Raw genomic sequence first — 121896 nt, 5'->3', positions numbered from 1 at the left:
GTTAGAAATGTTAGTTTTTCATTGGCTCAAAATTTTCGTGTTGTCTTCACTTCAGGAATTGCTTCTGTTAAAAATTGTATTTTTTACCTGGTGTTTTATTGCTGATTTCAAATCAAATGTTGAGAGATGCACAGTGCATTTGACTAAATTTGACAACAATTAGATTTGGAGTGGTCTACATCCTTTGATTCCACGGGGAATTCCACGGGGATTTCACATCGAATCAGTAATAGCTTTTTCAACTTATACATTTATTATATTCAGACCACCTTTTCTTGACACACTATTAATTGTTATAATTTTAATTCAATATTAATTATATTAATTATCATGCTCCTTTTTTATAGTGAAAACAAAAATTATCTAAAAAGTAATTTTTTAAACAAATTCATATCTGTTATCTGACCATGAGAGAAAAACTCAAGAACATGATGTTGTTTTCAGAGAAAGAACGACTTTTGAATACCAGCAAATGGGTCATGAAAGTCAAACCACAGATCATGTAAGTTATAATACTACGATGCTATTTCTTATCAATTTTAGAGAAGTACTTTCAGCGCTTGAGTTAAAATAGCTAATTGCGTGAGAATGGGTGTTGAAGTGAAAATGGGTTTCAATAGAGAGAGGGAAAAAGTTTAAAAATTTTAATCTTAAAGTACAGTATTTCTTCTGTTAGTCAGGAAATCTGACGTATACTACACGTATTTTTTATAAGAACATCCAAAATTTTTGAAGCCTTCAGATGTTTTTAACTTTTCGGGTTTCAAGCCTAAAAATGTTCTTAACATGTTCTTATTTTCAGCATTTTTTGAGTATTTTAGTCCATTTTTCTGAGAAAACAGGTGTTTTAGAGCCCACGAAGCCTTAAAATGTTCTTAACTTGTTCTTAAGATTTTGACCACCCTTATGTTCTTATATAGTTTGCTCTTATAAAAAACAACGTGTATCTTCGCTTTCTGATTTAAATCATGGCGCTGTGATAGGACTACTTTTTCCCCCATCAGAATTATTAAAGGCAAAAAAAACAGTTGAGCTCCAGCTCCTGGACTATTCTACTGTGTGCGCAAATCTGTCATACACGCTTTTTTATAAGGCTCTTCATGATGAAATGGATGATACGATGGTGATGTTCTTAGCACATTCTTAATTTTTTGACCAATTTCATCATGAATATTCTTATAGAGTACATTCTTATGAAAAAAATGTCACTTTTTTTTTCATAAGGACCAGTAGATTTTTATGAGACTCGATTGTTCTTTTTTTTTTTAGCACGTTGAGCCTCAAATTGATGTTTTGTTGAGATGACTCTAGAGTCAGTTGGCCAGTGCACGAACGGCCCCAGTGCACGAACGAACGTCTTTGAGCTTGAAAAAAACAATTAAAAACAAACTTCTATAGAACTTCCTTTGTGTAGCAGAATCCTCAAACTATTCCTTGCAATCTCTCCAAAAATTAAAATAAACGGAGCACTAGAACAACACCAAACCGATTTTGAACGAGGCCAAGTAAAAAAGTCACGAAATTCGGGATTTTTGTAAATATGGCTGATCACGAGAGAAAATGTTATTTATAAGAAAATTTGCGCAAGAAGAGTTCTTTCAAAAGATCGTTCGCGAACTGGTTCCTCGTTCGCGGACTGGGTTCGAATAGCGCTCGCTTTAACGACTTATTATTCCAAGAAGAAGCTTTCAAATAAAGTGAAAACAAACTGAAAGAAGGACTTCAAGCTTGTTTACGAGATGGTCAAAAAGGATTTATGTAAAACCTAAAAGTAATTGAGAAAAGTAAAAAATAAGTTTGCCGTTCGTGCACTAGGCACCCCCTCTACGTTGAAAAGTTTTGCAAAAGTACACATTTTTTTATAAGAACAAACTATATAAGAACATAAGGCTTCGATAACCATAATGTTAAGAACAAGTAAAGAACATTTTAAGGGTTTGGGGACTCTAAAACACCCGATTTCTCGGAAAAACACACAAAAATAACCACAAAATGGCGAAAATAAGAACATGTTAAGAACATTTTTAGGCTTAAATCTGAAAAAGTTAAGAATATCCAAAGGCTTCAAGAATTTTGGATGTTCTTATAAAAAAACGTGTACTTCCTAATGTTTTAGGCGCAAGACAGCCTTGAACTTGAAGTGTTGATCTGAGTCAATTTCACTTTCGATGAACAAAGATATATAAAAGTTAGATCGAAATTGATTAAGCTTTGAAGCTGTAATGCTATTTTCGATTCCTTAAATCTTTTAAGGTGATCTGTGGTGGCCTTGTGGGTTGTGGGTATTGATAAAAAATGATTAGAGATTCTCCAATTTCTCGTTAGCTGGCGAATGAGTTCCTTCGCAAACACCAGAAACACTTTTTAATCATATATTTCCATATTCCCATTTTTTAAGCGCTAACAACTTGTCAAAGGATCTTTTTTTTTGAAAGATACATTTTGCATCGAAATCTTGTCAGAAAATTCATCTCAAAACGAGAGCTGCTTGATAGACTTTCTTGAACAGCTTTTAGTGATAGAGCTTCGAATTAACATGTTTAGCTTAATTTATATCTTGTTAAATGTCAGGTTGTGTGAAAATTGATACGCACACCTGACCCTATCAAAGAAAGTACGTTATTTTTTTTATAACAACAAACTACACATTTAACATAAGGCTTCGATGGCCAAAATATTAAGAACATTTTAAGAACATTTTAAGACTTTGTGGACTCTAAAACACTCAATTTCTTAGGGAAATCGCACAAAAAAATCACAAAATGGGGAAAATAAAAAACATTTTAAGAACATTTGAAAACTGAAACAAAAAGTTAAGAACATCTGCAGGCCTCTGAAATTCTTAATGCTCTAATAAAAGCATGTTCTTTCAAAAAAACGTGTAACATGCAAAATATAGATTGAATTTCGATCCTAACCTTAGAATTCCGTAAGAATGTTTTAGGTTGATTTTCCCAAAAAAGTTAAATTACACGCTTTCTTTATTAGAATACATTTTATAAGAATGTCCATGATGAAAATGGCCAAAAAATTAAGAATAATGATAAGAATATCATCATCATGGAATTTTGCTACTCAAGAAGCTAAGAATGCCATTTCTAGAGCTTTTTCAATTAAAAATTGTTTATTAGCCCCAAGTAAGGCTCGCTCTTGTCACAAAAATGCCGTTTTATGCTTGAGACGTATGTACTAAATGTTAAATAGTCTGAATTAGGATCCTAACCTAAGAATGCTGTATAGAATACAGTATCCATGATGAACTAGAAAAACAGTATTCTTATAAAAAAGCGTGTATGAGCCTCGAAGCCTCATGTTCCTTTGTTCTTATAAAAAAAATTATTTTACTGTTATTGTTAATTTTTTATATCCGACGTCCCAACAACGTCCATACGGCGTCTTTTACTTCTTTTTCGGTTTGAAAATGCCATTATGCCGATATTTGTAAGTGTGGATTCAAACTAAAAAGAAACTCTGGGTCTGAATGAAGAACTTCTGTACAAAGAATTTCACGACATGGTGTTAAGTAATACATAACGGTCGATCAAAATATTTTGCACAACTATCTTGTTTCTTTTTCTCTTGCAAGCTGCAAAACTTTATTCTTCCATCATTTGGCAATAAGAAACATAGCAGTTAGTTTTAGAATATGATAAAGAAGTTGTTCAAAAGCGGTACTCTTTGACGGCCACGGGCCGGGCCTCATAAAGTGACTTTTAATATCATGATTTCTTGCCGATTCTGTGTTCAAGTTCAGTCTACAGTTTGCATAAAAAAAGAGGCTTTTTCCCATTCAAGGAGAAGAAAATTAAATTTTTGGAAAAGGAGGAAGTTTTGTACTCACTCCATTCAGATCTGGTAACATTGCCAAAGAAACTTCTACTCGTTAGGCTCTAGGCTTGTTCTTATAAAAAAACGTAACAAATTTAGCGGTATATTTTCTCACATCCGATTGTTTTGACGTAGCAACAAAACATTTTTCGCACCTTTTTGTTATGCTTCAATCTCTCTCACACAGGAAAACGATATTTCTCTCGTACCAAGTGAATCCATTTGATAGTTTGCCATGTGAGTGTAAGAGAAGAGACAATTTCACGAGTCTTTCATAATTTTTACTGAGAGAAGTCCAAGAAAGGTTGATTCGCTACCTCGACCTATCCAGAAGTTTAAAAGTGAGTATCTATCCAAAAGCATTCTTATACAATTGGTTTGGTATTGCGTACATACAGTATGTTTAGTATTAGACTTGAGGATCCTTTAAAAACAACTAAAAAAAACCACTATTACAAGAGATAACTGCCTTTGATGAAGCTCGCCTTTTCTTATGTTTTTGGTATTATGAACTTAAAATTGTTCTTATCCTGTTCTTATTTCTAAGGCAGAACTTTAGGTATTTTAGGTTTAGTGAACCATAGTTTGCTTAAGATTCAGCTACAGTGCTTAACATATTGTTCTTATTTAAAGAAAAGGAATGTAGCCTGCGTGTTATGATTTCACCCATAGCAGCCTTTACGCACTCTCGGCAGATTACATGATATTAAAACAGCGAGAGATCTTGGTCCTGTAGTGAAATCAATTGTTTTTCTTCGTGATAGTTTACCTGTGTAATCTTATTAACTTTCAATTAAAACTGTGACAACCTCAGTAATTACGTTATCCCTTTGCCTATTTTCCCAATATCTGTATGATACATAATCTTACCATTATTTCTCTAGGTCATGCATTTCTTGTTTCTTGGTCTTGAATTTAATTTTTATTTCATTCAATGAACTAACTATTATTAACTTAGCTGCTAAGTTTGAGCTGATTTGATGCTGTGCTGAACAATTACCTACATACAGAAAAAGACGATTATTAAAGTCTGTCTCAAAACTATGTCGATACTTTAGTTTTTTGAATTTTCTCAGCACCCATTCATACTATGTTAGAAAGTTATACACCGTTGGAAAGATTTCCAAGGAGAATAATCTAAAGGATAAACAATTTTTGAAAAGCTGAAAAATGAAAATGAAAAAAATGAAGATTTTTTCTACTTTTTTTAAAAATCATGACATCAGACTATTTAGATTATTTAAACCTTACTGATTTAATATACGTGTTCCGATTCATTTTTCTTCTCCGTTTTTCAATTTTCAAAAATCTTTTTTCCAAAAGTGTCCACATACTTTTGAGACAGACTTTAAATATTGCGGTTACATCAATATTTTGATGATATATAACCTTTTGTTTCAGGTTTTTGTGACTGTGACGTGTGCAAGTTCAAGTTTAACTCTTTAGCCTGAGTAGTTCCTTAACAATTCCTTATTTTTCGGGCCATTTTCAACCTCGAATCCCTTATAAACGTATTCCTTATAAAAAACGTGTAGTTTGTTCTTAAAAGAACGTGAATCGTGAATAAAGGGACAAACTGACTGCCCTTGAATTTTTTTTGCTTGTCAACAACAACACTAAAGGATATAATCACAGATATCTAAGCCCGAAGGGCTAGATAGGCAACTTTAAGCTTTCTCCAGCAAAAAAAAGTGAAGCAAAAATTTGACTTTTTAAATTTCGTGCCGATGGATAGGATCTAGCATTTTAATTGTTTTCGGAGCGCGAGATCAAAAAACGTAGGTGGCAAACGCTATTTCACATCTCTCAAACCGGTGAAATTGCATATTTTAGTCACGTGACTCTGGTAGGAAATCCTTCCAAAGATGAGCTTCACTTTTTGATAAAAGCCGCAAATCTAGCCCTTCGGGCTTTACAGATATCTGTGGATATAATACGATTTAGTCGGCACTAAGGTTGTTTGAGGTCATTTCAAACACTTAGAAAATCACATCAAAAAACTTTTTCTTGTCATTATGACATGTAATCTAATTACACATCTTTTGTCTTTTCCCCTCTTGTTTGTAGGTGGTACTTAAGACACAGGAACGTTATATTGATAAAACTTATTAAAACTTTATGATTGACTAAGTTTTTTTGTTGCTGATTACTTGACTTAAACGTTAGCCTACCTTTGCACTCTACTCAGTGGACGAAATGTAGAGATATGTAGGCTCTTTTCTTGGGACTTTTCATAACTTTAAGAGCATCAAAAGTTCAAGGCAGTGTTAACCTTTTTGAAGGCTATGAACAGTGTTTTGACGTTGAAGCTGTCTTTTGTGTAGAGTTTTTAAAAAGTTGATGTGTGTGTATGTGGAAAGTTTTGATAGCACTTTGATTGATTGAAATCAGAGATAACAAGTGGTACGATTTCTTAATAATAAGAAGGTTACATGAATGAAAGATAACATGAAATAAGAATAGTGGTTGGTCTTGTCTCTAGTATCTGTATATAAACTGCACTGTAGCAATTATCTTATTTCTTTATTTCTCTAGACTGTTAAGCATGGTCAGAAAGTTTCAAAATTTATACACTCTACACGTTTTTTATAAGAACAAACTATATAAGAACATAAGGCTTCGAATGCAAAAAATTTAAGAACAATTTAGGAACATACTGTAAGGTTTTCTGGACTCAAAAACACAATTTCTTAGGAAAATGGACCAAAATACTCACAAAATGGTGAAATTAAGAACATGTTAAGAATATTTTTAGGCTTAAAACTCAAAAAGTTAAGAACATCCGAAGGCTTCAAAAATTTTGGACGTTCTTAAAAAAAACGAGTAATTGTCCTAATTGTAATTGTTCTTATAAAAATCAAAACAGTGTACATAGTATCAGAGGTTCATATCTCTCGTGTGTGTTTTATGTACATGATAAACGTTTTTTTGTAAGAACAAACTAAAGTTCAGAACATTTTAAGGCTTTGTGGACTCTAAATAGTTAGGAAAATTGACAGAAATACTCTCAAAATGGTGAAATTAAGAACATGTTAACGAAATTTTTAGGCTTAAAACTCAAAAAGTTTAGAATATCCGAAAGCTTAAACATTTTTGAGTGTTCTTATAAAAAACAACGTGTGGTTTCATAATTTCAGATACCTACTTCATGTTTTTTACATGTTAGGTAAGTTCTGGTGTGTTTTTTAAAAGAACCAGTTAGTTTTAGATGAGGCTTGGCTGTTCTTGTTTTTCTTAAATTTTAGACTTTTAATATTGTTCTGAATATACTTACTTTATTCACTAATTAGATTCTTAAGAAGCATCTAATTAGCCATTTCTAGCCTGGAATTTCGCTCTTAATTTGAGGTTTCGGCAACAATTGAGCTTCGTTTTCTTATAAAATTGTTCTTAAAGAAAAGTGTTTTCAGATTTGGGTTAGATTGTGGTCAGAGAATAGATTTTAATGAGAGATTAATTGAAAAAAATCTAAAGGAGAGTACTCTCCGTAACAAGTTTTGAAACTCAATCATGTCCATCCGCATTTGGACTGAAAAAAAACCTAGCCTTTTGTAGATATTTAAGCATATTAAAGCATCAACACGCTATCTTCAAAGATGCCTCCCTTGGCACCCCAGAGGGGAAACTCTACTTAATAATATGTGCTGTACAATACAAGAACGATTGGTGTTTTAGTTCATGTTTAGTTATTTCTTATATATTTTTGAGAGTTGATATTTTTTGAGTGTTATATCCAAAATGAGTTTCCAAGGGGTAGTTCTTGACCGCCGAAGAAAGTCGAGTCAAACTTCCACCATTTCTTCGTAAGTCTCCCTATTTTTCACTATTTCTTATTTCGCTTCATTTACGAAGGTCAGTGACAAAAAATAAGAACCACTTAAGAACACTAAAGAATAAACTCTAAAGCAAACTGAGAGAATGAATAATATTTTAGCAGGGTCCGGCGAAGTCTCTTCAGGCAATGGCGTTTAGGTAAGGCTGGCTTGCTTAAATTCAAGGCCATTACGTTCATTGTTGAGAAGAGGTGTTATTTCTATATCTCATTTCTCTATACTTTGTATGCTGTCTTCACAGTTCCATTTCGGCAAAAGGCCTTCCACATTTCCGCGCCACTTAGAATGTTGACAAATTTTACAGTTTGCATTTCCTATTAGTAATATTGACTTTTTACAACTTCGATGGTGACGTCATGAAAATCTAAACTCTCACTTACTCAAAAAACACCCGGTTAAACATTGAACGAAATGAAGAAAAATTTGTCTAAGTGTAATCCCAGCTTTGAATGTTTAGCTCTCATAAACGAAGTGTATAATCAGTTTTAATCGCTTTAACGGATTTCAATGATCCATAGATTTATGACAGTTTGTGTGGCAAATATATACGAAGCACCTTGGATTGTACATGCAATTTTTATAAGAACAAACTATATAGGAACATAAGGCTTTGATGGCCAAAATATTAAAAGTAAGTTAAGAACATTTTAAGACTTTACGGATTCTAAAACACCCGATTTTGTAGAAAAATGGGCGAAAAATACCAATGAAATGGTGAAATTAAGAACATTTCTAGGCTTAAAGTTCAAACGTCCATAATATTCGAATCCTTCAGATGTTCTTTACTTTTTGAGTTTTAAGCCCTAAAAAACTTTAAAGTTTCATCAGAATCTAAAATAACAGTGTTTAAAAAAAACATTTTAAGGACGAGCGCAATCTAGGTGGGACCACGATCTTCATTTGCAATAATTTCATATACACTCGACCTATGTCAGCGTAATCCAATGTCATTTTGTTTTTGTCACGCAAATTTGAACCTTATCGGGGCGGTCCTTCTTTAAGTGCTTTGAACCAGTAATATCCTAGGTCGTTAAGAGGTCGTGAAATAAGGTAACAAACCTAACACGCAATGAACTTTGGTCTTTTTACATTTCGGCAAACTAATCAAATACACATAATTACTGTACTGGTCGTTTCGTTGTTTCCTTAATTGCTGTCAAATTAATTACGTTCATCAGCGTTTTTAAGAAAGACAGCTGTCATACAACGTTGTTTCAACGTTTATTTAACGTTCACAGCGTCCATATAACGTTAGATGAACGTTGAAACAACGTTGTGTGCCAGCTGGGAAGACAGTTTTAGATAACCAAGTTAGTGAAGACTTGCATCCACATTTTCTTTCGTAGAATATATTGTTGAATGGAGCTTGAGATCTCTACTGTCTGAGCATCGATGTAGAGTCTGAAGGCTAGATCAGCAGTAAAAGAAAGTCAAGCTTTGTAGTCTTTTCTGATTTTTGTACCAAAATTATTTTCTCCGTAAGCTGGATTGAAACGTGATTTGATCTTCGAGAAAGGATGACAAGAGCTAATGTATATTGTTTTGGTGTGTTTAGAGAGGTTCCTTGATACAGGCTTTTTATAAGATCAAACCATATACCCGGGGGCGGGGGGGGGGGTATATGGTTACTTAGGTAAAAATTGGTGCTGGGTATGTGCGGACGGTAAGAGTCGTTTTTTCACCCTTCAAAGTCTCTCTAAGGAAGGGTCAGAAAAATCAGAAAGCTTTAAATTAGTCTCTCTAAGCGTTGATTTTCGGAGGTCCCGTCCGCACATACCCCTCATCTGCCAACCCTAGAATATAAGAATGTAAGGCTTCGATGGTCAAACTATCAAGAACAAGTTAAGAACATTTAAAGGATTTGCGTACTCTTAAACACCCGGTTTTTCAGGAAAATGGGCAAAAATACTCACAAAACTGGCGAAAGAAAGAACATGTTAAGAACATTTTTAGGCTTGAAATTAAAAAAATTAAGAACATCCGAAGGCTTCAAAAATGTTGATGTTCTTATAAAAAAACGTGTATTATTATTACATTTACTGTATTATTCTTAGAAAACTTGTTCCTATAAAAATGAATTTTATGAATTTTTATAAATTTAATTTTTTATGAATATAAAAAGTTTAATTTTACACTTAACATCATTAAATTCCAATTACATTCTCTTATGTATTAAATTATTTTAATAGTCAAGTCGTTCACATTTTTTATGACATGTTTTTGTTATCATAGTAGGGCTGTTTACTATCTATTGTCTGTTAACGAGTTGTACTTAATACCGCCGAGCGTCTTTTTTCTTTATGTCATTGAAAAAATGTCTTATAACGTTTATTAGCTAATTATAGAAAATAGACCGGAATTTTCTTATATCATGACAAAAAAGACATCTTGACTTAACTGTAAAACGCTTAACTGATTTTTTTTTTCAAATCATTTAGTTTTTTATCTCTTGAGCGATAAGATCAGACCAACAACTTGATTTATATTAAATCATTTGAAGTAAGGTTATCTTTTTTGCTTTTGGAATTTCAGCTTGTTATGTTTGTATGAGTTTATGTTTTTGGTGAGAAATCTGAACAAAGTTTGACAAGAATTTGTTTATTACATTCAGGGCAGGGACCCACATATACCGTAACTTGGTCTAATATCGACATCCCTCGTCTAATTCCGACACCCTTCTTTAGAGGCAGGAATAATATGAAAGTTTGAATCACTGATTGAAAAAGGATATTTCCTCCCTGACCACTAAGCAAAGAAAATAGCTTTGACCTTTCTATCAATTTCAGCTGATAAAAAGGTTGTCGGAATTAGAGGAGGAATGTCGACATTAGACCAAGTTACGGTAGTTGTCAGTTCGTTATGTTTTGTCTGGGGGAGAGGTGCACTTAGGCAAAGTCGGTAGTGGGTAGCCTGAGATCAGATTGTGATCGTTTTCTGCCCACCATACCCACCGCCATATCAGGAAAACTTAGTTTTTGACTTTCCGGCGCACAACAAGATTCTTGTTGTAGAATTTTCCGCGGGAGGACTATTTTCCTCAGATGGTTAATTTATATTCAAGTGCCTTCAGAGCTGTTCAGAGGTCTACCGTACGCGTAAGAAAATTCACTCCCTAAAAGCGACAAAATAAATTTTAAAATTTGATCATTTTAGCTTTAGCTGAAACTTTGGAAACTTAGTATTCCCCTATTTAATTTTGTACTGCAGGGCACCGACTGCAAATCTTTTGAAAACGTAAGATAATAGTGTAGAAATCTTCTTGTCGATACAATTAAGTTACTGCCGTTTTCTTTGTTTGCTCATCATCTAACGAAAAAGTTTCTTATGAAATGTCTACTTTTACTTTCGATTTTTATTCACCTTTTTTGAATCGCCTGACACTAATATTTCAATTGAGACTTATGTGATTTCAGTTTAATTTTTATATGTACACGTTATTATTTATAAGAACATCCAAAATCTTCGCATATTCTTAACCTTTTGAGTTTTAAGCCTAGAAATGTTCTTCTTTTCACCATTTTGTGAGTATTTCTGTCCGTTTTCCTAAGAAATCGGGTGTTTCAGAGACAATATGTGGGTATGGGATGTGTCATTTGCCATGTTCAGTGTAGAGAGATCAGATTTCAGTGTATTTTTTCGATGGGTTGAATTTTAGGGTATTTACATCATTGGCGATGGTTTCTTCGCTGATTTTTAACACATCGAGTGAAACCGTTATCTTTGGTGGCAGTAGATTTTGGTTCTTGCAGTGCGCTCAGAGCTTTTCTCCCTGAGCGACGCGTTGAGAATCACAGTGTGTATAATTTGTTCATAACTCTACCCCGAAAATTCCAGTTTTTTCTTCGTCATTTTTTTAATCACATCAGCGAGACCTAGATAAACATTGGCAGAAAATCCAAGAAAATACGAAGCCAAAAAACATAGTTTGAATTAGAATGACGTCATAAGTAGTTTTCCTTAAGTTTGTCGGTGGCTTTTAAAAGCCGGCAAATCTGTCGTAGTTTGCGGTTAAAACGCTTGTTTTCAATGGTAAAGTTATTTCATGGTTTTCTTATTGCTCTCGTTGATAATTGGTTTTCGTTTGTTCAAGTTTGCTGTGTTATACTGTAGTTAATTGTTGTTCTTCGTTCTTAAGCGTAGAACCATTGTATCTTTGAAATTTTCAATCGTTTAAGTTTCTTTACTGTACTGTTTCCTTGGGGTCCCGTCCGGTCAGTGATACGAAGATGCTGCCTTAGTGTCTGGTATACTGCTAACCCCATTTCAGATCAACCATTCTGAGCATACCACGTTCTGCTTTAAAGGGCTTTGGCGAATATGATAAATGGCTCTCTTATGGAGCCGTGACCTTTAGAGAGAGTGAATACGTGCCATGTGCGGAGTATCAGAATCTGCTCGGAGATTAGTATTTTGCTAAACAAGCTTTTTGGTGACAAGCTGGTGTGCTCTGATATGGATCTTTTCAGCGATAAGGATGGATACTGACTCAAAGACATAGTCTTTTTAAATTGGTTTTCAATGTTGGCTGTTCTGAGAATTATTACTTATGTATACTCGAAAAAATTCTGAGTATATGTATATGTTGCCATCGTATCATATAAGAACTTTACACTTCATAGTTGACTAAAGTCGGTTTAAAGTTTTGAAATTTATAATTGTGAATCAAGAATTTGTTCTTTAAAAATTTAGACTTCTTTGGATTCTAGATTACATAGTACTAACAGTTAGGTTATGCCTGCTAATGAGTATCAGTAACTTAAAAGAATGAAACGATATAGCCCCCTTTACATAGATATTGTTCTTATGAATAATGGTCATACGACTCCATATCATGGATTTGAAATAGAAGAAGACGACGAAAAATTCTTCTTGATGAAAATAGTAAATATAAAGTTTTAAAAAAGGAAATAGAAAGAAGTAGGAAAACAAAGGGATAAGAAATGAACACAAAAAGCTAGGTTGGCTTCATCAAAAATTTATATTCGCTTTATATATATTTCGTCCAACTTTTTTTTTCTATCTCTTCTTCACCAAGTTTAGTGTCACGTAGGGGTACTTCATGAAATTCTTAACCTCAATAAGAATATATTGTAAGGGTGAGAAGGGGAATACAAAAAAGGGAAAAAAAGTTTTATTATAGATCTAATGGGATCGCTCTTTGTGTGTGTGTTTTTTGTTTTGGAATTGATGAAAGCATGGTCTCCTTGGCTAGACTCATTAGAACCCAATATTGTTATATTGCAGAATACAGTTCAAAAGATAATTGCATAATGTTCATGCATTTTTTCTATCATCAAATATACAGTTCCAACGTGCGATTCAACTTTTTATTCGATGGAGAGTTTAGATACTACAATCTAATCTAGGGAATTGAGTAAATTATCAGTAGCCTGGAGTGCAACTGGGTTGTCTAGGGGTTATACTTTCTGTCTGCAGATTTTTTCTATTATAAGGAGACGCCGAAGCTTTAGAAAAGTCAGTATCACGTGGTCTATTGTAGAACAAAGGGATTTATCTAAAAAATCTTCATCATGATTTAGTAGTTTAGGACTAAGGTTCACTGAAGCTAGACCGGAGTCGTTCATAATGCGTGTAATACAGTAGTATAGGCGTTATATGATATTATGATTATTGTTACGTGGGATTTAGTTTGACTAAAATTTGTTACCTTCCATTACTTTTTGCTTTATTTCTACTACGTCTGAATTAGCCGTCTAGCTTGCTGGACTGACAGCAGGCGATCGAGTTATGCCTTTATTCAAAGTGATCTTTTCTTGCGATGTTACACGTTTTTTTTTTTATTAGAACCTAGTTTATAAGAACATATAGGCTGAAATTTGTCGAAAAATTAAGAACATCTTAAGAACATGCCCAGCCTCAGTTTGGAAAAAAGTGACAAGAAACTACAATTTTTTCCTCTTTTTAAGCAGTTTTAACCGAATTTAGGGGTGGATCTTCAAAAGTCGAGAGTCAAATATTGTCCAAATTTTGCCAAATTTAAAGTGCTCTTTATTTTGTATCATATTGTCGATTTAAAGTAGTCTGAAAAATTAAGAACGCATTTAAGAACATTTTAGGCTGAAAATTGCTAAAAAAATAAGCACATCCAGGCTCAGCCAAATTTTAGGTGTTCTAATAAAAAAAAAAACGTGTATTGATTTTCCCAGGTGCCCGGAAAATTGTGGCTAAACAGAAGCTCTTTTAATACGGGGGAGGGGCTGATAGAGAGAAAGAAGGGTGTTAAAGGTAGTAACGGCTATCATGATGATAGATAAGGATATTCACGATATGCACCATTGCAATGTCTTCACAAGTCCGTGGTCTTCTGACATTACATCACGGACCCAACAGCTGATTGGTTGTAAGTGACATAAAATCAGTCAATACGTCACTCGCAACAACATTTTCAATCTCTTTTAAACTTTCATCTTCATTTTTTTTTTCATTTTTACAGACGTAGTGAAGAAGAAGACACAATGGTAGCACCATATGGACGTCAAGTGGACGTCTCAAAGCTCACAGATGAAGAATGTAGCCAAATACTTAACGTTATCAGTAAAGACATCTTACTACGGAAATCTGAAAAAGAACGAATAACGTAAGATTTTGTTGTTTATTAATTTGCTAGTTAAAAGTGTTTTCCATGCTAAATCGACCGCTCGATGATATTGCTTTGGAGATACTTTTTATATATCTTGAATTTGCCCATAGCTTAACTTTCGGGTCCCCTTAGTTGAGGCTTTATTTCATTTCGGTGATTGGAGCTCAATATACAGCGAACGATTACTGACCTCTTTGCATTCTAGGAATGGAGAACTTTCCATATATTCCGAAAATTAGAAAATCTCATTAGTAGTCATTGACTACTCGACTCGGGAGGGTTAAATTCGTTGCTTGCTGTAGTTATATTATTTAAATTAAAAGTCAGTCCATCTGTTTTTCGTCGTAAGGCATGTAAATCACTTTCCAATTTGCATTTTTGTTTACCACTTGATGAGATAATCCTGTCTTTAAGGATCTTTTCCTGATTTTATGTAATAGCTCATTTTAGTTTTAATTTCAATGAACTTTTAAATGATTGTTAACTGTGAATCACTTGGGTGCCATCCGTCTTTTACTTGTCAAAAAGTAAAATAAAACTTGCTTTCATAACAACTATAGAATTCGATTTTTCTCCTTTTAAACTTGACACTAAAACATCACTCTTTTTAGTAGCTAGTATGCTATATCCGTTTTTTAAATTACGGGCGTACCAAAGTGTCCAGTAGCCTCGGTAGTAGGTAGCTGGATGATTTCTCCCTCATCAACTTATTCGTTCCTTGCCAAAAAAATGTCAAAAGAGATTAAAACTGTAAAAAGAATTGTCACAAAATGTCAATTCTTATTTTCCTAAACATCAAATATGTATCTTTCGATGTTATGTTAAGTCTTTCCGGGTTTTCTCATAGAATAGAAAACGCCCGGTGTAATAGCAGTCGAGGAATGTCAATAACATTTTGATAATATTTTCAATGTTGATTGTTGGCATATCAAAACTAGCAAAAATGCCGAAATCCATACAATGTATACATACTCTAAACTATTGCATCGATGACAATTGATATCTCAAACGAATTCGTGAATCTGATTATAGCCGCGGTAAATATTACTTTCAATCCCAGCCTTTGGTATGAAAACCACGCGGGCCGCGCTTTGGATATATCTAATTGGTCTTGTATAAGTTATTCCGCAACTGTCGAAGAATGTAGCTAATTTCTCAACCTCATTCCTCATTTTTAGGTATGTCAACAAGAAGTTTGAAGATTTTCGGCGTTCAATACGACTCGCAAATCAAGCGCAAAAGAAGCGTATTCCTTTCGACGATTATTGTTTAATATGTGGAAAACATCTATTCACCTTCATCTGTCTTCTCAATCTGGGTGAAGAATGTATATCATGTGAACACCAGTGTTGTAGCACATGTCGAAAAGTGTTGATCTTAGAAGGTGATAATTGGGCTGATAGATGTTATATTTGTAAATTATGTTTGGAAAAAAGGTAACTATCTATCTTTACGAAGGGATAATCAGATGATGCCCGTAGATTTCTTCCAAAGTCTTGAGTACAAACTCGAAATCTGTTTGTCTATCTTTGCCAAAGATGAGATGTGACAATTTGAAATCTTTAGAAATCTTTAAAATTCTGTAAAATACTGGCAACAGATCACAAACCGTCTGACTATCCCTCATATAATTCACCCAGAAATTGTCTGAACAAAACCTCTCATCTCATATGCATTACTGATTTTAATTGTCTTAGTACTAAAGAACGTGAGCAAACACCCACCGCCCTTTATCCACACCCGCTGACAAAATAGTTTAGCTGGCCCTCCTCACATGAGAGATGTGAAAATTTGTGCGATCGTTTAAGTCAGTGCGATTAAGTTAAAATTTAAGGAAAATAATTTGATCATAATCTTAGAAGCAAACTTTGACTTGAAAATTATCGATTGCAATTGCAAAAATATGCAAAAAATGAAAGGTGGTTTGTTTGGTTTTCGATGTTCTAGGTTTAGATTTTATCTTTTCTAATATACTCCATAAGGACGCAAGGTTTTTGTTAAAAACTTGAAGCCTTCGTACTAGATGTTGTGTTTTTCTTTCGTGGTTATTCCACATATATCAAATCTGTTCTTGTGGTTAACCTTCGTTAAAAATCCCATGTAATGCTTTGTTATTAAAAAGCTTTTTTTGAAGCTTTAAAATTTCAAAGATAAAAATCTTACTCGAGAGTTTATTGCTTGAGGCTAATTCGTTCTCTAAGTTTTGTAAGACCTGATTTCCAAATTTTGTAAACTCCCGATTAAACAGATTTACTATTTTGTTATCACTGTTCATTTTTGTGACTGGGCAATCCCCCTCCGAGGACTGTTGCCCTTGGATATTTACATTCGTTTTTCAAAATGAAGATGAAAAAAAATGCGATTTATACGTTTTTTTTTTCATCCAAAATTTTTGAAGCCTTCGGATCTTCGGCTCTTAACTATTTGAGTTTTAAAGTCTAAAAATGTTCTTAAAATGTTCTTAATTTCACCATTTTGTGAGTATTTTTGTGCAATTTTCTAAGAAATTGGGTGTTTTAGAGCCTTAAAAATGTTCTTAACTTGTTCTTAACATTTTGGCCATCGGAGCCTTATGCTCTTATACAGTTTGTTCTTATAAAAAAATGTGTAGGCCAATATAATCAGAGGGTTGTAACCCCAACGGTTGTCTGTACACAAACCCAGTATCTACGGATTATTTCAAAAATCATTGCCGTAGAGGGTCTGTTGTCATTGCCTTTTCTCATTGCCGTACTATGATTAGCGATAAACTGTGGTACAGAGTACCCACCGTGTGTATGACACGTGTTTTCATCTACTGAGCTCTGCAATTCCAGTTACTAGGCTAGGTTAAAAATTGATGAAGTTTAATGTGAAATCATTATATGTGTGCAGTGCCGTAGCAACTGGGGGGGGGGCAAGGGGGGGGGGCTATGCCCCCCCCCCAATAATTTTTTCAAAAATGGTTTTTTTGCAAAATGCAAAGTTTTTCTTTTTAAATTGTCATAATTGTCTTTATGTGCATGTTTTGAGTGTATTTTTAAGCAATCTAGAGCTCAAATTTTCGAAATTCCCCCCCTCGGGCCAAACCATGGTTGGCCCTCGCGGTGTCACTAAACTTCAGTCCCCCTATGAAAATGCTTCCTACGGCACTGGTGTGTCGTGCAGAGGTGTGTAATTTCAGGTGAATTCTAGTCCGGACCATAGTTTTATAAAGCCCAAAGGGCTAGATGTCGGGCTTTAAGCCATCGCAGGCAAAAAAAAGTGAATATCGGTAAAAATATGTTGGTATTGTTTTAGAAAACCCGCGAAGCTTCTGATTGGTCAATCGCTGAAATTCTATTGTAATGTTACGTGACTTAGGTAGGATTTCCTACCTAACCACGGCACACTTTTCAGCAAAAACTTTACATCTAGCCCTTCGGGCTTTATAAATCTATGGTCCGGACATACCTAAGGAAGGTGTGGTCCAATTATGCTTCTTGAACTACAATCGTTGTCAATATATTATTGCACATTTCTGGTGGTCTAATTTAGATACATTACAATAACCTTCTCTCCCCTCCGAACAATGTTAGTGGGAAAGAAATATTGCTTGGCCGGTCCTTAGCTCGCTCCGACAACATTAATTATTTGGGGGGAAGAGGGGGGTTGTTCATTTGTGCGCTTTGTACCATAGGTTTTGTCAATGATAGAGATCTCATAGGGTTGAATTATGTTACTAGTATTTTTAATCACCCTTTGAATCGCTGCAAATATTGCACACGTTATAACTTAATTTCCACAAAGTATCCCGAGATAAAAAACAATGAGAAATGTGTAATTGTGCTGACAAAAGCACCATTTAGCACAGCAATTCCGTAAAAATTACTTACTAATTAAAATGAGCTCAATTTGCGGTTTTCTCGCAAAAATTACAGACATCAATATTAAAATTGCTCTACTTTAACGATGTCCTGAAGGCTTTTCATTAGTGCAATTTATGTCCGTTAATTTAATTGTAATATGAAAACAAAGCTCCACAGTAACGAATATTAATGGTTTCGAAATATCTTTAGTGAATAGGTATTACTAGACTGTGAACCAAAGGTCCCTATTTCGATAGCTATTTACCCACACAGTAAGGGGAGGGCTTTCTCCCTGTGTTGCTCCACCTTAATACTTCTTTTTAATTTCTTAGCACTAAGCAGATAAGTATTTGGTGTGACCCGATCAGGGATTGAACTACTCTGTATCTCCGTAGTACACTCTGTGCACATTGTCTGTTTGATGAAAAAATTCCCGTACGGAGACCTCTGCGATGAAATATGTTTTATAAATAGCAACACTTCTCCCCTCTCTCAACAACACTTCATCGTAGCGGTCGGTTTGAAAAATCTCAAATGAGAAAAGACAATGACAACAGACCCTCTACAGCAATAAATTTTGAAATTAGCCTTATCTATAATTAGCCTTGGTCTTTGTACAGACAAGGATTGAACCCATGAGCTTGCGCATCGTAGCCGGGTGTGTTACCTTTGCATTACAGTCAAAAATGGTTCTGATACTTTATATCTATAGGAAACTTCATTGATAGAGTCCCTACTAAGTATGCCATAAAAAAGTAAAATTCCAATTGGATTTTGAGCTGTTAGCAATCTAGAAAGAAGCCAGTCTCTTTAACAATGCCTTTTTGTTACTTCTTTTTATTCTCGCAATACTGTGGCTACAAAAGCTTCACAAAGTTACTGAGATTGGGGTATCTGTGAGCGTTTGTTCCCTATTCTTGATATGCGTAAGTCATTTTTCTAACGGAAACACCCTAAAAAAACGGGATTTGACCCCTCTCTGTTACTAAAAGTAGAAACACGGAGGTCAAAAACCGGCTTTTTTGGGTGCTTCTGTTAAAAAATATGACGTCATCTTGACTTACGCATATCAAGAATAGGAGAGACTATGCATGCAGGTGACGCTTATTATATTGTTCACTTTATTTATAGGAAATGCAAACGTAAAACGTTCGAATGGTTTCACGAATTGGTGGATAAACGATTCAAACGGTTTGGAAGTGCAAAGATATTACGCGCTGTTTATAAACAAAGGACGACCAGTAAGTCTTGTGTTATTTTGTGCTATCCGTGTTAGACGCATGATAAAAAATATTGTTTACGGTAGACTGTTCGATCGACCAAAATTGAGGCAAAATCGGCAAGCAATTTTCTAAAGTTGGTATATTGGCCCTCACCTTAGGAAAATATCTTAATTCTTAATACTAGTTACGCCAGCGAAGCGATCGCAGAAATCTTTGGACTCGTTTTGACCGACTGTTTTTAGGGTTACCAAAATTAGCAATCAAAGGGACCTTTGGACGCTTCTTGTCTTTCGGCTCCATCAAAATAATCCGCCACTAGGGGTTAGGGTGTTGCCTACCTCCTCAAGTTTGCCTCCAATTTTAGTGGACCCAAGACTGTTGTACGTACACTTTCGGAATATGTCTATAATGTAGTTTTCTTGTCAGAAACTCGGTTATATTTTTCATTTTTATTTTCCATAGTCGAACCACGGGTAATTACGTTACTTGCTCATTGCCGTGAACTGCAACCGACACGTCGTATGTCCTTGACTTCCATGCAGAAACGGTACTCAATCAGTTATTCAAAAGACGACGAAAAAGTTACATACACGGACACTTATGAAAATAAAACTGAAAATGCTGATAGTGGCACTGAACTACGATCCTATCCGCCGATTCGGCGCCAAAAATATCATTCTGAATCTGAACTTACTGAAATGTTATCTATGACACAGAAACCAAAATCTGAGAGTGTAGGTCATAGACGAAAGTCTTCTCTTAACGAAGACGATTTTATTCGTCGTACGTCTATACTTGACGAAGATGCTAGGCTAGATAGTGGTTACAATGATTCTGAGAAACAAGCTCTGTTAGCACAACCTCAAAAATCTGTTCCGAAAAGAAAGCTGAGTGCGCACGTGCAACCGGAATCAGTTAAACCAATTATTATGGAGGATAAAGAACAAGAGGATCTTGATATTGTGGAGAATAAAGAATTCAGTAAAGGTATTTATTTTTGTATGTTTAATTCTTTACCACACAAGGTCATGTGACCTGCTCTTCAACCAATGAGATTTGATAGTTTCGACACCAAACAGTATGGTTTAACTAAGTAAAAAGTTATTTACCAAGAACTTTCATGACCAAGAATCTAATTTTTCTTTCTAAAGAGTTACATCTTATTTTCTGTACTCTAAATTAAACTAATCTAAAATTTTATATTTGTGCTCAAGTTTGAGCATATTCAAGTATTTTAGTGATCACATATCCAAACCATGACTCTTCCTAATCTTAATCTTAATCTCGAATAAATTTCATACTTCTTTAAAAAAATTTTTTAAAGAAATGTTTATGGGTTTAATAATGGTGCTTAGCAGAAAAAAATATCTAAATATCTCTTCATAATTACATTCTAAATCCAGGCTGTTTGTCGGCTTCTATTTCAGATATACTTTAAAAATCTTGGAAAATTCTAAAATCTAAACTATTTATTAAAGTCTCGTATATTTTACTACTCTCTTAGCCGATTATTTTGGTTTGTTATCGATAACGTTAACAATGTGCTTTGTTGTCGTTTTGTTCACGTGCATTGGCTTCGTTTTCGACGCGTCGGAAGATGGGGCCGAACAGAGGTAAAATAAAATCCCACGTGGAGAAAATACCCTAAAAACACGATAAAACGAGACTTTAAAAAAACTTTTTTTGACGAACTTACTTTGGGTTCTATACATTGAAAAAGCACGATAAAACTAGACATTTAAAAACAACAAAAACATTCAAAAACAAACAGTTGAAAATCTTCTTCTACATTTAAAACACAGACAAAAACCTGAACTTACATAGATACAGTAGATACTGAAAATAAAACTTGTGTTTCTTAAAATTTAATCTTTAATTGAGAATAATTGACAATTCTTGCTAACCATTCGTATCTTTTAACTGTTTGATATGTAATGACCAAACGTAACAACAAAGACAATGCACTTAAATAATTTTCAACATTTTCAACGTTCGTTCGTTCGTTCGTTCGTTCGTTCGTTCGTTCGTTCGTTCGTTCGTTCGTTCGTTCGTTCGTTCGTTCGTTCGTTCGTTCGTTCGTTCGTTCGTTCGTTCGTTCGTTCGTTCGTTCGTTCGTTCGTTCGTTCGTTCGTTCGTTCGTTCGTTCGTTCGTTCGTTCGTTCGTTCGTTCGTTCGTTCGTTCGTTCGTTCGTTCGTTCGTTCGTTCGTTCGTTCGTTCGTTCGTTCGTTCGTTCGTTCGTTCGTTCGTTCGTTCGTTCGTTCGTTCGTTCGTTCGTTCGTTCGTTCGTTCGTTCGTTCGTTCGTTCGTTCGTTCGTTCGTTCGTTCGTTCGTTCGTTCGTTCGTTCGTTCGTTCGTTCGTTCGTTCGTTCGTAATCATTTTCTCTTCTCTCTTCAGTGACTCTGTGAAAGATGAGGAGGTGGAATAATTCAAAGACCAGAATGGACAACGCGTGACAATAAGAAAACTTCCCAAAAGTCAACACAGAAGAAATTGTGATTCACTAAGAAATGGTCGTCAATTTATCACAATGAAATCGGCTATCACATCCTCGACACTTGTATTTGAATGCATCAGCAAGGTTTTACGAATCGAAAAACATGAACCATTTCTCAACACCTTCAAGTGATGGAAAATTCACAATAAACTGTATTGCATACGTTGAATTTTAAACTATAGTCTGGCTCAAAAAGAATCTGCAGCAGAAACACAACAGGCTATAACCTTTGATAGAATTAGAACTATAGGGTGGATTTGTACTTTTGGAAAATATTTCCATGGTTGGAATATGATCCAAAAGAAGGTATTAGCTAAGAAATTTGGAAAATGAAGATGAAAATAAATTTCTTAATGACTTTGAAATCGTCAATAAACAACAAAAGAACATTCAACACGAACTAGATTTCCTTCTTCTTCACTTTTTCATCTAAATTTTCTTTTTCATTATATTCAACTGCTGATTATCGTTTCAACGAGTGCCAAACCGCTATATATAGAAGTTCGAATTCTATCAAAAGTTATAGCATTTTTTGTCACTATTACAGAATAATTAGTGACAGACTTTAGTAATATGTTGAAAGCTCTCTCATATAATTACGAAGCTTTTAACTTTCCAATTTTAAACTTGAATTTGAAACTTTTAAAATATACATCATTTTATCATTTAGTTTGTCCTTTTATTATTAGGATTATGACCTAATAGTTATGGGCTAATCATTTGCTACCCTTTGTCCTGAGTCCATAGAGCCTTAAAATGTTCTCATTATTTTGGCTATCAAAGCCTTATGTTTTTATATAGTTTGTTCTCGTTAAAAAGACATTTACTTTAAGGTTCCGAGTAAACGTCTCCACTTGCTTATCAATTTTCGAAAATCTTTCAGACCCCTGCGTTCTTATTAGGAGCCCCCCGCCCTCGTCTATTTATTTTTGAAAATATTTTCAACTATCACAAGCTTAATTGCTCTAAATAGCCTGGTTTTAGTTTATATTTGCCTTATTTAGGGGGGGGGGGGTTTAAGAGGTACAATTTCGGACCATCCTTTATTTGGACCCCTCCCCCGTTTATTAGATCTTGAAAAAAATTTGAACCCTCCCTTTTATTCGACCCCACCCCTACTGTTTGGAACCTGAGTGTTTATTAGCTTTTCACTCTACTGAGTACTGATGGTGTGTAATATTTTCTCTTGCGTCCATTGTTAACAAAAATTTAGTATGATGGACGATATTCATTAAAGTTTCAGACTTTTTAATTTTTATTACGTCGAGTTAAGCTTTTATGTGTTGTGTATATTTTAGTTTTTACATTTGGTTTTTTAAAGAAATTTTTGGTTTTGCCATTTTTTTGTAGAGGATTGTTGAAAGTCCCATTATTTCTACGACATTATAAAACATATCATTTTCAAGAAATTCTAAATTTAACATTTTTTTCGCTTCGCTTCGCTTCGCTTGCTTGGTCTGAGATTTTAAAATTCACCAACTTTTTATACTTTTTTGACATTGTTCAACTATTACTTACCGGGTGACCCACGAAAAAGTTCAGACGTTTCTCGACGTCTTGAGGCCGAACAAATGTCCCAAAGTGCTTGGAGTTTAGATATTTAGAAAGAGGATATTCTAACTTAAAATTTGAGCTATCACTTTTTAAATTTGACCAATTTGTTCTCTACTAATGAGCTTTTAAAGTCAAAATTCATATTTCGGAAAGCGTAAAAAACACGTAAAAAGGGGTATCATCAAATTTGGTATTTTTAGACGTTTTTGATATACAGTTTTTGAAAAAAAATCTGAAAAATCTACAAAAGCGCAAATTTTCATAAAAACTAGTCTTGTTTTAAACAAAAATTACTTCTAAAGGTGTTTTTATTAATTATTAATGTCATAAAACACGTTAAATAAGTCAATTTGAAAGTGATTTTCTAATTGATTGCATAAATTTAATACCTCTTTTTTACGTGTTTTTTACACTTTCCGAAAAGTGAATTTTGACTTTAAAAGCTCATTAGTAGAGAACAAATTGGTCAAATTTAAAAAGTGAAAGCTCAAATTTTAAGTTAGGATATCTACTTTCTAAATATTAAAACTCCAAGCACTTTGGGACATTTGTTCGGCCTCAAGATGTCGGGAAACGTCTGAACTTCTTCGTGGGTCACCCGGTATGTCTTCTATATCAGATACAAAACCCCAGGAACGAAGGCGAATAATCTATATCAATGTTGAGTCTTAGGGTCACACAAATTAGAAATTTCTAAATCAGAGAGTAAGCTAAGAAAGATTTCGTTCGGTAAATAAAATGAAGAGCTGTTCCAAACGCCTTTTTCAAACGAGTTATCTTTCTCCTGTATTTTATAAGAATTTGTCATTTTATTAATTTCGCCTTAGCGAAAGTATTACGATAGGCATTCAGCGGCGGTGTCATCGGACGAAAAATTAGAAAACCAAAGTACTTGATACGGTGGACGAACTCACTAAATTTAATTTACAAATTACACGTATGTATAACCATGACGATTTTTGCGCGTTTCTTTGGATTACGTCATATATCTTTGTGTCTTTAGCTTCACAGTTTTAATTTTTTCTTTTTTTTCTTATAAGCATATACTTTATAAGATTCAAATCAATAACTCTTGATAGGTGGTGATATACCTTTCGGTAATTAGATCTTTCAAAGTAAACAAGGGATGTCGCACAATATGAGCACATTTATTTTTCTTATAACATATACTTTATAAGAATCAAATCAATAACTCTTGATAGACGGTGATATACCTTTCGGTAATTAGTTCTTACAAAGTAAACAAGGGATGGCGCACAATATGAGCATATTTATTTTTCTTATAAGCATATACTTTATAAGAATCAAATCAATAACTCTTGATAGACGGTGATATACCTTTCGGTAATTAGTTCTTACAATGTAAACAAGACGACTTGAAGTCGAAAATTTCGCCTAGAATTTGAACTACATGGGAAAACAAGAAGTAGATGAAGCTAATCTGAAATCTACTTTACATCGAGCCTTGATGAAACAATTCTAAACAAGAACAACGAGGCTTAAAATCGCTAAAAAAATAAGACCAATTTAAGAACAATTGTCGTTTAATTTTTAAAAACTCTCATAAAGTTAATGCTTATAAAAAATAGATATGCTCTTATTACACGCCATCTCTTGTTTACTTTGTAAGAACCATGGAGGTATAAAGAATCAGGAGAAGTATGCTATTGTAACCAAGCTCGCCCTACGATTAAAAAAGTTACGATGTATGCATGCTCATAATCTCATATATCGTGCATTTTTAATGAGCTCTTTTATCCATAGGTGAAATCCTATTGGCTCATTTAAGCTTTAGAAATTAGATGAGACGAGATTCATTGTTTCTGACATCAGTGTAAGAAAATATTTGGACTAAAAAAAGGCCTGTAAACTTGGCAATCCTTCATCAAATGATAAGATTTTTCGATCAATGTTTTCCTTAAGGTGAACTCTATTGCTTGATACTTTCCTCCAAAATTCTCCAGCGACTTTATGTCTACAGATTGAGTCTGAAATCGTGTGTGCTTATAAAGAACTTTTCATTTTCTGGCTTGAGAAAATATCTTTTCAAAACAAAATTGAACGGATAGCGAAATGGAACATAAACTTGCTTCGTGGACGAATTTTTATCTAATTTTCGTATATTAAAAGGCGAGAATCTTCAATACTGATTATTAGAATGTTCATAGCAAACTTGAGTTCTACTAAAAAGTCTTATTTCATCGGGCGAGCTTAGAATTTCTTTTGATACATTTTATAAAAGAAATCAAAAGACTTTAACGACCAATTACCGACACATTCAACTCCTGTTTTTCTTTATACCTCTATGTAAGAACTAATTACCGAAAGGTTTATCACCATCTATCAAGAGTTATTGATTTGATTCTTATAAAGTAAATGCTTATAAGAAAAATAAATATGCTCATTTTGTGCCCCATCCCTTGTTTACTTTGTAAGAACTAATTACCGAAAGGTATATCACCGTCTATCAAGAGTTATTGATTTGATTCTTATAAAGTATATGCTTATAAGAAAAATAAATTTGCTCATATTGTACACCAACCCTTTTTTACTTTGTAAGAACTAATTACCGAAAGGTATATCACCGTCTATCAAGAGTTATTGATTTGATTCTTATAAAGTATATGCTTATAAGAAAAATAAATATGCTCTTATTTTGCGTCATCCCTTGTTTACTTTGTAAGAACTAATTACCAAAAGGTATGTCACCGTCTATCAAGAGTTATTGATTTGATTCTTATAAAGTATATGCTTATAAGAAAAATAAATATGCTCATATTGTGCCCCATCCCTTGTTTACTTTCTAAGAACTAATTACCGAACGGTATATCACCGTCTATCAAGAGTTATTGATTTGATTCTTATAAAGTATATGCTTATAAGAAAATAAAGAAAAACTGTGAAGCTAAAGAGACGCAAAGATATAATGACGTAATCCAAAGAAAACCTGCGAAGATCTTCCGTGGTTATACGAGCGTGTAATTTGTAAATTGATTTTAGTGAGTTTGTCCACCGTATCAAGTACTTTCGTTTTCTAAATTTTCGTCCGATATCACACCATGCCTATCGTAATACTTTCGCTAAGGCGAAATTAACAAGGGATGGCGCACAATATGAGCATATTTAGTTTTCTTATAAGCATATACTTTATAAGAATCAAATCAATAACTCTCGATAGACGGTGATATACCTTTCGGTAATTAGTTCTTACAATGTAAACAAGGGATGGCGCACAATATGAGCATATTTAGTTTTCTTATAAGCATATACTTTATAAGAATCAAATTAATAACTCTTTATATACGGGGATATACCTTTCGGTAATTAGTTCTTACAAAGTAAACAAGGGATGGCCCACAATATGAGCATATTTATTTTTCTTATAAGCATATACTTTATAAGAATCAAATCAATAACTCTTGATAGACGGTGATATACCCTCGGATATACCTTTCGGTAATTAGTTCTTACAAAGTACACAAGGGATGGTGCACAATATGTACATATTTTATTTTTCTTATAAGCATATACTTTATAAGAGTTCTTAAAAATTAAACAACAATTGTTCTTAAATCGGTCTTAATTTTTTTTAGCAATTTTAAGCCTCGTTATTCGTGTAAAATTGTTTCATTAAGGCTCGATGTAAAGTAGATTTCAGATTAGCTTCTATCTCTACTTCTTGTTTTTCCATGCAGTTCAAATTCTAGGCGAAATTTTCGACTTCAAGTCGTCTTGTTTAATATTTCATTCATGTTACTCGATTTCTGCTAGTAAATCATAACAGCTATTTGGAGAAGAATGACGGAAAATTAATTTTCGTTAGCCAAATGTGTTCACTCTCCTGACTTGTTTTTTTGTAGACTTTTTCATTTGCATTTGGAAAATTAGAAAAAGAGCTGCCTCAACATGTTCCTTTTTAAAAAATGTTCCCCTGACTGACAAATCGGAGCAGTCATTTCGCGTTTTATATGGGTGGATCTTTTTGTCCCCTGCTGAGAGTCGAGACAAAGTTGGGTTTCTATTTCTATTTGGTTGAGTTGCAGGAGACTTTGAGACCTATTTTCGCAACTAAACACTTTCAGTGAGCGCCCCGTCAGCACCATGGACTGACTACCCAATTCCCCTCACATGGCATGGGTTGACCCGGGCGAAGGTGGTTCATTCACTTGCCGAACCACTGCGAGTAGGAATCGAACCTCAGTCAACTGTGCAGAAACCAAGGTCAATGACCACTAATACCACAGCGCCACACAGAAATGATGTATACGGAAAATTTCTATTTCTATTTCTATCCATTTATTTGCATAAGCCTAAAAAAGCTAACATCGCAAATACGGAAAAGATGTGAGTTCTTTGAGAAATGAAATTTCTCCTTCTGGTTGGTTCCCTCTTCGCTATATTCTTTACTCGAGTCGTCGAATCAATGAGATTTACAAAAAGTTTCACGTGCTTTCGTGTCAAGCAGAAAGAACATGTGAATAAATAAGAAATTATAAGCCGCTAATCTTCTTTGCAACTAACACATCACATCAAAACTTCTTCCCCTTTTATTTTTTATTCAGAAAGAAAAATACTGTCTCCTTTTGTAAATGTGACCATTTACTAGCTGATTCATTATATTTTTTTCATGCTGTGTATTATAGAGTTTAAATGCATTTTTGCATTTTTCGCGCATTTTATTGCTCAATATTTCGCGCTTTTTCCAATGGCTGTTCCGTATCTATCATTTTCCGTAGAAGATAATCCGGTCGTTGCAAAACGGCGGCAAGAATCAAAACAACAAAGATGGCGGCACGAAAGACGTCTTGAAAATCACAGCAAATTTCTCTTCTTTTCAAAAGTTTCCTTTATCTCATTGATTAGACACATTTTGTTACATTCTCGATATAGTTATAAGTAAGATAAGTATTTTTATTGCTAAATGAGGTTTGAAGTTGAAGAAAAAGAAGAGAGACTGATACTTCTCTCACACTTTAAATAGACCTGCCTTTTTTTCCAAAGAGGCCAGCCTGACCTGTTGAATAATTATGTAGTCCAGCAGAAAAACAATGATACAACCATGCATAATTATTACAATATGCATGAAACAGTAATTATGCATTGCTGTATCCTTGTTTGTATGGCTGGACTACATAATTATTCAACAGGGTTGCGGAAAAACTCTTGTTTGTTCCCTCATTTAAAATTTTCTTTGGGCTATACGATCATCAGTCATGTAACTGTAGGGAAATACAAAAACCAGTAGGTGCATCTCAGGGAGGTGCGAGTGCGGGCGCAGGCAGGGGGTACAAAAATAGTCCAGCAGTGAAGCTTGAAGTTGAACTTCGAGTTTTGAGGATTTAGATTTTACCAGCTTTTTAGCGATTTTTGCCTCGCTAACCCAAATCTCGCAACCTCTTTACCTTAAGGAAGATCGAAATTAGAGTTTTTCAGCGTTCTGAAAAAACACATTGCAGAATTTTTTTCATCTTCACGTAGGATCGATTCTTAACAACAAAATCCAGACGATGTCAATCGAACGAATCGAACGCCGAATCAATCAAACGCAATTGAACGCAATCGAATAATTGCAATTCGATTGTCAAACGCAATCGAATCGCAATCGAATATTACCTGAATATTGTCTGATTTTTTTTTTTTGTCAGTGCTCGCTCGGCAGCCATTTTGAATTTTTTTTTCGACGTCTGTACTCGGCAATTTCGTGACTTCTACAGAATCGACGATTTTGCCTGAGGGAAACAGCAGTGATGCTAAAGCGTTCCGGTTTTCACTAAAAAAAAGCCCGTGATCTTAGCTTTCCAGCGGTATATAACATTGTGGACACGCGGGCTAGACGGCAAATTGGTAAAGTGCCGAACGTTTTTGCAACATTTTCAAAATTGTTTTCCGACGGGAGAAAAAAAAGTTGCAACCATCGATGTACAAATGTCTCTGGAAATAGACCTTTTCGCCTTTGAGTCCGCCATATTGAATTGTATGCAAAAATACAGGAACGAAAATGCCGTGGTTGGATTTAGTTGGAATGTATGCAAAACATATGCAAGTTTACACAAAGATTAAAAAGACAACAAAGCATCTTATAAATAAATATTATAATCATTAGAACAAGAAAAGATGGAATTTCTTAATCCAAAAGGAAATATTTACAGAACAACAAAAGCCTTTTAGGAATTTGTTCTTAAAGACATTGCATATTCTGTTTTCATGCCATAAAAAAATTCCACGAAGACGGAGTACACACATCAAACTTTCAAAACACGCAAACTGAAAGCAGTAGTTATGACGTCACACTTTCTCAATGTTTTGATTTGATCATTTGGCGGCTCTATTCCCAGGAGAATAATTTGCCGTCAGCCGAATAAGGATTGTTTTTTACCTTCGCGGGTGATTTTTCAGTTTGAGTTTCTGGCTAATGTTATGGTCTTTTGAAGTGCTTGTTCTAAGAGATGAGTGAATATAATTGTTTTTAGTTTTCAAGAGAAGCAAATTTAATCTTTCTTCTAAACGATTACACTTTAATGTAATGCCAATTATGCATGTAAGTTTTTAATTCATACTTTCTTTTTGCATATGTTTTGCATACTTTCTAAGGGAATTTCACCACGGCAATTCGGCCACCATAATTTTTGCATACAATTCAAGATGGCGGACGCAAAGGCGAAAAGGTCTATGGAGTAAAACGTAGTTGAAGGCTGAAACTTTTTATGTTTATCAGAAAAAGGGTGATGAATTCAAAAATCACATTCGCTAATTTTAGTTCTTTCATTATCATGTAGTTCTTTTTACTTTTTTGCTTCTTTAGCATCAGTGAGGATCTTATCGCGATTCTCAGATTTACGGAAAATACCAGCTTTTTGCTGATTTTTGCCTCGATTGCCCAAAACCTGTAACCTTTTTAGCTTGAGGGAAGAAAAAAATTAGAGTTTTTGGCTTTGCCAAAAAAACGCCTAGTCAAAATTTTTTCATCTTCGCAGGATCCATTCCCAACCTCAAAATACATCTTTTTGTCTAGGGGTTTGTTTGGCAAATTCTTCCTTCGAAGAATATCGACCACTTTCGTTTTCCCCTGAAGACCGCGAGAGAAAAAATATTAGGGCCCGCGCTCTAGGCGGGCGGCCTAGACTGGCTTTCGTTTTGTATAATTTTATAATGACGTATAAGGTAGCGTAATTCATGCAAAAATAATATGATAATCTTTTTGTTTTTTATTTTCAGGTATGCCGCCAAACATTGACGTCATCGTGTATGGATTTAGCATGAACAATAGGACCGACAGACTCGACAAAAGGAACAAACAATAAGACGACCCGAGAATCTTACGATGAGGGCGTTTTGTCTCCGCCTGATATCACGCCCACAGAAGACGTTGTTTAAAAAGCGGGGGTAAAAATAGTAAGTAATAGCTTTTGTAAGTGTTTATTTTGCGAAATATATACCCATTTTCTAATATGGTCTACAAACTAGCATTTCTAGAATTTTGATAATGAAAAGTTAAATATATAATGAAGAAAAAAACAAACCATTTCAATTTTATTTATAAGTTTAACCCCCGGAAAAATTATGTATTACCTATTACATAACTTTACATTTCCCGACTCGCTAACTCCCAGAGGAATTCCGATTGTAAACCCGATTGGTTAATTTCGGAACATCTTCATAATGGCAGATAATTTAGAAGTGTCTAGTGGAAAGGCTGTGTGAATTTTCTGATGTCAGTGGTAATTTTGTTGGTTGATGGCTTGTTGAATCTGGGAAGAAAAAAGGAAACAGGTATAGCTTTTTCTAACCAAGGATCTGAAGGATTCGAGCCACACTGAGCATGGGAATGTCCCAAAAAAAAGTTTTTGTTTCTGCCGAAATGGATTTTCTTTTCATTTAGGGTTTCTCCTTTCAGAAAACTTATTCTTTACTTATAACTTTTTGTTCCTCCATTTCCAGAGGCCCCTTGAAAATGGGTCCTACCACCTTTTTTTGACTCATTTCAAACTTTTCCAAGCTACTTTTCTTCAAAAACAAAAATAAAACAATGCAATGTCTTCTTTTTTCAAAAAAAGATATATCTTTCGTTATTTTGATAAATGTACTAAATATTTTAAAAATATCTTTATATAATAATATTCTAACACCATCAAAGAATTCTCCCTCCAAATTTCAGGTCTCTACCTACACTAGAAAAAGAGATATGCAAAATTAAAGAAGCATGACTGGAAAATTTCTTTTTTTTCTTTTTTGAAACATTTTTCAAATTTTCCAAGCTATTTTCCTAACGGCAGGTACAAAATGCAAAACAGAACTTAATAAAAGCAGCCTTACAAGATCTAAAACCATTTAAAACATCCAAAGATTACACCAGAGTCCATGAAGAAGTTTGCATGCATTATCATGACCAACCATCAGACCATATTTTCTTGAAAAATGAACTTGCCTCTGTTTTCTTCTTTTTCATGTTTTCATGTAACAGAAAGCTCTATCTTCACTAGCAAGTGGAGGACTATCCTATTTTTGCTTCAGAATTGCTCCGGGCCGTGTAGATTGGTCCTTACGGCTTTAGCGAAGTGAGCGCAAGCAAGCGGACTGCATTTAATTTAATTTAATTTAATTCTCATATGGAGAATGCAAATCGCTCTAGGGAGACCAGGCTGTAAACCAGAACATAAAATATCAAAAACTAGACTGTGAAATAGTTTACAGCCTGGATATCCAGGCTAATGTTTACTTTTCGAATCCGAACGAAAGAGAAAACATTTGAATCATAACAACAAAGGCAGGGTTTTCCGTCAGCATAAATAATAAGAAGATGCAACATATCATAGAAAGATTCCCCCTTCTTTCTCAAAAAAAGGTAAACACAAAAACATTCGAATGTAAAAAGATTCGAAGTCTTTTTTCTTTTATCTAGCTTTTGCATGAAGCTCATTAAATTGTATTGGCCGGATATTGGCTTATAACAAAAAGCATCCACATTGGTTAATGGTTTGTAAGAGGGAAAACCCGTTTAACTTTATTAGCAATTGTTCGAAAAGATCTCTGAGAAAACCCAGATAAAGATCTTGCTATAAAATTTACATTTTCAAGTAAAGGCCAGTCTCCACTTTCGCGCGACATGAGCAAAACTTTTTGACGTTTTTGTAAGGTCATTGCGCAACCTTAATTTTAAAAAGGCCTAAGTCCATAGCCATTTAATTTTAAAAAGGCCTAAGTCCAAAGCCATTTAATTTTAAAAAGGCCTAAGTCCAAAAGAGGTGAGTTTTAAAAAGGCCTAAGTCCATTTTTCACATATTTAGAAAAAGCCAAAAAACTTTTGTTGATTATAACTTGCTACATATCTATTTTCTACTGTCGGTGTAATGTTTTTCTGGTTTTTATGCCTAATACAAAGTTTTTTAAGCTTGCATTGGTCCAATATGACATTTCTATGTTGAGTGGGGCTCAAAAGTAATGATGTATTGGACTTAGGCCTTTTTAAAACTTAAAAAGTTTTCTGAAAATTGGACTTAGGCCCTAGTTTGTTTTAAACAATTGGGCCTAAGTCCAACAAAAGTTCTATTAAAGGGCCTAAGTCCACAAATTTCATTTCTGCCCTTAATTACTGTAGGAAATAATAAAAGTAATACGACAAGATCCTTAAATTGTTTCAGAAAATTAATGGGCCTAAGTCCTAAGAATGTTTTATCAAAGGGCCTAAGTCCACAAATAATGAATTTCTTCCCTTTTTTAATACTGTAGGAAATAACGATAAAATGTAATTCAAAAGTCATTCAAAATTTTAACACAAAAGAGTTTAAAGAATGTTATGAGCCCATTTACCATTAATCATCACAATGAGCATGCCTAGAGTCTTGTAACATAGCCTATAAGATAAGTTACATATAAAAGATTGTTGTTGCTAGTTAGGTTAAAATCAACGTTTTGCGCAATTTATTTTTTTCGTTCATACTTCAAGCTCGATTATTGCAGTTCTGGCTTTTTTTAGCTATTTTGATTGAAAGGGAGCTTTTTTTGTTGTGAGATTATACATAAGAAGTATTTTAGCTTTTTCCTTTGAGGTCATAGAATACAGAATGTATTAAAGCCTTAAGCAGCCTTAAGACTTAAGTGAAAGTGAAGAAAAACTTGCTAAAGTAAAAAAAAATCTTAAACAGTTTTCAAGTAAGGTAGTTAAGTAAAATTCATTATCAGGAATTTTTAAGGATAACTTTGAAATCTTTATGTAAATGAAATACCTTATTACACGAATAGTCAGTCAGTCAGTCAGTCAGTCAGTCGATGTCCGACTGAAAATCTTTTGTGTCGGTCATGATGAAATCTCTTACTTAGCTTATTCTTTTAATACTCGCTTCCTTTGTAGCTCTCAAAAGTGTTTCTAAAGTTTACTTTAATTGACTGCGTTCTTGGTAATTTTATTAACGGTAGTTTCTAAGATCACTTTTATCAACTCGCTTTCTTCGTAACCATCAAGGGTGTTTCAAAGTTAACTTTTATCGACTCGCTTTCTTAGTAACTTTAAAGAGTGTTTCTAAGATAGCTTTTATCAACTCGCTTTCCTTGTAACTTCCAAGGGTGTTTCTAAGATCATTTTTGTCAACTCGCTTTCTTCGTAACTTTCAAGAGTGTTCCTAAGATCACTTTTATCAACTCGCTTTCTTCGTAACTTTCAAGAATATTTCTAAGATCACTTTTTTACTGACTCGCTATCTTCGTAACTTTCAAGGGTGTTTCTAAGATCACTTTTATCGAATCAATTTATCTGTTACAGTAACGAATTGTTCCAAGGTCACTTTTATTTTACCTACTTGCTTTCTACGTAACTTTCAAGACTGTATAATTTTAGAAAAAAATATACACTGAATGACCGACAGGATTTTGAGTTTGACAGACAGGATATGATGTCGGATTGACTAAAAATATTTATTTGCAGCCCTGAACACAAAATAGCTTGTTTTTTCAACCCAGTATGATATAGTAAAGTATACTAGATAATATTAGAATAATTAACAAAATTCAAAAGCTCTACTGAAAAGTAAGTTACATGGAAAGGTTTCAGTAAAACACAAAAAAAAGTTTGATAAGTTGACTTATAAAAGCTAGACTGTCAATCAAGCACATGCAAGATATCAAAGGCAAGATAGGAAACAGAAATGAAAGATAAAGAAAGGAAAGGGAAATCAAACATAAAACGCTTGTGTGCTGCAAGACCAGCATCGTTACAGGACGTATGCTGAACTACCTACACAATTAAGTTTGATTATAGTAGACCAGGTTTGTGCAGCACCTGACCCAATTTTTGCAAACAGAAATTTTTTTGAAATGGCGCACAAGGTGCCACGAAATCAGAAACAAAGAAACCTCAGGCTATGCAGGGCAAGGACGCCAGACCTTGAGACTGAGACTAGTTCAGCCTGCATACCCACGGCAAATAATGGAAGATTCTTAAATGCTAAAACACCCGAAGTCCCATCAGGAAAATTTAGGGGGAGTAAACAACACTATGCAACCCACTGACCACCCCAATAGAAAATCTTCAAAAATCTCCCCCACCTGGGTTTTTACAGGATCACCCCACCCTTGCAAAGGAATCTCCTCACTTTGCACCTGGGTGAAATTCAAGGTAGTTTCAGTCACCCCATTCAATCTTTCAAACAAAACCTTTTATAAGCTTTCCTAAGCTTCAAACGAAATTGCTGTAAAAAAACACAAACCTTGAGAATATACAATACCATAAAAATTGACCAAAAAAACATTGACAACTGAAAACCTGTCATACTAAACTATTTTGATCCATTTAGGCCCTTTTAATGTGGACTAGATCCTTTGAATGGACTTAGGCCCTTTGAGTATGGACTAAGGCCCATTAAACATGGACTTAGGCCCATTAAACATGGACTTAGGCCCATTAAACATGGACTTAGGCCTTTTTAAAATTAAAGTTTTCTTTTGCGATGGACTTAGGCCCATGATCTACAAACACTGGATGGACTTAGGCCTTTTTAAAACTAAACACACTTTTTATCTAACCTTCATCGAGAAATTTTAAGGCCTTTTAAGCATAAAATCTTTACATTATACCCATCAAAAGAAAGCTAGTGACTCATAGATGCAGAAAGTACAAAAAACTCATTTTTCATAAAAATGGACTTAGGCCTCTTTAAAATTGAGGGGTAAGTGGACTTAGGCCTTTTTAAAATTGAGGGGTAAGTGGACTTAGGCCTTTTTAAAATTGAGGGGTAAGTGGACTTAGGCCTTTTTAAAATTAAGGTTGCGATTGGTCGGTTGAAAAATGAAGCAATTCCATTGGTCAAAATTGATGTAACTTCCTTCAACTTTTTTTTGTTCGCGCGAAACTTTTTTATGACGTAACCTTTTCTTCAGGCTAAGAAGGTTGAGAAAAAACTGTCGCCCATTTCGCGCGAAATTGGAGTCTGGCCTTAAGAAAAGTAATATAGAGGATGAGATATTTTCGTGTTTTTTCTACACTATACTACGTTCTGTAAAATACGACTATGGAAATCAAAATGGCGACAAGCATTTTCAGTGGATCATGGATTTTCTTCATCATCCAAAATTCAAATTTAAAAACGTCCATTTGATGTTTTCGGTGGCAATTCTGAGTTTGGAAGGCTCTCCTTAGTGGGTTTGAATCCGACCGGTGCGATCTTTCGGAAAACCATTCAAACAGTTGAAAAACATAGAAAATAACTCACAAAGTTCCAAAAAGTCAGAAAAACTGCAAACTAAAGATTGAAAAGTACGAAATAAGTCCAGATGTATCTTTCACAATTGTGAAGAAGCCACAACCGTGATCGAAGTAATCAACAATGATCGAAAATAATCAAAGGTGTTCACAAATTGAAAATGGTCAAAGAAAATGTCATAATCGGAAGGCAAGTGAGTATTCGATCACTGATAAAATCGATGTGGTCTCTAGCCACCTTTGATTATTATCGATCATTATTGATTACTTCAATCACAATCAAACGAATTAATAATAAGTATATAAAAAATGAATTAAATACTAGATAAATCTTGGCAAAGATTGCAAGGCAGATTAAAACACTTTAAAATAATTGGACACGGTAGTATTCAAAGGAGTGCATTTATTGCTAATATAATTATTTCATTATCCTAATTCAACTCTTTCAAATCTTCTTGAGAATCTCAGAAGGTTTTCATATGTAAAGATTTCTAAGCATATCAAAATAGGAGTGCAGAATGTTCTCGATCAGATTTATTAACATTTGAATTGAGGTTCACTTACAGAAGATATTTACAGCAAAGTGTGTAGTTGCATTAAGTAGTGATTGATAAGTTACAATCTATTTTTTATCGACAGAGAATAAAAGGTTTTTTAAAATTCCATATAAAAATGACTCAAAAAAGATGAATTAAATTAAATGACCATAATGGAAAATGAGAATGGAAGAATATCGGAGAAGATTTCAGATCTTACAGAATCATTATACAGAACAACCGACGTTTTGTCTTCCGCTGATCGCATGATTGATCATTATCGCGGCTTGAATAAAGAACAAGAACATGAAATAGCCAGAGTAAGTGAATTTTTAGACCATGTTTGCACGTGACGGTTCCATTTCGCTCTGAAACGGAATGAAGCCATTCTATTGGTAAGAAATGACGTAGCACTTGAATGTAACCAATAGAATGGCTTCATTTAGTTTCGGAGCGAAACGGAACTGTCACGTGCGAACATGGTCTTATTCTTTAGTAGATTCTTTTCAGTTTTGGATTGTGTTTTAATAGTAAGCATAGTCACAAATTCTTATTCAATAATCTGTTCCTTCCCTCCTTTTGGAAATCTAGATATCCTTGCTCCTCCCTTTAAGTGATTTTTGGTAAGCTATACTCCCAGGTTCACACTTATGTATTTATAACTAAAGATATGGGGATGTGCAATTTCAAGGAAAGTGAGGGATTAATAAAAAGTGTGTTTATGTGTGATAATGGAAGGTTCTTATATCACAAGGTATCTTCATTTAGTAGAAGTTGAGGAATTCAATATTGATTGCACTTTAAAACTTACAAAAGTATTCATTCAACATATTGACAAATGATATTTTTTTAAATTCAGCTACGAGGTACGTTGCACAAAACCACTAGAAACCGCAAGTCAGCAAACAAAGATGGTGGATATCACAGTCGTTCCCATTCCTCTCTTTTGCAGGTAAAACTCCACATTATATCTATCTTATACAGTATGAGATGCTTTATCAGTCATTCTAATTCTCGTCGGAATTTGTGTCGGCAATAGCCGATAAATTTAGTAAATTTGGCTTATTGTACTATCGAACCCAGAATTTTAGCCGACGCAAATAAAACTGAATTAGAGAGGCTGTAGATGGAGCTTCCTAAATTGTAGTTAATTGTATTGTTATTTAGCTTGAAAAATATAAAGCAGGACTTTGCATAAGATATCTGGTGGCAAAACTCTTGAATATTGATTAACAAAATTTTTGAAGAGATACATAGCAATTAAATATTTGAAGTGTTTATCAATTTTTCTGGAATATGATTTAACATTTTCATGGTCGCTCCTCTTATATTATTTACGCAATTTTTTGGGATTATACTTATTGAATGTCCAGAAGTAGAAGGGAAAAAATTCAACTGAAGTTGTAATTTATGTAAAAAACTTGAAATTTATCATTTTTGATTCCTTTATTCTTTGTGCATTTCATTCAGGATGATTTGGATGGGAGCCTGTCAAGCAACGAAGACAATTTATTAAAAAACTTACAACATTCCAAATCGAAAGTACATTTCAAGGAGAACCTCCACAATACAAAGGTAAGGGATTGAAAATGTTTGTAGCTCTGGTGCCACAATAAACGTCTCAATATTTGAGAAAGAACGGAAAGTCCCATGAAGTTTTATAGCCATAAACGATTTGGAAGCGCTCTAGCCAAGATTGGAAGGGTAGAGTTATTAGGATCTGAGGATCTAAAAGTTCATGGATGGTCCAATAAGGCTCAGAATATAGTCTGAAATCTATAAACCCCTCCAAAATTGAAATATTCGATTACTGTCAACAAATAGTCCAAAAGCGACTTTCTCGCCCGAACTTCAAATTTCTACAAACGGGGAAATAACCAAAATTATCGATATATTTTGACGCAGATTCCAGCTTTTCTTTTTGTTTTAAAAGCCTAAGAATTACTTTTGTACACAACTTCATATTTAAGTCAGGTTTACTTAGCCTCAATTAATAACTTATTATACTTATATAACCGCTCAAGTTAGTAATGGAAATTGGTTACCTCGCGTTAATTTCAGCCGTTTAACAAAATTTGAGCCGATGTGATTTTTGAAAACCCTGCTTTTCGCGTCAATGAATATGTGGTAATGATATTTCGTGCGTTCAAATACTTGATTAGTTAAGGATATAAGGTAAATAAATTTAGCTTAAATGGTTGATCTTACTGATCTCTAACTACTTGACTGGATCACCCAGCTGGCACACAACGTTGTTTAAACGTTAATATAACGTTATATGGACGTTGTGAACGTTAGATAAACCTTGAAACAACGTTGTGTGCCTGCTGGGCAGGCTCAACATATAAAAGGAAGCGTGTCCAGTTTAGGAGCTGATTAGTTAACCATCTTGTATTCTTTTCTGGCTATCAACAGCATGATTCGAATGTTTTGAAATCCGGACATTCGTCGTAGGTGTACATAAGTGTAGGTGTAAAAGAAAAAAAACAACATGTCGGTCTAGTCGACTATGAAACTGGACACACTTTCACGGGAAATCTGTAAGCAGATCTCCTATCTAGTATGTAAAGGAATAGGGTATATGTGGTTGATCCCTCTACGTAAGATTATTTAGATAAAACATCCGAGATTCTAACTGCAACTATTCGAACGGTTGATCGCTCGAACTTCATGTTTCGCGAAGGAAGTTGAGTAAGTTCAGGGAAGAAAATTAGCACTGGCTACTAAGATTCAATAAAGACAGCCTAGTTACATTAAAAAATATAATAATTTTACCGTGCCAAACGAACGAAAAATGATCTTTTTCTTCTATCTGCTAGCTTACATCCCTTGAAGCTACACTGAACCACGTCAATCAACGCCAAAGCATGCTCGAAGAAGAACTTTTAGATAAAGATAGGCTCAGAGAAAGGTATTCGGTATTACATCTTAAGAACAAGTTTAGAGCATTTAAAGACTTTACGAACTAACTCTCAAGTTCGTAGTATATTCACAATATGGTAAAAATAAGAACATTTTAAGAAGTTTTTCAGGCTTAACCCTCAGAAAGAACATCCGAAGGCTTCAAAAAGTTTGGATGATCTAAAAAAAAAACGTGTAGTTAAAAAATAAAACCAATTACACAAGTGTACAAAACCTTCCAACAAAAGCCTTCTGGTTGACATTCATTCTGTATAAAGTATTTTTTTTTATCAACATTTATTTTCTTTCAGAGACTTGGAACGGTTTGACACTACCCTGAAAAATGAACTTTCCTCACTGAAAGACGAAACCAGGAAACAAACAGCACTGGATGACCGACTCAAACAACTACAAGAAAAAGTAAGTGAGGGCTTTACTAGCCCGGGATCGACCTAAAGCTTTTCTTATAGACTGGATGGCGCGATTAAGTGGCCCGATAGAATATGGTAATATTAGGGTAGGGCGTCAACAGCCATTTTTGGGGCAAAGTCAAAAAATTCAAGATGTAGTGTTTTTTTATGAAAATTTAACCTATTGTGAGGCATTCTGCACAATTTTTAAGGTCAGAAGTCCAAAATTGGCCGAACCCCCCTGGGGGTACTGATTCGCACTACAGGCAAAAATTGGAAAAAATGGCATTTTCTGGACTTTTCAGGCCTGTAAATTTGTCAAAATTATTTCAAATCTTATTTCATTCATTTGCTGTACTAAATTTTATGAAGAAACAACAAAATAATCATATTGGGTTGAAAATTGTGCCCATTGGAACCCTAAACGAGCCGTTTTAAGCCAATTTTGGGTAGCAAAATGCTTTTTAAGGCCAATTTTGCAAGATCATAAACTTTAAACTGATTAATTCACATGTCTGAAATTTTCAGAGATGGAAGTCTTCAATAAAGTCTTTAAGCAAAATGAATTTCAAGTTTTTCACTTTTTTCAAAAATTCATAATGGCGTTTTCAAAAATTGCTTTTTAGCAAAAAAAAATTATATTTATCAAAAAATAGCATTTTTTAAGGCAAGCTTCTACAAACTGAGTTTAAATGCTGACTGAAATTTTTTTTGCAGTGATAGTATTCTGGAGATACTCCAGGAAAATCAAAATCATTTGGGTCTGGGATGCGTCTATGTCCGCCATTTGAAAAATCCCTGCTAAGAGCCATTTTTCAAGCAAAAACCCAATTTGACTGAAAAAATCTCTAATGACGATCCCATGGGCCCGAAGATTTCTTTGCAGTGAGTATTCTGGAAATACTGCAGTGAAATCAAGTCTCTGGGTTTGGATTTGGGTATATCCCCTATTTTGGAATTGAAATTCCTGCTAAAACGTAATATTTTAAGCTAAAATCCCATTTTTGACTGGAAAAATCTTAAAAATGGCAATAGACATGAACCTAAAATCTTTTTGCAGTGATAGTCTTCTGGAAATATTCCAGGGAAATCAAAATCATTTGGTTTTAGGATTTGGGTATATCCGCCCTTAATGGGATTGAAATTCCTGCTGAAACAGGCTAAAATGCAACATTTCGAGCAAAAACCCAATTTTTGACTAAAAACCTCTCTAGAATGGCAATAGTTTTGGACCCAAAATCTTTTTGCAGTATAGTATTCTGTAAATACTCCAGGGTAAAACTATTAGGTATAAGATGCTTCTGGGACCACAATTTTTTAATTGAAGCCAGTTTTAAAATGTATATAATATTTCAAGCAAAAATCCAATCTTTTTTTGACGAAATAAGCTTGAGAATGGAAACTGTGTGGGCTGTAAGAATTGAGTGGAATGGATATTTGTTATAATTTTTTAAACTAGTATTTTCCATTAAAAGGTAGAATTCATATTCTTGTTTTCCCTGTAATATACAAAATTTTTAGCCAATTATGATGTATCGGATGGCAATATGTCGCATTTTAAAAAGATTTTCCTTTCCATCCTGGGGGATTCGACAAATCCCGACTCAATGATTTGTTTTCCCAGGATTCCCCGAATCTTACCTTCAAGAAATTTGGGTCCATATCTATTGCCATTTTATAGCAGTTTTTAGTCAAAATTGGGGTTTTTGCTTGAAACGTCCCATTTAAGCCAATTTTAGCACATATTTCAATTCCATAATGGCGGATATACCCATATCCTAAACCCAAAGGATTTTGATTTCCCTGGAGTTTGTCCAGAGGCTATCACTGCAAAATATTTTAGGTCATGTTTATTGCCATTCTTAAGATTTTTCAGTCAAAATGAAGTTTTGCTTGAAATATTACGTTTTAGCAGGGATTCAATTCCAAATGGGGATATAACCAAATGCCAAACCCAGATGCTTTGATTTTCCTGCATTATTCCAGAATACTATCACGGCAAAAATTCGGGCCCATGTCTATTGTCATTTTAGAGATTTTTTCCGTCCAAATTTGGGTTTTTGCCTGAAAAATGGCTCTTAGCAGGGATTTTATTTCCAAAATGGCGGAAATAGACGCATCCCAGACCCAAATGATTTTGATTTTCCTGGAGTATCTCCAGAAAACTATCAATGCAAAAAAAATGTCTGTCAGCATTTAAACTCAGTTTGTCGAAGCTTGCCTTAAAAAATGCTATTTTTTGATAAAAATAATTTGTTTTTGCTAAAAAGCGATTTTTGAAAACGCCATTATGAATTTTTGAAAAAAGTGAAAAACTTGAAATTCATTTTGCTTAAAGACTATATTGAAGACTTCCATCTCTGAAAATTTCAGACATGTGAATTAATCAGTTTAAAGTTTATGTATTGCAAATTGGCCTTAAAAAGCATCTTGCTACCCAATTGGCTAAAACGGCTCGTTTAGGTTCCAATGGGCGGCAATTTTCAACCCAATATGAATTGTTGTTGCTTCTTCATAAAATTTAGTACAACAAATGAAAAAAATAAGATTTGAAATAGTTTTGACAAATTTACAGGCCTGAAAAGGCCAGAAAATGCCATTTTTTCCAATTTTTGCCGGTAGTGCGAATCAGTACCCCCAGGGGGGTTCGGCCAATTTTGGACTTCTGACCTTAAAAATTGCGCAGAATGCCTCACAATAGGTTAAATTTTCATAAAAAAACACTACATCTTGAATTTTCTGACTTTGACATTTGACGCCCCACCCTAGTAATATGCTTTTGCTTATTATAAAAGCGTCATAAAAAAATGTCAAAAAGCAAAGTTCAGCCAAAAGTAGACTATAGTCTAAGGTTTTACGGGCTCTAAAACACCAAACTTCTTAAGAAATTACTCAAAGATAGTTAAATACATTACAAGCTTGTAAAAATAAGATTATTTAAAGAACATTAATTTTAGGCTTAAGCTCAAAAATTCGAGAACACTCGAAGGCTTCAAAAACTTTGTACGTTCTTATAAAAAAGATGTTTAGTCCGTAACAGTACCACTCCTGTTATTATTTCTCAATTTTTCTCTCCATAGATTGAAAGCGACCACAACAACTGGAGGTCTCAACAAAAAGAAATGCAAAACTTAACAAAGGAAATGACCAGTCTCAAGGTGTGTCTAAATATTTCTAAGTGTGAATAATTAATAATGAATAATATTAATAATGATGCCAGGGAGCACCTTTTTTCAAACTCAGTCTCAAACTAAAATATTTAATTAATCTGCAAAACTTTAAAGGTTTTATTTTTACATAAGTGTTCCCGTTTCATATCTGACACATATTTCATATCAGAACAGTGTCTGCCTATTGTTATATTATGCTGATATAAGCGAAAAAATGTTTTTATTTTCCTCGTTCTGACAAATCTTGCTCCACATCCGTTTCAATCCAATGTGAAAAAGCTTGTGAATTAAAATTGACGAATAAGCGAACGATATCACTCTTATTTAAAAACAAAACCTTTATTAAGTGTGAAAACACTAGAATATTAATAATGATACCAGGGAGCACCTGTTTTCTACGGTGGTTTGTTAGGGCCATGTACAAAACAGATATAATTAACCAACTAACTTGGCCCAAAACCCAATTTATTATGACTTAGCGTGCTAAATCAACTTAGTGTTCTAGCTTGACTTAGCGTAATAACTTAACTTAGCTAGCGTACTAACTTTAGCTTGACTTAGCACACTAAATCAACTTAGCGCACTAACTCGACATAGTGTACTAACTCGAGTTACCGGGAGACGACAAAGTTGGATCCTTGAAATGGACCCCTGAAATGAACCATCAAATGGATTGAAAAACACTGCTGTTTCTGGCTGTAAAACTCTTAATTCAATGATGGATTTGGTGATTCTGGTGGTGGTGATGATGGATCTGGTGATTCTGGAGCTGGTGATTCTGGTGATGGTGATGATGGATCTGGTGGTGGTGATATGGATTTGGTGATTATTGTGGTGTTGATGGTTGTTCTGGTGATTTTGATTGTGGTGATGATGTCCCTGGTGATTCTGAAAGTGGAATCAATGGTGTTGATGAATCTGATGCCGGAATCAATGGTGTTGATAAATCTGAGGATGGTTTTAATGGTGCTGATGGCGATCCTAATGTTTGAATCAAAGGTGCTGAATGAATCTAATGTTGAAGTCAATGTTGTTAGCGATTCTAATGCTGAAACCAATGGATGGTGGAATCAATGGAGCTGATGAATCTGTTTGTGGGATCAACGGTGTTTATGAATCTAATGGTGAATTCATGTTAATCGCCCTTAATTTCTTCATCACATTCCAGCACCATTGCTCCCATCATCACATTCATATTTATAAGCACCATTTATCCAATCTTCATATTCACCAGCACCATTGATTCACCATCAAATTTATCAGCATCGATTCCAAAATCAGATTCATCAACAAAATTGATTCCATTTTCAGAACCACCAGTTCCATCATCACCACCATCGGAATCACCAGAGCCATCATCATAGCCACCAGAAAATCATCATCACCACCACCAGATCCATCATCACTATCATTACCAGACCCATCATAACTAACCACTGACTAATCATTGAATCAGAGGTTTACAGCCAGAAACATTTTTCAATTTCAAGGGTTCCATTTGGTGGTCCATTTTAGGGGTCCATTTTGGGGGTCCAACTTTTGTCGTCTCTCCGGTAAGTAGAGTTAGCACGCTAAGTCGATTTAGTACGCTAAGTTCAGTTAGTACGCTAAGTCGATTTAGTACGCTAAGTTGAGTTAGTACGCTAAGTCGATTTAGCACGCTAAGTCATAATATATTGGGTTTTGGGCCCAGTTAGTTAGCTAATTATATCTGTTTTGTACATGGCCCTAACAAACCACCGTAGTAGTTTTCGAATTCAGTCTCAAACTAAAATGTTTAATTAATCTGTAAAACTTAAGACTCATCTCAGGATCAACAAGTGCGTAAAAAGATTCCGACTAAATGGTAAACATTTGATTCTGTTATCTATTCAGTTGTTATCTTATTGATTAGGAAGCTCAAATAGTTTTGAGTTGATAGATTTTTAATGGATTTGGGTGAAAATTAATCCATTTAAACAATATAAATCTATAAAATCCGAACATCTTCGCCATTCAATTTCTTTTTTTGTATCTTTGAGTTTTTGTTGATCTGGATTTTTTTTTTACCTCAGGAAGTTGTAAAAGAGGTTGCCACACCCAAGAAAAACAGCACTAAAAGGTAATTTGATTTAAGAAGAATGTCATGTTCGATCGATAATTTAATATAAAGACTGGGCCAAGTCAAGGTCATCTTGATGGGTATCTTACATTTAAATAATCTTGTTTATTTGCAAAAGGGCAACAATTTGAGCAAGCAAAGTCCAATTAAATTTTAAAATCTAACTTTGTAGAAATTTTTTATTTTGCTTTCAAATCATCTCCCTAGTTTGGCGGATGATAGAGACATCAAAGATGAAATGGACCGGTTCAAAAAGCGTATTTCTAAAGATAAAGAAATTGTAAGTAAAGAGACTCAAAATTTGCTTTCTCGATATCCCGAACTACCAGTTCTACTGACCTCATGTTTCTTGGACGATTATAATGAGCTTTTCCAGAAATGTTTGTACCCCTCCCCCTGTTGAGGGTACCTGTAGCCCCATGGATATCCTCTCCATCTTATAAGGTTCCATTTCCTGTATATCCAGATAGCATTGAACCCCCCTGGATGTCCATATCCTCAACGGGGGGGGGGTCGTGGTACAAACTTTTTCTGGAAAAGCCCAATCTTACTTGTTATGTTAAAACAAAACATTGAAAATATGGATAGACTTTCAAAAGGCGGGACCATCGTTTAGTAAGTTTTAGTTCAAGTTTTAATAGGCTAGAGCCGAAGTTGACTGTGGTTAACTTAAAATGCAGATATTCTTCTGAAGTTAATTTTAATTTTTTTCTCGATAGATTGTCATGCTACAAGAAGAAATACGACGAAAAGACCAGGATAAAATCTCATTTGAAAGCACAGTGAATGAAATTCGAAACATTGGCAATATGAAGAATAACCAGTTGAAATTGCTTGAGCAGCAGCTTGAAAAAGAGAAAAGTGAACGAAGTCTAATGGAGCGCTCTGTACAAGATTTACGGCAAAAGGTAATTTAAAATTTTTCATTTGATTCTGTTTGATTTGCTAAATTAGACGATCGACTTTATGTCTTGCTTTCATTCGATGTGAGTGTGATGTCAGAAGGTTGATGGAAATTTCGTAGTTTTGGGTTTTATTGACTTTTTTTGGGGTCAAGGGTCAAGTTTTGCCTGTGTCGTCAGTTTTCGAGTCCTAAAAAAGCTTCCTAGGCCTTAGCAGAAAACTCCCCTTCCGAAAATCTATCTAAATATTTTATTCTTTGAAACCAGGTTTGGTTGCGTCGCATAATTGATGTCACGCAACCTAAGGTCCCCCCCCCCTACTAGAAATTCGTTATCTACACTGGTCTAGTAGTTCGGCGTAGCAAAAATGCCAGTAGTATGACGAATCGAACAAAATTGACGTCAAATAAAATATTACAACAATCAAAACTTTTTGTTGAAAATTTATATGTTGATTTGAGATAAGATTAGAAACGGGAATGGGAACAGAAGAAAGGAACATCTAAAAACAAAAGAATGTTAGACAACGACAGCGACATCGATTTCGAAATTGAAAGTGACTTATCCTCACACGCAGAGATGTCAACATTAAATTTGCTGCCCGGAAATTCAACTGGAAATCTAATGAATGCTGTTTCAAAATCGCACTTATCTGCCGTCAACCATTTAGAACCTAAAAATCCTCCATCTCGCCATTCGTCCAGAGGATCGGGTGTAAATTTACTTCCAGGAAATTCTAGCTTAAACCTGATGCCGGGCAATACTGGTTTGTCTGGTAGCTCCAGAGTAAATTTACTATCGAGAGTTTCTGCATCAAATCTCAATTCAGAAGGCTGCACCTTAAATTTGTTGACCGATAACGTGTACCGTCGCAATTCCACTGGAAATATTATGCCAAGAGGAAATAATATGCCAACAATTAAGGTTATTGAGAAAAAGCTGTCAGTCTACTTGATATTTTGGATCAAGACTACATATCTTTAACTCTCTTCTTGTGTTTCTCTGCGCAATTATTACTAAATATTAGCTATGTATCTTTAACTCTCTGTACTCGCGCGCCACATGGATTGATTTTATACATTCTATTAATGCATAACAGGCCAACATACCATCAGACAATCTCTCTCCTTCAATACAATATGCCTCTGAAAGTTTGGTTTCCCAAAAAAATCTTATTACATGAATATAAGTATTGAAGTATTTAACGATCTTGAAATTAACACGCAGAGAATTAACACGAATTTTTCTGCTTTTACAAGGAAACGGCGGCTGGTTTTACTTAGCGGGGTTTAACACGAAATTTTTCCATAATTACACGTCTCCTAATATATTCATGTAATAAGGTACTTTTCTATTCCCCTGTATCTGTTCAAAATGTTAGACTTTCGAATCACATTTTCTCAAACTAACCATATATTTTACATTTATTTCGACAGACCAATGATATGGACAGAGAAAGAACAGAAGTACTCGAGCGGTTCGCTGGGATCAAAACAGAATCCAAAGTTCAAATGGAAGCCTTAGAGAAATTATCACAAAATAACACAGAACTTAAATTGTTACTGGAACGGAGTGAGCACCAACGAGGTAAGAAATGTTTTGTTGCGTACCTTATTGGAACTAATTTTCGCGGGAATTAATTTTAGCGTTTTTCGCGGTTTTTCGTCAAAATTGCGAAAATTGATTCCCGCGAAATACAAATTTTTCCAATTTTATCGAAAATTTTGAAAAATCCCTAGGAAAATGAAAGAAATTTGTCCGAAAAAGGGCAAAACCGCGAAAATTAAAACCTGCGAAAATTCCAGAATAAAAAAAACCCCGAAAATTAAAACCTGCGAAATGCAATTTTTCGGATATTTTTTTTCGACCGCGAAAATTAGTTCCCGCGAAAATAAGTTCCAATAAGGTAAGTTCTAGTAATAAGATGGGGGCAACGTGGTTTATCACCATCTTCATTCCCAAGCAAAGAAAAGAAGGCGCGTATTTTTCTCATATCTAGATATCCAAATATAAAAACTTATTCCTTTCCTCTGTGTCGAATGACCGGCCCAGTCTCTGTAATTGGGACGCGAAGAGGCGATCAGTAATCGTCCGATTCATGGAGAGTTTTTAAGATGACGAGAGAAATATGACGCTAGTATGATCTCAATTAATAGTCTCTATATGAAGTAAATAAAGAAGCTTTTCCGTCTCAAAATTCGGTGTAATTCTCCGAAATTTCAAGATTTTGTCTTGAAATTGCTATGTAAAATCCCTTTTCCGTCTCAGACAAAAAACCTTGGTTTGACCACTGATCTATACCTGACATGATTTACAATTACGGTTATGCTTTACTATTCGATAATATTGAAAGTTACTGAAAACGACGATCTAACATCACGCTCCCTTATTCGATGAAAATCCAATTCCCTTGAAAATCGAATTAGAGAGCGTCAACTGTATAATGAAATTAATTTTCTTTGTTTTCGTATTTAGATAAACTATCTGATCGCGTCTTCAAACTAAAAACATCGAACGAAGCTAAAAACCAACACATAGGTAACCTAGAGAGCGACTTATCGACTTGCCATCGACAATTGACATCCCTCGAAAACGATCGAAGTCAATCGAGTAAAAGATATGAAAACAACGAAAATGTTATTAAAGATATTCGTAAAGAACTTGCTGAGGTCAAGAATTTATATTCACAATCAGAGTTGAGGTATAAAGAGATTGAGAAGAGTAAACAGGAGTTGAAAGAAAAAGCGGTGCATACGTTGAAAGAGTAAGTGCGGTCATTTTGCTACCTAGATCCATTTTCATCCATAGGGACTAAGGTTTAAATAGACCCTTGGTAGGACGCAATATCATTTCAAATTTGGCGGTGAAAACATAATGACATTACGTTCATTATGTTTTCACCGCCAATTTGAAATTATACTCCAAAACATTACATATTCTTTAGCGACCATGGTGATAGATTTAGAACGCCATGTTAGCGACCAATTTGCAATAAAGATAGAAATTAAGCGCTAAGAAATAATACTATCAGGTTATCCTGACGCTGAAAATTATCTAATGTTTTTTGAATCATTGCGTAATGTTTTCGCCGCTAATTTTTTATTTCAAAATTGTATTGTGTCCTACAAAAGGTCTTTTACCTGGGATAAAATCCATAAAATTACAAAGGCATTTTAACAAAATGTGTCTACATTTTAACTGTTGTTTCTTTTTTAAGCCCATTATTCAGAAGGAACTCAAACTGATTCTTTAAAGCTGATCGAGTCAGACTTTTTATGTTCGGTAAACTAAAAGGGTTGCGCACAAGCTCAAAAGCGTTTTTGAGCAATAGCTTGGTTTAAAAATTGACGTCAAATAAAAAATTAAAGAACTTTTCAATTCAAGCGATACATTTTGATGGTCATTCACTTTGTTTTTACTAAAACAACTCGCACTTGTTTTTTACAAAGAGTAACTCATTGCAAAAGGAGCTGAATCAATACTTGAAATCAATAAGGTATAGTCGAAGGCTAGCGTCAACTCTCCTATGTAGGATTTGAAGTCACTTTATTTCCTACACAAGTTGCATGGCCCGCATGGTTTTCAGACCAAAGCTTGATTAGAAGTAACATTTACTGCCAGAATTTGAAAAATGTAAAACGCAAAAAACAAACAAAGAAGAGCAAATTCGCGGGACGTGTGCGATCCACAAGCCAGAATGTTTGACATATCACCCACAATCTTGTACTAAAGCATTTCTCACAAGGCATGAGCTGACCTGCGCGAAGTCGCATAATTCACTTGCTAAGTGACCGGTAGTACAAGAACCAGATTCAATCCGTAATCCGAATTGCGACGCAAATTTTATAGATTCACTTTTTCTTGATTGGGAAAGGTTGAATATTCGCCTCTAGCCTTCCACTTTTAACCCAACGCTTTAAACATTTAATTTTTGTTTCTACTACAGGTATCGTTTGAAATGCAAACGATATGAACAACGCTGTGATGACCTCAGTGAACAGGTCAAACTCAAGGATGCCAACCTTGCCAAAGAAAGCAGTCGTGCCAAGGAAATTGAGATCGCTAATTTGAAACTACAGAAAGAATACCAAGATTTGAGTTGCGAGTTTGAGAATTTACAACAGCAATTCAGTGGCAGAGATAAACGTTTGAGTCAACTCTTGGACGACAGGAATCATGTAGAACATGTTTTACAAGAAGCTAACCATGCCAGTAAAGCTAATAACGAACTACGAAAAGAGATACAAGATCTCAAAAACGATAAAATGACATTAAATTCACAATTGCTTGACGAGAAACGCAAAGTCAAAGAATTTGAATCTTTGCTTCACGAGAATTATGAGAGACAGTTGGAAACGAAAGATAGCGTTACCTCGTTACAGAGACAATTACAAGAGGAACGTCAAATGAAAACCGAGTTGGCTTCTAGGCTACAACAAGAAAAAAATTCGTCCGCGCGACACGATGTGAGGCGCTTAGAAGAGCGGAATACTAAGCTGGAATCGGACAAAAATGAGATGCATCAAAAATTGATCAAATTGGAGAAACTGCAGGAAGATTTTTCACGGAACATGCAATTCTTCGAGAAGGATAAATCTGACAGTGAAACCAAGGAAAAAGCATTGACCCAAAAACTAAAAAAGTAAGCAAAGTTATTTCTTATTTTCTAAAAACTCTTCTAATTCCTTTAATTTCACTGGGCTGATGTAGAAACTTAGAGACGTTTTCACCATGAATCCATAATGGGCAAAGACTCTATAAAAGAAGAGTAACGTCCTCGGCACCAACATCACATTCATTCATTCCGTTAAGGCGTAGTAGTTAGGTGGTCTTCGAACTTGTATTTACGCAGGTTCCATTTTCTCATATTTTCGCCAACACCCTGGCTATCAAGTCTTTTATGCCTATACACCCCCGGATGTTTGATATCCTCAACACCCTCATACCTTTTTCTGAAGGAAAGTACACTGTGGAAAACCATATTGTCCCTTGGATTTTCGCAATCTTTCTGTGATTGAGCTAATTCTGGACAATGCGGTTTTTACCAGATGGTTACGATAAAAAATGACATAAGATTTGAAATAGACTTTTTTGTATAGTTAGCCATGGTATATAAGGTATCGTCTCGTCTTTTTGTTATTTACACCTCTGGATGTTTGATATCCTCAACACTCACATACCTTTTCCTAGAAGAGCCCTACCAAGTACACTGTGGAAAACCATATTGTCCCTTGGATTTTCGCAATCTTTCTATGGTTGCGCTAATTCTGGACAGTAAGGTTTTTACCAGATGGTTCGATAAAAAATGACATAAGGTTTGAAAAAGACTTTTTTGTATAGTTGTCGTGGTTCCCTAGATTTCTCTTTTTGGGTTACCATTGCTCAATTCCACTTGCGGAGGTTCGCGGAGAAACTTGTAGGACACCAAAAAATAGCTTCTTTTGTTACGAAGATAGTTATGACTGAAGTGAAGTGCCTCCTACCCCGCAATAACTTTTTTATAACCCTAGTAGCCAAAACACTTAAGAAAAAGAAGACAGCATAATGCAATCAATGTTCCATTTCAAAAATGGCACATCCAAAGAGCCAAGAGTAAAAATACAATTTGTAAGTTACATGGGGGAATTGTAAAGTCTAGCCACTATTTCTGACTGCTTCGAGTTTTGGACGGCATGGTTTTTTTTATAAGATTTGATGAAACGATGTCACTCATTCAGATAAGATGTCTCGTTTGTTTTCATTTTTTCTTTATATTCAACAAAAATAATTGACGTCATTTCTGTGTGTGAAAAAATATTTGACGTCGGAGAACTTTGGAAAGTTTGTGTTAAATTCTTAAGAATGAAGGAAATTGGGTGGTTTTGTTTTTTACATGAAGATGTTGAAAATTGTGGGAATATCAAAATATTTTATATTATATATTTCCAACTACACTGTGGAAAACCATATTGTCCCTTGGATTTTCGCAATCTTTCTGTGATTGAGCTAATTCTGGACAATACGGTTTTTACCAGATGGTTACGATAAAAATGTCATGATTTGAAACAGACTTTTTTGTAAAGAAATTGTCTTGTCATGGCCATGGATTTCTCTTTTTGGTTACTAACACTCATTTTTCACTTGTCGAGGCTCTCTTGACCAAAGGATCTTTGAAACTTGTAGGACAACCAGCAGATAGCTTCTATTATGACTGAAAGTGTCTCCTACGCCTCAACTACGCTCAGAAACGCACCGATTTACATACCATTTTTTTTTATTTTGAAAACCATATCGTTTCTTTAGAATCATGGCGATCTATTTCTGATTGCTTTGAGTTTTGACGATATTCTCAACTTCAGTTGAGCTATAATCTGAGAATGTCTGTATGTATGTATGTCTGTCTGTCTGTATGTATGTCTGTATGTCTGTATGTCCGTCCGAAAACTTTAGGGCAGGCTGGACACTTCAAAAAATGTCGGATTTGGCTGAAATTTGGCACACTTGTTCCTTGGGTGAATATCTGGGGGTGTTTTTTTCATTTTTTGAAAATTTTGATTTTTGGGGCCTAGGGACGAGTTTTTCGCCAAAACGAGGCTAAAACTTTGGGGCAGCCTGGACACTTCAAAAAAGGTCGGATTTGGCTGAAATTTGGCACACTTGTTCCTTGGGTGAATATCTGGGGGTGTTTTTTTTTCATTTTTTGAAAATTTTTGATTTTTGGGGCCTGGGGACGAGTTTTTTCGCCAAAACGAAAGGCTAAAACTTGGGGCAAAAGCCTGGACACTTCAAAAAAGGTCGGATTTGACTGAAATTTGGCACACTTGTTCCTTTGGGTGAATATCTGTGGGGTTGTTTTTTTTCATTTTTTGAAAATTTTTGATTTTTGGGGGCCTGGGGACGAGTTTTTTTCACCAAAACGAGGCTGGCAGCCTGGACACTTCAAAAAAGGTCGGATTTGGCTGAAATTTGGCACACTTGTTTCCTTGGGTGAATATCTGTGGGGTTGTTTTTTCATTTTTTGAAAATTTTGATTTTCGGGGCCTGGGGATTAGTTTTTCACCAAAACGAGGCTGGCAGCCTGGACACTTCAAAAAAGGTCGGATTTGGCTGAAATTTTGGCACACATGTTTCCTTGGGTGAATATCTGGGGGTGTTTTTTTCATTTTTTGAAAATTTTGATTTTTGGGGCCTGGGGACGAGTTTCAGCCAAAACGGACAAAGTATATTTGCTACCTAATACTAAATATTTGAAATGTTACAATTGGGCCTTCTAATAACGGGAAAATCTGAAGTTGAGCCCAGTGCGGTGCGCACGTTCGACTATGATTTTTAATAAAATTCGAAGAAACAATGATACTCTTCATGGGAGTTTCTAAACATCGACCAGAAATGGCGACCACGACCAGCGACCACGACCGGCGACCAGATAAATTTGGGTTATCGAGTTTATCTGCTCTCTCCACCGTAGAGAACATCCAAACCGAGTCCTGATGTGGCTTTCAAATGAACCACTGAGGACGTGGCTGAGAATTACTCTAGCTGAGAATACTAAAAGTGACCTTTGACGTTACCAGTCATTTTCTAGACAAAGTGACACTTTTTGACAAAAATATTGACAGGGCAATTAAGTGTGATGCCTGTAAACTTTATTACACCAAATATTTTAATTGTACCGAATGAGATGCTTTTAAGTATGAATAGATAGAAATTGTGAGTAGGCAAACCCTGGGAAGGGCAGTTTTTAGAGATATCAACCTCATCAATTATTCTATTGTCCTTACATTGTCAAAATGACTTATTTTGACAAAATAATGATCTGATGATCAAATATAAAGGTTCCTAAATAAATTCCATCACAAATTTTGCCACTAATTTATTTGATGCCAAAAATACAAAAGGATAGAAATTGACACTCTATTCAAGCTTCAAGAGCGTTGAAATGGCTGCTCTACACGTTTAGCACGTGGCTTTATAATCACTGTAGGTGAGACAGGGGTGAGCTTTACTTTTCAATTCGATAAATAAATGATCATAAGAGAAAGACTCTACGGTGGAGAAAGAGGAAAAACTCGATAACCCAAATTTATCTGGTCGCCGGTCGTGGTCGCTGGTCGTGGTCGCCATTTCTGGTCGATGTTTAGAAACTCCCTACTCTTCATGCTGTGAAGATGTCTTGTTTGTTTATACTTTTCGTCTTATTCTAATAATAATAATTGATGTCATTTCTTTGATCGAGAAAACATCTGACGTCTTTTTGTTAAAAAAAATATTTGACGTCATAGTAGTAATTAAAAAAAAAACATCAAAGGTGTTTAAATATTGGAGAATTTTTGAAAGATGATTTCTTAAGAATGAAAGGATTTAGGTGGTTTTGTTTTTTACATGAAGATGTTGAAAATAGTGGGAATATCAAATCCCAGTAAGCTCCAAGTCAATCGGTTGAAAACCAAAAATTGCTGCTGATAACAACAAACAACAAAGGAATTATCCTCTGTGTTTGTTGTTACTATCATTGGTTTTTTTGCTGATATTTGATCTGACCTAAAACTTTGACCACTAATTGCAACGCTTGAATCCAGATCGTTATTCTGCTCAAAACCATCCGCATTCGTTTGCGAAACGTAATCTTTTGTGTGATTGCGTTGAATTCCAACGATGAGGTCTGTAGCAGATCTTCGGGTATATTAAAGCGAATATATTGTATACTGCTATAGGTCAATCTATTAGAAAACTATCTTTTGCAGATCCTATGCAATGCTTTTTGTGACTGTAGTGATTTCCAGTGGATAGTTTTTATTTGATGTTAGAGTCATAAAGATTCTTTCTAATAAAATTATAAGATTAAATTACCTTTGCGCTGTATAATTCACGCAATCTTTTTGTGACTGTAGCGATTTCCAGTGGATAGTTTTTATGTGATGTTAGTTTCCATTTATTTGATGTTAGAGTCATAAGGATTCTTTCTAATAAAATTATAAAATTAAATAGCCTTTGCTGTATAATTCACACAATCTTTTTGTGACTGTAGTGATTTCCAGTGGATAGTTTTTATGTGATGTTAGTTTCCATTTATTTGATGTTAGAGTCATAAGGATTCTTTCTAATAAAATTATAAAATTAAATAGCCTTTGCTGTATAATTCACACAATCTTTTTGTGACTGTAGCGATTTCCAGTGGATAGTTTTTATGTGATGTTAGTTTCCATTTATTTGATGCTTTTATTATAAGGATTCTTTCTAATAAAATTATAAAATTAAATAGCCTTTGCTGTATAATTCACACAATATTTTTGTGACTGTAGTGATTTCCAGTGGATAGTTTTTATGTGATGTTAGTTTCCATTTATTTGATGTTAGAGTCATAAGGATTCTTTCTAATAAAATTATAAAATTAAATAGCCTTTGCTGTATAATTCACACAATCTTTTTGTGACTGTAGTGATTTCCAGTGGATAGTTTTTATGTGATGTTAGTTTCCATTTATTTGATGTTAGAGTCATAAGGATTCTTTCTAATAAATTATAAAATTAAATAGCCTTTGCTGTATAATTCACACAATCTTTTTGTGACTGTAGCGATTTCCAGTGGATAGTTTTTATGTGATGTTAGTTTCCATTTATTTAGATGCTTTTATTATAAGGATTCTTCAAATTAAATTATAAAATTAAATTACCTTTGCTGTATAATTCTCGCAACCTTTTTTGTGATTGTATTAGACTGGAGTCGTTTTTTAATTCATCTAATACAGGGATGATATTAGTTTTTAAAAACTGTAAAGACCAGGTAGACAAAGAAGTCAAGGTCAACGGAACGGTCAATCTGCTGAAAACCATCGTTGTTATGAATTCTTGCATTTAGTAGTGTTAAAAGTTCTTATGATTTGATAAAACCTCTTATAAATATGCTACCCTTCAACTGGTAATCTGATTACGATTACATTGATTAGCAAAAGTGTGGTTTTTGCAGATATTAGATTTTCACTATTTATCTAATGATTCTTCATATTTGCAATACTTTTTAACAACGTTTAAAACCAGTAATGCCAACGGAGCGACTTGAACTAAATATTCAAAATGAAAAATTAGTTTGCAATTTCAAAACCAAGTAGTTTTTTTTTATGTTGGAAACAATTGTTCTCTGATTCTTCATGGATCATTTTGTGATTGCAATGACTTTCGACGATTTGGCTTTCACAGATGTTAGATCTAAGTTTATTTTTTAGGTTTTTAATTTTAATTCTGACAAAGACCAGGCCATCCCTTCTTGCTTTGGCATTTAAAACACTGGTAATTTTCAATCAAATCTATCGAGAACCATCGTTGGCATCGAACTTGCAATCTTTGTGATTGTAATTGATTTTCGACGATTTGGTTTTCACTGATGTTATATCTGACAAAATTACTACGTTATTTTACGTTATAATTACGTTATTTCCCCATAATCGTGTTTTTCTCTGATTTCAGCCGAGTTTCTCTACCATGTTATTTGTCCTGGAAAGAACCTGCAATCTACTATAAACTCTCATAATCTCATAATAGTTATGATGGACTAATCTTTGATGTTATATTCTTGAAGATTTTACGATATTAGACACTGCAATAACGCTATCGTTGCTTGGGGAATTTTCAACTATTCTGATCTGTTCGAAGACCATTGTCGGTGTTGTCAAATGGGTAATCTCTTTCTGATTGCCAAGATTTTCGACGATTCCATATTTACAGATTCTAGATCTGACTCAGATCTAGATTCTAGTCAGTCAGTTAAAGCTCGTTGCTATTGATTTGATAGCGATATTATTTATATCCAGAGCTTATTGTCAATTGTGGCAAAGTCCTTACCATCTTTGCTCGGACATTTTGCGAATCGCAGTATTCAATCCAATCTGGCGAAAACCATCGTCAGCATTGAACTTGCAATCTTTGTGATTGCAATAATTTTCGACGATTTGGTTTTCACAGATGATATTCACTGATATTATAGAGATATTATGTGGTATTTTGATGACATATTAGAACTTTCTGGAACAGCTTATGCGGTCTTAAAGTAATAAGCAAGGACGAAAAAGGAAAACTAAAGCAACATATTTTTGCAGATGTTAGATTTTCACTATTTATCTAATGAATCTTCTAGTATTCGCAATAACCACACTTAATTCAAACAACGTTTAAAACCATTAATGCTAATGGCGCGACTTGAACTAAATATTCAAAATTATGAATTTGTTTGCAATTTCAAAAACCATGTCACTGACAAAGACCAGACTTTTTGTTTGCACTAATTACTTTCGATCAAATCTGTGGAAAACCATCTTCGACGTCAAATCTTCAATCTTTGTCATTGTAATTGATTTTCGACGATTTGGTTTTCACTGATGTTGGATATGGTCAGAAGCTTTCAAGCCAGTTTGTTGGACACCATGGCTATTGACACGATAGCAATCTTTTTTATATGCAGAGCTTACTGTGTATATCTAATGTTAGTTCTAACAAAGACCAGACCATTTACTTCTGCTTTGGTACTTTTTAAAAAGCACTGGTTATTTCCATCCATTCTGTCAAAAACCATCGTCGTCGTCATATTCGTAATCTTTGTGATTGCAATTGATTTGCGACGATTTGGTTTTTACAGATATGTTAGATTTGACAAAATTACATCTTTATTTCCCCATAATCTTGTTTTCCTATGATTTCAGCTGTTTTCACTACCATGTTATTTGTCCCAGAAAGAACCTGGGATCTACTAGAAACTCTCATAATAGTTAAAATAGACTAATCTTTAATGAAAATTTTACGACATTAGAAAATGCAATAACGCTATCGTTGCTTGGGAATTTTAAACACAGAAAATTGTCTATTCCATCTGTTCAGAGATCATTGTCGGTGATTCCGTATTTACAAATGCTACAAGATCTGACTACAAGTTTCAAAGTCAGTCAGTTAAACCTCGTTGCTATTGATTCGATAGCGATATTATTTATATCCAGAGCTTATTGTCAATTCTGGCAAAGTCCATACCATCTTTGCTCGGACATTTTTGTGAATCACAGTATTCAATCCAATCTGGCGAAAACCATCGTCAGCATTGAATTCGCAATCTTTGTGATTGCAATTGCTTTACGACGATTTGGTTTTTTAGATGATGTTACTGATTAGAGATATCATGTGGTATTTTGCTGACATATTAGAACTTTCTGGGACAACTTGTGTAGCCTTAAGGTATTGACCAAGAATGACAAAGGAATGCAAACTGAAACAAGATTTTTGCAGATGGTAGATTTTCACCATTTCCAAATAGTGAAATCTTCATATTTGCAATAACCACACTTTTAACAAAGCTTAAAACCATTAATGCCAAAAGTGCGATTTGAACTAAATATTCATAATGATAAATTATTTTGCAATCTCAAAAACCAGGTCGTTGACAAGGACCAGACTTTTTGTTTGTACTAATTACTTTTGATCAAATCTGTCGAAAAACATCATCAGCATTGAATTCGCAATATTTGTGATTGCAATGATTTTCTACGATTTGTTTTTTTCAGATGATGTTACTGATATTATAGAGATATTATGTGGTATTTTGCTGACATATTAGAACTTTTTCGGACAGCTTATGTAGTCTTAAGATATTGACCAAGAATGACAAAGGAATGCAAACTGAAACAAGATTTTTGTAGATATTAGATTTTCATTATTTACAAATGGCGAAATATTTACATTTGCAATAACCATGCAACAACGCTTAAAACCATTAATGCCAAAAGTGAGACTTGAACTACATATTCAAAATGATAAATTAGTTTGCAATCTCAAAAAGCCAGGTCACTGACAAAGACCAGACTTTTTTGCTTTGTAGTTTTGAACAAATCTGTCAAAAACCATCTTCGTTGTCAAATCTTCAATCTTTGTAATTGTAATTGATTTTCGACGATTTGGTTTTTCACTGATGTTGGATATGGCTAAAAGTTTCAAGCCTGTCTGTTGAACACTGTGGCTATGTAGAGATTACTGTGTATATCTAATATTAAGACAAAGACCAGACTATCAATTTTTGCTTTGGAATTTTTAAGAAGCACTGGTAATGTTTAATCCATTCTGTCGAAAACCATCGTCGTCAAGTTCGCAATCTTTGTGATTGCAATGATTTTCGACGATTTGGTTTTTCCAGATGTTAGATCTGACTATAAGTCTTCAAACCAGCCAGCTCTAACTCATTATTATTTGATGTAATAGCAATCTTGTTTATTTTGCAATCCAAAGCAACAAGCTTTTATGGCACTTTAAAGTTTTGAGTATCAAAAAAATAAAATAGAAAAATTTCAACTTTTTCAAAAAACAGCGCGCACAAATTAATGGGGTTAATTTTTGAGGGGATTAAATTTCGTGGATTTGGGTCTTATCCGCGAAATTTTTTAAACTAAATTAAAAAATTGCCAAATAACTACTCAAAAAGTAAACTGATATCAAAGAAGCGCTAATAGTGTGTATTTCAACAACAGTATATAATTTGGCAGTAAAAAGACACAAAATCATGTAAATATTATTTTCCGATAGTGCCACCCGCGAAATTAAGTCCCTCCGAATTCTTAAAATTTCGCGGATGACCTCAACCGCTCAACCTTTTCGCTTTTTAGGAGAATTTTTGGCCTTTTTCCTAAGAAATCTGGTGTTTTAGAGTCCTCAAAGCTTTAAAAATGTTATTAACTTGTTCTTAATACTTTGGCCTTCGAAGCCTTCTTTTAAGCTAGTACACGATCTTATAAGGATAAACTATATACGAATATAATTTGTTCTAAGAAAATTGTGTACTTGTTTAAAATGTGTAAAACTACTATACTAAATATTCGCAAATACTTATCACTGATTATTTTCAACATTGTTGGTTCTGGTTTTGTATTTCTGATATTACAATTATCAGGTCATCATTAGTTGATTTTGATTAGCCTCACGGAGTTAAGTACATTCAAATCGGGTGTTTTAGAGTCCTCGGAGCCTTAAAATGTTTTAACTTGTTCTTAATACTTTGACCACCGAAACCTTCCTTATGTTCTTATATAGTTTGTTCTTATAAAATCGTTTACTTGCTTAAAATGTTAAAAACTGCTATATTAATATTCGAAATAATTATCACTGATTATTTTCAACATTGTTGATTCTGGTTTTGTATTTCTGATATTACAATTTTCAGGTCATCATTAGTCGATTTTGATTAGCCTCGCGGAGTTGAGCACATTCAAATCGGGTGTTTTAGAGTCCTCGGAGCTTTAAAATGTTTTAACTTGTTCTTAATACTTTGACCACCGAAACCTTCCTTATGTTCTTATATAGTTTGTTCTTATAAAATCGTTCACTTGCTTAAAATGTTAAAAACTACTATATTAATATTCGAAATAATTAGCACTGATTATTTTCAACATTGTTGGTTCTGGTTTTGTATTTCTGATATTACAATTTTCAGGTCATCATTTGTTGACTATAATTAGCCTCACGGAGTTAAGCACATTCAAATCGGATGTTTTAGAGTCCTTGGAGCCTTAAAATGTTTTAACTTGTTCTTAATACTTTGACCACCGAAACCTTCCTTATGTTCTTATATAGTATGTTCTTATAAAATCGTTCACTTGCTTAAAATGTTAAAAACTACTATATTAATATTCGAAATAATTATCATTGATTATTTTCAACAATGTTGATTCTGTTTTTGTATTTTTGATATTACAATTTTCAGGTCATCATTTGTTGACTTTAATTAGCCTCACGGAGTTAAGCACATTCAAATCGGGTGTTTTAGAGTCCTCGGAGCCTTAAAATGTTTTAACTTGTTCTTAATACTTTGACCACCGAAACCTTCCTTATGTTCTTATATAGTTTGTTCTTATAAAATCGTTCACTTGCTTAAAATGTTAAAAACTACTATCTAGATATCTGAAATAATTATCACTGATTATTTTCAACATTGTTGGTTCTGGTTTTGTATTTCTGATATTACAATTTTCAGGTCATCATTAGTTGATTTTGATTAGCCTCACGGAGTTGAGCACATTCAAATCGGGTGTTTTAGAGTCCTCGGAGCTTTAAAATGTTTTAACTTGTTCTTAATACTTTGACCATCGAATCCTTATGTTCTTATATAGCTTGTTCTTATATAAAATCGTGTACTTGCTTAAAATGTTTAAAAACTACTATATTAATATTCGAAATAATACACCTTATCGGAGATTTTTCCAAAAAAGTGATGCATTGTGGGATTGTTTTGAGTGTATTACAATAGAATTCCCTTGAGGAATTCCTAAGAGATTTCTATTGTAATACACTCGAAACAATTCCACAATGCATCGCAAATAATTATCACTGATTATTTTCAACATTGTTGGTTCTGGTTTTGTATTTCTGATATTACAATTTTCAGGTCATCATTAGTTGATTTTGATTAGCCTCACGGAGTTGAGCACATTCAAATCGGGTGTTTTAGAGTCCTCGGAGCTTTAAAATGTTTTAACTTGTTCTTAATACTTTGACCATCGAATCCTTATGTTCTTATATAGCTTGTTCTTATATAAAATCGTGTACTTGCTTAAAATGTTTAAAAACTACTATATTAATATTCGAAATAATACACCTTATCGGAGATTTTTCCAAAAAAGTGATGCATTGTGGGATTGTTTCGAGTGTATTACAATAGAATTCCCTTAAGGAATTCCTAAGAGATTTCTATTGTAATACACTCGAAACAATTCCACAATGCATCGCAAATAATTATCACTGATTATTTTCAACATTGTTGGTTCTGGTTTTGTATTTCTGATATTACAATTTTCAGGTCATCATTTGTTGATTTTGATTAGCCTCGTGGAGCTAAATACATTTTTACTACTGTGTTACATCAACTTTAGAGAAGAAAAAAACATAATTACAATCATCAAATGTTCGGCAATTCAATTCGTCCTAAACAATATTAATCCAAACTGCTATTGTAATCTGCTCCAAAATCAATCAACGACCATATTATTGTGGATTTTAATTGCAATCTTTCTATGCTTGCATTGAACTTACGCAATATGGTTTTTGACTGAAGTATGTTGGAACGAAAGAAGAATTTTGCCTTTCTTGTGTTTTTCTAAAGAATTTTGATTCTTCATTTCATCATAGATTTTCTTAACTTTTTAGGGAAAATCATCTTGAAATATTCATACGGTATTCGAAGGTTAGGGTCGAAATTCAAACTAAATTTAACATCTAATACACACCGCAAGCATAAAATTGCATTTTTGTGAAAGTATCGAAACTTCCTATGGGATAATTGTCAATTACAGTTAAAAATGCTCTAAATATGGCTTCTGTTACCAAAGTCGTATGGTGATATTCTTAGCAAACTCTTTTTTTGCCAATTTTTTATATAAAAGCGTGTGTTCGATTGATCAATTTTAATCAATTAGCCGTTTCCGTAACTGAGAACTAAATTCGTTAATTCCATGGCCCGTGGGGTAGGAGCAGGTATATTAGTCAGGCAGCTGAGGTCACATAAAAAAGTGCAGTAGCTACAAATTTTGCGAGCAAACTTTAAACAGTTGTTTTCAATAGATATGACCTTTCTGAACACAAAATCATCAACTGGACAGTTTGAAAATATTTACCGGACGCGTCCGAAAATATTTTCGTATTTGATGACGTCAGAAGCAAAATGAAAATTTTTATGAAAAAAAGCATACATATTATATACCAATCGATGCGTTTTTTGACGTAGATTGAGAAAAAGGTCAGTAACTATATCTGAAAATTTGATAATAAAAAGTTAAAAGCTTCCGAAGTTTTGATGACGTCATATTTACACTTTCTTTAGGATCGATTTTCTCGATTTAGGTTGAGAAATCATATATATCCACTTAAAAGTCTTCTATATCGATTTTTGAGAGCTTTCGAATGGCGGTCTTAGATTTCAATTTTGATAAGTTTGAATTTTTGTTTTTTTTTTCGTCTCGGACAGGTAAAATTGACGTTACGGACATAAAGGAAAAGCGTTCTAACTTGTCATAGCAAAATTTTCAGATATGGTTACTGACCATCTTCTTAATCTACGCTAAAAAACGCTTCGATCGGTATATAATATGTCTATGTTGGTTCTCAAAATTTTTTCAGTTAGCCTATGGGCACGCATGACGTCATCAGGTTCTAAAATATTACCGGACACTTCCGGTAATTAATTTCAACAACTGCGGTTGATGGTTTCTAGATATTTAGGTTGTATATTTTCAATTAAAAGTGGTTTGGAATTGTTCGCGACCCGTCTAATTTTTTTGTGACCTCAGCTGCATCGATTTTAGCTGATATGTATTTCACCGATGTTAAATCTGGGAAGTTTGGATTTACTGCCTAGACTATAGAACACTTCTTGAAATATTGGGGAAAAAAACAATTTGGTAATAAACTATTCGTTTAAATTATTTGCAATCTATTTTTGATTGCAGTAATCTTCTGCGATAATTATGGTCTTTATCGAATGAAAGTTTGACGTTGGACCGTAATTTTATTGAATCTGTTTCATACCTTCTTCCGTGTTTAATCTTCTGAAAACCACTGGTTGATACTCGTTGATTATTTTTTTGTAATCGTGATTTTCGGCCAATTGGTTTCTACCAGATGTAACGGAAGGACCACATATCTGTAAAGCCCGAAGGGCTAGACCCACGGCCTTTATCGTAAAGTGAAGCAAGTTTTGGTAGGATTTCCTACCAAAGAAATCACGTGACAACAAGCAATTTCACTGGTTTGAGAGATGCGAAATAGCGTTTGCCGCCTACTTGTTTTGATCTCGCGCTCCGAAAACAATTAAAATGCTAGATCCTATCCATCAGCACGAAATTTAAAAAGTCAAATTTTTGCTTCACTTTTTTTTGCTGGAGAATGCTTAAAGGGACATTAAAGTAGTAAAATGTAAACATTGCGCGAACCACGTGTCATTAAAGAGAACAATTAAAATCACGTGTCCAAAACAAACTTGTAAAACAATTGAACAATCAAAATTAGCCATATTTGGTTTGATTTTTTATTTTGACATGTGACATTTGTTTTGATTTTGTATCCGCTGCATACAGTTTGTTTACAAATTTCGCAAGTACTGTTATGTCCCTTTAAAGCAAAGAAACTTCTATTTCTTTGCTTAAAGTTGCCTATCTATCTTTACAGATCTGTGGTAAGGACCACTTCTCATATACGCAGGTGCCTGGAAGGATTGGAAAAATTTTCAAATTTCTTTAAATGGAGGGCACCTAGTTGTACCTCGTTCCAGGGGGAATGCTGGCGATTGATACTCTGATTATCTCCTAGAATAAGTTAAAAACAGACTTGGCAATTCAGAGCAAAAAGGGACTTTTCTTTTGACAGCTGGAAAATATTTTGAAAGATCAATAAAGGGGGAAGGGTCCTAATGAATCTTGGGACTGGATGAAATTGAAAATTAACAAACTTAGCAATGTTTTAGGCATCTTAATTCTTAGGATTTATCATAGTTTTGAGATAACCTGTTTTAAACCGTTTCGTTCGAAGAGGCAGTAATCATTTTTGGTTTATATTCTGGATAATGTTTATAGTATTATATAGTTTATAGCATTCGTCTCACTCAATAGAAGATAATTCGACAAAGACTATTCACTTGCTTTTTGAAACTATCATATTTTTGATGATGGTTGATTTAGAGGTGTTTTTTTCAGAATATTTTTCAATCGTTTAACATGCTAAATTCAAAGTGTTATAGAACATTCGAAGGAAACATCACGGAATTAAGATGACCACTAAGCTTGAGGCAGTCTCTCAATCCCGTCCAAGCAAAATATTTGATCGGGGTGTTTGAGTTGTAAAAAGTAATGGAGGGAACAAATTTTAGTTTATACAAACTAAATCCTGTATAACAATAATGGTATTAGCATATAACGCCTATACTACTGTATTACACGCACTATAAACGACTCCAGTCTACACGCCTTTTCAAAATATGCTTCATCTCCTCAATTTTCCAGGTCATCTGACGACACTTCACGAATGCGCAAACAATATCAATCGATGAAGAAAACTTACGAAGAGAAAATTCAAGAGCTGCGCACATCAGTCACTAAAAGTGAAGAACAGATGAGTATTTTACAGAACCACTCGAACGAATATCAAAGTGAAATCAGTAAGCTGAAAGATGTGATCAAGGTAAGTGGCTTAGATTAAGATTACTTAACTCTTAAATAACCGGACAATCTAATAAGCGGACTCCAATAGGCAAAGACTTCAAAAGATTGAACACCTCAAATTTGCGGGCATCTTTCTCACTCTATGTCCGTTAACACTAGAGAGTTTAATGTTCAGTCCTGGTTGGCTTGATTTTTTGATTTCACGTCCTCATTTTTCAGTATTAATTTCGTGGTCTGGTTTTACACTTTCAGGCATTTCAATAAGGCAAGGAGAATTTTCAAAATTTAGATTTATTCCATCATTAGTACTTTAGGCGTACAAACTTTCGCGAGCATAAACTTTCGCGATTTTCGCGAATTTTGGCCCTTTTCGCGAAAGTAAATGTCTTTAAAAATTCTAGGAGGGGCCATTCAAGAAAGTTTATGCTCGCGAAAAATTCTTGACAAAATAGAAAATCTGTAAAACTTCAAACTTGTAACTTTTATGGTACTTTTTAGCCTGCTAAAATACTACTAAGTCAAAGGACAAATGTTTCAAGCCAATACCAGAAGTATTCGTCCCTATAAGCTATTTTTTCATGTGAAAATACTCAATTTTACGTCTTGATTCGCGAAAGTTAATGCTCGCGAAAATTATTTTTCCGTTAAATTCGCGAAAGTAAATGTCGTGAATTTCGCGATTTTTCGTCCTTGCGAAAGTTTCTGCTCGCGAAAGTTTGTACGCCTAAAGTATCTTGTGTCTAATATGCTAGTCTGGATACAAATCTGAACTTTGCATTTGCAAGGAGAAACCATGCTGTAAAGTAACTTAAAACCAAAATGCCTTGTTGATACAATCGTTTAAGAAAGGCAATTTTGCGGTTGTAATAAATCTAGGGGACAATGGTTACTTCAAATTTCTAAAGATCAGTTTTTGAATACTGAGTTACTTTCAACACGAATTCGATCAGATCACGATTTTTCTGATTCCCAATGATTTACTATTGCGACCACGGAAGCATCTATACATCTAGGTTAATGTTTTTGCTAACTTATTTCAAGTCCGAGTCCTGCATTTCATGTCAAAAATTATTACTCCTTAGGTCATTATAAGTTTAGTAACACGTGACTTAGAAAACTTGTTAAACTTATTATGCCGTGAGGACGAAAACATGATGCCGGTCAAAGAAATTCCTGATTCCATGTCACCAGAACACCAAAAATCACTGCACGAAATTCGTGAGAAAATCCAATCCTGCTATTCAATTTCTAAGACGTTAAAACAGAAATTTCAACATCAAAAATCGTTTGTTCGGAAAGCTCAAGAGAAGATTAAGAAACAGTCGCATGAGCAAGAGAGTTTTAAAGAAGAATTGAGCAGTGAAAATGAAAAGTTGACACATCATATACACAAATTGGAAAAGAACCGAACGATTCATGAGGAAGATCGGAAAAGAATAGCACATTTACAGGTATGAGCATTTTCGAAAGATGAAGCTCGATTTTAACCTTAAATTCCAAGGAAATACTGCCCCTGCGTTTTTAAAAATGGTGTAGGGGATTTTTTGACTTGTATTTCTGAGATTAGAAAGTTAAGGTTTTACGCCTTTTTCCCTACTTCAAACACACAAGAAGCCGTATTCATGATTTTCAGGACGTAATTTATTCTTCAGAAATACCCCGGTTTTAGCCAGTAGTGGCAAATTTAAACTAGACAAAAGTTCTTTATATAAAATTTGCCACTACTGGCAAAAACTGGGGTCTTTCCGTAGAAAACATTACGTTATGAATATAATGAATTCGACTCCTGTTTTTTAACAGGGAAAAAGAGTGTTCGTAATAGCTGAAACTAATAACTTAAAATATTTGATCTATTTTCAGAGACAAGTCAAAGAGCTGACTAAGCATTTAGAGGAATGTACAAATGCTTTAGAAAAGAGTTTATCATTTGAAGAAGATCGACGGAAAGTCTTAAAAGAATTAGACGAACTAAAAAATGAGCATCAAGAACGACAAAAAACCGACGAGTCGTATTATCGTAATAACGAAAAAGTCGACATTTTAACAGAACAATTAAACGATGCTAAAAAGACTTTGGAAGATGTTAAACAAGAGACATTAGATAGTACGGTGTTTACAAGTCGTGTGTTGGAATCTTTCTCGTCTGTAAGTCCGTCTTGTCGGAAACGGTCGTTACTAAGTCAGGCGACGCCGAAATTGAAATCATCACGAGGTTCGTTATTCCGAGATTCATCATCATATATCCCGACATATATAGATGAACTCGAAAGTACACCAACAAGGGACGTACATAAGCGCCGAACACCGCCTACTAAAGGCCGGCGTAAAGAGCCAGTACCGGATTTGAATGACGTTGATCCGATGTCTATGACTGATGATGAATTTGATAAGATTTTTATGCCCAAGAAAACGAATTCTGATCACTCGTCGCCTTTACACCTACCAAAAGCTGGACAGATGACCAATGGAATTGGTGGACCAGATACGAATCATCCTTTGGGATCTTGAAAACGTGGTTTTAAGGGTTTTAAAAATGTTGTGATTCTTGAATGTGTTAAAGAGAATAGAAGGTTCACAATAAATAATCAACCGATTAACCTGAAAAATAATCTTTAGTTGTTTAGCCAATTCACCTATCCACTTACTTACAATTTTACCCCATTAGGATCTTGCCTTTTTTGTACAATTTTTATTGCAAAGATTTAAAGCTCCTTTAAAAATTGGGTTAAATTTGGTTAGGCTCTACTGTATGAGTGTTTTCTTCAATTTTTTTTAAACATCGCAATGCTTTCTTTATCTATGTTTAGTTTCCAGGTAAACCCCAGAAACCTCTATTGTCAATAATGGCAGTATAGTATTTAGTTATAGTTAGACAGAACGAGTGAATTATACATTTTATCATTTTTGGTAAAATCACGATATCGTTAAAAGCTCAAATTTAGCATTATATAAGCTCAGCTCCAACAGCTTATGAGACAAAGCCAGAACGTTGCCCGGGAAGAAAATAACCGTGAGCCTGCTTCAAAAATCTCGTTTTGAAACCATTATAAGTACCAAAGCAATTTGATCCCTCGAGTTTTCTGGTAAAACCTTTATAAATAGGTACTAGACTCGTTATGAATTCTAGAAAAGCGCTGCTGCTCGATTACTTGATGAGTTTGACAGATATCGTGAATTTTAATATTCATAGTTTTTAGATGTACCTACGATTTTGACTATGTATAAATTGTTGTATATTTTGGTATATTATTTTAATGGATAGATCATTTTTATGTTGGGTAGAAATAACATGTACAGAAGTAGGGTGAAAACATTTGTTCTTTTCAAAAGTCCATCCCTGTGTCACTAGACCCGGTTGGAACCCCGCCCCACGAAAAGTTTCAGCCACACTGAAAAACTATCCTCATGGGATTTGATAAGCTAGAAATAATAGAATTTCAATCCCCATCAGAATTCCGATAGAAATATATGGTAATGAGTTCTAACGGGACTGTGAGACAGGGATGTCAAAGGGAACTCTGCAACAAGAATTACAATACGTCAATCACAGTCGACCTTAATATCAATATCATCAATTGACCTAATCGAAGGAATCTCGAAGTCATCGTGAACATCTTAATCTAGGCTACCTGGCATCCACTAACGGATTCGTGCGCCTTACAGAAGATGCTTAATAAGCGATACCTGTGGTATTTTAAGGTCTGCACTTCAGACTAATCTTAACCATGAGATAGAAATTCATAATACGACTTTGGTTTGCCAGCAATTTCTCATGCTTTAGAAACGTGATAGTGTATTAATGATGAAAAACACCTTTCATAAGAATATTCTTATAAGAACGTCTCAATTTCGGAAAAAAAACAGAGACCAATTTAAGAACAATCCAAGCATCAGGTCTCAGAAATGGCTTAAAAATAAAGGCTGATTTTAATATCAACAAGTGTACAAAGCATTGAGTTTCAAGCCCGAAGGTCTAGAGGGGAGACTTCTAGATGGGAAATGAAACAACTTAATTCCCATCCAGAACGCCCACGCGTACTTTTTACACAAACGCCGGTGTAACCGTAAATCTTTACTCCCCGGAAAAAATCACTCCCTCAGTTATAATTTCCCGGGAAAAAATGACCCCCGGAGTAATAATTACCTGAGAAATTATTACTCCCCCGTGGAAAAAATTACTCCCCTTCAAATTGCTAATTTATTTGCTCTAATTAGGGGGGAGAGTGTTATTTTCCCAGTAAATTATGACTCCCTGGTGAATTCCGGCTATTGCATATTCGAATTAAACATTCGATTTGAACATTCCCATCAATGAAGTCACTTGCTAAGTAGAGACGTTTTAAAAATGTATGCATACTGTAATCCATAAACTTTATTGTTGTGGTTGCTGTAAAAGAAAACCTAGCCATAAAATCATCTACAAGTTAAAGTGACCCGTTGTTGCCCCTACCCATCCCGTTGAACTGTACCCCTGGTGACGCCAAGAATATTTTCATCCGTCCGGGCAAAAATCAAAGAATGCTATCCCAACTGTAGCGATTTTTTATCTTCATTTTCCCTTTGAAATATTCTACTCTAAGGACCCGAATAATAGAGGGGTCCAAATATAAAAGGGGGAGGGGGTCCGAAATTTCTGTAAAATATAATAGACGGGGGGGTCGAAATCAGTATAGTCAAGAAAGATGCCTTTTTATTGGGCCAAGAAAAAGCTCTACGAACAAGAATTTTTTGAATTAAATTTCAAGAATTATTTCAAAATAAAGAAAACAGTGTTGCAGTGTCAAGATGTAGCCAGGTTTTTAAAATATCTCTCAATTTTCTAACCCAAGCAAATCGCACTCAAGAAAAAAGTTTAAATTCAATTTAAATGTCAAAATAACAGTAAAAGTTTCCATATTGTTTTTGTTCATGATAAACAGGAAAAAAAAGATTAGGAAACCGAATGTTGATGGTGATCTATGCCAGTTTTTTGGTATACTGTCAGGGGAGTAAAAATTTCCCTTAGGGAGTCATTATTTTTGCGTAAGTTTATACTCCCGGAAGTAATAATTTCCTGGGAAAACATTACTGGGGAGTAATTATTTCCCAGTAAATAATGACTGGAGAGTATAAATTTGGGGGAGTAATATTTTACTGTGACACCGGATTGAAACTAAAATCTATCGCTAGATTTCAAAAAATGTAATCCTCCAAAACAAAAGAATCGCTAGATACAATCCAGGGTTCCCAGCGGTCAGGGAAAACCTGGAAAGCCTGCAAAAAAGGCTGTTTTTGGAAAAAGTCAGGAAAAGTCAGGAAAAGTCAGGGAAAATCAGAAAAAATGGACGAAAGTCAGGGAAAAGTCAGGGAACTTTCTCAAAGGTTGAGTTATAATTTCAAAATCAACAATTAATTTTAATTTATCCATTTCATTTTTTAGGGTTATATGAAGAGTGACATTGTTATAGATACAGTATAGGGTTAATCAGCTTATTAATTATAATAGAGGTGTAAATGCATCGACAGCGCTATAGATCTAGTTTCCCTAGAAATAATGGTCAGGGTAAAAAGTATGGAATTTAGTCCAGGTCAGGGAAAAAGGCACATTTTCACGTGTGAAAGTCATGGGAAAAGGCCCTTTTTAGGGAAAAAGTCAGGGAAAATATTTTCTCTAAAGCAGTGGGAACCCTGCAATCTGTCGTCATGATTACGGCGCGTTCTATGTGCGTTTTGGATGGGAAATAGGTGGCTTCAATTTCTCTTGCCTGAGAAGAGTTAAAGTTTCACCTCTACAATCATCCTCGAAATATATTGAGATTTTAGTGTATTTTAACGTTTTTCAGAATTAAAAGTTCGGGCGAGAATTGCTATTTTAGCACTTCCACTTTCTTCCATTGAACATTTCGATTTTAGAGGGGTTTGGTGGCTTCTAGGCTATATTCCAAGCCTCATTCGAGCAAATTTGAGCTTTTAAATCCTGAGATCCTAAGGTCCTAAGTGTTAAGTCTCATGTTAAAACTCAGAGTTAAAACTCTACTTTCCAACTGTAGTTTAGGGCGCTTAAAAATCAATTGTGGTGTTCAAAATTACACCGGGAACTCCCCTTTGTCTCAAATATTTAGTGGATGATTGTAGCTCTTCGGGTTTGAAACTCAATGGTACAAATTAAGCAAAATTTATTGGTTCTTATGAAAAAAAAGGTTTCAAAAGTATCAATTAAGGGAATTTTTAGTCCGAAAAATCACGAGTTATCACGTTTTAACACGTTTGCTGCCGAGATTTTTTTGGAAATCGAAATTTTGACCTCTTGGGATTTTATCAAAGTTTGTGAAAGGCTCGTGAGGCCTGAGTTTTCTTCACATTGTATACCAATTGACGCAGAATTTTACGTAGGCTCCAAAAATGCAATAAAAAGAGAGCATAAGTTTCTGTATCAACTATGGCTCTTTTACAAACTAATTTGACCCTTTTCCGACTCAGTATTGTTTTTAAATGGTTCTTTTTTGCATATTTGAGCCTCATCACATGTTTTTTTATAAGAACAGACTATATAAGAACATAAGGCTTTGGTAGTCAAAATCTTAAGCACAAGTTAGGAACATTTTAAGGCTTTATGGGCTAACACCTATTTTCTTAGGAAAATGGACAAATATACTCAAAAATGTTGAAACTAAGAACATGTTAAGAACATTTTTAGGCTTGAAACCTGAAAAGTTAAAAACATTTGAAGGCTTCAAAGATTTTGGATGTTCTTATAAAAAAACGTGTATTTGAGCCTCATTATTCACATAAAATCGTTCATCTTCGATCTTCCTCTATCCGCCTGGCTATTAGAATTAACCCTTTAAGTGCCACGGTCATTTTTTTGTAAGTTTTTTAAAGAAAATCGCTAGTTCAAACTTTAAAGGCTTATATCTCCGGATATAGAAGGAGTTAGAAGCTTGTTATAGTCCGTTTGATAGCTTAGAGTCTCCTCTCGATTCAGGAAGGGTGGGGTGGGCGGCGGCTAAAGGGGGGGGGTAGGTAAGGGAAATTAAAGCAATTAAAATTAAAGGCCCGCTGCGAGGACCTGCCTGAATGATAGAAAGGTGCCCAGTGGTAAAACTTCAAATTAATTCGCTGGAGGACAGAATAAAGTAAATCAGGGCCAAATTTGGAGGTTCTTGGCTCACTCGTTGACCAAAAATGGTCAAAAAGACTTTTGTCAATTTTTGCATTTTTTTGACTTTTTAGCTTAAAATCTCGCTGAAAAGACTCACTTTTGATTTTTTCTTTTTGCATGACCATGAAGCCCAATCCAATTCTTACGAGTTAGACCAGAAATGACGATATCTACACGTTTTTTTTTATAAGGAACACGTTTATAAGGAACTCGAGGCTGAAAGTAGTCCAAAAAATAAGGAATTGTTAAGGAACTGCTCAGGCTAAGAAAAAGAAAACAAGTTCTAAGGAACAGTAAAAGTAAGAGTTTTCACTTGAACTAGCTATGTAAATAATGAACTCAAAAGGAACTTTGAGGCTGAAATTTTCTGTAAAAATAAGGAACTCCAGGCTCAGAGCAAAGTTAAGGTTCCTTATATAAAAAAAAACGTGTAACTCAAACTGGGCATTACAGGAGGGCTTCGCCCTCCTACATATCATGTCTGATATATACGACATTGGCACTTAAAGGGTTAATGTATGATCAGCATTTCTTTTCTTATAATATACCATTTTTACAAGTATTTACAAAAGCTATATCGTTGGCGGTTCAACATTCAAGTTTGTTTTGAAATCCGAAACGACTTCATGTTATCTCTCATATAATTCAAACATCAATCTTTTACAAGTTTGCCAACACAAAATTTTTTCGAAAATATTTTTCTTTTACTTCGCTTGGAAACCGCCTTTATGAGTTTCGTAAAAATTGAAAAAAAAGAGAAAATTATTTGATATCTTTAAATTGTATAGTATATATAGTAAAAGTTTTGAAAATTTAATTTATTTCTTGCAAAATGATTGAGTTGTGGTTTATAACAACGCTTATTACCTCGATGAACAAAAGCGGATTAGAGATTTCATTATGTCAGTTTTTTAGCATCAGTCTGTATGTATGCAGTGCCATCTTGATAAGTATTAAAAAGTGTTCATTTCTCTATCTATACTTTCATTTTTCTCAAGTGTAGATAGTTGGTTGGTGTAAGTGTTGTTGTATGAAGGAAATTTAATGTACAGTATTCTATCTAAAATAAAGTTGTCTTGTGTGTACGGTTTGTACAGCTAGAGACTATCGAAATATATGCAATGTTGTTTGTTATATTTGTGCATTTTTTGCCGGTTGGCGTTTTTGAAATTACAGTCTCCCTAACTCGAACCATATTTTTGTCCACTTTCCTAAGAAATCGGGTGTTTTAGAGTCCCCGAAGCCTTAAAATGTTCTTAACGTTTCGGCCATCGAAGCCTTATGTTCTTATATAGTTTGTTCTTATAAACGTGTAGGGTATTAGTCGAAGTAGGGTACATGGCCTAAAAAGTTTAGACTTACTGTATTGTCTTTAAATTAAGACCATGATAAGAACAATTTGAGGCTAAAAGTGGAAAAGTTAAGAACTCTCAACAAATGGTTATCTGTTTCTAATAACGTGAGCTGCACAATTATCGTAGAAGAACTTCAATTAGGTAAAGAAATACATATTTCTCATAAGAATGTTGAAAAATAGTGAAAACTTTTTTAGGTTTTGTACTGTAAGTGCTTTTATTTCAAAACACTGATTCTATTATCCTTTTGTTACAACTTTGTAAAAAAATTTGTAGGAAAATGTTTTTTTAAGTGCACAAAGCCTTATCGTTCTTAAGAAACTTAAGTGGAATCTTTATTGTGTTCTTATATACTTTTTTGTTCATACAGTGTTTATTTAATTATTGTGGTATTAAGAGAAAAAATGCAGCTTGTTGTTATAATGGTCAAGGATGAGGAAATAATTTACTTAAGAGTTTGAAAAAGCCAAAGGCCAATGTGTTGCTTTGATGACGTGTGTGGACTATGAACTTTTTGAGGTACTTTTGTTTGGCGCTTTGAAGTCGCAATCATTGCGGCCAACAAACATTTCAAACAAAAGAATTTATTGGCTCTTATTCTGTATGAAGTTAAAAGCTCTACTTTCGAAGAAGTTTGTTGTTACATGTTGAAGCTAACGGAGTTTCAATTTATTATCATACATAGTTGTATTTTAGGTATGAGACTCCATTGCAAATTAGATTCGTGCATTTCATTACATACTATCGTCACCATTTTGTGAACCATTAGACTTGTGAAAATGTGAGAGATACGAAAGAATTGATTTGTTTTGATAGTTAAACCTCGTGGAAAAACTTTAAATTTCTGGTCAATTCTGGTAGAGTTTCTGTATGGACTTCATAATTTCCAATATTCTGCTTATTATCAATGGCTACGCTTCTTTGAAAATTTGTAATTTCTAACTCAAAATTTTAGTGCATATAAACAACATACACGTTTTTTTTTATAAGGAACCTTAACTTTGCTCTGAGCCTGGAGTTCCTTATTTTTACAGAGAATTTCAGTCTCAAAGTTCCTTATCGAGTTCCTTACTACATAGGAAATTTTGAACTTTTTGCCCCTTGAAAGATCAAAATTTGGTCAAATAAGTCCCAATAAGGTACATTATTTTCAAATCCACATATTCTCAGCCTGAGCAGTTCCTTAACAATTCCTTATTTTTTTAACCATTTTCAGCCTCGAGTTCCTTATAAACGTGTTCCTTATAAAAAAAAAACGTGTATAGTACTTCTACACTTATGGAAATCTACTGATTCTATCACTTCTAATCATGTCTAAAAACCTTTGCAGCTACTGCATATATTAAAGAGACAATGGTCTGGTATAAGAGTTTGTATAGATCATGCACACGTAAAAAAACGTTAGATGCTACATCAATAACAAGCACAGAACTACAAAGATGTTTGTCAACTCTTGATTTGACTTTTGTTGGTATCGGAAGCACACTTGGTAAGCACTTCTTTTATCCACTTTATTATAAGAACATTGAGGCTCAAAAGGGACAAAATAAGAACAGTTTTATGACAAAAAGCTTCAGTTGACTCTCTCTAATTCGAACCTCTACTATTCGAATCTTTCTAGAATTTGGACTTAAATAGCGGCCACCTTGGCCAGGAATAAGTATAAAACAGTCTCTGTATTTCGAAATAGATTCGCAGAAAATTCCTACAATACCCTGCATAATATATGATAATTTTCAAAAATCAAGTTAATTTTATAAGGCATTCCCCCTTCCCCCTTACAAAAGTTGCAGCGGCTGAGCAATCCATTATAGCATAGTAAGTGGTAGGGGGAGTTTGTTTTTCAGTAGTAATGATTCCAAGATTATCAATATATTATGCAAGGTATTGTGGTCACTTGGGGGTCACTTGAAGATCGAATTAGAGAGAGTCAACTGTAATTGGCTACGATAGCGAGATTGGTTATCAGGTGCATATGTGGGTTGCAAGCTGCTAAATGTTTTCGCATTCCATTTCAGGTGCTGGTATCTATGTGTTAGCCGGAGAAGTCGCTAGAAATAAAGCTGGTCCCGCAATCATATTGTCATTCTTGATTGCTGCTTTAGCCTCAATCCTCTCTGGTTTATGTTATGCTGAATTCGGGGCTAGAGTACCAAAAGCTGGTTCAGCATATTTATATTGTTATATCACTATTGGAGAAATTCTTGGCTTTTTAGTGGGATGGAATATTATTTTAGAGTATATTATTGGTGCGGCTTCAATAGTTCGAGCTACGAGTGCATACATAGATACCTTAACACATGGTGCTATTAAAAACGGTACGATAGATCTAATTGGGCAAATGGATACGCCATATATTGCACATTATTTCGACTTATTCGCAATTTTCATAACATTTGCTACCACAATATTACTTTCACTCGGCGTCAAAAATTCAGCACGCTTTAATAACGTCTGTGTGGTGACGAACATGTTGACAATTTTATTAGTTATTATTGTTGGTTTGGTACATGCTGATTTTAAGAACTGGTCTAATTTCGCACCCTTTGGGGCGCAAGGCGTTTTTGCAGGGGCGGCTACCTGTTTTTTCGCTTTTGTTGGTTTTGATGTCATAGCAACGACGAGTGAAGAAGCACAAAATCCGGGACGTTCAATACCCTTCAGTATTACAGGAACCATAGGTAAACTTTCATTATAGTCAACACTCTCTAATTCGAACCTCTATAATTCGAATTCCTCTGTACACTTATTTTAATTTGTTCTTTAGATTTTGGCAAAATTTCAGCCTCGTTTTTCTATTGTCATGAATAGTCTATATCACTTTTTCATTGTTTTATACATATTAATTTATTTTTCAGTCTTTTGTTTCTTGGCATATTTTGGTGTCAGTGGAGCAATCACATTGATGGTACCTTATACAGAGTTAGACCCTACAGCTGCTGTTACTCAAGCTTTCCATCAGAGAGGTTTAAAATTTATGGGTTACATCATCGGTGTTGGAGCTTGCCTAGGTCTTATCGGTAAGTTTTGTATTTGTATTTACACGTTTTTTTTTATAAAAACATCCAAAATCTTTGAGGCCTTGGGATGTCCTTAACTTTTTTCAAGCCTAAATATATTCTTAAAATTTTCTTTTTTTCACCATTTTGTGACCATTTTTACCCCTTTTCCTAAGACAACGGTTGTTTTAGAGTCTGCAAAGCCTTAAAATGTTCTTAACTTGTTCTTAACATTTTGGCCATCGAAGCCTTATATTCTTATATAGCTTCAATAGAATAGAATTTCTATAATCCCCAAACTTTGAGTGTAAGCAATCTCGCGCATGTAGATTTTAAAATTTTCGAGAAAAGGCTAAAAAACCAGAAAATATTTCTTCTTGTGAATAAAAAATTCGATAACAGTATTTATTTGCGTTGTACAAATCTCATTCCCAGAGCCACTTGCACTACTTTTTAATTAACTGATTGGCGAGATACAATCGTAACTTTCGCGATTGCTACCAGCCACAATCATGAAAAAAGTCAACTGAGAGACTGATTTGAGTTTGGCATCGTACCGCAAATTGGTCTAATGTCGACATCCCTCTTCTAATATCGACACATTTCTTTAGAGATAGGAATAAGAGAAAGGTCAGAATATCACTGATAGACAAAATTCTTTCCTATCTGATTGCTAGGCAAAGAAAATTAGTTTTGATCAGTGATTCCGACCTTCCTATTATCTAAAGAAGTGTGTCGAAGTTAGAAGAGGGATGTCGACATTAGACCAGCTTACGGTACTAAATTTGGATACCTTTTTCATGATAATTTTTCCTACATCCAGGTTGCACGATTATTTCGATGATGCCTTTACCACGTTTGTTATATGCACTTTCGCAAGATGGACTTTTACCAGCCTTCTTTTCGAAAGTTCATGGTAAGACAGGTGTTCCTGTCCTTTCTACTGTCATCTCGGGAGTTCTTATTGGTAAGTGTTTTTGAATTCTTCTTCGTATCTTAAAGGAAGAAATTTTGGTGGGAAATCATTTTGGTGGATGTCTGAAAAAGTTTTTTCATAGAGAATTTAATTTCGTGGATGTCTTAAAAATAGATATTTGGCGGGAACTTGATTTGACGAATAAAGGATATTTTTGGCCAAAAAAACGCTATTAAATAAGAAAAAACTTTTTTTAAGGCCTGAGATAACACACATTTGGGGAGCACAATGAAATTTTCTCCATTAAGGATTGGGTAATCCCAGAAAGGAACACAGAAGCTTTTTTATAATGTCCTCTATTTTGCGGATCAAGAATGCCGGTTACTTTAGGCGTACAAACTTTCGCGAGCAGAAACTTTCGCGAATAGCCCTTCGAAGAATTTTCAAAGACAAAAATCGCGGAAGTTTCTGTCAAATCTATTCAGTCACTCCCCCGTCTTCAAAAGTACAGATTCATAAACTCGCTAAAAATCACTTGCGAACGGTTAGTTGAGCCTTATGGGAGACTTTTTGAAACATCTTGCCGCGTGTCAATCTGTTGCGGTTGTAAAAATTTTCACAAAGCAATTTATGAAATTGAATTTTTTGTGAAAATCTTTAGTAAATGATTGAAGATGTACACGCTTTTTTTATAAGAATACCGTTTGAAAGAATGTCCATGATGAAAATGGCCAAAAAATTAGGAATAATGCTAAGAATATCACCATCATGGAATTTTGCTACTAAAGCTAAGAATGCCATTTTTAGCTCGATTTTTAGAGCATTTTCAATTATGAATTGTCAATTACCCCCAAGTAAGGCTCACTCCTTTCACAAAAATGCCATTTTATGCTTGAGACGTATGTACTAAATGCTAAATCTAGTCTGAATTAGGATCCTAACCTAAGAATGCTGTAAGAATATTATAGGATGATTTTCCCTAAAAAAGTTAAGAATATCCACGATGAAATGGATTTGCACCATTCTTATAAAAAAAAGCGTGTAGCCGTTATCTTTTTTTGGTACAAGATTCAAATTTTGCTATTTGAATGTTCACTATTTTCAATGTTTAAATTTTATAGGTTAACCCTAAAAATTTTGCTTTTCTAGATAGAAATCATACAGCTCAAATATTTAGCAACCAACCTTATAAAATAAAATTTGAAAATTATAACCCAGAAAGTATTTTGGTTAAAACTAAAAATTCAAAATAAAATCCTTCTATTATGATATCTTGTAAATGTCAATACAACTAATCAAACCATTTTATATTCTCCTGGTTTATCAAAGTCCTTAATATGATTCCACGGAAATTTCATAACATCACTGGCCTTACATACCGAAATATCCATATCCATGGTTGAAATGCGGGTCATATCCTCTTCAGAAATCTCAAAGTCGAACAGTTCATAATTATCCCGTATGCGACCCGCATTTGCCGATTTTGGTATAATCACAAATTGGTTCTGCAAAGCCCAGCGTAAGAAAATCTTGGAAACACTCTTGTTCAATTTTGTAGCAATTTCTTCGATTAATGGGCAATCTCCAGACTTCAAGAAACGTCCACGGGCTAACGGACAGTACGCCATTATTGTGATTCCGTTATCACGGCAATATTTCACCACTTCATCCTGAAACAAAAACATTCCCATTTGGTAATTTATTTGGTTATTGGTAAACAATTTCAAACTCTAGATTCAGTAGGCACTCCATTATTCAATAATAGTGCGTTTATGTATTTGCTCTTTTGAGGACGGTAGAGAGGAATGACCCGCACTTCTGACCCGCAGAATTAAGGACAGTAAAAGTGCTGATTTACCGTCGTGTTCAGCTGATCAGGATCTAGTCAAATTAGAACCTTACCGTCTCCGTCACAGGAAAACACACATACATGAACTCGGTAATAATGAAAGCCACCGTCAGTAAGAAACTCTCATAAACAACGCTCTACTAATCAGTACGCTCCCTTATTCGATGGAAATCTAATTTTTACTGAAAATCGAAATAGAGAGCGTCAACTGTAGTTTGATAATGATACCAATAATGTTTCAAATTGGTTTTGTGAAGTTCAAGTCAAAAAGTTTTAACTTGTTGTTGATTGTTCTTCAAATTCAACTCGACTAACTTGGAATAAACGGGGGGGGGGGGGGGGCTCAAATAAACGGGGGGGGGGGAGGTGGGAAAATTTTCAAAATTTTAATAAATGGGGGACCTAATTGCCGGGGGGTTGGCAATTGTAATTACAACAGGCTAAAATCGGGATCTTTAGGGCAGAATAAGGGACCTTCTCTTTAAAAGCTGAAAAAATTCTTAAAAATTAATAAACGGGGGTCCTAATAGGGTCCGGGGGGTTGGAAAATTTTCGAAAAATTAACAAGCGGGGGGCGTTTATTTGGAACCTAGGAGTACCTAAATAAGACGATTCTCTTACCCTTCTAAAGACTGGGTGAAGTTCAAACTGGTTGATTGCAGGTTTTTCCAAACCAGCATCCAAAATGGCCTGAATATGATCGCCATTAAAATTGGAAACTCCAATACTTTTCGTTTTGCCTTCTTTCTTCAATTCAATCAGACTTTTCCAGGACTCCAAAACTTTCCCTGGCACCGGAGTATGTATCAAGAATAAATCAACATATTCTAAACCAAGTTTTCTCAAGCTATCCTCCAAACTCTCCTTGGCAGATTCAAAACCATGTTTGCCAGAATGAAGTTTAGTTACAACAAACATCTCTTCACGTTTTATAGAACCGTCTTTCAAAGCTTTGCCGACAGACTCTTCATTTCCATACACAGCAGCAGTATCAAAGAGTCGATAGCCTGCTTTGAGTGCTGTTAAAACTGCATTGTAGCCTGTTTCTTCATCTGCTTTGCCAATATCAAAGCATCCAAAACCAAGCAATGGAATTTTATTTCCATCTCCTAAATCGATTGTATCGTTTACTGAAGTCATCTTTATTTTATTTTCTCTAAATTTAAGATTCAAAAGTAGTTAATAGTCTGATGATTTCAGGTATTTTGTCTACAGATTAAATCTACAGAGCTTAGTGAACCTCGAAATGCTTTGTCCTAAATCCTTACTATTGAAATCTTTTTCACGCTCCAATTCTTATTGTTCTTTTACTTTCTTAAAAACTCGTGATTTAATTGTCTAATCTTGAAAAATGATCCGCAAAAAATTTTTGAGGTCTTGCTTACAAATACAAGGGCACGATGCTCACTTGAATTGAGAAAGATAGAATTTTGCAATAATATTTCCATGATGCATACTTTGCACTTTTGTAGCAAACAAGTGTTTTCTTAGAAAATACTAGAATTTATTAATTTAAATAGAATATCGAGACTTTCTTGCAATGTAGGAAAAATGAATCAAGCATACCAAGGTAACATGTATACACAAAACAAAAACAATAGATGAAATGACAATCACAGAGTCTTCTTTGGCAGACTGAAAATATACCCTTATAAAGATATTTTTATCCACGCTTCAGATTTTGAGAAACTGTTTTTACGACCAATAATCACTTTTAAGAAAAGGAATCTGATGAATACATAGACGATGAATCAGCCGAAGTAAGATGTTATTATATCTGATAACAGTTTACTGTATCACCCAGAACGTACATTACGGTCCGCAAACCATATTGTCGAATATTGTTCGCCAATATATTGTGTAGTCTAAGTAGCCCTCAAACTAAAAATTCATAATAAAACTTCTTTCTTATCCTGTAAATTTTACAATATTACTATTCAAACCATTATGTATTCTCCTGGTTTATCAAAGTCCTGAATATGATTTCTAGATGGCCTCTGGGTCAAGAACACAAAATTCATCATAAAATCTTAAATATCAACTTCTCCTGGTTTATCAAAGTCCTTAATATGATTCCACGGAAATTTCATAACAGCACTGGCCTCGCATACCGAAATATCCATATCCATGTTTGCAATGCGGGTCATATCCTTCTTAGAAATCTCAAAGTCGAAGAGTTCAGAATTATCCCTTATGCGACCCACATTTGCCGATTTTGGTATAATCACAAATTGGTTCTGCAAAGCCCAGTGTAAGAAAATCTTGGAAACACTCTTGTTCAATTTTGTAGCAATTTCTTCGATTAACGGGCAATCTCCAGGCTTCAAGAAACGTCCACGGGCTAATGGACAGTATGCCATTATGGTGATTCCGTTATCACGGCAATATTTCACCACTTCATCCTGGAACAAAAACATTTCCATGTCGTAATTCATTTGGTTATTGGTAAACAATTTCAAACTCTATATACAGTAGGCGCTCCATTACCGTAGCGTAAGTTGGTCTAATGTCGACATCCCTCTTCTAATTCCGACACCCTTCTTTAGAGATAGGAGTAATAGGAAAGTCGAGATTACTTATAGACAAAACATATTTTCCTCTCTGATCACTAAGCAAAGAAAAAAGTTTCCATCAGCGATTCTGACCTTCCAATTATTCTTATCTTTAAAGAAGGATGTCAAAATTAGACCGGGGATGTCGACATTAGACCAAGTTACGATATTTGGAAGTCGTTGTAAACAACGCTCTACTAATCGATACGCTCCCTTATCCGATGGAAATCTGATTCGAATAAGAGAGCGTCAACTTTTGTTTAATAATAATACCAATTTTTTAGAAATATTTTAAGTTGATTTTGAAGTTCAAGTTAAAGGTTTTAACTCGTTGTTGATTGTTCTTCAAATTCAACTCAACTAACTTGAAAAAAAATTGTTTATTTGAATAAGTACATAAATAATACGATTCTCTTACCCTTCTAAACACTGGGTGAAGTTCAAACTGGTTGATTGCAGGTTTTTCCAAACCAGCATCCAAAATGGCCTGAATATGATCGCCATTAAAATTGGACACTCCAATGCTTTTAGTTTTGCCTTCTTTCTTCAATTCAATCAGACTTTTCCAGGACTCCAAAACCCTCCCTGGGACTGGAGTATGTATCAAGAATAAATCAACATATTCTAAACCAAGTTTTCGCAGGCTATCCTCCAAACTCTCCTTGACAGATTCAAAACCATGTTTGCCAGGATGAAGTTTAGTGACAACGAACATCTCTTCACGTTTTATAGAACCGTCTTTCAAAGCTTTGCCGACAGACTCTTCATTGCCATACGCTGCAGCAGTATCAACGAGCCGATAGCCTGCTTTAAGTGCTGTTAAAACTGCATTATAGCCTGTTTCTTCACCTCTTTCGCCAATATCAAGGCATCCAAAACCAAGCAATGGAATTTTGTTTCCATCTCCTAGCTTGACTGTTTCGTTAATGGAAGTCATCTTTATTTTAATTTCTCTAAATTGTAATGAAAAAAGTTAATATTGAAATCATTCAAGGTATTTTGCCTATGCATCAATTTTATAGTCCTAAGTAAACCTTCAAATGTTTTGTCCTAAACCTTCACTATTGAAATCTTTTTCACGTGTTCCAATTCTGATTGCTTTAGACAATCTGACAAACATCATGGTTGTGCTCAGACCTGAAAGTTTAAGTTTAAGGTTTAAATAGTACTTTGTTGATATGGGAATTCAATTATAATCACTTTTCTTTTGTCATCATCGATTGGCGATCTCGAGGAATCTCCTTTCCTAACTGGAAATCATGTCATCTTCTCTCTTGAGACACTTTGAAACAATAAAGATTTCAGGGAATCCCTCTGCAAAACGCTAATTCGTGTTCTTTGAAGCCATTACTGCTAGAGATGCTCCGAGCGTCTCTAAGTCATAAATTTCACGTTCTTTTTTCTTCATTTACAAAAGGAGCATGCTTTTCACTTGCGAATTCTGATTTCGTCTATTCAGAAAACTGTAACGAAATCGTAAAGACTTTTTTTAAACTAGAGGGTGATTCCTTTTTAAACTTTGGTTTAACTAATGAGAAGCGTGCCGTTAAATACAAAAGGAATATAAAAGAAACATGTAGACCTAATTGCTTTAAACCTTGGTCTGAACACGACCCATATGTCTCATCAATGTCTCAGTTTAAATTTGAATTGAGACATGCTCGCACAGCATGGTATCATTAATACTGTATATTGCTTCCAAAAATGTTGCTTCTCTTCGCGAGAAAATATTATATTACATTGTTATGTATATACACGAGAAATGTACAATATTAACGATGCCACAATTAATACCACAAAATACTAATCTAATGATATGCATAAAGAGCATATGTTTAATACATCAATCAGCTCAGTTAATACTTTCGAGAAATATTTCTATGTAATATCTGTTGTTGCTTACAAATACAAGGGCACGATGCTCACTTTGATAGAGAAAGATAGAATTTAGCAAAAATCAACTTTTACCATTTATTTGCACTGATGGAAGAGATTGCTGGTACCCAACTGCGGTCTACTTATAAAGATGGCGCATTATTTTGTTGTTTTTCCTTTAGTGCTGTGGTCATAGTCAAAAATCAGTTTCAGAATTTGAAGATAAAACCTTATGCTTTCGCTTCTTTGACATGTTTAAGAACAAACTGCTTTTGAAAAAATGAATTTAAGTAATTACATCATGAGTAATTAAAGAATAAATGTGGCATGGACCTTAATAAAACGTCATAACGATGCTATTCATATACTTTTCACAAAAAAGCCTAATCTCCTTGGGGAAATCATTTTATTGTTTCAAACTTTTTTTAAGTTAATGACAAATAATTTCTTTATTTAGATTTTTTCGGAAAATTTTTCTATTTGGCGACAAGTTATAGCTGTTTTCGTATGAAAATTCAGTGGAGAAAATTGCCAAAAATGAGGTTTTTTGGATATTTTAAAGGAAAGATACTTCCACAAAAATTTTCCGAAATTGTGTTTTTAGATACTAAATAGATATATCACCAAATATATGAACCAAAAAAAATTCCAAAATGTTTGATTTTTACCGAGATTAGGGCTTTGAAAGGTAAAATACTCTTCTTCGAAAAACTCTTCGTTTTCCTCTTCATTTAATTTTTTCATTTCAATTTTTCGATTTTTAAATTCTAAAAAGGTAGGTTTAACAGGACATATAAAAAAGATTATACATTAATCTTTTTAAAATGCAGAAATTGCCCTTTAAGTTGGTGTAAAATAAAAAAATTGGGTATGTCCAGAGCCCTTAAGTGTTGAGACACAAAGCACTGGCAAGTAAAACACAAAAGCTCCATACATAACATGTTCGGCGTTGTTTAGCCTTTCTTCTTAGAACCCTTAGAGGTTCAAATGTGCAAAAAAGATCTGGAAATGACCATGGATTTCCGACAATGCCAAAATTTTGTAATTTCTAAAATCTTAAGGTTGATTTTCTCAGGGGGGGGTGGGCAAAAAGGAGTACGGGAATGTGCCGCCGGTCAGGGTCTTATTTTTCACTTCACTTCCCAGGTTGTGGCGCAAAAACACCAAATTAGAAAAATCAGTCCTTCGTAGGGTGCTTTATGGAGGAGTTTGGGGAAAAAATGGAAGATTTTGAGAAATTTTTGGAATTTCAGTCACATTCAGGGTCACTTTTTTGGCAAAATTTTCAAAAAAAGTCGAGTCCCACACGTTGGGTCCATTTTTCGAACCTCAGCCGCACACCCTCGTTGGTCGGCAAGGGTATTTGCTTTATTTATTGATATATTGATTATTTCTTTCAGGTTTATTGGGAGCTTTGTTAGATATTGACGCATTGGTTGAAATGTTATCGATTGGCACGTTATTAGCATATACTGTCGTTGATATCTGTATTATCATATTGCGATATAGAACTTATGAGAAAGGTAAATGTATATTATTTTTTCTATAGTTTTTTATATAGCACACTTGGCCCTTTTCAAACTGAAGGGGTTCTGGTCTATCCCGTAGCATCATCAGTTTTCAATAGTTTTCTCTTTTGTCTGTGTACCAATTTAACCACTTTTCCTTTTATTGAATTATGGACCGTATTTCATGATATTCATGACGTAATATTTTCTACGGATATTAGCCAGTAGTGGCAAATTTAAACTTGTAAAAACAAGAAGTTGTATGAAATTTGCCACTACTGGCAAAAACCGGGGTCTTTCCGCAGAAAACATTACATCATGAATATCATGAATTTTAATTTAGTTATATGCACCATTTACGTCTTCACGAAATTATGTAACTTCGCTGTTTTTTTTACCAAATAGAACTACACTTTTTTTAAAGCAACCTTCGCGATAAGACTGGACGCCTCAAATTTGAAACTGGTTTATGAAGTATAGTGTTATAGTATATTGTTCTATGGTAGAAATTAGTGCCATGGAGCTTAAAATAAGGTATTATAACTATGACAAGAACAATCAGTTTCTTTTTAAAATTCATTTCTTTATCTTTTCCTACAGATGACGAAGATACTATCAAATCATCCAGCAACAATACAAGACTTTACACATTAGTTATGGCTGCATTGATTGAACTTATCATTATTGACACTATATTATCCAAATATTTAAAAACACTTCAAGAAAGTCGATTCCTACTCGTTTTAATTGTCGCAGTCGCTATTTCATTCGTATTAACGAGCATTTTTATTGCTCGGCTTAAACCGAATCCGACAAATTATTCGTTTCAAGTTCCCGGGTTACCATGGATACCGCTTGCTGGTTTATTTTTCAATATTTACCTGATGCTGAGCTTATCCCATTTGACTTGGTATCGACTGATTGTTTGGATGGTTATAGGTAAGCTTTTAGTTTATAAAACTGCTCGGTATTTCATTAGACTCTCGCTTAGCCGAACTTCTATTATTCAAATCTTTCTATATAATTCGAACTTGTTCCCAGTCTCCGTCAAGGAGAAACCGCCTTGAAATAGCTCGACTCAACTATGTAATATTGATATCCATTATTTATACCGAAATCAACCTGCAAACTTAGCCTTATTTTAAGGCCAACCTCTCAACTAGACAAATATCATTTATTTAGGGAGTGAGATATATGCCGACAGGTGAAGAATCGACACAGACCTTTATTACGTTTTCCAACCACCCCAGTTTACCTTATCGGCCCTTTTTACGCCGGCCCTAATTTAACGCCGGCCCCTTTTACGCCGGCCCTTATTCCGTCGGCCCTTATTATTGGGCTTACGCCAATTAGGGCCGTAAATAACACCAAAACTTGTAAAAATCGCTATCAGGCTTCAAAACAGTAAATATTAACTAAAATTTACATTAAAATGTCATCTTTCAGTAATAAATTGTTGAAAATTCCATTGAAAATCATTGATTTTCGTTGAAGTTTTGGATATAGAGTAAAAAGATCATGCCAAAAATCCTTTAAAATCGAGAAAAAATGGACAAAAATTAACGCCGCTTTTAGGTAAAAATTGCAAAATTTTGGTCCTTTTTACGCCGGCCCTTTTAACAGCGGCCCTTATTACACCACGAGACTAAAATAACGCCAATAAGGGCCGGCGTAAAAAGGGCCGATATATCAGGCGCTTAAGAAAAGCGATAATATAAGAAGTTCCCCTGATAATAACATGGGTTTGCTACAACTGGGGAACAAACTTTTCCTCTATAAAGAAATACAACAACTGCTTTTTTGCAACCACCCAAATCTTGTACTTTATTCGCATTGATGTTCGCCAGAAACACCCAAAAAACCGGTATTTGACCCTCTTATACTTTTAGGGGTTATATTCCAGTTATATTTGTCCCTTGCATTATTTTTTGGCTATTTTTTTTAACTGGTAACTTTTTGAATTAACTTTCTAGCATACTAAACTATTCTGATAGGAAAAGTGACCAAATTAGCTTTGATCTAACGCATATCATGAATCTAAAGTTTCAACTTCCTTTTCCAGGATTTGTTGTATATTTCGGATACAGTATACACCATAGCGTTGAAAAGATCAATCCGAGTGGAATAGGAGAAGATGGAGAATCGCAACCATTAATGGAGCGTGAAACATTACTTATTCAAAGCGGCGATGAGAGTCTTAAAGAGAATTGATTGGTCGATTGATGGGATTCTATTAAACTTTAAACCTTGCTAATTTCAAATCTGTGTTCAAATTCTATCAAAAGTTATTGATGTTTGAAAAAAGACTGCCAGCTTATTTGAAATAGACTATAATATGGGGTATAAACGAGATAGGAAGGGGGCTCTTTCACCACCTTTTTTATTTTGAAATCTTGTTAACATAAAAATTATAGTCCTTGTTTGAACATATTTGGACCAAATAAGGCAAAAATGAGCAAAATTTCGTAGAGATTTTTACGAGTGAGCCAAGGTTCAGCAAATTAATTTTGGAGGGTCACTCAAAGAGTTAGACAAACACAAATATTGGATATCGAGTCCCCAAGGTAATTTTTACTTTCAACAGCACACTTCAACACTCTGCGTTGTAAAATTTTGAAAAGTGACTAAAATCTATATTTGTTTTGCATTTTTTACAGTAAAACTTCTCTATTCTTCAATACACTCTTCTCGAGATGCATAAATTCATTGTTGTCCTCGTTTTCAAACAGATTTCATTGCTGTAAAATCACATATTCACAATGATAATTGTGTTGTTTACACCTCATGAGACATTTTGAATTTCAAGTACTTTTGTATTAGAGTTAATGTTTGCCTTTTGGGAATTTAAATTGGTTTAAATGTATAATTTCATAGCAATGAAATCTGTTTGAAAACGAGGACAACAATAAATTTATGCATCTCGAGAAAAGTGTATTCAACCCTTTAAGTGCCACGGTCATTTTTTTCTAAGTTTTTTAAAGAAAATCGCTAGTTCAAACTTTAAAGGCTTATATCTCCGGATCTAGAAGGAGTTAGAAGCTTGTTTATAGTCCGTTGGATAGCTTAGAGTCTCCTCTTTCTTTTAGGTGCCGAGTGGTAAAACTTCAAACTAATTCGCTGGAGGACAGAATCAAGTTAATCAGGGCCAAATTTGAAGGTTCTTGGATCACTCGTTGACCAAAAATGGTCAAAAAACGGTCAAAATCTTAAAAAAGTGGATTTTTGTCAAATTTTTGCATTTTTTTACTTTTTAGCTTAAAATCTCACTGATAAGGCTCGCTTTTGATTTTTTTTTTTGCTTGGCCATGAAGTCCAATCCGATTCGTACGAGTTAGACCAAAAATGACGATTTCTAACTCAAACTGGGCATTACAGGATGGCTTCGCCCTCCTACATAGCCCATGCCTGATATATACGACATTGGCACTTAAAGGGTTAATATAATTTTACGCACACATTTAAGCTAGCTAGAATAATTAATTTTGAATATTTACAATGGAAAATACAAAACCATACATAATACAAATGGGTGTATATATTAAGCTGTTTTTGACGGTTCTTCCAAAAATCCTGCTTACTGAAGCCTTAAAATTTGTATATAATCGCTTTAAAATAAGGGACGAAGGCTCAAATGTTGTTTTTGGGACATAAAACTAAAAGTCCTACGCTTAAAGCGTGCTCACTTTTTTTTGGAAACCAAAAAGTCAGTTTGATTTGAACAGACTAATTTTGATGCGAATGGCCACGCCAGAAAAAGAAAGTACCACGCTTAATTAAAGCGAATTAAGCTCAACCGAAATTACTTTTGAATCGAACTCTGAGGGATTTATCTTTGAGAAAAAAAGATACTTTGTATGTGCTGATATAAAGACTTCGTATTTCAAGTTTCCACAGTTTTCCTCCCCTCGTTCGCGCATCATGCCAACTTCCTCCAAATCTGGCCAGCTAATCATTTTCACCCTTGGCTAATTCTTCTCTACGGTCACGTGCTCTTCGGTTTTGGTACCAGACCTTTATTCTTTGTTTAGTCAAATTCAATCGTTGTGAGAGAATGTTCAATAATGTTGTCGTCAAATATTGATTACGTTGGAATTGTTTTTCTAACGTTGTCTGTTGGTACGGCGTAAATGGGATACGTGGTTGACGTGAAGCTCGCTCACTTACTCCTTGACGCCGTTTGGCTCCTAAAGAAAACACAATTGAATTATTCTTAAGCATATTTTCTCGACGTTACCTTCGGTTGGGACAAATTTTCCCCAAAATTTATCGAGCGGTTGGCCAAAATATATATCATGCCAAACCCTAAATATATTGACTCAATCCTCAGCCACTTCCAAAACGGTATGCAAATTGAAAGATTAAAACTTTTGTTTCTATCGAGCAAAATAAGTTTGCTCTCAATACAACATAGCATTCGCAGCGGAGACAAAAAAGCTGCAAATTTTGAGGTTGAAAGCTCGAAAAAGCTACCGTGAAAATCACATCCGGATTCTGTATATAAGGGTAGCGTCGCAAAAACTCAAAAAAGCTGCAAATCTTGAGGTAGAAAGCTCAAAAAAGCTCTTATACTGTACAATGAATATGCCAACAGACATGGAGCTTGACATTTGACAGTGGAGTTTTTAAATTATTTCAAATCTTTGTCATCAATGAATAATAAACAATAAGAATCGATTGCATTAAAACCTTCTTGACCTTGTCGCATTAGTTTCATTTCCAATGACGTACGCAATGTAAAAGATCGAATTTTGATCACCAAATATTCTGAATTTAGAAATAATTTTCGGAGTAAAAAAGTTTGGTCTAATATGAGACATGCTTTTGGCTAAGGCCCCAGCGGAAGCACCGTAAAATTGCGGAGGCTGAAGGCTCAAAATGAGATAAAACTCGAGAAATTCGAGAAAAAAATCTCATTTGATTAAAGTTGGGGAGGCTGAATTTCCAAGTCTCCCCGCTTCCACCCGGACCTGTGAATAGGATTTTGAATGATAGAATGATGCTAATGTATTTCCGCAATAAAACTAATTTTAGGGGAATAAATCAAATTTCGACCCTAGCACTGAGGGAAATAATTAGGACCCCTTTAGATGCAAGATTTGACATTTTCTTCATATGCCCAATAAGAAAAGGGGTGGAAATAATTAAAATCCGACCCTGTCCGACTCAACTTTTTTCAAAATTGAGTGAATTTGTAAACCCTTTAGTTAAGATTTTTTAGAGTTTGAATTAAGAATCCTGACCAACGACACGCCTCCATTTGATTGAGACTAAGTGACACCGTGTACTCGGTTACCTTAAGGGAACTTATTTTGGCGGGAACTAATTTTGGCGGATTTGGCGAATTTAGACGAAAGCATAAAATTAGTTCCCGCCAAAATTAAATATTTTTCTCACTCGCCAAAATAAGTTCTTGCCACATTTCCTTGCCTAAATAACCCCTGAAATTCATCAAAATAAGGCAAAATAGGACAGATTTACGCTGTCATTCACTAAAATTAGTTCCCGCCAAAATTTAAAAAATTTAGGATATTTGCTGCCCGCCAAAATTAGTTCCCGCTGAAAAAAAATCCCTTAAGGTATCTTTCAGACATCCCCTTCTCACAGACCTGGTAAAAATTTTTCAGCCGGTGAGGATGAAAATGACAGGCTGAAACTTGATGGGGATTGGTATTGCAATATTTTTCATATCTATGGATTTCAATTCTTTTTTCAAGTCAGAAAATTTAGTGGGGATGGGAAAATAGCATAATGTTTTGCAGTGAGGATTCGTTTATTTGATTATTTTCAGTGGGGCAGGACGAAAATTGGAGGACAATTTTCGACCGGGGTCTGTGAGAAGGGGTGTTTTCAGGGGATAACATTTCGTAGGATTCAATCCTTATTATAATGCATTACTAATCCATAAATGGAAATTGTTATCATTCAGTCAAATTGTAAGTAAGGATAATAAGTAAGTATACAAAATTTTATCTCCTTGAATCAATCAAAACTTGGGACAAACTTGTACATATTTTTGGACCTACCGGGAGGTCCTTTAATTTGACCGTTGTCCGTTCGTCTGTTACAAGCTTTTCTCGGGATTGGCTCATTAGTTTTTTTTAATTTTTTGCACAATGATACAAAATGGCAATGCCTGAAAAGTGACGGAGCCCGATTTTTGAAAAAAAATTTTGGGGGGCAAATTTGGGCCAAAAACTACCTAAAAATAAGGTTTTTTGGACTTTGTGCAAAATTGCTTCATTAGTTTTTCCTGATTTTTGGCAGAGAGATAGAGTGCAAGGTACCCTAAAATGTGGCTGAAGTAATTTTTCTCGGAAAATTTTTTTTTCGTCGTCAAATACGGATTTTCGCAAATTTGGGCCAAAAACTACCTAAAAATAAGGTTTTTTGGACTTGGTGCAAAATTGCTTCATTAGTTTTTCCTGATTTTTGGCAGAAAGATAGAGTGCAAGGTACCCTAAAATGTGGCTGAAGTAATTTTTCTCGGAAAATTTTTTTTCGTCGTCAAATACGGATTTTCGCTTTTTTGGGGAAATTCCCTTTTACCATTTTCCTGTTAGCAGCTTTTCTCGGGATTGGCTCATTAGTTTTTTTTAATTTTTTCCACAATGATATAAAATAGCAATGCCTGAAAAGTGACGGAGCCCGATTTTTGAAAAAAAATTTTGGGGGGCAAATTTGGTCCAAAAACTACCTAAAAATAAGGTTTTTTGGACTTTGTGCAAAATTGCTTCATCAGTTTTTCCTGATTTTTGGCAGAAAGATAGAGTGCAAGGCACCCTAAAATGTGGCTGAAGTAATTTTTCTCGGAAAATTTTTTTTCATCGTCAAATACGGATTTTCGCTTTTTTGGGGAAATTCCCTTTTACCATTTTCCTGTTAGCAGCTTTTCTCGGGATTGGCTCATTAGTTTTTTTTAATTTTTTGCACAATGATACAAAATAGCAATGCCTGAAAAGTGACGGAGCCCGATCTTTGAAAAAAATTTTTGGGGGGCAAATTTGGGCCAAAAACTACCTAAAAATAAGGTTTTTTGGACTTTGTGCAAAATTGCTTCATTAGTTTTTCCTGATTTTTGGCAGAAAGATAGAGTGCAAGGCACCCTAAAATGTGGCTGAAGTAATTTTTCTCGGAAAATTTTTTTTCTTCGTCAAATACGGATTTTCGCAAATTTGGGCCAAAAACTACCTAAAAATAAGGTCTTTTTTTGGACTTGGTGCAAAATTGCTTCATTAGTTTTTCCTGATTTTTGGCAGAAAGATGGAGTGCAGGGTACCCTAAAATTTGGCTTAAGTAATTTTTCTCGGAAAATTTTTTTTCGTCGTAAAATACGAATTTTCTTTTTTGGGGGAAATTCTGTTTTACCATTTTCCTGTTAGCAGCTTTTCTCGGGATCGGCTTTTTATTTTATTTTTTTTTCATCTTTTGCACAATGATACAAAATAGCAATGCCTATAAGTGACGGAGCCCTTATAATGTGGCTGAAGTAATTTTTCTAAGGAAAATTTTTTTTTGTCATAAAATTTTCAAAAAAAGACGACCAAGTTACACAATGATAAAAGAAAATAAATCAGACGTTTTTGCATTGTTCTAAAACTTATTGTGTTTGCTCAATACCAATAGTAAAATATGTAGAATACCTACTTTAATCTGATATTGATCAAGGTAGGTCCATTCAGCATGTTGCTTGTTTCTATTGAGAGTACTTGGAAAATGTTTAATAAAGTCGCCATTAATTTCTTTCGATATTTCACAGTTATTCAAAATCAACGAAATATTAGTTTACACCTAATCATAATAGAAAGAATGATACTTTTTGGAGTACATAGTTGATGGGTAGACACGCCTCTTTTTAAGATGAAACATTTCAATTAGCGCATTAGAAAAACATCCGATATAGGAATCAATCAAAGGCCTTTAACCGTTCAGTGTACGCCACAGCTGACACACGACGTTGTTTTGACGTTAATCTAAAATTCACAACATCCATATGACGTTAGATTAACGTTGAATAAACGTTGTGTGTCAGCTGGGACTGCTCGGCTAAATTTCCTTCATTTATGGAGGATTCTTTCAGCTGCTGGTAATTTTGATTGAAGAACTTGTTTTAAAAACTTAGTACGCTGAAAAGATAGATCTTGAAAAGAGCTTTCCAACGAACCCAAACATGACCTATTTCGTTAAGCCAAAAAACTGCATTTGAAGTTGAGATGGCGAATTGAAAAGATTCCCCAAAATTGAATTAATTGCTGCCTCACCAATATAAGTTCTGGCCAAAATTTAAATTATTTTCTGCCTCGGAAACATTTTCAAACGTTTTTTGCAAATATTATAAAGATAGCTGCTAGCTCACCACAATCAATTTATTTTTCAATCTAAGATTTTACTGTAACACAAAAACAAACTGATTAGCCCTGCCAATCGCCGAAATAAGTCCCCACCAAAATTAAAAAAAAATTGTTACTATCCACACTAACCTAGCGGGCGTACGGGGTTTGTGATATCCGAAATATCGAATAATTTTGCTAAAATTTTTGAAATTCCCTAAATAAATATTTGCAATTCCAATACCGATTTTTTTGTGTATTTTTCCTCATTTTGACTAATTTTTCTTCAAATTTGATTTTTCATGTATCAATTCCAAAAAAGGAGGATACGGATAAAAACTTAATAATATCGAAATTCCGAAGCAGAAATTCATGGATTTCCGACACTGAATCAATTTCAGCATTCCGAAATACCGAAGAGATTTACCGAAAATACCGTACGCCCCCAACTAAGCTTTTGCCAAATCTTTTTCCTGATTATTCTCTCGCCCAAAATAGCCCCTTGGAGTCTACCCCTTTTTAGTAAGTTTCTGTTCCTTGAGGATTAACCAAAGGTTCCTTTTTGTTGGCTACTCCTTTCCCTGGATTTCTCCACGCACCCTTGATCCATTTTTTTTAGTTGCTGAGCATCAGGCCCGGTGAAAGCGGGGAGACTGGGGAAACTTCAGCCTTCTCACTTTTGAGCAAATTATTTTTTTTTCTCAAATTCCTAGCGAATTTGATCCCATTGAAGGCTCACAGCTTCCTCACGTTTACGGTTGTTCCGCCGGGCCTAAGCATCAAGCAGGGGACATCAGTACCAGTCTTTGAGCTTTAACCTTCGATACAAGAACTGAAAAACAATTGAAAATTTATAACGAAAAAATACTCACTTGTGATTTTTGGCGGTTTGTAACGCGTACAATACAACCAGTCAAAATGCGGATTGTTTCGAATATCATCTTCGTCATGGTTACCAGCCTCGTGTTGGTGGTTGACAAGCGTCATGTCATGGTCTAACATACTATAGTTCTCATATCTTGAATCTATTATATAATTTCTTGAGTCAGTATGACCAGGAACAGATAGAAACGGTATGGGTCTTGTAAGAAATGTTTCTTCTCTGCTACAATTTAATCTTCCAAGATGATGTAGTTCTTGCATTGGTTTTGAGTCAGTAAAGTATTCATTATTTCCTCCATAAACGTTTGACAAATTGGAATAATAGTCACTGTCGTTAAATTTCGTATCAGTACGATAGGTTAGAATTTTCTCTCTGTTGATGCTGTTTTCCATATAGTCTGAATTTCTAAGCGCCGCTTGGCTACCATTTTTGTTGATATTGTCACTAAGGATACTTTCAATAGAAAACGAAAGTGATTTGCTGGTAGTTAATTTCTCTTTTGATTTCTTTACTCCTCCTGGTGAAATTGTCCGACATTCAGAAAGTGATGTGGTTTCCTTCGTACGTTGGAAAAGTTCTTTCGAAGAAACAATGTCATTTCTGTCTGTCATTTTGTAGATGGTTGACTTCTTTATGGATTCTGTCATAGAACTTTTTTCCTTTCTTCGTTTCTTGCCACAATTTTCACCAAACAAAATATAAGAACCAAAACTAAAGTACTAGTCTATGTATTTTCAATTTGACAATAGTCTAAGTCGTTTGACGATTTACGATTGTCAATTCATAAAAGATGAAATATTCTTTCACACCTTCAAACAAGGGAAACCTTTTGATTATGAATGTTTATATTTTAAAAAATCAATATTTTGTATCCCTACATATTGTTTAAGCTTCAAAAAATAGCAATTTGATCTTAATATTGAATTGAAATATTGTCTATATATTCATTTCTTGTCATCAATAAAACAATAAAAAATTTGTTCTGACTGTCAATTACACTTCTAAAAATATTTCTCATGTTTTAAAATACTTTTCTTTAAATATGTGCCATAAACAAGGATTTTTTTATTTGACAAGCTGATATTTGATTGGTTTATCATCCAATTTTTGACCTTTTCACCAATTTTGCTGATTTGTTGTTATTTTAAGTATTTTTTCATACATAATATAAACAGATATTTGTTCAATTTCTCACTTCATAATCGATTGATTATATCACATTGGTACAATAATGAGAAATGGTTGTTTCAGGATTGTACATAAGGCCTGTCTACTACAAATGTGGCGAAAATGATCGAAATTACCGAAAAAACTACCCCGAAAAAATAATTGTTCTCCTTGTTTACGCCCTTGTCCTATAATGGCCCTTTACATTTATAATGCCTGAAAAATTTAATCTTTGCCGCAACTACGGTAAAACTTTGGTGCATCCCCGGCGTTAGCACTACACGTTTTTATTTTATAAGAACATAAGGCTTCGAGGCCCAAAAATTCAAGAACATTCTAAGAACATTCTAAGGCTTTGGAGACTTAAAACATGCATTTTCTTAAGAAATTACATCAAAATGCTCAAAAAATGCTGAAAATAAGAACATTTTAAGAACATTTTTAGGCTTCAAATCCAAAAAGCTAAGAACATCCGAAGGCTTCGAAAATTTTTGACGTTCTTATAAAAAAAACGTGTATTGTATAACTGTTAGCTAGAGAGGTTATCTAGTCTAATTTTTTTAAATATTCAGATTTCAAGTGTTCTTAAAGTGTTTTCAACCGGAGGCTCGGAGGCTTGTTTTGAGTTTTCAGTATTTCAGCCTGGTGCTCTTAACGCAACTGTATCAAACCATAGTTCGTATAAAAAGCCCCGGTCTGGAAGCTTTTTGTTTCTTTCCATTGTTTTTTACGCAAACTTTTTTGAGAAATTAGTTTGTTTTGCTCGCTTTTTGATCATGTGATTAAATCTTAAACCAATCCTAAGAGGAATACTTAGTAACGTGATCAAAAACTGAGCAAATCGATTTTTATCAGAAATCTGCCTTACAGCTCATACCCGTCCTGTATACATCAGATTATAAAAATACAGGACGGGTCTCCTGTCTAACTGTGATAAAACTTTAAATCTACCTGGGAGGTTAGAAAAACTGATAGCTTTGATACTTACTTACAAAAATTTGATCAAGTGTTCAAAATGACATTAAAATATCGCAACTATCAGGATAGGGAGGAGCTTGACAAAGAAAATCGATTTATTGCATCAAGGATAGTTTTTGAATTTGAGGACTCTTAGATGAAATTCGTTTTAGATCATTGTATTGGACTGTTCAATTAAAAAACCATACAGGGGGTGGACAAACTAAAATCAGTCTTTCACCCCTGGAAATTTTAGAATGACTTTTTACCCCCTCAGAAAAATGGAATGACCCATTTAACATAACTTTTCTGACGTGGGTGGTGTATATTGATAATAAAAATCTTGTGGATTCTAAAAGTTTCTTAACGGTCAAAATTTAAATAATAGAAAGAAAAGAAAGCCTTCAGCTCATATCAGGGCATATAACCAAACTTTCGTATTATTGAAAATCAACTTTAAGAAAAACAACCTCAAGCCGAGCTATAATTTTTCTAACACGCAAGAATCAAAATAAATAAGAAAATCAAGTGATAACTAGTTGAAAATGAAGCTCAAAACATTACATTTTATGGGAAAATATAGTGCTAAAGAAAACATGAATTAGCTGACCGCAAAAACTAAAGAACTAAAGAGATACGTGGCGAGGAAAGTTATTCCTTTTGAAAATTAATATCTCCTAATCTTATTTTTTGTCTCCAATTTTTTATTTTAGTTTAAATATCTTCAATCTTTTAGATTATTCTTCCCGGAGACCTTTCCAGCGGTGTATAACTTTCTTTCCAACATAGCATAAATAGGTATTGAGAAGTTGTTAAAAAGTAAAAGAACCATTCTGAGACTTCTAAGGTCATCTTCGTACCCTATAATGGACCTACGTGACATACACCCCTGTATCACAGCCCCGGTAAAACTTTTTCCCACAGCAGGGATAAATTTTTCATCGTAATCCCAATGGGGATAGAGATTCTATTGTTCCAAGCATAAAAAATCCAGTTGGAATGGTGAAGTGCAATCTTTTACAATGAAATTTGAATGGGGATGTAATCAAAGTCAATTTCCCAGTAGGGCTGAAATTTTGGGGTATTTTTTAGTAACGGGGATGAAACTTTGGCCAAATTTTCCAGTGGAGGGCTGGACATTTACCGAGTTATTTAAAGATACGCTACCAAGGCCAGGTTAAAGCATTTTTTTAGAGCTAATCATATCTGGACTGCGGGAATCGAAGATGAAATTGAAAATTAAGCAGATTTAAAATAAATGATTATTGAATTAATTGTTATACAATCATGACGATTAAAATGAAATCAAAATATGCAAATTTTACCGCCGGAACTAAAAGTATATATTAAATAAGCTTATAATTTAAGTCTAAACAATTTTTAATCCTTGTTCAGTGGTTTAAAAGTTAAAAACCTTAGAATTTGAAATTCAATTTTTGTCCAAAAGTCAATACCAAGTCCAAAAACATACCAAAAAATGTTTGCTCTTAAAATTATTCATTAAATTTATGCCAAACTTATATCTACCGACTCACACTTACTTCTCAGCCGTCCGACTACTTGATTGGTTTTTACCCCTAATCTAGGCCATAGGCAAATGGAAAGTTAAATTTGGATTTAACACAGGTTAAATCGCGGTTTAACTTTTATTTGATAAGCGCCACATACAATATTCGAATGCCTGGGTGGCCGCCCTCCGCCAACTGAGTCTACTTTGCTAATAGCCACGTGACGTCATGTTCATAATGGCCATCGCATCTCCCTGTTCAAGTCGACGCTCTAACTGAAAGCTGACAGGATGAAATATTTTTACCTCCCTCCCTCCCTGCAGTTATGGTTGTAGGCGATCCTCACTTATTTATACTAATATTGTATTTATCGGGACAAATTTTCCCCAAAACTTACTATTCGAGGATTAGCCATAAATTTATGCCAAACTTATATCTACCGACTCAAGCTTACTTCTCAGCCGTCCGACTACTTGATTGGTTTCTACCCCTAATCTAGGCCATAGGCAAATGGAAAGTTAAATCTTAAAATTATTCATTTGCATAGCATTATATGTCCGTGTTGAAGGTTAATGATTCTTCAAGAGTGCTCTACAGGAGCAGCAAATTGTGTGTTTTTTTATAAAAGTTGCATAACATTAAAAAAAAAAGATCTATGCCTTAGACAGCACAAGGCGTAAACGCACAATCAAAACACAGACAAGGAACAAAAGTAAGAAAAAAAACTGAATAAATTATAAAAACGAAACAACCGAGATGATGACAACCAATCCAGATTGGTGCCTTTGAAACAGGGGTGGAGACAGGGGTAGCCTGCAGTATAAAGTTTAAGCTTCTTCACAGCAGCAAAGTTGTTTACAGCATTTTGGATCCCGAGCACATTGGTGCCGACAATATGATGAGATTTCTTTGTATTTGGGTGTACCAAACAAACCATTCGGATTCTGTTTGCAATTGCTTCTTTGGGAGATTTCCGGCATTTGACATGTACCACTGGATGGTCCACTACACGCTGTTTTGTCAACGCAGGATTCAAAATGGAACATACTGCTCGATTTCAGGAGAGAATTTGCTGCTTTGATGAATGGATACTTTCCTTGACCACAAAATTTACCATTAAAATCATCAAGATCCAATGCCCAAAACATGATACCTCCTAATCCATACTTCTTGACAATGTGGTTGATTTTGAAAGCAACTGATTCTTGATCATCATACGCAACCCAGAAGTTATCAACAGATCCATATGGTGCAAAGCTCTGGCTATTCTTGGTACACGTTTTGCTGGTCCACTTCAGTGTACAGATCTCAAAATAAGCCAAGAAGCCATTCTCACGAGTAAAAGACCCTGGGTTTCCACCTTTATTATCAGCATCGAGTGCATTTAAGCCAGCTTTGCATTTATCCTTCAATGTGAAAGTACGGCCATAAGCAGCTAGACCAAATATCAATTTCTCGGGATCCATACCAGAGCTTAACCAATATTTAACTGAATTGACAACACCGAGCTTGCCATCTGGATAATTTGGATTCGCGTCTGTATGGTGACCAGTAGTTGATTCCCAAGCACCGTGTAGATCATATGCCATGAGATTGATGAAATCAAGACTCTGTGAGATTTCGAAGATTTCATAAGATTTTCCAGCTGAGCTTTGACCGGCAGCCACTGCGGCTGTTAATAGCAATCCACGTGGCGCCAAAGCTTGTTTCAGTTCACGACACAGTAATGTGAAACGTTGCTTATCTCCATCTGGTGACCCTCTTTGTGCAGGGTATTCCCAATCCAAATCAAGACCATCAAAATCTGGAAGAGATAAGTATAGTATTTAAATAAAAAATACGAGCTTGAGATGTTAGGTGAATGTTGTTTTGACATTCTGCACTGGTTGGAACGCTATAGACACCCCATTCTCACAGACCCGGTAGAATTTCTTCATCCAGTGGGGATAAAAATAACTGACCAAAACTCGATCGGGAGTGATATTATCATGTTATTTATGGCTGGGAATTTGAATTCCATACTGATAGACATGAGCGCTATCCAGAATCGTAAAAAAGTGAACTATATAAGGGAGTGGGTTCGAGTTTGCGTGTATCATTCTTTCAGGTTCAACTTACTGTACTTCAAAAGAAATTCAACCGTTGTCCTGATAAACTCTCTTCGGTGATCTCTTGTGGATACCATTTCAGTGAAACCTTTTGAAGCATGGTTCCACCCACCAATTGCTAATAATACTTTCAATTTCGTATCTTCAGTTTTCCATTTCGTTATCTGAAATAAACACGTAACATTAAATAATAGTGGAGTCTCCGTAGCTCGAACACGTACGGGGAACACAAGTCTGTTCCAGTTAGGGATATTTCGAATTATAGAGTAAGATTTATAAGACATTGTTAACTGAAGGAACCATGAAACTTGTTTGAGTTAAGGAGTCATTCGATTTATAGACGATCAAGTTAAAGAGACTCCACTATATCACCTTTGTTTTTTTTTTTGTGTGCGCTGACCCTTAATAGGAAAACCATTACTCCATTTTAAGCCAATTAGGGTCATAAAGAACACCAAAATTTTACAAATTTCAAATCAGATCTTCAGGGTAATTAAATACACTTGTAACAATGCTATTTTTAGTGTTTACTGCGTCACTTCAACAAATTTCTGGCTTATTCGTGAAATTAATCATGCAAAAAAATTAGATAAATCCAATAGATTTCGCGGAGTTTTTAACTCGCTTCCGAAATTAAATCTCACTAAAATTACTCACCGCTGCATAACCCATACTAACGTCATTCCATTCTATATGCTTAATCCGATAAAATCCTGTCTTTTGATCCATTTCTACTTTGCCAAAGGAATAAATCAAATGGGTACATAACCCAGCTTCGTAATCCCGCGGTAAATAAGCTACTCCATTCCGATATTGAGCCCAGTTTGTATAATAGCAAACACGTTTATACTCGGCATTTGCAAAGCTTATGATGGTGAAAATTATTGCAAAAGCTATGATAAGAATCTTCATTTTTCTTGCAATCTGCTTATTCCAATGTTGTAGATTTGCGGCTATGATGTTTCTTTTTATTCTTCTATTAACTCGACTTTATTCATTTGGTAGAAGAATGGTGTTGCTTGTGTCCAGGATGTTTTTTATATGATTTGGTGTTAAGTGGTTTGCAGTATGGGGTGTTGCGGGGATGATTGATTCAAAGGGGTGCACCATACTGGCATTCTCCTTCAATTAGCAACAGAGTTTGCTATCACTTTGTACCCACAGGGTTGCGTAAAACATCAAAACAACCTCCCGTAAAAATTCTCTCTAAAATGGGTATACAAACAAAGCGTTATAAGCATGTTTTGAGAGAAAATTACAAAAAATAGGCGGCCCCACTTAAATTCGGTTCCAATTTCTAGCTTTCGTAGGAAATGTCTAGATTCCTGGCTGCTGGCATCCACTAACGGATTCGTGCTTCTTATATACTACTTGGGGTTTTGTAGCTAGTTAATATTGATTTGTTGGAAATGCTTTATCGAAAGCTTTCAGCCTAAAATCTATAAATAGTTCTCGATCAATTTTACTCTGTTTCGGGATGGCGGGATGTACACGTTTTCTATTAGAAGGCTTCGATGGCCAAAATATTTAGAACAAGTTAGAAACATTTTAAGGCTTTACAGGCTCCAAAACACCCGTTTTCTTAGGAAAATGGGTAAAAATACTCACAAATAGGCGAAAATAAGAGCACGTCAAGAACATTTTTAGGTTTGACAATCAAAAAGTTAAGATTTATTTTTTCTGTGTTTGTTTTTGTAAGTAGTATATCTTTGTAAGTGTAATGTAGTTTCTCAAATCATATATATAAAAAAAAAGAAGAAAAAAGTTAAGAACATCCTATCTTATAAAAACAACGTGTACTACTTAATTTTTTGAAATTGCTAACCCCTGAGATGAAAAATGACATCGAATCGGCTTTTTTGTGATTCACTGCTTCATAGTTGTTTCATGATTGTTCTCTTGGTAAGTGTATAAGTGATTTCCTGCTTCACCAGTTAAAAAATACTGTGGTTTTACGTCAAGCTAATTAAGTCTCTAATTGGCATTATTGGTAATCATCCCACAGTTCAATTCGAACTCTAAGAAGGAAAATTATCAATGACAGTGATTACTCAGAATATTTAAACTGGTTCATTTCTAGCTCAAGCAGCTTAGATGGCCAAAGTCCTTTGCTAAGCAAATTTCTTGTTGTGTGACCCTTTTTTAATATTTGTCACCAAAATACACTTCTCTCACCCCTTCTCACATACCCCATGGGACCCCTTTCCTACTGGAAAAATTGGCCAAAATATTGTCCTCAGGAGGAAGTTTCTAGTAGAATTTTAATTTAAAATTTATACTCTAATTGTTGTCCAAAATAACCAGATAAGGGGTTTTCCATCCCCATCGTATTTTACTGGCTCCTGAACAATGGATTTCAAATCCCACGCCATAAAAAAACATGGGAATATCAATTCCCATCAAGTTTTGGTCCGTTACCTTTAACCCCACTGGCTGTAAAAATCCTACCAGGTCTGTGAGAAGCTGGTGTCAAAATTGAGTAAGAAGGAAGAATAAACTTATGACTGACAGTACAATATGCATAGTATCCTTCCTTCAATGAAATATTGATGCTATCAGTATATTTCCGATATAAAAAATCCGCTCAAAAAGACTGCTAAAGGCCTACAAATCTCTTATCCTTATCCTTCTTTAGCCTGTACCACCCCGCACACGGGCGTTTTTTATATTTTGAAAAAACTTGCCGAACTTCGGGTTATCTTTTTTCAGTCAGCAAAAAAGAGTTTGGTACAGGCTAATCCTTCTTATGATTTCAAATCTTTTTCGGGAATAGGTGTATAGTTATCATTCCCGTCTTGATATTTTCCAGAATAAATCTTAAACCACAAACATACCATTTCTGCCAAAAATCCTCCATGATATCTCAGAGCTGTTTAAAGAATCGGCTGATGATTGCAGTCCATACGGAAACTTTGAGTACCAAAATCTACAAGTCTCATTCTTGACAATTGAAGTGTATTTTGTTTTGGGATTGACGATAGAGATGGCTTATTTGCCATCACGCGGAGGAAGTAGAAAGGCAAACTCGTACCTAGCAAGTATTGCTTTGGGGGTGGGTAGACATAGAGTCATGCGCACCAACTAGATTAATGTTTGAAAATTGAGGAAACCTAAAGTTTATTTTTGCAATAAGTGCAGTACTACTTTTTAAAAGGACCCCATTCTTTGAGTCAATAAAGCTTATACGTGTACATTTTAAACACACCAATTTTTTTGAAGGAACCCTTTTCAAAATTTGGAGATTTTTGAAATGTTTGATTTTGGATCCCTCAAACTTATCCTGTTCTAGATCCCACAAAATCGGAATTAAAATCATTCCCGATTGAGAAGGGCTATATAATTCTGAAAATTTCACTGTATATTATATTCGTTTTGCTGAGGCTCCAAAGGTTGAGAATCCATTCAATCAATTGCGGAATTTTGGCATTTCGCCACCTGGGTATAAACGAAAGCTGTCTTAATATTTTGTGAAGGCATATAGTATTTATAAAGTTTTATTCGTTCTCTCGTAAATCTCGCAACGTGAAATTACACTTTAATATAACCTTAAGGCACGTGAGAGAAACAAAGCTTAGGGTCTTTTCGTTCCAAGGCTGCTAACAGTAAATCCTGACCTGCTCATCCTGGAGAAAGTATAGCAGCCAGTAGAGCCTGCTGCAACACTGTTTCAATTTTTTTTTCAAAATACAAAAACAAAAGGCAATGAATAATTATTTTGAGAAAAAAAAAACAAAACAAAAAAACAACCAAAAACAGTGAGAAAAGTTTTAAAGAAAGTTGACGAAAACCATTTGGCTCTCGCTCATGGGCCAAACTTTTTTACGAACTTTTTTATGTGTGGAAAATTTAAGCTAGGTGGACAGTCCCCACCACTGAGCGGAAGAATTTTCCTCGTCGGTAAGAATCGAAAAATGACTTAATCTCACGCGAAGCTGTGGGATGACCAGCGAAAAATGAAACATTCTTTAGTAGGCGCTACAAAGCATTATTTTACTATCTACCACGTCCGTATGTGACAGGGGTGTTTTGAACGGTTTTAAAACTGCCCGAACGCGAAGATTGAACGCGATTCGAAAACCCACAGTTCTGCCCCGCAAATTATCGAGGGTGGTAGTCAGTCTGTTGAGTCGTGGAAGACATTACAATTAATGCCCGGGGGGGGGTTACTAGGCCAAGATGGGTTACGGGGATGCTCCGCTGGTCAGGGTACCTTTTTTAACCTCCACGAGTCCCAGGTAGGGTCGCAAAAACACCAAAATAGAAAAATCAGATTTTCGAACCTCAGCGGAGCACCCCCGTCGATCGACAAGGGTAGTACCCCCCCCCCCCACCCCCACCCCCCCCCCCCCGGGAATTAATGGTGCATCATATCATGGAATGGACATATTAGAAGCTTACCGTCTGCGTTGCAGAAAAACACAGATACAAAAACTCGGTATTATGGATGGCGAAACATCCGAACCAAAAGCCAATCGGGAAGATTTTTCTTGCTCTCGGAAATCATAAAAGTTTTTCCGATTTCGGGCGGGGTAGAGTGGCGGGCACGCGGCGGGACGGGGGATTGACGGAAAAACGCGCGAAAATATTAAATTCGCACATGGCCACATGATTTTTACACCAAGATGGCGGATCTCTCTATAAAAAATGTAAACAAAAATCTTAGCAACGTTTTCATATTTTTAACACTTGAAATCTGACTCTCTGAAAATTCGAAACTTGATCAGACGTCAGTAAGTATATTTGTTTTGGCATTTTAAAATTCATTGTCCTAACTTTGTTTACGTTTTTATGACAAAATTCATCTGTGTCTTTCAGTAGTGTAAGGTGTCTAATATCATTTTTTCGTTGTCGTTGTTGTTGTTGCTGTTTTGGTTACATTTTGGAAAATACATTTGTAAATAAGTATCATTAGCTGAGATTAAATCTCCTTTTTTATCTATTTTAGAAACTAGGCTATAACTAGTCACACCTTTTTTACCTTTTCTCTTTCCACGACGTCGTCTCTTTCCTGCCCTGCGGAAGCAGATAGACAGGGGACAAGAGCAGCCCTCAGCAGATTTTTTTTTGAAAAATCTGTTCTTTTTTCCATTAAGAGTAATTTAAAATTTCATGGATAAATCTAGTAGAGACTTTTCTTCAAAACACCCAGGTAAAATCCAGGGGTTGCCTTAAAGACATCGGTTCTTAAAACCGATTAAAATTTTAAGGAAAAATACATACAATTTTCCAGCGGACAACCTGTTAAAAAAGTTCAGAAGCTAAATTGTGAAAAACACAACCAGATGCCAGATTTTTTTTCCAGGGAGCTTGATAATTTTCTTAAAAGGTCTCATTTTCTAGGAGCATTTTAATTTTCTTAGAGAAAAGCTGTTATATTTTTCCAGGAGCATAATATTTCTAGAGAACAGATATACACTTATACAGTCCTGTTTTTTTCCAGAACAGATGATACTGTATAATACTTTCGTCACTTTTGAACAAATGAGAGTTTTTTCTCAAATTTCTAGTGAATTTTATCTAATTGTGAGCCTTTTGTCTCCCCACTTTTACAGTTGTTCCGCTGGGCCTATTTCCTAACTGTCATGATTAGTTAATGCTCCTTTGTTAAGTTCTTCTCAAATTCTCACCAGTTAGAATGCCGCATTTAATGCAATCAGCAACAAACCTTTTTTGGGGCAACCGGCCATCTTTTTGTTGTGATCCAAGGAGAAGGCTTTATTATATATCTATCTATATATATTTCGTGCTAAGAGGTCTCAGACCCATTAATCATACATGCTTTTCCTCATGTTAAATAGACCTTTTCCTGTAAAAAAAAATTGTATGCTGTAATAATTAGCCATTTAATAGTTATTTGTCATTAGGAAAAGCTGGTACCAAAATCTTTGTTTTTGTTTTGATGCTAAGGTCAGCAGGAGTTTTTACTATTCAACATGACATCATGATAAAAAATAGTCTTTACTCCAACAAGAGCAGCAATTTGATGCAAGAGTTAGATTGTAAAAGTTGAAAGTACAATCATAGTTGTATATGAAAACTCTTAGTCTTAGTAATGATAAAATTATTATGAATTTTTTAAAAACCAGATAATTAACCAATATAACAATAATTTGAAGTTGAGACAACATCAAAAATTAACAACTGTAACACTTCCAAGGACTTTCCAATTCATACACGATGCCCATTTCATCAAGGCGATTTGAATGCTTGTAATGAACGATGGAAAATTTTAATTTTTGTATTTTTCTTGTTGGATTGATATCGATTTTAAGCTTTGGGGATGTATCAGGTACGTGACTTGTGAGTAAAAGTGGTGGCAAAAAAAAATCTTATCAAGTAGATTTTCTTTTATTGTTACCAAAATTTACACATTCACAAAACTTTCTTTGAAATTCATGAAAGCCTAAATTCATTTTTGTTTCAGAAAAAGCTGCCTGATCTAACAACCACTCCTTCTTGTATTACTATTTCCTTCCTAACAACTTTCCCTTTGTTTATAATAAGGTTAAGCATGAATAAATTTTGTTGCGAATTGTCTAGGAGGTCTTATATTTTATAATGAAATTAGAGTTTTTTTGGATCATTTTTTATCATAGGTTTCACCAAGTTTGAGTTCAAGCACTGTACACCGTTAAGTTCAAGTCTGCTGAAGAAGCACAATCAAACATTGGTTGATTGCATCATCAATTGCTATGGAGAGATTGAGAAATATCAGTTTGCAATTTTTGACGGACCAAGCAGATGCTACTGTCTGAAAGATCTAATCTCGTGTAAGCGTGGGTAAGGATCATTTCTTAATTTTCAAACATATTTAAATTTATCATTTATTAGTTTTAGCTAAGATATATATAAACAGAATATTTTTTAAAAATGGGAGTAATTTAGTGCTGTAATGTGTTATTTGGAAGATTTTTTATGAAATAAATGTAAAACAAAATTGGAAATTTCTGTAACACTGAAGCAAAGTAAAAGATCAGAGTTCCAACTATAGGAGAGCATTGAAGAAATGAAAGTTCTACAGAGAATTTTATAAGAATTCATTGAGGAATGATTACAATTATAGGTTTAATTTATTTAGTTCTAGTGGGAATGCGAAGAAGGTTTATTTCACCAAAAGTACCACCATCGTTGAAAAATTCAAGCTGACTTCTTCCCTGGTTTCTAAAGATTCACCAATTTCATTCATTGGTAAATTTAAAACACAAATCAAACAACACCCACCACATCTACCAATCAAAATCCTTTATGATAACACAGTTATTAAAAATTACACTATCAAAGAAATCAGCCCAAAGGAAGCTTTGTTTACCTTCCAGCACTCATCACCATCAAATGGAACATTAAAGTTGCTTGTTATTAACTTCACGAATTCAAATAGTCATTCAGTCAACTACACAGGTGAAATTACTTTGATTCCAAAAGATGAAATACAATTTTCCCCTGATTACTTGAAATTTGGAGATAGTATAGCAAATGATGATTACATAAAGAAAGTCAATCAAAGACATTTATCAAATGGTAGTTTTGCAATGCTTGTGCATGAGCGATTAGATTTTAATTACAACTCATCTGTGTACACTTTATACAATGTGTCAATTACCAAAAGATTAGATTACCCTAAAACGTGTATTGATGAAGGCAAATCATGGAAAAAGGTCGGTGTAAAATGCCAAAATTTATCTTCACCGATTCTTAAAGTCAATCAAAACAAAACAAGAGTATCATTTATTCCAAGAACAACTGGACTGTATACAATCATGATTCACATTCGTAATAAAAATAGTGGGAGAGACTATTACCAGACTGTACCAATGGTTAATTATTTGATTGCTGAAGAGAAGATTATCAAAGTTTGTCCTACTATTTATCGAGAAGGGAACAATTTGTTTATTTTGTATGCTAATGTTGAGGGTCCAACTACAAAGATGAATGTCGTTTATCAATGGTCACACAGCTCTTCTCGTTATCTCATTAAAACAGGTATGTTGGATTTCAAAATCAAAGTGACCATAGTACCACAGCAAGGACTTACCAAGGACCTAAAGAACATCGTGCAGAATTGACGTTGCGTTTTTTGTCATACATTAAAATCCTTGGGTTTGACGTCGCTTTTTAATGTCACAAATAGTCGTTTTTTCAACTTTGGTATTTTTGAAACCCTTTTAAACCTTCCTCTTGCAAATGATATCAAAATTGTTTTATTCTAGAGTTTTGAACAAAAAGTCTAGGATATTTTACAAAGACAAGCTTTTTCAGCTATAACCTGAGATCGCAACACCTATTTTGCGCGATGATAAGTTCTTGATGTGTCGTTGTTGTTACCAATGAAAATAAGAAGCGCCTTCCTACTCAACTGCCAGAAAGTTGCGATACAAATAGAGAGTAATTAGGGTGACATTCTTTATTTAAGAGTGAATTGAAATATTTGGGATGTGTCATATGTTTTCAAAAAAAAACCTTTGTTTATTTTCTATTAACAGAATTAAACCAGTACAAATATACTGCACCGTCAAAATCACTCCGAAGTAGTTTTGCATTTGTCATGATGGCTTACAACTTGGTGTCTGTTTCGCCCAGAAACTCATTCTTTGAAACGCTTTATAAAGATCTTAAAGGTAAAAATTATTGTTGTAAAAATTTTATTTTGTTCAAATTTGGTCAGGTGGTTTTCGAGCTGTGTGTTTCATACCTTTAAAGAAGAAATTTTGGCGGAAAGAAATTTTGCCGAAATCAGCAGCTCCTAAAATGAATATTTTCGGCCAAATTTAAAAATAATTTCATTCATTCCCCAAATTTGTGCTATTTCAGGCCTTTTTTCAGGTTTTTTTTTTGCTTTTGATAGCATTTTCTTGGCTAAAAAATATCCTTCATCCTCCAAATCAAATTCCCTTCAAAATTAATTTTTCCGACCATCTGCCAAATTAAATTTCCATCAAAATTCCTCCCTTTATTCAGGTATTCATCAGGTGAAGCCAAATTTATATTTTAGAAAATTAAGTGAAAAAAGGCATAAGATTTAAGCAATGTTTCAATAAAAGGCTCATAAATTGACTCTTTTTACAAGTTTTATGACTTTCTTCAAAGTTTCTAGAAATTACTAGAAAGATCACACCAAAGATAATAAATGATTTATAAAATATCCTTAATTTGTTGCTTTTTTTCGACTGTTTGAAAAGTGAATTTTCAAAGTTTTAACTTGATGACTTTTGGACTAGTCTAGCAAATAATTTTCTTTGGCGTCAACCCAATGGCATCAGTCACCGCATAAAAATCACAATAAAGAGATAGTCAGATGGTTTGAGATATTTGGCATGTAGTAACCTTCTACGGTCCTGAGTAAAACCTCAAGGTATTTTTGTGTAACAATTTTACCAAAATCGAGATATAAAAATCTGAAATTTTTGAAAATGGTTTCTTACACGGTTCTTACGTTGAAATTCTATTGTTTTCATCCTAAAAGCCAAAAACTTGTAGATTAAATATCTCGACATTGGAAAATAGTTAGGCAAAAATATTTTGAGATTTTGCTTAGGGCAATAGAAGGATCTCACATGTCAAATATTACAAACCATCTGATTTTTCCTTCAAAGTTTTATTCATTTTTATCCTTATTTATCACCTGCTGTATCATTATATGATTTTATTTCTATTATTGTTTAGCTGCCTATGTGGAGAAAAAGGAGAACCCAATTTTGGTCAATGAAATTATCAGTTTGAATGCATCAGCATGGGGTGCTCCAGAGTGGATTTTCAATCCTGATAGCGATTCTTCCATCAGGTCTAAAGGACGTCTTCATGCTGCACAGCAATACGATAAACCAGGACAGTAAGTATAATAAAGCAGGACTATCCATTTGGGGTTAATTCCATAAGCGGGTTGAACTTTCAAAGCCTTCAAACAATACGCCTCTTGTCCGCGATTTATAAATCACGCTAGCTAGCTTGTTAAAATAGAATGCTGGACAAGTCACGATTCTCTAACTTGTATGTGAAGCTAATGACAAGGACCTGAATACGATGTGCTTCGGAGGCTATAAGTTACCCCAGACAGTTACGAAAGTAATCTCAAATGACTTCTCTTTATAACCCACCCACCATTATTTGGTTCTTTTTACAAAAGGTGGTTAGAAAACCACCAATACTGACAAAACTGAGAAGTCATTGTGTTTAGTAGTTTATAGATAATGGGTTCTAGGACCTTTAATTACTGAATTCATGATATGCACCGTTGCAATGTTATCCACGCACCCAACAGCTGATTGGTTAAAAGTGACGTATTGGCTGCTTTTACGTCACTTACAACCAATCGGCTGTTGGGTTCGTGATGTAATATGAGAAGACATACAGCTTTGTGTGGAGATTGCGTTTAAAGGGATTTTGTTTTTAAGTTTTTCTACAACCTCTTTTTTTCGTTTGTTAGCTGGAAGATCAATACAACATTCACTCTGGCAAAAGAAAAGAAGACTGTACAATCAAACATTTTTGTGCTGGACAAAATAAAACCAGTATGTATTATTGTTTCATTGGGCTCGTCTAGAAAATGTCCGTACATGGGGGGCGCTGGATATAGTGTCCAGAGGGTAGAAAAAACTGCAAAATTTGCCTTGTCCGGGGGGTCAAACTTGCTCTGTTGGAATAATTTTGATTGTCCATGGGGTCAACTGATGCTTGTCTGGGGTTAGACCTGCTGTCCGGGGGGTCAAAAGTCACAATGTCCGGGGGGGAGGGTAAATTTCCAAAAAATGTTATATCCTCCACCCTATCCATCCCTATTTTTTTCTGGAAAAGCCCATTTTACCATTTTACACTATAAGATCTTATTTTTAGGCAGGACCCATGCAATGATCTGTAAAGTGGAGGCCAAAGAAAATAAAGTGACTATAAGGAGGCTTAGCTTAATGTTTGAGCTGACGGGGGTTAATTTAGCTATTAAGATTATTAATTGTGATATTTTAAAGATAGCTTTTTATTTGAAAAAAAAGTGAAGGTGCGGTGCCCTTGGCCCCGGTCGCATGGGCCCTGTGAGACATGTATGAGTTTGATCAAATGATATGATATGATATGATAAGAGTTTGGGTTTTGCTGTGGTACTGGTCTAAAACGTAATCTTAAAGGTTTTGTTTTTAAATAAGAGTAATATCGTTTGCTTAATCATCAATTTTAATTCACAAGCTTTTTAACATTGGATTGACACGGATGTGGAGCAAGATTGGTAAGAAAGAGGAAAAGAAAAACTTTTTTTGCTGTTATATCAGCATAATATAACAATAGGCAGACACTGTCTTGATATGAAAAATGTGTCTGATATGAAACGGGAACACTTATGTAAAAATAAAACCCTTAAACCTTGACCATTTTTTTTAAATTTTATAGCTGGATTTACACTATATGAATGAAGAATGGAATGCCAGTCATATTTATTTAGATTTTCGTATGGATTGGTACAATGCAACTTTCTTCAACACTTCATACAATCCTATCTTTTCTTGGACATTCCATGGCTTGAATACAACTAATGTAACTGACAAACCAGAGATTGAACAAATTTTTCCGACTGTGTAAGGTTTTCTATTATGAAGCTAAATCTGTGTAGACTAATAGTCGACCGTAGTCGAATACTCAACCTTTGCACCAAAGTCGCTCTATTTTAACTCAATGTCGTGTTACTGTGCTGTGTATTGCCTAGGGCTTATAGAAGTCTTTTGATTGATTTAACTGAGTCCACGACCAGCCGGTTCGACTCGGCTATCTATGATTATGAACTGATCACAACGTTGGAAAAAATGGATTCGAACCGCGAACTACTGGTTTATACCGACTGCTGCCTTTGAACATTTAGCCATTGCTCCATTTCAACGTTTTTATTAATCTGTTATAGAGGAGTGTACGAAGTGGATGTTCTCATTTCAAACATCATCTCAACATACTCGACCAGTACTAATGTCTACATAAGACCTGAAATTTGTTACAAGAATCTTAAACTGTTCAAATACACCCAGAACAAAACATTGGTGAGTAGAAACCACTGGATGGTTCCTGTTACTCAACAATACACAATTTTTAAAAAGGACAATTTTAATGGGAAAATGTTCGTACATTAGGGAGGGGGTAGAGGATAATGTGCTGATACGTGCAGCAAGTAACAAGGGTTCGAGTTAAAAAAGACTCTTCTGTGTTATTTTAGGAACAGTATTTTAAGCTGTAAAAGCATAAAAAATATAAAAAAAGCTATGCCTCGAATTTGATGGTTTTTATGAAAAGAAAAGCGTTGAGATGGATTTAGAATTAAATGTCTGTTTACAATTAAACAAACTCTTTTATAAGATAAGTCTATATTTTGATATAGCTGGCTTTCAGCAAGAATTTTGAAAGAGTTCGGATTGGTTAAAAATCTTGATAAAATCTTGATAACTTGTTACCACGAAAAAAATGGGTCGATTAATTTCTGCATTGAGAGTTATTACAAAAATAACAATTATTAATTTACTTCTTTTTTAGATATTCACTTCACATGACACATTGGATTTTAACCCTTTTTTGTTCGTCAAATGTGAAAACGCCACTATGAAGGATGTTGACATCACTTGGACTGTCAAGGTTATTTTGTAATTTACTTACGAGAATGATCTTTCGGTAGAAAAGCGGGGATTAGCATCCTTCAGTATTAAGGATTTAAAATAAGGCGAAAATAAAAAAATGTAGTGTTTCTTGAGTGCGGGTGAAGGAAAAAAGCTCTCATGCGGCCGGCCGAAAAATATTTTTTTTTGCTATTTTTGATAACTTAAGATCATTCGAATAGAACTTTAAAAATAACTTTTATTTAAAACCAATATGAAATAATCCCTGAATACTAATGTATCAACTACCAATGAAGTCTGCGGCCGGGTCAGAATATTGTTTTTTTTCACCCGGCCGGTTTCCGGAAACACTACATTTTTTTTATTTTCGCCTAATGATGCTTTTTTTTTGTTTATGTTAAAAGAGGGGAATCCACCGTTAATTAAAAAATTATTCTTCTTATAAGATTTAAAAGGATCACTTTAGAATATATTAAGTTTCAAAATTGAATTTTTTTTAAGAAGCACGTGAGGCTCATTCCATTCTAAGTTAACCTTTACTGTACCAAGGAATTTGAACGAAATCTGATCGAATTTGACCTGATTTGACACTATTGTTTGTTACTTTTATCTATTGCAGGGTTTTGAAGACCAACCTCTGAGTAAATGTTTGAATCTGTTTATGAAAACTAACAACAAATTACTCCCAACTGGGAACAGTACGCTGAATGTTCAGGTAAGATTGGTGTCATAGATACACCCCCTTCTCACAGACCCGGTAGGATTATTTTAGCTAGTGGGGATTAAAATAACAGACTGAAACTCGATGGGATTGATATTCCAATACTTTTTATGGCTGGGGATTTTAAGACTTTTGTTTTCAAGTCAGGAAATTCAGTGGGAATGGAAAAAATATCATAATATTTTGCAGTGAGGATTGGTTTATTTGATTAATATCAGTGGGGACAAAAATCGGAGAATAATTTCCCACCAGGGAAGGGTTCTTAGTGGGTCTGTGAGAAGGGATCGTATAGATATCAGAAAAATCTTGAGGTAGTCCCAGTCGACCCGACTCTCGATATCTGACTACCCGAAGGTACTAGCGAGTTTATGTCTTTGTACTTTGAGGACGGCAGAGTGATTGTAGTGATTTAGAACAATCTGCAGTTTTGACCTGCAAAATCGATGACGGTAGAAATGCTTGTTTACCGCTGTCCTCAGTTGATCAGCATACTTTCCACCCCACTCTAGCTAGATGGTGGGGTAAACGGTTTTCCAAAAAAGTCGAAAAGGGCGGGGTTCAGAGAGTTTCTAGATTTAGGGCGGTGTTGGTGTCAAAGGGTGGGGGGATCTTTTTTCGAGGGTGGGGTTAAAGACTTTTTCCTTCAATTTTTATATTGTGTTTTGTTTTGTTTTTAATGATTTTTAATCATCATTAAATCATCTCTTGAAATAATTCTTCAAGATAATGAAAAATTCTAACATTTTTGTTATTTTAGTATAAATATAAAAACTGGACTTACTCAGCTTCAAGTTCTAAGAGTCTGGAAACACGTAGAATTTTTTTTGTTTTTTGAAGGGTGGGGTATGGATATTTTGGTGGTCAAGGGCGGGGTTGCTCTGAAAGGGCGGGGTTGCTCTGAAAGGGCGGGGCTCAGAGAGTTTTTAGATTTAGGGCGGGGTTGGTGGCAAAGGGTGGGGGCTGTTTTCGAGGGTGGGGTATCAACCCCGTAGGAAAGTATGATCAGGATCTAGATAAACCAAAAGCTTACCGTCTTCGTCGCAGAAAACACACAAACTTGCTACTACTCCTATGTAGGTTTTGAATAATCTGCAGTTTTAACATGTAAAATCGAGCATTGAAAACCGTTGTCCTCAACAGTCAGGATCTAGATAAGTCAGCGTTTTTCAAGAAAATGATTGCGTGGGGGTGTGGAGGATATCAAATTATATGGACAATTTCAAAATGTGTGATAGGTTTTGTATTAAACCTAATTACTTGACCTTTGTTTTTGGTTTAAAGCCTGAAGGGCTAGAGGGGAATCTTCGAACTTTCTTAAGCAAGAAGCGAGGAGAAGCTTTAAGATTTGCGCCGTATTTAGAATGAATGTAGCGTTTTTTTTGTTTTCACACGGCACTTTCAAAATTTAGCGGGTCAAGCGTTTAAATAAAAGGTAAATAAGTAGCCTCACTTCCCATCCTAGAGTCTCAACTCTAGCCCGTTCAGGGCTTTAAACTCTATCCCCTTTAGGGCTTTAAATTTAAATGTCCAATATCCCCAACAGCCCTCATACAATTCTGTCCTACAAAACACAGGAAAGAATTATTGATTCCCTAGCCTAGGGATTGTTCACTTTCAGATGTGGTTTTTTATTTGATCACATTAGTCTAGAATTTTGAGTTCGGGAAAGTAAGGAAACTAGGGAAACCTTTTTTCCCATGCTGGAAGTGTATTATCAATGTTTTAGTGAAAACGGATTTCCATATGTGGAAAACTAATATTTTTAACTTTCTAGTTGCTTTAAAGCTGTATCATTTCTTCACCTCTCTTTCTTTACTCTCGTAGGTAACATTACGTAATATGACAACAACTCGATCAGTCTACATTGCTATTCAAGAGAAAGGTCCTGTTGTGGTCATTAGTCCTGGCGGTGCACGTAAAATGTCCAAGAAACGTCAAGTTACATTGAAGGCTACACGGCTTGGTCCGCAATGGAATAAGTATGTGTTTTTAAGGCCTTTAAACGGGGAATATTTTTTTATATTAACCAAGGCAAATTTCCAGAATTTCCAGCTTAAACTAGACAAAAGTTGTATAAAATTTACCACTACTGGCAAAAACCGGGTTCTTTCCGTAGAAAGCATTACGTCGTGAATACCATGAATTTTTTTTCAGTTATATTTGGAAATGTTACGTCATCAAGAATGGGATTGGTAAAATTGAGCAGTTGAAAAGGAATTGTTTTGATAAATTCGGTGAAGAAGTGAAAGAAGACCAACCTGAATACACATTCAATCCATCAAATCTGGTCAACATGGAGAATCTAAAATACTTAATCAGCGTCCAAGTTGAGAATGATAGAAAAAATCAACGATCAGCTGTCGATTATGTTTATTTAGAGTTCCAAGATTCTGATATTACTGAGAGGTAAATAACTTGTTGCCAATTTATTTTAAGTAAGTAAGTCTGCGACCGCAGTCGGAAGCGACCAGAAGGCTCCTTCCTCTTTTGATAGCTATCTACCCGAAGGTAGGGGATGGGGCCACTCTTTCTCCCTGGATTACTCCACTTGCCCTCGATCCTTCTCTTTAATTGCTGAGCATCAAGCAGAGAAGCATCAAGTACCATGTGATTTTGGAAATCTTTGGTATGACCCGGTTTGGGGTTTAACCCACAACCTTGCGCACCGTAGCCGGATGCTCTACCACTGCACTATGGTCGACTTCTCTCTAAAGTTTTTTGAGTTTATCAACTACTGATTTTACGTATCTGGGGGAGGAGGGTGAAGTAAAGTGAAGGGTACGTGTATATACCGCCTTTAAAGGTGCCCCTTTGGAACCTTGAAGTCATTGTAAGGTTTGGAGAAGTCCGAACGTTAAAGCTCAGTCCCACCAAGGTTCGGAAAAAAGCAAAATTACTTTTTGTCCCTTGAGAGATCAAAATTTGGTCAAATAAATTTTTATAAGGGCCGTCAAATTCACAAAATCATTATATTCTTCCTTCTTTTTAGTCTCCTTTAGGGTCCGATGGTTGGGCGGCATAACCGGAAATTGTGATGTTGATGGCCATTTATGCACTTATCTTTCTATATTTGAACCTACCTTGAGGTCATTATAAATTGACCCCTGTCCGTTCGTTCGTTGCCAGCTTCTCTCGGGACATAGGAATGTAAAGAGATGGAAAAACAGCTTCTCTGATTACTCAAAGTTCAACGATCACTTCTATTGAAAATTCTATTGTAAAAACGTTGATTAGGTCATTAAATGAAAGTCCAGAAAAGACGGCTCGCCATACAAATCAGACGGTTTCTACATGATTTGACGATGAAAATGAAAATTTTTTTTTCCTTTTTTGCCGATTACTAGTTCAATTTTTAAGAATAAGGAGCAATATTTTTACCAATGTATAGCAAAAGAAATTCTTAACGCAATTATATTAAATTGGTTCTTGTAAAACTGTCAGAAGTCGAGTAAAATCAAGATGAAGTTATAATTTTCTCGAGCTCTAGCTTTCCATATTATGGTGCGGTCATGATACGGTTATATCAGTAGAATCGCTAGGAAATTGTGAGCAAGAAGATATAGGTACCTTTTCGTTTAGGAGAGGTGTACCCAAAATAGAAGCCCTAAAAGTTTGCGCATAATCAGGCTTGAAACAAAAGAATTTTGTCACAACACGCTAATTATTTTTTATAGCGACAACAAAAGAAACCTATTTACTTGACATAAACTCCCTTAAGGGCAAGAAACCTGGTATATGACAAGCCGTTTTTCCATTGTTTACAAGAAGCTGTTTTCCATCTCTTTACATTCCTCTGCTCGGGATAAGCCCATAGGAATCTTCTGAATTTTTGTACAAAGATACAAAGTAGTCTAATATTTCTTGTTTATTTTGAATTTAATATTTTCTGTTGACTAGCCAGGTAGGTCCATAAAAACGTATAACTTGTTTTTTTTTAAGCTTTGATATCATATGTGAAACGTGTATCACTGGTACCACTAAACAACCATCCAACTTACCAGCAGTCTTCAAACTGAAATTCAACAAAGATACAATAACACCAATAATCTAGTGTTTAGTTGGTCTTTCGAGAAACACATCAAAACAGAAGAAACAGAACATGAAACATTAGACCAAGAAAAACAAAAATGCTCTCATTGTGTTCGCTTTACACGACTCCATGATAATTGTGATAAAATCGCTGAGTATGATTACGGATTGACGCAAGTTAGTGAATACGTGGGCCCGCAGCAAGTGCTATCAACGTTAAGACACAAACTTAAAAAAAAGGATAGTTTTCCATCACAGACAAAGGGGAGACCCACTAAACGATCGCCGCGTGGAACTGCATTCAACAATAATATCCCGAACCTTGAATCGAAGAATAGGAAAAAATCAAACGTCTCCGTTAGTACATGTGGCAAAGTCAATTGCAGTGATGAATTTTTCTTATTTTCAAAGTGCGTGTATAATTATGACACTGATTTCTTGGCGAACTTTGACAATTCTGGTGTGATCAGTACCTCTATCACAAGACGACCAAAGAATCAAACCTTTGCCAAGAAAACTAACATTCCAACCACCAGATCTGTACCATTAATAACTACAACAACCAAACCAAAATATGAAGAAATGAACACTGAGGCTTTGTATCGTTTGCTGAAGAATAAAATGCCGACACGTATTCAAGAACCATATGTACCGCTTGGTTCCAATCAGCCATCTATTATTATTGATTCAGGTGCGTTGAAAAAGGGGCACTCGGGGGTACTCTAAGGTCTCAAATAGTAGGGGGTCCGAATAAAAAGGGGGGGCGAAATTTTTTCGAGATTTAATAAGCAGAGGGAAGGGGGAGGGGTTCCCAATAAAAGGGGGTCTGAAATTATATATCCTAAATAAGGTGATCATAAGCTAGGGCTATTTAGAGCAATTCAGTTTGTGATAGGTGGAAATATTTTCAAAAGTAAATAAACGGGGGGGGGGGGGCTCCTAATAAGAATGGTCCGAAACTTTTTCGAAAATTAATAAGTGGGGGGGACGTTTATTCGGGACCTTATAGGCTGAAAATGTAACAAGTATAGTTGATCTTGAAATCGAAATTGACATTTGGTTCAGATTATATTCGCTGAATTTTGGTTTGATTAAAGATTCCGATAGTTGTGACCCATTTTTGTAGTTGGATCCTTCTGTCATTGAAGTGGGGGATACCCTGAAACCATTTCGGTTCGAGTTAACGAGATGCGAACTGTTTTGTATTTTTCTTTAACAGGTGGATTCACTGACGATACATTGTACTGGGTAAAAGTTGTTGCTTTCCGTAAAGATGACCCTGAAAAGACAACCGTTGGTGAGACTAAGATCCCATTCAATACAAAAACAACTTTGAATGAAGGTGAATGTTCTTTCCAGAGTATGGGGTATGGGCTCGAGAAACAGTATCGTATCATTTGTGAGGAGTGGAGTGGACATGTAAGTATTTGATTTTTCGTCGATTTCAAAACTTGTATGTCTTGAATGTTTCAAACCAATGTCTTCAATTTACTAGCGGATTTATGTGTTGACCTTTTTGAGGACGGCGGAGTGACCAAAGCGATTTAGAATAACTTGCAGTTCTGACTCTCAAAATCGAGGACGGTAAAAGTGCTGATTTACCGTCGTCCTCAGTCAATCAAGATCTAGAGAAATCAGAACCGTCTCCGTCGCAAAAAAAGACACACATACTTAAACTCGTTACTATTTCGTTTTGAATTGAAACAATAAAATCTTTTCATAATGTACCCGGTAAGGTATCCGGACTTGCTCGCTTATGCGTCCTTTTCTATTGCCCACTGAAACAGTCGAGCTGTCAGCATTTGGAAGAGGCTCAAGGTTGTTTTTGGCTTCAATTATTTTTTACCTGGGGAAATGATTACGTCATAAAAAAGTAGCGTCTACTTGAAAGAAAAGCTTTTTGAGCGCGCGAATGGAGAAACGGTCTTGAGCTTTTTATCAAAATGGGCTAAATAGAAATTGGTTTGGGATCTGTGAGCAAAGTTCAGTGAATTTCTTTCATTTCTTCCCATGGTATTCGATATGAGAATGCTTTTGCATGTTTATGGTCGTAGACAACTTTTGGATTAATGGTTTTAGGTTTGTGTAGAAAGATTTTACTTGTGTTTTAATCCGAAGGAGAGTTCTCTACTTCCTTTAAATATTATTTCAACTATTTCATTAACCAATTTTAAACTTTTATTTCATTCATAGGAATCGCTACTGTACGAGGTTCAATGGTTAAATCCAGATACCAAGAGATTTGAAACAATTCAAATGACACAGACTTATCAAATATCATTCTACTTACCGCACTTTGCCGCCAACAAAACGAAGCCAGGTAATGTTCCGTTTAAAGGTATAATCAGATGGGCTTGGGACCCCCCCCCTCGAAGTGTCTCCCATGAGTGAGAAAAATCGCTTTTTGTCTTTGTTTGCAATTGTACCTCAAATAAATACAGTTGACTCTCCCTAATTCGAACTCGAACTAGGAATCTAACTTATTCGAATTACAGAGAGATTAGAATTTTAGAAAATATTTTAAAACTATTTCTCCTCAACGGGGACCGGAAACAAGTTCGAATCGCAGATAGATATGAATAATAAAAGTTCGAAAAAAAGAAGTTCGAATAAAGAAAGTAACCCAAAATAAGGAAGATCAAAAACCACCAAACGGGCCGTCGTCTTGTCCGTACACAGATCCAGTATCTACGGCTAATTTCAAAATTCATTGCCGTAGAGGGTCTGTTGTCATTGTCTTTTCTCATTTGAGATTTTTCAAACCGACTGCTACGATGGAGTGTTGACGAGAGAAGGGAGACGACGAGAGGAAGAAGAAGTAGCGATAAACGTGAGATGCACTCGTAGTAGCCGTTGTCCTGAGAGTATATATAGGAAACAAAGAACTACATTAGTTAAACCATTAGTTACAAATTTACTGTCAGTCCATATAAAAATCATATCCTTTTGAAATATTTATGTTTTCAAATTTTATTTTTAGTGTTCCGTATGATAATTGAGAAAAAGGACGGCTTCCGTATGCAGTTATGCCCGATAGCTTTACAAGCTGAAAGACATCTTTATGATCCTAAGCCACTGTAAGTATTCACAGTAAAATATTCAAGATTTTTAATCATTGTAAATTTTGGAACGGGAGAAGCTTATAATACTGAGTTTTTGCATCTGAGATAAATTAAAGGAGACGGTATAAAGCTAAGTTGACCTGTCACCGAAATCCCCGTCTTCTTGTCTCGACGACGGTAAAAATATCAAAATGCAAAGGTGATGTAGAGCCATACATTAACTATGGACTTTATTTTGCGTACCGTCGCTCTCAATATCCTCCGCTAAATAAACTCAGTAATAAAACTTTCAACCGATAGCAACTTTTCGCCATAAATTCATCAACCAAAAGTCCGGGTGATTTTTCTGATTTTTTCCTGTGCTTTTACCCATTTTAGTTCGGAATTTCCTTCTGATTCTAGTTATCTTCACAGGGTGATTTTAAATACTCGCTATTCTTATCTTACCTACCTGCTCTCCTTATCTCGCAGACCCGGCAGAACAACCGTAAGAGTGGGGAGGCTGAAGGCTCAAAATGAGAGAAAATTCGCTAGGAATTTGAGACAAAGATCCTATTTTCTTTTGGAAGTTTGGAAGCGCTCTAAATTAGGTTGGACGGGTCTGAGTTTTAACGCTAGACTTAAGGCTGAAATTCCAAGAATGGTACAATAGGGCTCAGAATATAGCCTGGAAGTCTATAAACCCCTCCCGAATTGAAATATTTGAATAGGTTTATCAATTTAACCAAAAGCGACTTTTTCGCCCGAACTTTGAATTGCATAATTGCTTGTAAGGACTTAACCAAAATTCGCAATATATTTTGACTGAGATTGCAGTTCGAAGTGGAATATCTGTTCTACTTTTCAAATTTTCTTTTCATAATTTTCATTAAGATTAAAAAAAGCTTTTCTCCGGATTGACTCATAGGATTTTTTAGATTCTTAGCACAAAGATGGTAATTCTCAAAATAAGACAAAGCCTGATTTTTGAAAAAAAAGATTTCCGGTCGCCAGATCGGGAAATGTCTTGGAAAAAGTGGTTTTTCGGGATTTTCTCAAGATTTTCTCATTAGTTTAAATTCCTGATTTTTTGTACACATATGCGTAGTAGTACTGTTTCCTGAAAAATTCTTTAGACTGTGCCTTCAAAGATCTTCAG

General features: G+C 34.8%; 7 protein-coding genes and 1 pseudogene across 13 annotated transcripts in view; 4 read left to right on the top strand and 4 right to left on the bottom strand.

The window, feature by feature from the left end:
- Positions 1–351: 351 nt before the first annotated feature.
- On the top strand, positions 352–22796 carry LOC136802573 (synaptotagmin-like protein 4). 6 transcript variants are annotated; one of them, XM_067059312.1, is made up of 7 exons: positions 352–502; positions 14116–14259; positions 15441–15698; positions 19221–19330; positions 19775–20299; positions 20817–20925; positions 21709–22796. In XM_067059312.1, exons 1-7 carry the CDS (start codon positions 408–410, stop codon positions 21737–21739), a joined length of 1272 nt encoding a protein of 423 aa, XP_066915413.1. In that variant the 5' UTR covers positions 352–407; the 3' UTR covers positions 21740–22796. The 6 variants fall into 6 exon arrangements, with proteins under 6 accessions (XP_066915413.1, XP_066915418.1, XP_066915415.1 ...); XM_067059314.1 differs by lacking the exon at positions 352–502 and adding an exon at positions 4063–4169 and having other exon boundaries at positions 21709–22795; XM_067059316.1 differs by lacking the exon at positions 352–502 and adding an exon at positions 6108–6231 and having other exon boundaries at positions 21709–22795.
- A 13891-nt stretch (positions 22797–36687) lies between these two features.
- LOC136802572 (putative leucine-rich repeat-containing protein DDB_G0290503) lies at positions 36688–67820 on the top strand. Of its 2 annotated transcripts, XM_067059310.1 has the most exons (15): positions 36688–36909; positions 37449–37541; positions 38060–38164; positions 39409–39500; positions 39802–39910; positions 42981–43058; positions 45125–45171; positions 45379–45451; positions 45891–46079; positions 47510–47660; positions 48549–48837; positions 50020–50715; positions 65065–65242; positions 66306–66674; positions 67084–67820. In XM_067059310.1, exons 1-15 carry the CDS (start codon positions 36754–36756, stop codon positions 67729–67731), a joined length of 3273 nt encoding a protein of 1090 aa, XP_066915411.1. In that variant the 5' UTR covers positions 36688–36753; the 3' UTR covers positions 67732–67820. The 2 variants fall into 2 exon arrangements, with proteins under 2 accessions (XP_066915411.1, XP_066915412.1); XM_067059311.1 differs by lacking the exons at positions 36688–36909; positions 37449–37541; positions 38060–38164; ... (4 more) ...; positions 45379–45451; positions 45891–46079 and adding an exon at positions 46555–46997.
- A 7177-nt stretch (positions 67821–74997) lies between these two features.
- On the top strand, positions 74998–88094 carry LOC136802568 (cationic amino acid transporter 2-like). The gene is made up of 7 exons (XM_067059305.1): positions 74998–75208; positions 75738–76400; positions 76578–76739; positions 77542–77685; positions 85311–85433; positions 86019–86357; positions 87481–88094. The coding sequence occupies exons 1-7, from the start codon at positions 75073–75075 to the stop codon at positions 87627–87629; spliced, it is 1716 nt and encodes a 571-aa protein (XP_066915406.1). The 5' UTR covers positions 74998–75072; the 3' UTR covers positions 87630–88094.
- On the bottom strand, positions 78915–80652 carry LOC136802570 (uncharacterized oxidoreductase YtbE-like). The gene is made up of 2 exons (XM_067059308.1): positions 80105–80652; positions 78915–79304 (listed from the first exon to the last, which is right to left on the bottom strand). Exons 1-2 carry the CDS (start codon positions 80621–80623, stop codon positions 78930–78932), a joined length of 894 nt encoding a protein of 297 aa, XP_066915409.1. The 5' UTR covers positions 80624–80652; the 3' UTR covers positions 78915–78929.
- On the bottom strand, positions 81290–82984 carry LOC136802571 (uncharacterized oxidoreductase YtbE-like). The gene is made up of 2 exons (XM_067059309.1): positions 82454–82984; positions 81290–81885 (listed from the first exon to the last, which is right to left on the bottom strand). The coding sequence occupies exons 1-2, from the start codon at positions 82970–82972 to the stop codon at positions 81514–81516; spliced, it is 891 nt and encodes a 296-aa protein (XP_066915410.1). The 5' UTR covers positions 82973–82984; the 3' UTR covers positions 81290–81513.
- An 828-nt stretch (positions 88095–88922) lies between the features above and the next one.
- Positions 88923–95471, bottom strand: LOC136802569 (uncharacterized). The gene is made up of 2 exons (XM_067059306.1): positions 94618–95471; positions 88923–89602 (listed from the first exon to the last, which is right to left on the bottom strand). Exons 1-2 carry the CDS (start codon positions 95273–95275, stop codon positions 89364–89366), a joined length of 897 nt encoding a protein of 298 aa, XP_066915407.1. The 5' UTR covers positions 95276–95471; the 3' UTR covers positions 88923–89363.
- Positions 95472–98942: 3471 nt separating this feature from the next.
- LOC136802592 (chitinase-3-like protein 1 pseudogene) lies at positions 98943–101358 on the bottom strand (annotated as a pseudogene).
- Positions 101359–108125: 6767 nt separating this feature from the next.
- Positions 108126–121896, top strand: part of LOC136802591 (uncharacterized) — a 151230-nt gene continuing 137459 nt past the window's right edge. The window contains exons 1-14 of the mRNA XM_067059346.1: positions 108126–108348; positions 108849–108983; positions 110029–110194; positions 110789–110873; positions 111742–111926; positions 112247–112379; positions 112867–112965; positions 113566–113661; positions 115492–115646; positions 115822–116073; positions 117669–118387; positions 118916–119115; positions 119890–120016; positions 120677–120773. Of these exons, the coding sequence (XP_066915447.1) occupies positions 108126–108348; positions 108849–108983; positions 110029–110194; positions 110789–110873; positions 111742–111926; positions 112247–112379; positions 112867–112965; positions 113566–113661; positions 115492–115646; positions 115822–116073; positions 117669–118387; positions 118916–119115; positions 119890–120016; positions 120677–120773 (2672 nt within the window). The remainder of the gene's footprint in view (positions 108349–108848; positions 108984–110028; positions 110195–110788; positions 110874–111741; positions 111927–112246; positions 112380–112866; positions 112966–113565; positions 113662–115491; positions 115647–115821; positions 116074–117668; positions 118388–118915; positions 119116–119889; positions 120017–120676; positions 120774–121896) is intronic.

The sequence above is a fragment of the Clytia hemisphaerica genome, unplaced genomic scaffold (assembly GCF_902728285.1).
Source record: "Clytia hemisphaerica strain Z4C2 unplaced genomic scaffold, Clytia hemisphaerica genome assembly, whole genome shotgun sequence".
Classification (NCBI taxonomy): domain Eukaryota; kingdom Metazoa; phylum Cnidaria; class Hydrozoa; order Leptothecata; family Clytiidae; genus Clytia; species Clytia hemisphaerica.
The sequence above is the reverse complement of the archived record's forward strand: the minus strand, read 5'-3'. Positions and strand labels throughout refer to the sequence as shown.

Bases quoted from the DNA above. Each gene is read 5' to 3' on its own strand.
- LOC136802573 (XM_067059312.1), top strand. From the start codon at position 408: ATGAGAGAAAAACTCAAGAACATGATGTTGTTTTCAGAGAAAGAACGA. The intron at 19,331-19,774 runs GTAAGTCTTGTG...TATTTTCCATAG, and splicing joins TTATAAACAAAGGACGACCA to TCGAACCACGGGTAATTACG. The intron at 20,926-21,708 runs GTAAAATAAAAT...TTCTCTCTTCAG, and splicing joins GAAGATGGGGCCGAACAGAG to TGACTCTGTGAAAGATGAGG.
- LOC136802572 (XM_067059310.1), top strand. From the start codon at position 36,754: ATGACCATAATGGAAAATGAGAATGGAAGAATATCGGAGAAGATTTCA. The intron at 36,910-37,448 runs GTAAGTGAATTT...TTTTAAATTCAG, and splicing joins AAGAACATGAAATAGCCAGA to CTACGAGGTACGTTGCACAA. The intron at 65,243-66,305 runs GTAAGTGGCTTA...ATTACTCCTTAG, and splicing joins AGCTGAAAGATGTGATCAAG to GTCATTATAAGTTTAGTAAC.
- LOC136802568 (XM_067059305.1), top strand. From the start codon at position 75,073: ATGGTCTGGTATAAGAGTTTGTATAGATCATGCACACGTAAAAAAACG. The intron at 76,401-76,577 runs GTAAACTTTCAT...TTTATTTTTCAG, and splicing joins CAGTATTACAGGAACCATAG to TCTTTTGTTTCTTGGCATAT. The intron at 86,358-87,480 runs GTAAGCTTTTAG...TTCCTTTTCCAG, and splicing joins GATTGTTTGGATGGTTATAG to GATTTGTTGTATATTTCGGA.
- LOC136802570 (XM_067059308.1), bottom strand. From the start codon at position 80,623: ATGACTTCAGTAAACGATACAATCGATTTAGGAGATGGAAATAAAATT. The intron at 79,305-80,104 runs GTAAGAGAATCG...TTTTTGTTTCAG, and splicing joins TTCACCCAGTCTTTAGAAGG to GATGAAGTGGTGAAATATTG.
- LOC136802571 (XM_067059309.1), bottom strand. From the start codon at position 82,972: ATGACTTCCATTAACGAAACAGTCAAGCTAGGAGATGGAAACAAAATT. The intron at 81,886-82,453 runs GTAAGAGAATCG...TTTTTGTTCCAG, and splicing joins TTCACCCAGTGTTTAGAAGG to GATGAAGTGGTGAAATATTG.
- LOC136802569 (XM_067059306.1), bottom strand. From the start codon at position 95,275: ATGACAGAATCCATAAAGAAGTCAACCATCTACAAAATGACAGACAGA. The intron at 89,603-94,617 runs GTGAGTATTTTT...TGTTTTCTTTAG, and splicing joins CAAACCGCCAAAAATCACAA to GAGCCAAACGGCGTCAAGGA.